Source organism: Hirsutella rhossiliensis (genome assembly GCF_020360975.1).
Source record: "Hirsutella rhossiliensis strain HR02 chromosome Unknown scaffold00013, whole genome shotgun sequence".
NCBI lineage: Eukaryota > Fungi > Ascomycota > Sordariomycetes > Hypocreales > Ophiocordycipitaceae > Hirsutella > Hirsutella rhossiliensis.
In genome coordinates this window covers 1,954,801-2,062,823 of record NW_025408679.1, presented here as the reverse complement: position 1 = coordinate 2,062,823, position 108,023 = coordinate 1,954,801, and the positions used below count along the sequence as shown (strand labels likewise).

The 108,023-nt window shown below is 54.7% G+C and overlaps 18 protein-coding genes across 18 annotated transcripts; 8 read left to right on the top strand and 10 right to left on the bottom strand.

Annotated features, from left to right (window-relative positions):
• Positions 1-19,345: 19,345 nt before the first annotated feature.
• On the top strand, positions 19,346-20,143 carry HRG_09780 (polyprenyl synthetase domain-containing protein; the record flags this gene model as incomplete). Its single annotated transcript, XM_044868251.1, has 4 exons — positions 19,346-19,370; positions 19,425-19,526; positions 19,591-19,736; positions 19,820-20,143. 4 exons carry the CDS (start codon positions 19,346-19,348, stop codon positions 20,141-20,143), a joined length of 597 nt encoding a protein of 198 aa, XP_044716832.1.
• A 1,215-nt stretch (positions 20,144-21,358) lies between these two features.
• HRG_09779 (PIF1-like helicase domain-containing protein) lies at positions 21,359-27,278 on the bottom strand (the record flags this gene model as incomplete). Its single annotated transcript, XM_044868250.1, has 8 exons — positions 21,359-21,846; positions 21,914-22,183; positions 22,249-22,714; positions 22,771-22,787; positions 22,901-23,777; positions 23,859-24,962; positions 25,053-26,144; positions 26,205-27,278. The coding sequence occupies 8 exons, from the start codon at positions 27,276-27,278 to the stop codon at positions 21,359-21,361; spliced, it is 5,388 nt and encodes a 1,795-aa protein (XP_044716831.1).
• Positions 27,279-29,282: 2,004 nt separating this feature from the next.
• On the top strand, positions 29,283-32,192 carry HRG_09778 (uncharacterized protein; the record flags this gene model as incomplete). The annotated part of the gene is made up of 5 exons (XM_044868249.1): positions 29,283-29,752; positions 29,803-30,570; positions 30,899-31,250; positions 31,336-31,480; positions 31,618-32,192. 5 exons carry the CDS (start codon positions 29,283-29,285, stop codon positions 32,190-32,192), a joined length of 2,310 nt encoding a protein of 769 aa, XP_044716830.1.
• Positions 32,193-34,849: 2,657 nt separating this feature from the next.
• Positions 34,850-36,211, top strand: HRG_09777 (uncharacterized protein; the record flags this gene model as incomplete). Its single annotated transcript, XM_044868248.1, has 6 exons — positions 34,850-35,112; positions 35,191-35,370; positions 35,698-35,970; positions 36,016-36,078; positions 36,140-36,155; positions 36,209-36,211. 6 exons carry the CDS (start codon positions 34,850-34,852, stop codon positions 36,209-36,211), a joined length of 798 nt encoding a protein of 265 aa, XP_044716829.1.
• Positions 36,212-39,097: 2,886 nt separating this feature from the next.
• Positions 39,098-40,080, bottom strand: HRG_09776 (transposase; the record flags this gene model as incomplete). Its single annotated transcript, XM_044868247.1, has 2 exons — positions 39,098-39,559; positions 39,682-40,080. 2 exons carry the CDS (start codon positions 40,078-40,080, stop codon positions 39,098-39,100), a joined length of 861 nt encoding a protein of 286 aa, XP_044716828.1.
• A 2,499-nt stretch (positions 40,081-42,579) lies between these two features.
• HRG_09775 (Ribonuclease H-like protein) lies at positions 42,580-43,960 on the bottom strand (the record flags this gene model as incomplete). The annotated part of the gene is made up of 6 exons (XM_044868246.1): positions 42,580-42,607; positions 42,697-43,061; positions 43,119-43,403; positions 43,480-43,685; positions 43,754-43,848; positions 43,950-43,960. 6 exons carry the CDS (start codon positions 43,958-43,960, stop codon positions 42,580-42,582), a joined length of 990 nt encoding a protein of 329 aa, XP_044716827.1.
• A 2,334-nt stretch (positions 43,961-46,294) lies between these two features.
• On the bottom strand, positions 46,295-47,444 carry HRG_09774 (uncharacterized protein; the record flags this gene model as incomplete). Its single annotated transcript, XM_044868245.1, has 5 exons — positions 46,295-46,380; positions 46,440-46,572; positions 46,884-46,979; positions 47,034-47,102; positions 47,151-47,444. 5 exons carry the CDS (start codon positions 47,442-47,444, stop codon positions 46,295-46,297), a joined length of 678 nt encoding a protein of 225 aa, XP_044716826.1.
• A 1,791-nt stretch (positions 47,445-49,235) lies between these two features.
• On the bottom strand, positions 49,236-50,605 carry HRG_09773 (ATP-dependent DNA helicase PIF1; the record flags this gene model as incomplete). Its single annotated transcript, XM_044868244.1, has 7 exons — positions 49,236-49,357; positions 49,412-49,434; positions 49,489-49,579; positions 49,661-49,900; positions 50,002-50,077; positions 50,168-50,197; positions 50,240-50,605. 7 exons carry the CDS (start codon positions 50,603-50,605, stop codon positions 49,236-49,238), a joined length of 948 nt encoding a protein of 315 aa, XP_044716825.1.
• Positions 50,606-52,587: 1,982 nt separating this feature from the next.
• On the bottom strand, positions 52,588-53,708 carry HRG_09772 (uncharacterized protein; the record flags this gene model as incomplete). The annotated part of the gene is made up of 3 exons (XM_044868243.1): positions 52,588-52,626; positions 52,688-53,186; positions 53,242-53,708. 3 exons carry the CDS (start codon positions 53,706-53,708, stop codon positions 52,588-52,590), a joined length of 1,005 nt encoding a protein of 334 aa, XP_044716824.1.
• A 2,587-nt stretch (positions 53,709-56,295) lies between these two features.
• HRG_09771 (ATP-dependent DNA helicase PIF1) lies at positions 56,296-62,130 on the top strand (the record flags this gene model as incomplete). The annotated part of the gene is made up of 12 exons (XM_044868242.1): positions 56,296-56,440; positions 56,503-56,713; positions 56,771-56,925; positions 56,977-57,370; positions 57,814-58,471; positions 58,554-59,069; positions 59,159-59,619; positions 59,690-59,751; positions 59,843-60,238; positions 60,286-60,869; positions 60,943-61,677; positions 61,759-62,130. The coding sequence occupies 12 exons, from the start codon at positions 56,296-56,298 to the stop codon at positions 62,128-62,130; spliced, it is 4,689 nt and encodes a 1,562-aa protein (XP_044716823.1).
• A 2,293-nt stretch (positions 62,131-64,423) lies between these two features.
• Positions 64,424-65,078, bottom strand: HRG_09770 (MULE transposase domain-containing protein; the record flags this gene model as incomplete). The annotated part of the gene is made up of 3 exons (XM_044868241.1): positions 64,424-64,433; positions 64,494-64,763; positions 64,819-65,078. The coding sequence occupies 3 exons, from the start codon at positions 65,076-65,078 to the stop codon at positions 64,424-64,426; spliced, it is 540 nt and encodes a 179-aa protein (XP_044716822.1).
• A 3,949-nt stretch (positions 65,079-69,027) lies between these two features.
• On the top strand, positions 69,028-73,408 carry HRG_09769 (transposon Tf2-1 polyprotein; the record flags this gene model as incomplete). Its single annotated transcript, XM_044868240.1, has 13 exons — positions 69,028-69,534; positions 69,600-69,683; positions 69,807-70,292; positions 70,592-70,663; positions 70,730-70,873; positions 70,937-71,018; positions 71,073-71,575; positions 71,674-72,042; positions 72,140-72,170; positions 72,213-72,283; positions 72,362-72,580; positions 72,752-73,192; positions 73,238-73,408. 13 exons carry the CDS (start codon positions 69,028-69,030, stop codon positions 73,406-73,408), a joined length of 3,180 nt encoding a protein of 1,059 aa, XP_044716821.1.
• A 1,196-nt stretch (positions 73,409-74,604) lies between these two features.
• On the top strand, positions 74,605-76,977 carry HRG_09768 (lipopolysaccharide kinase (Kdo/WaaP) family domain-containing protein; the record flags this gene model as incomplete). The annotated part of the gene is made up of 1 exon (XM_044868239.1): positions 74,605-76,977. One exon carries the CDS (start codon positions 74,605-74,607, stop codon positions 76,975-76,977), a length of 2,373 nt encoding a protein of 790 aa, XP_044716820.1.
• A 749-nt stretch (positions 76,978-77,726) lies between these two features.
• Positions 77,727-79,839, top strand: HRG_09767 (DDE superfamily endonuclease domain-containing protein; the record flags this gene model as incomplete). Its single annotated transcript, XM_044868238.1, has 5 exons — positions 77,727-78,123; positions 78,180-78,192; positions 78,255-78,350; positions 78,401-79,280; positions 79,378-79,839. 5 exons carry the CDS (start codon positions 77,727-77,729, stop codon positions 79,837-79,839), a joined length of 1,848 nt encoding a protein of 615 aa, XP_044716819.1.
• A 1,855-nt stretch (positions 79,840-81,694) lies between these two features.
• Positions 81,695-83,183, bottom strand: HRG_09766 (NADH:flavin oxidoreductase / NADH oxidase family domain-containing protein; the record flags this gene model as incomplete). The annotated part of the gene is made up of 4 exons (XM_044868237.1): positions 81,695-81,890; positions 81,962-82,050; positions 82,121-82,538; positions 82,591-83,183. The coding sequence occupies 4 exons, from the start codon at positions 83,181-83,183 to the stop codon at positions 81,695-81,697; spliced, it is 1,296 nt and encodes a 431-aa protein (XP_044716818.1).
• Positions 83,184-90,520: 7,337 nt separating this feature from the next.
• HRG_09765 (DDE superfamily endonuclease domain-containing protein) lies at positions 90,521-91,038 on the bottom strand (the record flags this gene model as incomplete). Its single annotated transcript, XM_044868236.1, has 2 exons — positions 90,521-90,853; positions 90,883-91,038. The coding sequence occupies 2 exons, from the start codon at positions 91,036-91,038 to the stop codon at positions 90,521-90,523; spliced, it is 489 nt and encodes a 162-aa protein (XP_044716817.1).
• A 333-nt stretch (positions 91,039-91,371) lies between these two features.
• On the top strand, positions 91,372-91,800 carry HRG_09764 (helix-turn-helix, psq domain-containing protein; the record flags this gene model as incomplete). The annotated part of the gene is made up of 1 exon (XM_044868235.1): positions 91,372-91,800. One exon carries the CDS (start codon positions 91,372-91,374, stop codon positions 91,798-91,800), a length of 429 nt encoding a protein of 142 aa, XP_044716816.1.
• Positions 91,801-94,675: 2,875 nt separating this feature from the next.
• HRG_09763 (transposase) lies at positions 94,676-96,309 on the bottom strand (the record flags this gene model as incomplete). Its single annotated transcript, XM_044868234.1, has 3 exons — positions 94,676-94,874; positions 94,953-96,055; positions 96,142-96,309. 3 exons carry the CDS (start codon positions 96,307-96,309, stop codon positions 94,676-94,678), a joined length of 1,470 nt encoding a protein of 489 aa, XP_044716815.1.
• Positions 96,310-108,023: the final 11,714 nt, after the last annotated feature.

Below are 108,023 nucleotides of genomic sequence, written 5' to 3'. Positions count from 1 at the left end.
AGCTCTGACCAATGCCGTAATGCCAATACCCAGAGACATACCTACTTCGTTACCCGCCGTCGCCTCATTTTTGTGTTGTCTTGCCGTTGAGTCGGGAGGTCGTCATCTGGTGTGTCTAGGGCGACTTGGTCCGTCGCCGCTGCTTGATCCATGCAGCTAAGCGGCCCGGAGGGCCAGGCTTATCGGGGTGGGCGTTGTGGAAGTGTTGTAGGGCTAGCGGAGCGTTTTGAAGTTACTCGCTAGATACCAATCTGGGTCCGGGTCCCAACCCTTCCAACTAACCTGGTATTGCAGCTTCCCCTGGCAATCCTGGATGCAAGGACTTGGTCGATCTCCCACTCGGATTCCCCTGTATGACTACCGGCGGGGCGGTTCGTAGGTCTGTCCTGGTACCGGATCCGAGGGCGCTTTAAGTAGTCGGCTAGCGTTAATAACCCGGTGGATTTTCATCGTTGGTGGTAGGTCCAATTCGAAAGCGTTTGGCCCCTTAGCCGATAAGACCCGAAACGGGCCTAGGTAGGGTTGATCCAAGCCGTCACTCGGGCGTCCCGTTGACCAGTGTCCCTTTTTCAGGTATACCAGGTCGCCTACCTCCCAGTCGACCTCCCTACGGCGTTTATCCGCCTGCCGCTTGTATTCCGCCTGCTTGGTGAGTAGGGTTTCCCTCGCCCACCGGACCCCCTCGGCGGCCCGGGAGGCGAACTGCTGCGCCGCTGTTCGCCCTAGCTGCTCTCTGGGGGGGGCCGTCGCTGTGGGTGGCGCCACGGACCAGTCGAACGACATTCGGGGTAAGTATCCCATCTCAAGCTCCGCAGGTGCTAGACCGATGCTCTCGTGTGGGTGGGTTGAGTGTGCGAAATCCAAGCAGGGGAGCATTTCGGACCAGTTATCCTGGTAGTAGTCTAGATAGGGACGGAGCTTTGTCTGTAGGAACTGGTTTATTATCTCGGTCTGACCGTCCGTCTGAGGATGTTCGGCCGTAGATAGCTTCATCTTCGTCCCCACGAGGCGACAAAGTTCGTTCCAAAAGCTCGAAATAAACTGCGGCCCGCGATCTGACGTAATGGTCTCCGGTGCGCCGTAGGTCCTCCAGATATGCTCGTAGAAAAGCCAGGCCATATCCTGCGCGGTACAGGTCGTATATGTCGGTAGGGAGAACGTCCTCTTGCTCAACCGACAGACCGTAACGAAGACCGCCGTATACCCTTCTTGTCTCGTGGCATTGTCTTAAAGTCCATAGAGATGTGCTGCCAGGGGCGCTCCGGAATTGGCAGTGGCTGGAGTAGTCCTGCTGGTCGGAGGCGGGAGTCTTGGGACCGCTTGCAGTCCGCGCAGTTCGCGCAGTAACGGTCAATAAAACCTCCTATCCCGAGCCAGTAGTACCGTCTCGTTAAGATCTTCCTCATCTTATTCCGGCCGGGATGTGCCTGACTTCGCGGACGGTGCGCCTCGTGACAAAGGGCAGTCCGTAGGTTCGCCTCGTCGGGGACGACTAGTCGTCCATCGTAACAGAGGAGGCCACTCTGGACTTGGAACCGGGAGTCTGGTATCTCTGCTTGCTCCCTTTCGGAGCGTAGCGAGGGTGAAGCCCGGTTTGCCTGGAGGATCGCTTCGATAAGCTCGAATCCTTCCAGTAGGCACCCATCTCTAGAGTTTGGGGTCTCGGCTTGTCTTGCGGAACCGGGGGTATATATGGCAATAGTAGGGTCGTCTCCGCCTGCGGCGCCTGCGGCTATAGCAGCCCCTCCCGTCGTGCCCCCTGCAAACTGAGTTGCTGGGATTAGGATCTGCGAGCGGTTCAACTCCTTGAGCGCCTTCTGTAACTGCACGTCCTGGGCCTTGCGGGAAAGAGCGTCGGCGACGACGTTTTGCTTGCCCGGGCGATAGTGGATTTCGAATCCGACCATAGCAAGGGTCTCGATCCATCGAGCTTGCCGTGCGTTTAGCATCCTCTTTGTAGCGAAGTACTGGAGGGCTTGGTGGTCGGTGAAGATCTTGATGACTCCGGGAGCGACTAGGGATACAAGGGGCATCCATTCCTTCAGGCACACGATAATAGCCAGGAGCTCCTTATCGTGTATCTCATAGTTACACTCCGCTGCGTTCATCGTTTTCGTAAGGAACGAGACCGGGTGCCATTGTCCATCGTCCGCTAGTTGTGAGAGCACGCCCGCGATAACCCCATCCGACGCGTCAGTCTCTAGCTTCGTCTCGCGGTCCTCTATGAAGTGGACGAGGACTGGCGCGGTAGTTAGAGCTGTCTTTAGGGTCTCGAAGGCCTCAAGGCACCGGTCGTCGAAATCCCACCTACTCTCCCTGTCAAGCGGTTTAGGGTCGGCAGATTCTACCGTAGTTACGGATAAACCGACGGTAGAAGTTGCAGAATCCGAGGAAGGACTGCAGCTCTTTTTTGCATCGTGGGGTCTGCCAGGTCAGGATAGCCGAGACTTTCCTAGGGTCGACGGAGATACCATCCGTACTAATAATAAACCCAAGGAAATCCGTCTTTGTGACACCGAATTCGCATTTCTTGATGTCTACTTGAAGACCCGCTTCCCGAAGTCGCTCTAGAACGAGCCGTACGTTTCGCATATGTTCCTTCTTATCTTCGGAGAACACGAGGATATCATCGAGGTAGGCCGTACAGAAAGAGTCGAGGTAGTCCCAAAGGGTCGTGTTAATAAACCGTTGGAACGTACTAGGCCCGTTGCATAACCCGAAGGAAGGACCTTGTAGTGGAACTGGCCGTAACGCGTGCGGAAGGCGGTTAGTTCGACTGAATCCGGTTCGAGCCGGATCCGGTGGAACGCCTGCCTAATATCTAGCTTCGTAAATATCTTCGCCTTCGCAATGCGGTCTAGGGTCTCGCTAATAAGAGGGATAGGGTACCGATCCTTCTTAGTTAGCTGATTGAGTTCCCGGAAATCTACGCAAAACGCAGCTTGCCATCCTTCTTTTTGCAAAACAGACAGGGATCCGAACTGTGCGCTGCTTGGCTCAATGAAGCCCTTCTGGAGACTATCCTGTAAATACTCCTTCATAGTCTCCAGCTGTTCGCGGTTAAGGCTGTACAATGGGTGCGTTCGTAACGCAGCAGGCCCTGTTAGTTCGATCTTATGGTCTACCCCTGGGCGGGACGGAGGCATCCTATTGCTGTCCTCGCGGGAGAACACGTCGGCTAGGTCTGCGAGCTCTGGAGGTAGCTTTTCTGCGAGAAACGGTCGTCCTCGTCCTGTTGGTTATCCTGCTCGCCCCTTTCCCCGAGCGCCTTATCGATCATGTGAAGGTTGAGGAAAGTCACATCTTCGTAGGCATGCCGATGGTCCTTCCTGCGACGGATACCTGCGTGGAATGCTGGTGCCGAAATCATCAGTATATCGAGATCCTGCGCCTCCGTTGGTACCGTGGCCTGATATCCTTCTGGCAGGGTCTCTCCACTCGATGCCCGCCAGTGCTCGGTTCATCTTCCCAGGTCATCCCCTCGATGAGTAGAGTACCGTGGACGATGTTGCCGTGGGCCGATGGTGCTCGTGGCCCTGTTGGTTCCTGTATCGCGGAGAGATCTGGATGATATGGGCCGCGCCGTCTTCTTCCTGGTCCTGTCTTTCTGCTTCTTCCCAAAGGTGGTCTCGCCGCTCTACGTCGGCCTGAACTCGTAGGGAAACTGGCTTCGGTACATAAGACGAGAAGCCTTAAGTGCAATATCCGGGATCCAGTCCTCTGGGCTTCCAGCTCAGGAGGGAAGATAAGGCGACGACGGCGGCAGTCGAGACGGATATCGAAATGGCTCAAGAACATAAGTCCTACGATCAGGTGGAAATCGTTCCTCGTCCCTAGGTCGGCCTCAAGGATCGGTTGATCGCGGAAAGTCCGCCCTGGAGCTGGAAGTCTGCTTGGATAGAAGAAGTGATACACTGAGCACGACCATCAATTCCCTTAATATAACGCGGCGCTGTATAGCTGCGTCTAGGAGGTCGAGTCGTTTAGCTGCTGGCTTTGTTAGGCGTGAGTTGCCTAATAGCCACGTTTGTGCTCCGGTATCCACAAGGATGCGTACTGAGATAGCGAGACCATGTTTGCGAATCGTGCTATTAATCACAAAACTAGGACCGCCAATTAAGTGATCAATTGTCGATAAGTTCAAGTTCTCAGTAAGCTTGCGAATACTTAGGATATAGCCTGTGCGGGAGCCTTTGCTCAGGCTATGGCATTTCCCGCTACCTCGGACTCCTCATCTTGATCGTCCTGCGACTCGCTACCTTCGCTGTCCGATCCTTCCAATAACGCTCTCAGTTGGTCGTTTACCGTCCCCACTGCCGCCACAAGTGCGGCCACTCGTGGGGATCCTTTGTCGGACAGACGGCAGCCTGATGGCCCGGTCTTTTGCAAACGAAACAGTTCCCCAAAGGTACCATCAGACGGCAACGTGGTAGTCGGCGGAGTCGAGGGTCGCTGGGCCCGTAACTCGGTTTGGGAGCGAATCGGACTGCCTTTGACCGAGGAGGCGGATTATTCCTCGGTCTGGGGTCGGTATCCTAGTCTTCGCAACCTCCTCTCGGTCCTCCTTCAGTCCTCTAACGCGTCAACCTGGACAAGATACCGGGCAGTCATCCGGTCACGATATTGAGCAAACGTAAGCTCCTCGTACCGCTCGTAGATATCTTGGCTGTTTAGGCGGATCCGACCGGTGAGCTTCTTGTGAAGCTCTGTGATCCGGTCTCGGTCATGGAGTCCTGCTTTTGTCGCAAGGGTTACGAACTTCGCTGCGAAGTCGATAAAGGACTCCCCTTGTTTCATTTTCAGGCTATCCAGCCGCTGCCTCGCCTCCCACTTGTGGCTCTTGTTATCGTAAACTGACCCAAGGGCTCGAAGATCTGACCCACGGATCTGATCTCCAGGTCGTCCTGTTTCGCGAGGTAGGGCGCTAGGACCTCGTGCGCTTGTCCCTTGATAAGGGTCGCGATCCACGTAATCCTAGCGAATTCGTCGGGAAAGAAGTAGGCGTTTAATTCCATCTTCCGCTCCACTGCTGCCTTCCAGTCAGCGTAACGCGGATTCGATCCATTGTCCAAGGGCTCCGGGTCCTTGATCTTGATTGTATTGTGCCGGGTCCGGGCTGTGGACGTAGTCGACGATGGCGCCTGCGAGGGGGTTCGTTCTTCAGACGGGGGAGATGGCGTGAGGTCGTGTGTGGTGCTCCTGAGGGCCCGGGGTATCCTGTCGGAGCGCCCCAGAGTCTTTGATGCCTGCATAGCTCGCCTCGATCGCACGGATCTGGTCCGTGTAATCCATAAGATCTTGCTGGCGAGCTCTAGCCTGACGGCCTAGCTCCTTCTGGTTCGCGAGGGCTCGTTCGAGGATCTGACGGGCAACCTTCTCTCGGGTGCTGGACCGTTCGACCGTCCAACGAAGTAACTGTAACGCCGCGTTACGTTCGTTGACTAAGTGTTGCAGTTCCCTAGCAAGGCCCTCATGTTTCGCATTTGCGATGACGCTTTTCACCCAGGCCGCGTCTAGGGTCCCGCTCGTGCGGCCTGTCTTTGCTGTAAAGGGGGTAGGGTTCTCCTGCGCGGCAAGGACGGTGTGTGCGAACTGCTGGACGAGGTCCTGGTCGGAATCCGTAAGGAGGAGCTCGTGCAAGTCTGTTGTCAGTTTCTGGGGGACCTGGAAGTCGCGGCCCACTCTAGCCGTCTCTTCTAACGGTCTCTGCATTGTCGTTCGTCCCTCAAGTAGGGGATCAGGTTGTCTCTCGTTCTTCTGACTAGCCATCTGTACTTCGATGCAGTCGTGGTCGTCGGCGGCCCGTCTAGGCTGGCCGGAGTCTCGCTCGTCGTAGGAGCCATCGTACGCGTACTAGCGGACGGAAGATCAGTTTCTAACTGATATCCTTGGAATCTTCCACGTAGGGTAAGGGTGCCGGGTGTGCGGCGTGACCGGCGGCAATAACCACTTAGCGCAATTGGCAGAGCAATTAACGCAAATGGGTATTGGGGTCGGTAAGGGCGATCTTAGTATTATGTCACGGCGAGCGAAAGGAGACTGCAGACAAAGCTAGCAAGATACTCTGTAACGAAAGAATACTAAGATGAAGAGGAAAGAAAACCACATAACTCCTAACGCCGTGACCTCCTCATATCCTCCCTGTCGCTTCGGACCTGGATGACGGGGCTGCCCGTACCTACCGTCGGAGCTGCCCGTGCCCGGAGCTGCCCGTGCCCGGAGCTGCCCGTGCCCGCCCGCGGGTTCCGTAGTAGTCCCCAGGTGTGTCACGGTAACCCAGGGGTCCCAGGTAGGGCCCTGACATGTAGCACCTAACCACTCCATCTAGCAATTCTGAGGCTCTGAGGCCGGTCGGAAATTCGGGGCCCTTCCCCCGTCAGCGGGTTCCAGGCACGGCAGTTAAGCCGTAATAGTAGTCAGTCTTTGGGCGAGGCCGGGTGACTGAGAAAGCCCACGAAGTCATGGGCCGGCCGCAAGCCCCCTCGAGGAGGGCCTACGGGGCAGAAAGAAAAGGAAAAGAAAAAGGAAGCAGAGAGTGTAGCAATGTTAATCGGGGGTTCGCCCCGATGGCGATTGTCTTCTCCCGCAGGAGCGTTCGATCCAGGACCACTTCGTGGTCATGACAGTCGGCGAAGTCCCCGTGCCTGCTCCTCGTAGCAAGCAGGTGGTGGAGGTGTTGTCGATTGGTGTGCAGCTCCGGGGACACCGGGTGAGGCCTTGAGCTCTAGGCTCTTGTAGCTCCTCGGGGCCCCCGCGGCCCACCAGTCCAGAGGAAGTCGTGGCCGCTGGGCGGCAGAAAGGGCCGCAAGGCGGCAAAGGTCGGGGCCGCGAGACGGCAGAAGGAGTCAGAGCCGCAAGGCGGCAGAAGGAGTCAGAGCCGCAAGGCGGCAGAAGGCGAGGCCAGCCAGTAAAGGCGGCAGAGGGTGCGAGGCAGCGCGAGGCGTGCCAGGAAGGGCGAGAAGAAGTCGGGCCGCGAGGCGGCAGAAGTCGAGGCCAGCCAGTAAAGGCGGCAGAAGTCGAGGCCAGCCAGTAAAGGCGGCAGAAGAAGGCGATGCCGCGAGGCGGCAGAAGAAGGCGATGCCGCGAGGCGGCAGAAGGCGAGGCAGCGCGAGGCATGCCGTTATTCGAGACCAGCTTCTCAAGAGGAGACGAACTCTCCAAAGTCTGCCTTTTGGTGCTTGCTAGAGCCCCGTTAGGGCTAGAGACGCAGAAGCATGGTCGGGTGACCTGAAAATAATTATCCACTAACAGGCTGCTAACAGCCCGCAGAAGAGAAGAATTTTTACAGTGGAGAGTTGGTGAAATGTATGTATGTGTATTTCACCCGGAGGATTTCTCCTATAGGGCCTAGACGTAAAAGCTACTGACATTTCAATACATTAATGCATAACACCTTAAGCCCCACGAGAGTTGGTGAAACGGTGGGTGTTAGGGTCTTTATACCAACATATATGGACACCCTAACTACCCCACTTCCAATCCACTGGGATTTTACCAGTGGCAGCTGCGAAGCGGGGTTATACTTTTTTTTCACCGTATATTTCGACCATATCGCCATTCATTCAGGATTTTGATGAATGAATTGAATAAAGACTCCTGATTTTTGATTCATCGAATTTGAAGACCTTACCCGATTCGGCTTCATTCAATTCAAGGGTCCCGAGGCCGATTCGACTTCAAAATCTTCAAATATCAGCCCTAGACCGTCTACAGAACACCAAGGCAAAGGGCTAGGGATAGGCCCTGTGGATTGAAACGAGTGGGAGGAGTACGTAACTGGCCTCACCACTTGGTGTCCGCAGGGGAGGCGTCCTAGTGTCGAGAAGAAGGTCCGAACGAGTTGAGGTCTCTAGGTCTCTCTAGGTAATACAGCTTGAAACCAGGTAAGAAGGGAAGTCTGCAGACTGTTGTTTCTTCTTCCTAGACCACTGAGGGGTCCGGAGGATCTCCTATTCGAACGGGGACCCTTTGAGGAGTCCGGCATAACTATTACTGGCTCGGGGACCTCGAGAGACTGAACTATCGATTTCATAGCTAGAAGAGCTATTCGAACGGGGAGATGGAGCTGATGTTGCTGACGTAGATGACTTACGTGGCCTTCAGTAAGTGGCAAGAAGTGCCCTCTTCCTGATAGAATGTATACTATACCTGAAAACGGGATATCAACTTGGGAGAAGCTTGGAGGATATAAAGGGGCTGCTTGAACGGGGGAGAGAGAGCAATCAACACATGCATTCTCGCATACCATCTGATCATATGATACTCGACCTTCGAAAAGTCCCCTTATCCACTTCTATGCCCACTTTTGCTCTCTCCTTCGCGAGACCTAGCCAGCCACCGTCAGAGGTCGGAAGTAATGCCCCTCGGACTGGGACGAGTGGGAGTGTCAAACGACATTCCGCCCCAGTCGAGGAGGTGTCCCGACCCACATGGGCACCGTTCTTGTGTATATAACTGGGACCTTCGTCCCCTTGACTTGGGCAGTGGTTAAGGCCAATTGACTCTCAATAACTCTCACATGCATGGCATCTTCCTGTTCATTTCTGACATTCAGGACCAAGTCTTGGACCCTTCTTCTCGACAGCATCTCCCTAAAGCCTACGTACCGTACTTCGTACATCAACAGGACCTTTTAACTAGGGCGTATGCATTCGATTGTCACCTGCGTCTTGTGCTACACTACATATGGCTGCCGCCACGTTTCTCTCAATCCATGATCCTTCACGAAATGATGAAGCACAGCAGCAGCCTTTGCCTTTCTCGAAAGACTTCAAATAACAATCTCTTCCCGCCTTCTTCGTACCGCCAGCTTCGCAGTCGGGTTTGCGGTCATATTTAGTCCGAATTTCCGTGGTTCCATATTCGACCCTAAGACCGGCTTGAAGTCGTACTTCAACAAAATGTGACACAAAGCAATTTTGATCTCTTCAGAGGCGAAGAATCGCCCAGGACAAGCATGGAGCCCGAATCCGAAGCCCATATGATCAGGACTGGTGCTGACAAGCTGGGCCTTGTTCTCATTTCCTGGTTGCTGACGCATGTTATAAAATCGGTATCCATCGAAAACATCCGGATTCTCATACGATTCAGGGTCCCAGTGTTTTTGAACAGATACAAGCGTCAACGTGTTCTTAGGCAGTATCGTCCCATCTGACAACTTCACATCGGCAGTTGTCATGCGTCGCATACTTGCTAATCATGGAAGATGCCTTGTTAGCTATGGTCAGAAATAGAGTCTAGAAATGTCATATACGGGATTGACGCACCCACTGATATGGGCTTCATGCGCTGACTTTCTTTAAGCACGCCGTCCATGATCTTCAGCTTATATAGAGAATGCTTTGACCAACCACTCTGACCTAGTACCGAGATGATTTCTGCGCGCAGAGGCTCTATGAGCTCGGGATGGTTGGCAATGTCCAGCATGACCTGTGTAAAAAAGTCGGTTGTGGAGTGAAGTGCTGCCACTGAAAGCGAGAGTTGAGCACAAGCTGGATCATAGCTAACTTGTTTCTCTCGAGCTGTATTCTCCAGCCACTCGATGGCATCATTGTACTCACACTGCTCCCCTCGTTGAGTGGCCTTGACTTGTTCGACACGTCTTTTTTCAAGAAGCGGATTGATCAGATCCCTCGTCTCTTGGACTAACGCGCGAGCTGCGGTGCAATGCGGCAGAAACCACTGAATTGTGGAACGAAGCCAAGATGGCCAGAGCCGCAATTCTTCTACCGCTTTAAAGGCGACGACAGCATAAGTGGATGCGATTCGGAGCCATTGCGTGTTTCGGCACATTTCAGTCCCCAGAAAGACACGAGACGTAATGCGTGTCATGAGCTGTAAGTTGACATCTTTGATCACGACCTCATGCCATTCTGTGCCGATGAGCGTCAATAGTTAGCTGCCATACAAACAAGTATGAACTCGGCAGGTTTGGTCTTACCTTCATTATCGGTGTAGATATCTCGCAAGGCTATCTCGCACTCCTCAGATACTGGCTTTGTCACGAGGGTCAATTGATGTGTAAGCTGGTGTCGGGCAACAAGCTTCATGATGTTGCTTTCTGTTGCTCCTTCCCTGAAGCCTTCAAAGCCGGGAAGATGTGCATAAAACCACTGTTTCATCTCGTGAGCTGTTTCTTCAGAGCTGATATCGTGTGCACTTACTTTAAAAGTCGCTTGTGTGAAACTAAGCTGGTCGTGGTTACGGATCTCTTGGGCATACTCAGGCGGTAGGATCAAAACTTCACCAACGTCTGCAATTACGCGGAAAGGCTGTCCTGGAACCTGTAGAAGACGCTTTGCGATCATCTCCTGGGCCCTCAACATGAATTCCCTCTTTGGGCGAACGTTGGTCAGTTCCAATGTGTTCTTTCCATTGATCAAAGGGAAATGTGATGGCCTCAAGAGCTGGCGTAAATGAACCGCCAGGATGACAGCCAGTGTTGTTAAAACGACAGCGTAGACCATTTCGCTCTGCTGTACTAGTCGATCGGCACTTGTTATGACGAACGGAGTCGGTGTGGTGAAGACAGACGGGTTCGCCATCCTTTGAGCGGACAGTGAGTCCTCAGTCGGCGAGTTGTCGGCAATATAAAAGTCCTTCGGACTGAATTAGAATGAGACAAGTATCTAGCATACCATAAACTTCGAAGAGTCAGTCCTTGAAAAGCACTGATTTTATAGTCTAGACACGAAGAAGATATTGACGGCTGGTCGACCATGCCGGCCCAGCTGCTACGCACGGAATTGGTGCATTGTGGCGCCTCCTGCTATGCGATTCATGTGTCGGGAAGTCGTCTGAGACTAGGGATGTTGCATGTAGTACTCCGTAGAACCGCACATGACCTGATGCTAGTCCAACAAAGCCTGGACCCTATTTCCAATTCAAAAAAAATGCAAACTGCATATGACCTGTAGGATTTTTTTTTTAATTCATTACGCGTATGTGGCCGTCTAGGCTATGACGCGGCAAGGGCTAGCCCCCTGCAGCTAGCTAAGTTAATAGCTAGCTTTGCATATTGCACCAAAAGTAGAACGCGCGCTAAGCGGTGCGCAATTGACAGTTATGGCATTGGTCTGTTTGTGACACGAGGTCTTAGTCTTAGCCTTAGCTTTAGCTGGTGTTTTGGCTAGGGCTGGGGTCTGGAGGGCCTGGGCGAAGGATTTAGCATTAGGCTGAGTAGCTTTGGGCTGGGTAGCTTTAGCCTGGGCAGCTTTAGCCTGGGGGGTTGGTTCGACTGGTTCCAGAAACTCGTTCTTAGTAATTGGGAGGAGGGGAGAGGGAGCCAATAGAGGCGCGGGGGTCCGCGCCTTTAAAGTCGGCGCGGACGTCCGCGCCTGTTTTGTAAGCCCAGCCGGAAGATAGTCGGGCCCGCCTCCGGCCCCGACCTGTCCTCTCCTTTCTCTCGCCCTCCGTACTGTGGCAAGCATATCACGACCATATCCACGGAGGGTCAGCGCGCCGCCATTGCGGCCCAATTTATCCGCCGCCCTTACGCAGAGTAGGCCAATATGGAGCTTACTGAATTCCTGACGATTGCCTTCCTCCTGAGGGTCAATTCGACTCGCGAGTCCCTTCTTGTCTCAATTAATGCGTGGGCAGCTCCAAGAGGCTATGCCTTCACCACAGGCAAGTCCACGAGAGACCCGCGGTCCGGAAGACGCACAGTCACATTTGCCTGTGATCGTGGAGGTAGACCAGGGGCTCATACAAGCAAGGACCAGAAGCCAGCTGAACGGCAACGGTCTACAAGCTCCCGTATCACTGGATGCCAGTTTTCCATCAATGCGAAAGAGAGCCTTGATAAGTCGTACTGGTATATCAGGCATCGCCCAGGCGAGGAGAAGTCGGTCCACAACCATGAGCCCAGTCTGCACATTACAGCACATCCAGCTCATCGTGCCTCTCCTCAACTGACCAGTCAGCTATTGGGAACCTCGCAAGCGCCGGCATAGCACCAAAGGATATCCGGACATATATGCGCCAGAGCTCTCAGACTGCTCAAGGAGCGACACAGCAAGACATATATAACTGTATCGCACAGCGCAGACGAGAGCTTCTTGCTGGGCAGAGCACAATGCATGCCCTTGCCAATGAGCTTGACAACGAGGGGTTCCAAACCCGCATACAGCTTGACCATGACGGCCGAGTCACAGCGGTCTTATTCGCACACCCGGCGTCACTAGAATACCTCAACGCATACCCAGAATTACTACTTCTAGACTGCACATACAAGACGAACAAATATAAGATGCCACTGCTCGATATGATCGGCGTTGATGCCTGCCAACGGTCATTCTGTATTGCCTTTGCCTTTCTCAGTGGTGAAGATGAAGATGACTACATCTGGGCACTGGACCAACTCCAATCGATATACGAGTTATATGACATTCGCCAGCCATCCGTTATCCTTACAGATCGTTGCCTTGCCTGCATGAACGCAATTTCCGGTGCTTTCCTGCGTCAAGGTCTCTGCTCTGCATCTGGCATGCGAACAAGGCGGTGCTTAGCTATTGCAAACCAGCATTCGACCGTGAGGATGAGAACTCTAACAGTGATGAGAAATGGGTTGAGTTCTTTGGGTATTGGCACTCAATCGTGAGCTCGAGAGATGAGGAGACATTCGATCAACAAGTTGAAGAGCTGGAGAAGCGCTTTGTACCACGATACGTCAAGGAGGTTAGCTACATACGGAAACCTGGTTGGACCCGTATAAGGAAAAGCTCGTCAAGGCCTGGGTTGATCAATATGCTCATTTCGGCAATGTGGCTACTTCCCGGGTGGAAGGCATCCACGCATTATTGAAGAGCCACCTTAAGAAGTCAACACTAGACCTCTTCGAAGCAACGAGGGCAATCAAGCAAGCTCTTCTCAACCAACTGGCCGAGCTACAAGCCAACCAAGCCAGGCAGCATATACGGATGCCAATTGAGCTCTCTGGAACCGTATATAGCACGGTACGTGGCTGGGTATCACACGAAGCCTTGCGACAGGTTGCAAAGCAACACAAGCGCCTCAACGAGAAAGACATCCCTGCTTGCACAGGCAGCTTCACCAAGTCTCACGGTCTCCCTTGTGCGCACACATTACAGCCGCTCATAGAGGAAGATCTGCCACTCCGGCCACAACATTTTCATACGCATTGGCGCCTTCGACGGGATACCAAAGAGATTGGTCAGGTCCTCATAGAGCCTCGTCGGCGATTGGACCAACTTGTCGCCACATCGAGGATAACACAGTCATCCACACAGCGCGAGCCAAGTGCATTTGAAGCCATAGAGCCAGTTCTACGGCCAAAGGCGCCACCTACATGCAGCAAATGCCACCAGAAAGGGCACATCATGACATCTCGCAATTGTCCTTTACGCTATAGCGACATACTGCAGCGGGCAGAGGCACGGGCGGCAGAGACTGCAGAGACGGCAGCAATTGCAGCGACTGCACAGACTGCACAGACTGCACAAGCAGTAGCAATTTCAGAGACTGCACAGACTGCAGCAGTCATGGAGACAATCACGGTTGCAGTCACTACAGTCTCTACGGTGTCTACAATTGCTGCAGTCTCGACAGGAATTGCAGAAGCTACAGAGACTACGGAGAATCTACGATATGATGACCCACGAGCCATCTATCAGAGGTATGTCAGGGCAAGAGACTCTTGGTATAGAGCACAGCCTCGCGGCAATCTCAAGACCAACCAGGCATACCGAAAGGCAATGGGCTTGCCATTGCGCTACAGCAAGACTGAATATGACTGGTGCCTCGACTGGAAGCAAATGTCAAGGAGCTGCGGCTCGAGGAAATGGACCAAGGAAGAGATGATGGCATACCTTGATTGGGATAAGGCAGAAGAAGAGCGGTTAGATGCCCGGGTGGCCGAGGAAATGCAAGCGCAGCCTTTCTCACGAGAAAGAGGTACTGCAGGTATATGGGCTGACTGCGAGAGACTCGGAGGAACAGCAGGCAAACTATTCCCGCATATAAGTCGTCTGCTAGGACCGGTCTGTATAAGTGCGCCACAGTTGGAAACCACAGCAATTCTAGATTAAAAAAAATTTGAGTCGATTGACACTCAAATTGACGCTGTGGCCGTTGAGTACTTTTGCCGATGTGCGGGGAGATATGTGCAGTAAAACTGGCGCGCCAGCGCGGTCGCGGCGGGCGCTGTTCGCGGCGCCCACAATGGCCAGCCGGGCTTACATAACAGGCGCGGACGTCCGCGCCGACTTTAAAGGCGCGGACCCCCGCGCCTCTATTGGCTCCCGTAAGCGTAGGCGGTTGACTAAGCAGGCGTGGAAAATTTTGGTGGTTTTGCAAAGGGGGATCCCCTCCCTTTTCTGCCATCTTTGCACGCAGATAACGCCGCCAGGAAGGCGTGCGTCTCTATGCGCTTTGGTAGGTAGAAAGAGGTAGGCGGGACGGTTCAAATGCTACTCTCTATATCTATTTTACCCTCGTGTTCGCGAAGTTGCACTTGCGAGCGTAGGGGAAAACAGGAAAGAGTTCCTGTAGGATATTTACGGTATACCCGTTGATCTTGGTGTGGGGCCACAGCAGCCCAACTAAGTGTCTTCGCCACTTAGTTGGCCCAAAAAATCCGGCACAGCCCAAAAAATCCGGCACAGCAGCCCACCTCCAAAACGTCAACCTATGCATCTCAACCGCGTTTTCGCGCAACTTGACTTTATTTACGTATCTTTTGCCGGAATACATTATGACAGATAACATGGCTACCCTGGAGGCAGCAAAAGCCGTTCTGGCGTCTCGTCGCGACCCCAGAGCCGATGTTCGTCGCTCAACAACACCAAAAGAACGCCTCTTTCCGTGCGAGATGCGGCCATCCGTTACAATGTGAAGAGCTCATCCGTACAGAGAGCCATTAATTTCATAAGAAACCCCTTTCCCGTGCTCCAGGGCGTCCATTGGCGCTGACGGAGGACGAAGACGACGCCCTGGTTGCGTATGTACAGTGGATGGAACGCACCGGCATGCCCGCCACGAGAGAGCAACTTGAAGCTGTTGCAAATGCAATAAGAATGCGTCGAGATCCCAATGCCCGCCCGGTCTCGTCAAGTTGGCTTGACAATTGGCGTGGAAGTCATCCTGCGATCGCGAAGACGTATCTCAAAGCAGTTGAACGAGCCCGGAAGTCCTTTGAAGCCCACGGGTAGAAGAAGTCGAATTTTTCTACTCAAAGCTTCGAGAAATCATCACCAGCTACCGTATTGGCAGTTCAGAGATCTGGAATGAAGACGAGGCCGGAATACGCATTGGGTGCCTGCGAGAACGCATCCAAGTTCTCATCACGCGCACCACTAGAGTCAAGAGCACCCGGCCCCGAGTTTTAGACCCAGCAAACCGAGAATCCTGCACGGTAATTGCCTCAGTTAACGCAGTGGGGGACTCTCTTCCACCCTGGCTTGTTTTCCAACATTACCCTACCACCAACTGGGCCGGCATCGACATCATGACAGGCGTACGGTTTGCCCAGTCGCCAACTGGCTTTTCCAACGCAGAGATACACCTTGAGTGGGCAAGGCATTTCAACTGCTGGTCTTGGGCATCGTCAGCGCAAGCAAAACAGTCAGGAAATTCGCTGGAAGAGTGGTTCGGCTGTGACGAGCATCTTCGGCGCCCCAACATGGGGATGAGTCGCGTGGAGGCGCCGCCAAACCAACGGCCTGACGACGAGAAGATCTACCGATTGCTTGTTGTGGATGGCTTTACAGGGCATACCACCCTTGACTTTGCTGAGTATTGTATCAAGTTTGATATCATCATTGCTATTTTCCTCCACATTCCACCCACCTCATGCAGCCGCTTGATGTTGGGGTATTCCAGCCACTAAAGTCAGCACATCAGAAAGCGCTTCGAAGTCGCTCGCAGAAGGCAACATATCATTTTCGCGGGTCAACTTCCTCACAGCTTTTCAGGACGTATATGAGGCTGGCTTCACGCGGCATAACATTATGGCGGCATTTGAAAAACAGGCCTCTTTCCTGTCGACCCAGCGCCGGTGATCACCAAGATCCTCCACGAGCAGCTACGACAACAGCAGCCGATCAATCCTGCATACGCCTCGCTCCTACCCTCGGAGACGCGTTTCCAAGTCGCCGCGGATGCCCTCAATGATATCCGGCAACGGTATGGGCCCCTCATGAGCTCGCCATCACGAGAAAACTTGCGGGTTCTTGCGAAAGTGAACACCGAGTCTATCGCGATGGCGTCACATCCCAGGGCATAGTCAGCGATAAGAATAGCCGAACCCAGGCGTATGCGAATCGAATGAAGAGAGGCAAGATTGTCAGGCCGCGCGGAGAGTTTATCACGAGCTCCAGCATGGCCGACATCACCCGGGAGTATGAGGAGCTCCAGGCAAAGCAAACCCGGCTTCAAACGCGCCAGGAGATAAGGATGCATCTTAAACGAGTTCGTGGAGAGATGCAGAAGATCCGAGAAGACTATAAAGTCGGGAAGAAGCAGTTAGTCAATGGCAGAGTCAAGACATTGAACTTTAAGCCCTGGCTAGAGTTTACGGGACGAGACGTTGAGTTCTACACTCTGGAGCAAAGTTGCGATACCCTCATGCGGGAGCTCAAAGAGCCATCCAAGGAATCCTTTTCTATGATACCACGAAGAGAAATAACTCCGCCAGAGATGTCAGGGCGCGCGCAGCGACCGACCTCGCCCACTTACAGATATGTCGTCGTTGCCCGGCAGTGACGATACCGTCTATTTCACAGGCCTCGATCTTGACAAACATAGTGAGGATGGCGCCGACGATGAAGACGAGGACAATTTACTCGACACGCAAGAGAATATACCCTCATCGCCGCCGTTAGCAGCGGTTGAAGCGGTAGTCGATACACCATGCCCTCGACCGCGCACCCGATCGTCCAACAAGATACAGCAGACGCTCCAGGAACACAGGTATGGATAAAATAGCTCTCAGAGACGCACAACAGGCGAAATTACTACATAATACGTCTATTTGGACTCACAAACGCGGTCTTCCTATCTCTTCGACTGGAAGGCGGCAGCTCCTAAATAGGCCCAAAGACGTGATTTTTCACTTTTCGTTGTTACTTGCGTCTTTAGGTGATCCGCAGCTATTGATCACATGTATATTTTAGCTATTTGAAGTCGCATTGACGGCACCATGAAGCGAAGCGTAGAATTTCCCTTGATTTTGCACCCCAAATTGAGGACCCTGCTGTGCCGGATTTTTTGGGCCAACTAAGTGGCGAAGACACTTAGTTGGGCTGCTGTGGCCCCACACCAAGATCAACGGGTAGTAAGTTTGCTACATAATGTACCGCCCGCGTGCTAATGCGGTTTAAGTGTTGTGAGAAACATGCTCGTAGATTACGCCTGCATATCGGAGGTATATCTCACAGCTTTTTAGTCCTCGTGGACCACTAAAGAGCGGGCACCTATAAGAATCATCCACGTCAAAAATCAGAGACATGGCAATGTGTCGCGTTACGAGTACGAAAAGGTGCATAGAGGTTGTTGTGTATTGACTGCTCTGAGGTGATTGTTCCTTCTCTCTAACAAAAGCCACTTCTCATAGTTCTGTCACTTGTGGCTGCCTTGGGGTGGCGATATCATGTCGCCACCCAGGCCGCCTAGATGACGTTGTCATCTAGAAGGTTCGATGCCACTGCTTACCAACAACGTTCTGAAGACCTCTGACACATCCTTATACGTGACACAATGCTAGACTGGCTAGCGGGGCTAGCGGGGCTAGCGGGGCTAGCGGGAGAGCCCCTGTCTTGGATAACTGTTTCTTTCAGTGAGTTAGAGTTTCCCTCTCTGAGAAAGGTGGGTCAGCAAGCCTTACGGTATACGTACTTTTTTGGTGGACGAATAGTAGAAAGTGGTGGATGGTTAACCCTCCCTTACTTATCCTTGCGGAATGGGGCTGTGATATCCTTGGCTTTTTACAAGTAGGTCATCTACGGATACTTGGGCCTAAAGTCGGCCCAATCCCCGCGCATGTCAAGTCATGCACGGGGGGGTCCGTTGAGTAGGAAAAAAGTCGTTGATTGGGGGAAAAAGGATACCTCGCACTAAGGTAAGGTTACTAGGTAAGGGTGCCTAAAAGTCGGACCCTGTTCCACAGGTACACAGCATTGATTGGCCCTCACAACCTTTAAGGCGCCTGTGAGTGCAGCCCTTCACAATTCTAGAGATTTGTAGGCCCACACCTCAAATGGTACTAGTTGTCAGCTGATGTCTGTACTTGGTCCATGTGACCTTGGAACAACGTGGTACCAATGACGACTTGCGGGAACGGTCAACCTTGGGGCATATCTCGTTACGAATTGGAACACGGGGACCAACCATCAGGCTGAACGAGATGCGCCCAAATTGTCTTATATGCGTGTTCCCATCGTGTCTCAGGAACGGGTCGAGAACTAGTGGAACACGTGGACCAATGACGACTTGCCACCCCATGTTACCCATGCACAGACCGGAAACATCAAGCACCATTCATAAACAAGGAACATAAATCCATCACGGGACGACTATGATGCCGATCTTGAGGCACTTAGCCGAGAATACTTCATGGCTCTAGTGGAAGATCTGATATTTCTTGCTCTCGTCAATGTTTTCTTCGTTCTAGGCTACGTGTTCCTCTATCGTGAGTTCCAATTATCTACCCTCGCAGACCATTCAACACAGGAAAGGGAGGGTCTGCGCGAGAGCATCCTACTCCAAGTCCAACATCAAGATTTGAATGATATGGACGTCACCGCTGTTCAGGAGGATGTGACTTCGAATGCCTGCATATTCGAGATGACGACAGAGCCGTTGAAAAACACAGCAAGTGCGAACCAAGATGGGGTTGAATCGAAGTGTTTTCAGACTATCGAAAATACTAGTTGGGTTCTCCCCAGTGAGAGCGGCAATGTTCCATTTCCTGAGTTAAAGGCACTCGGGTTGGACAAACTCCTCCGAATCAGGGACCTACCACTTCTGGGTGATGAAGTAAGAACTATAGGTAGTTAGGGCTAATTTTGTCCACAACCTGTACTAACTGTCTAAGGTGATCGAAGCGCCAGCAGTATATTTACAATCACTCCCTGCTAAAGGAGTTCGAAATACAATTATCGATACTCTGAATATATGGTTAAATGTTCCAGAAAAGTCGACAACCACCATCAAGCGAATTGTCACCTTGCTACATGAGTCCTCGCTGATGCTCGATGATATCCAAGATTCGTCCAGTTTGCGCCGAGGGATGCCCGCAACTCACACCATCTTCGGACCTGCCCAGACCATCAATTCGGCAAGTTACAAAATCATACAAGCATTGGATGAGGTGCTCAAACTGGGTAGCATGGATTGTGTCAGCATTGTGCTCGGTAATTATCATATTGCCTCGTTCTTATGTGTGAATGTTGACGAACTGTCTACAGAGGAGTTGAAGATTCTATATATCGGCCAGAGCCTTGACTTATACTGGACTTGCAATCTCGTGTGCCCGTCAGTGGGGGAACACTTAAAGTCGGTCGATAACAGTATGGCTTGCGGCTTGCCATCATAAATTCGCAGCATTCAGGTGATATTACTAATTTGTTGCAGAGACAGGTGGTATCTTCCGCATGCTCCTCAGGCTTATGGAGGCGACATCGCTTTCGACAAACAAACCCGACCTCCGTTGCCTTATCATCCTCCTTGGTAGACACTTCGGAATTAGAGACGACTACCAGAACCTGCGCTCAAATGATGTAAGTGATTCCGACCACGGAAGTCGCACCTTGCATGGAGATAACGAAAGGGGGAGAACTGATGTAGCTAACTCGGCTATCAGTATGCCAGACAAAAAGGGTTCTGCGAAGATTTGGACGAGGGCAAATACTCCCTACCTATAATCCATGCACTCCATTCTCTCTCAGAGGACCAGGGCATGGTTTTGCGTAACATGCTAGCCCAAAGACGAGTCAACGGCAAGTCGTCGCTGGAGCACAAGCAACTGATCCTGCAGCTCATGGAGCAGTCGGGCAGTTTGAACTACACACTTGCGGCCTTGAGGCAGCTGCAGTCCGAGATCGATAAAGAGGTTGAAGCGATAGAACAAGAGTCGGGGTTTCGAAATGACGCTCTCAAGGGGCTACTTTACAAGCTTTACGTCTAGAATTGTGAAGGGCTGCACTCACAGGCGCCCTTAAGGTTGTGAGAGCCAATGCTGTGTCCCTTTGGAACATGGTCGGGGGCCGACTTTTAGGCACCCCTAGTAGTGCGAGGTATCCTTTTTTTCCCCAATCAACGACTTTTTTCCTACTCAACGCCCCCCCCCGGTGCATGACTTGACATGCGCGGGGATTGGGCCGACTTTTAGGCCCCCAAGTAGATGACCTACTTGTAAAAAAGCCAAGGCTATCACAGCCCCATTCTGTCGAGAAGAAGGTCTGAACGAGTTGAGGTCTCTAGGTCTCTTTGGGTAATACAACTTGAAACTGGTAAGAAGGTATCGCACGGAGGATGAGCAAGTGGGCATAAAGATCAGGCCCCAGGGACTGGAAGACTCTTGATTCTGCTATCTAAGGTGGGAAAGAGGCGAGATCTTTATAGACTGCCTGAATATGAGAATGGAAGGGAATGGTAGTGAATGGAAGCATCTGATCAGATCATCTGGAAGCCACTGATGCGTTGATGATGCCTCCTACTTGGGGGGACTAAAATCCGTCCCGATTCCCGCGCATGCCTTGAGGAACGAGTGCCTTGCCTTGAGGAACGAGGAACGAGTGACGTGCCTTTCGGAACGAGGAACGAGTGCCTTTCGGAACGAAAGGACTTAAGTGCCTTTCGGAACGAGAACGAAAGGACTTAAGGGTTCCTCCCCGGGGGAAAAAAAAATCGCCATCAATTTCTTCCCCCCGTCATCAATTTCCCCCCGCCCTTCCGGCCCCCTGATTGGTCGGCGCTTTTGAGCTCTTTTCATTCGTCGGCGTTCTCGCCCCCGATTGGCCATATGGCCATAACTTACCCCTTCCTACGTCCTTCCTCCCCCTCCTTTTTCTGCCTCCCCCCCTCTGCGTTTTGGGCCCTTTGAAGCGTACTCCTGATTGGAGGCTCTTGTGCTTGGTCTTTTCGCGCTCTTTAAAGCCCCCCCCCTTCTATATTGGCCCGTCTTTGTCTAGATCTATGCCTTCCTATTCTACCCAGTGGTATATGTGTGTACGCTTGCCTTTTCTAGTCTAGCTGTTGTTGCCCTTGTTATCCCTACTTCTATCCTTCTTCTCATCTTCTTCTCGGTGATGATGAAGTAAGACGCTTTGGTGGCGAGTTTGCTAAGATATGTCTTCCTCTCCCCTGAATAAATATCGTGATGGTCCTAATCCCGCCTACCTTAGCTGCGGAGTAGGCTACCTGCTTCCTGTGTTGTCTGCTTGCTTAGCTCCTCTAGCCGGGCCTGCGCCGCTGTCATTTCCCCGGGCACCCGGTTCCCTATAAGGTCCCGCTCCCGCACCTCCGATACGAGCATGATGCCGTCGAGCGTCGGGCACCGCGAGAGCTGCACGTAGAGGCTGTACGGGTCGCACGGCGACGCCACCGCCCTGCCCTCGACCGTCGTCGTCCTCGCCCCCCGCAGCTCGAGCGCGACGCGCTCGATCGTCCCGCCCTGCACCTTGTAGTCGGTGCAGGCGAAGGCCGCGGCGCACGGCAGGCCGCGCCGGCCGACGTCGTTGCGCTGCCAGGGCCGCTTCCGCTGCGCCGTGATCTTGACGGTGATGGGCGTCAGCAGGATCGTCCCGGACGGCATCCCGACGAAGTGGAGGTCCCTGGTCGTCTCCGACGCCAGCACGATGCCCGCCGGCGGCCGAAGTGCACCGTCAGCTCCGCCGAGACGCGGTGGCCGGGAAGGCCCGGTCGGGTATCACCGCCACCGCCGTGTACCCGGCGCCGTTCACCACCTTCAGCCCCTGGTGCGTGTTCTGGTTCACGACGACCGGCATGCCCGGCACGAAGACGAAGACGGCCGGCACCGGCGTCGCGCTGTCGTCGCCCTGGCCGAGCATCAGCATCGCCTCCTCCTCCGTCGGCGTGCCGTCCTTCCACTTGTGCTCGGAGAGGAAGACGCGCGCCGCCGTCCGCTGCCGCGCCCGGAACGCGAGCGCCGCCTCGAGGTTGAGGTTCCAGCGGTTCCGGTTGAGCGGCGTGACCACCGTCACGCCTGTCTCCCACGGTATCCGCCTGCCGGGCCGGTGGCACCTCGAGTTGAGCAGCTCGAGGTCCGACCGGTCCTGCTCGCCCGCCGGATCCGCCCGAGCAGGCGCCGCAGCTCGGGGTCGCCGGCGGCCCGCATCTGCTCGTCGAGCATGGTGACCGTCGTGAACCGCCGCCAGAGCGCGTGCGCCTTGTCGTGCTGCCGCCGCTGCTCGGCCGTGAAGGCCCTGTCCTCGTCCCACGACACCGCCGCGCTCGGCAGCAGGATCGACCGCTCCTGCACCGGCCGGAACTGGTGGAAGTCGCCGCAGAAGATCACCACCGGGATGCCGCCGAAGTCCCGCGCCGACCCCCGCAGCCGGCAGAGCTGCTCGTTGGCGGCGTATAGCGTGCGCGCCCCGAGCATGCTGACCTCGTCGACCACCAGCACCTCCTTCTCCCGCCAGTCCATGCGCGACCGGCCGTCGACGAAGCGCTCGCCCGCGCCCGGCAGCCGCACGCCGTCCACCCCCTTGGTCGCCCCTCCCGCCTGGCCGCCCTGGCCGACGGCGAGGCCGCAGGCCGAGTGGAGGTGATGCCGTTGATCCGCGCTGCCGCCGTGCCCGACGTCGCTGTGACTAGCATCCGGCTCGACAGCTCCTCCGGGCGAGCAGCTCGACGAGCGCCTCGATGACGCGCGACTTGCCGGTGCCGCCCTCGCCGCCGATGAACAGGCAGAGCTGACCTTCCCCGTCTCCGTCGCCGCCTGCCTCATTGGCCTGCCGGACCTGGTCGAGCTGCCGGCAGACGATGAGGAGGGCGATCGACTGCTTCTCGTTCAGCGTCAGCTCCTTGGCCAGCTCCCGGCCGGCGGCGAGGAACGAGCTCGACGGGCCGAGCCGCACGCGCATCCCTGCCGCCGTGCCTGCATCTAGGTCGCCGTCGGCCGCCGTCACGTCCACGTCGTCCTCGCCGAAGCCCCCCAGGACCCTACGGAGAGCCGCGCTACGGTCGGTCCTGGTGCCCACCGTCGCCCCGGCGCCTTGGATGCCCTGGATGGCCCGCTCCCGCTCCCGCGCGGCGCTCCTCTGCTGCGACTTGATGGCCCGCACCTCCTCCTGCCGCGGCAGCGCCGCCCCTGAGAGCTCCGAGCCCGCCAGGTCCACCCGCCTGCCCGCTCTCTCTTCCGTCACCGCCGTCGCCGCGAGCTCGGCGGCCGACCCGAGCGCCGACTGCTGGAACCGGCAGAGCTGCTGCGTCATCGCCAGCAGCTCCGCCGACTGTGCCGTCACCTGTCCCGCGGCGGCGGCGTTCCGGACGACGTCGATGAGCCGTGCCGTGTCGCCTGCCCCGCCGGCGCGGTATGCCCCCTCGCCGTCCTCGGCGGCCTCGCCGCCCTCCCCTTCGGCCCGCGCCGCCGCTAAGTCGCCTTCCTCGGCCGTGGCAGCCCACTGCTTGGCGTCCCGCCTCGCGTCCTCGGCCGACCGCCGGAGGAGCTGTACGTTGTCTGCGAGTCGCCTGACCCTCGGCGTCAGCAGCTCCCGTGCCCATGCCCAGATGTCATTAATATCGCCTGTCTCCTCGCCTAGAAAGGACTCCCATGGCACAAACAGGGCGAGATGCTGTACCCCTGCCCTGGATACTGTTAGCTGATGCTTGGGGCGGCATTACCTACCCTTTTTAGGCAGTCTCTAATATCTTACGAGAACACACCTTCGGTGGCATGACTCGTCGTCTGCCTCACTAAGCTCCTTACTGAGGTATCCATCGAGGCATACGGTTGCCTCGCTGCCCGGCCGCCTAAGCACCTGCACCCAGCCTTTCCCGTACGCCCAGCTCTCCGTAAAGGGTATCTCGCCCCAGCTCGTCCTGCCGTCGGCGCTGCGGCTGGTGCGCTTTAGCCTCACGACCGATGCATAGTCGTATAGGCAGAGGCTCCGCAGGAGCTCACCCCTATGCCGGTAGGCCTCGACGAGAGGAATTCTTAAGCCGGCCTCTTTGATGATAACCATCTCGTCTGGTGCGTCGCCTGTCGCCTCCGCGCCACTTGCCCGTCGGAGGTATCGCCACCGGCGGAAGACGGCCCAGTAGAGCTGGTTCGTGTTGATATATGCCCACGCCGCGCCGCTGCTAAACTCGGCCGGATACCCTAGGAGGTTCGCGATTACCTCGACCTGGGACAGTGGCCGCTCCGTAAAGATTCGGTTCGCCACCTTGAGCAGGAACATCCTTGTTTTACTCCCCTCCATAGGGTCTGCTGCTGTTACCCCCCCCTGGGCGCCACCCTCCTGGCCGGTGTTGTGGCCGGCGCTGCTGCTGTTATCCGCCCCCGTCGGCTCTAGAGTCGGCAGGAACTCGGCCGCCGCGGCCACCCGCTTCCACGCGGGGTCCTCGACCTTGGTCGCGTAGTTGGTGATGTAGTAGATCAGGGCCATGGTCTTGCGCTGCGTCGCGATGAACGACATGTCGTGGTTGTGCCGCAGCCCGACCGCCATCGCCCTGTTCCACCGGTTCACCATGCTGTGCGTCCGCCGGACCTCGAGCACCCCGTCCGCCGTCAGCGCCGTCCGCTCCACCAGCCTCCACGGCGCCTTGAACCGGCAGAGGTCCCCCTTGCGCGCCCCGCCCCCGAGCGAGTACTTGACGCAGGTCGCGCTGTGCGTGTGGACCTGCGTTGCGCCCGCGCAGAAGTTGGCCTCCTCGTCGAAGGTGTCCGTGAAGCGTGCGACGTCATCAAGCCGTGAGGATATATCGTCTGTGGCTGACCTCTCCGCCTGAGCCGCGCAATAGCCTTCTGCGTCTAGCTCCTACGACCATGGGTTAGTGTAAGGCCCCTGGCCTGTACTAGTTATAATATATAAGGGGGCGATGTCTTAATATCTGAACCGCTGCCTTACCTCGGAGAAGACGCTATCTATGTAGCGGGCGATGCGCTCCCGGTACGCCGCCTGCTCCTCCGTCTCGGCGCCCGCGAGCGCCTCGCCGAGGCCCCGGTTGCCCCTGAGCCAGAGGAGCCCATGGAGGTGGAGGGCGCCGCGCTCGTTCGTCTCCACGGCCCCGTAGTAGGCCCCAACGTGCCCGAATACCGACTCCTCCCCGGTCCTGACGTAGTGCTCGAAGAAGAGCGTCATCTCCCGGTGGAAAAAGACGGCCGAGCTCATCGGGTCCGATATGGCCAGCCGCGCCCGCTTATATGCGGTCCCCAGGTCTCGAAGGAAAGCCTCCGCGGCGTCAGGGTCGCGGCCGCGGTGCGCTGCCAGCCGCAGCTTTACCAGGTTCGTGATGTCGTTCGGGTTCAGCGTGAACCAGATCGCCGGCACCCCGTACCTGATAATAAGGGAGAGTATTTTCTTCCGCATGCTTAGGCGGCTCTCCCTGGACATGGGCTGCCTATGCCCGAACACTGAGAGGGACCGCAGGAGCTCCGTCACCCCGTCGTCGCTGGTCTTGCCCGTAGCCTCGAGCTCGACCTTCGCCGCCTCGAGTCTCTGCGCCGTTAACGACTTTAGCAGGCCCTCGACCCGTGCAAAGTTCTTCCTCGTCACGCCCAGCATGCTAGCCTGGCGGTTCCTGGACCGTACGCCCATATTAAAGACGAGGAAGGCGAAGATGGGGTGCGTCGCAAACCGTCCGCCGTGGCGCCGCAGCACGACATCAGCCCAGGCTTCGAGCTTCATATTCCGTGTTGATGTAAGGCCCTCAGCGACCCGCTCCGCCTCGCCGCCCCGGTGGCCGGCGCTAGCGGCCGCGCCTTCCCCCGCGGCGGCCTCGTCGGCGAGCCTCGGCCCACCTAGCCCGAAGGGAAATAGGGTCGGGAACGCCTTGGCGAAGAAGGACGCGTCTGCCGAGTCGGCAAATTCGTCCCCGCGCCGCACCTGTATATAGGGCTCGCTGTCGCCGCCGCTCCCCGCCGCCGCTCCGGCCGCCGTGTTAACCCATGTCCTTGGGCCTATATTGGTAGTCCCTATAGCCTCGCGGGCGAAGCGGATCTTGTCCGTGTCCGCCACCTCGGGCGCCCCGTCGAGGGGGAACATGCCGGACGACGTTACCTCGTTGATTATTATGTCCCCGTCCCCTTCCGGCCTAGCGCCCTCCCAATCCTCGCCGTTACCCTCCCCCTCGCGCGTGGGCCCGGGGTCGGGCCGGCCCTCGGCGGGGTCCCGGCCCTGCCTCAGCATCGCGAGCACCTCCTCGATCTCGACCGCGCCCTCGTCGTCCAGGGCCCGCTCCGTCGGCGGCACCAGCTGCGCCGTCTGCGTCCTCTCCCGCGCCGACGGCTCGTTCCGCTCCAGCCGCTCCAACACCGCCGCCGGCACCCCGTAGGCCGGCTCCCCCCAGCTGTCCATCTCGGCCGTGTCGATCTCGATATCGCCGTACAGCGGGTTGTTCTCCTTGAGCCAGGCCAGCGCCCTCTCGACCACCCGCCGCCGCACCGACAGCAGGCCCCACAGGTCCCGCGGCCCGGGCCTCTCGGCGCCCTGCCACGAGACGTGGATCTCGTCCATGACCCGGACCAGCGGGTGCGGGAGCACCTTGGTCGCGAGCCCCTGGACGTCGTTGGGGAACACGGTGATGTGGCCCTTGACGTGCCTCGGGTACCTCACGCTCTGCCTCTGGCCGCCGGGGATGCTATACTTTGTCACGAAGCCGTAGCACGAGTTGGGCGCGATCAGCTTCTCCTCGACCGGCGTCAGGTCCTTGAGCTCGTCGGGGTACGTGTGCTCGCAGCCGAGCCGCCGGTGCAGGTGCATCGCCGCCGATGCGCCGTCGCGCCCGACCCGCCGCGCGCACTCGGCGCACACCGGCACCGGCGTGCCCCCGGGGAAGCAGCTTCGGCAGCCGAACGGGGACCGCCTACCTCCCTGCGCCGCGCCGCGCCGCGCCCAGCCCTCCCACGCCATCTCCCTGAGCTCCACCCTGGCCTGCTTCCGGTAGCACAGCGTGCACGTCCTGATCGGTAGCGTGCCAGCGTCATGGAACGCCCGGTAGAACCTCCGCACCGTCCTGACCTCCCTTTCGCGCGGCACCGGCGCGCACCACGCCCGCTCGTCAGCCAGCCTCTCGCCCGCATCGAACTCCTCTTCGAGGCCCCGCAGCACGTCCGCCAGGTCCTCGGCCTGCATCTCCCTTGGCCTTGGCCTCCTCTGGTCGCCGCGGCTCCGTTTTGCCTCGGTCTGTCCGCTGGCGGCATTGCCCTTCCGCTTCTGTCTCTCTCGACGTGGCGTGCCTCTCGTCATCCGATCTATATCCAATTAGACTTCTCTATACATATGCCTTGGCACCGTTTAGAAACCCTACCTGCGCGTTGGCCTTCTACTGCTTCGCCAGGCCCCACAGCCTCAGCCGTGTCCCATATAGCGCTCTCTATCGCGGCTACTGGCCGAGGTAATATATCCCGAGGCGCCTGTTGACTTTTCGAGGGGCCTAGGGACGGCCTGGCCACGCTTGCCCCGCGGCGGCCATGTCTTGCCGCGATTTCTTTGCTGACCGGGCTACGCTTCCTCTTCTGCCTCTGTCGAGGGGGCGGCGGGCCCGTCGTCGCCTTATCTATATCCCGTTAACTAACTCTCTCCGTGGACCAGCCCTAGGATCCTGCTTGGGGACTATACCGGCGCGTTGGTTTTCTATTCCTCTAATGGGCTGTGCACTCTCGGCGGCGTCCCCTGTGGCGCCCTGTGGCCCGCCCCCGGGCCGCGGTAGTATGCTTTGAGGCTGTCTTTGCCGTGCTGTCGGACCTATGCCTAGGATCGCCGCGCTCGATGGCTGTGTCGCTGAGGCCGCCCCCGATGTCGGCTGCGGTTGGATATCCCGGAATAGCGGCCGCTGGCTTATGTCGATCTGCCGCCTTAGCCGCCCAGGCTTCCTTCCTGCCCGGGCCGCTGCGCTTTGGCCGGAGCTTGGCGGCGTAGGAAGGCCGCCGCTGCCTCCGCTAGGTCTCCCCCTCTCCCTTGTCTCCGGTGTCGACGGCGTTGTCTCCACGTCCCGGGCTGCCTGGTCACTTATGCCTAGAGGCTCCGGGCCTGGGGTGGCCGTGATCGTGCGTGCCTCCCCCGCGCCGTTCCCCTCCCCCGGATTCCTCGCCGGCCGGCCGCCCCGCCGCCTCCGCCTCGGCAGCACCACCCCTGACGCCCTCTCATGCGCCCCCTGCCGGGCCTGTGTGCCGGGCACCGGCGCCGCCAATATCGGCCTGAACCTCATTTCTGTATATGGCGCTCTGGGTGCCTCCCGTGCTGGGCCTGCGCCGCTCTCGGCCCCGTGCTGCCCTTCTGTGCTGGCTGGCTTCATCGTGATGGATGCTGCTACCTCTATTGCCTATGCTCCCTCGGCCTTGCCTACTTACTATGCCACTACCTCCTTCGGCAAACATTCTTCATATACAGGCCGCTGGCATATGGCCCCCTCTCTTCGCCATGCTCCCGCTCAGCCCATACCTTCCACATAACACATGTTTCTTAATCACATATCTATATGCCCTCGGCCTCCCGACTTGGCATGTCCTTACACATGCTACTTAACTTACTACTACACCCGCGCTAGCTATCTACGGTCTGTACTGACTGACGCCTGCTGCCCTGCCCTCTGGCTGATGCGGCCTCGGCTGTTCCCTACATGTAGGTCCTACTAATGGCTTCTCGTCCTTGACGCTCTATGCGCCACGCTTTCCCTCTTCTCTCCTAGGACCCCATAGCCAACGTCTAGGTCCGTCCCTAGGCGCTTATGTGACCGCCTTTAGTTCCATGTCTCGTACGCATCAGAGACAATGCTATGCCTTTTCCTTCACGCCTAGCCCTGCTGTATGGCTTATATATTAAGATCCCTTAATCTTGTAGTAGACCGCCGCTTATATCTTTCCTATCCCTTACCTTTATTCTCCTTGCTTTCATCTATGTCTTTTCTATCGCCTGTATGGAACCCCTATATATAGATGGCCTGCCCTGCTAACCTTTTATTCCTTCTTTCTCTAGGACTTTAACCTACATCCGATCTTCTAATCTCCATAACCGTACCGCGCTTCCTAATATAGTATCGCGCTATATAGACTTCTTTACGGTCTATACAGCTATGTATAGCTCCCCTCCCTTGCCCTATTGCTTACTGGTTGACTTACCTCCTGCTAGAGGGCTATAATGTCCCCGACGCCGCCCACCACCGACTCTCCGCCGCACCTTCGTAGGCCTCTTACAGGAAATAAGGGCGCTGGCGGCGACATGACCATGATGTTCTTCGCCCAGCCCGACTGCCCCGTGAGGTTCGCCCACCAGGACGAGCATCACGTGAGGGGCCTCAACGCCGAGGCCATCGCCCGCGTCCTGCTGCCCGTCCCCCCGTGGCTGCGGGCGCTCGAATACGATCCCCTACGGGCCAGGGGGGACGATGCCGAGGTCTCGTCCCTCTTCTTTAGCTTGAATCTCTCAATCTACGGCCAGCCGGTCGTCGACTCGGATTGGACTGAGCAGTGGTTCTTCATGTCCGGCCGCGTCCACCCCTACGCCCTCGCCTGGGAGGTTGAGCGCCGCGACGGTCTCGAGTCCGACGTCGGCGAGACTCTCCTCTATACGATGCCCGCCCTCGTCGTCCGTGACCAGGGCTACCAGCCGTGAGCCTCCCCTCTCTCCACTTTGCGGTCCCGCTGATCTCTTCCCTGAGCGTTCTCCCGCGCTCCTTGGCGCCCGACGGCCACTTCCCCTCGACGCCTCCTGTTGTCTCCTTTCACGGCGTCGTCGCCGGCTCCGGACTTGACCTCCTGCAGGCCGATCTTCTTCCTGGTCTTGGCACCGACCAGCTCCGCTGCTGCGCCCTGATCCAGCTATCGACGTACATCGCCCCTGGCGTCCCGGACAAGGTTCCCTTCAAGGGCTACCACCCCTTTCAGGTCTTTGTCATCTTTCCCATCTATGCGAACCCTTGGCTCGTCCTATGTAAGAAGCTGGCCGAGAGGTCCGCCTCTCCCTTTCTGCCTGGTACCCCGTTTACCTGCACCGGCAAGGTCGCCGGCCTTCTCGATCATGGCGTGATGTGTGTCCCGCCCGGCTCGGACCGCGATTACGTCTTCGTCGTCGTCCCGGACAGCTGGACTTTCCATGATAGGTCTTCCGCCGCTGCCGCCTCCGCTTCCCCGCAGGCACAGCCCCTGAGGCGCCAACCCTCTTCTGCCTCCTCCGCATTTGACCTCGTCCGCGCCGCCTCCTACTCGCTTGCTACGCCGCCCTCGACCGCGCCGCACACGCCTTCCAAGGCTCCGGGCCCGCCTACCGATACGCCTGTGACGCCGCCGCCCAAGTGTCAGGGCCCTACCTGGGACCCCTGGGTTACCGTGACACACCTGGGGACTACTACGGAAACCGCGGACGGGCACGGCACCCGCGGACGGGCAGCTCCGGGCACGGGCAGCTCCGGGCACGGGCAGCTCCGACGGTAGGTACGGGCAGCCCCGTCATCCAGGTCCGAAGCGACAGGGAGGATATGAGGAGGTCACGGCGTTAGGAGTTATGTGGTTTTCTTTCCTCTTCATCTTAGTATTCTTTCGTTACAGAGTATCTTGCTAGCTTTGTCTGCAGTCCCTTTCGCTCGCCGTGACATAATACTAAGATCGCCCTTACCGACCCCAATACCCATTTGCGTTAATTGCTCTGCCAATTGCGCTAAGTGGTTATTGCCGCCGGTCACGCCGCACACCCGGCACCCTTACCCTACGTGGAAGATTCCAAAGATATCAGTTAGAAACTGATCTTCCGTCCGCTAGTACGCGTACGATGGCTCCTACGACGAGCGAGACTCCGGCCAGCCTAGACGGGCCCGCCGACGACCACGACTGCATCGAAGTACAGATGGCTAGTCAGAAGAACGAGAGACAACCTGATCCCCTACTTGAGGGACGAACGACAATGCAGAGACCGTTAGAAGAGACGGCTAGAGTGGGCCGCGACTTCCAGGTCCCCCAGAAACTGACAACAGACTTGCACGAGCTCCTCCTTACGGATTCCGACCAGGACCTCGTCCAGCAGTTCGCACACACCGTCCTTGCCGCGCAGGAGAACCCTACCCCCTTTACAGCAAAGACAGGCCGCACGAGCGGGACCCTAGACGCGGCCTGGGTGAAAGCGTCATCGCGAATGCGAAACATGAGGGTCTTGCTAGGAACTGCAACACTTAGTCAACGAACGTAACGCGGCGTTACAGTTACTTCGTTGGACGGTCGAACGGTCCAGCACCCGAGAGAAGGTTGCCCGTCAGATCCTCGAACGAGCCCTCGCGAACCAGAAGGAGCTAGGCCGTCAGGCTAGAGCTCGCCAGCAAGATCTTATGGATTACACGGACCAGATCCGTGCGATCGAGGCGAGCTATGCAGGCATCAAAGACTCTGGGGCGCTCCGACAGGATACCCCCGGGCCCCCTCAGGAGCACCACACACCCCACGACCTCACGCCATCTCCCCCGTCTGAAGAACGAACCCCCTCGCAGGCGCCATCGTCGACTACGTCCACAGCCCGGACCCGGCACAATACAATCAAGATCAGGACCCGGAGCCCTTGGACAATGGATCGAATCCGCGTTACGCTGACTGGAAGGCAGCAGTGGAGCGGAAGATGGAATTAAACGCCTACTTCTTTCCCGACGAATTCGCTAGGATTACGTGGATCGCGACCCTTATCAAGGGACAAGCGCACGAGGTCCTAGCGCCCTACCTCGCGAAACAGGACGACCTCGAGATCAGATCCGTGGGTCAGATCTTCGAGCTCCTTGGGTCAGTTTACGATAACAAGAGCCACAAGTGGGAGGCGAGGCAGCGGCTGGATAGCCTGAAAATGAAACAAGGGGAGTCCTTTATCGACTTCGCAGCGAAGTTCGTAACCCTTGCGACAAAAGCAGGACTCCATGACCGAGACCGGATCACAGAGCTTCACAAGAAGCTCACCGGTCGGATCCGCCTAAACAGCCAAGATATCTACGAGCGGTACGAGGAGCTTACGTTTGCTCAATATCGTGACCGGATGACTGCCCGGTATCTTGTTCAGGTTGACGCGTTAGAGGACTGAAGGAGGACCGAGAGGAGGTTGCGAAGACTAGGATACCGACCCCAGACCGAGGAATAATCCGCCTCCCTCGGTCAAAGGCAGTCCGATTCGCTCCCCAAACCGAGTTACGGGCCCAGCGACCCTCGACCCCGCCGACTACCACGTTGCCGTCTGATGGTACCTTTAAGGGAACTGTTTCGTTTGCAAAAGACCGGGCCATCAGGCTGCCGTCTGTCCGACAAAGGGATCCCCACGAGTGGCCGCACTTGTGGCGGCAGTGGGGACGGTAAACGACCAACTGAGAGCGTTATTGGAAGGGTCGGACAGCGAAGGTAGCGAGTCGCAGGACGATCAAGATGAGGAGTTCGAGGTAGCGGGAAATGCCATAGCCTGAGCAAAGGCTCCCGCACAGGCTATATCCTAAGTATTCGCAAGCTTACTGAGAACCTGAACTTATCGACAATTGATCACTTAATTGGCGGTCCTAGTTTTGTGATTAATAGCACGATTCGCAAACATGGTCTCGCTATCTCAGTACGCATCCTTGTGGATACCGGAGCACAAACGTGGCTATTAGGCAACTCACGCCTAACAAAGCCAGCAGCTAAACGACTCGACCTCCTAGACGCAGCTATACAGCGCCGCGTTATATTAAGGGAATTGATGGTCGTGCTCAGTGTATCACTTCTTCTATCCAAGCAGACTTCCAGCTCCAGGGCGGACTTTCCGCGATCAACCGATCCTTGAGGCCGACCTAGGGACGAGGAACGATTTCCACCTGATCGTAGGACTTATGTTCTTGAGCCATTTCGATATCCGTCTCGACTGCCGCCGTCGTCGCCTTATCTTCCTCCTGAGCTGGAAGCCCAGAGGACTGGATCCCAGATATTGCACTTAAGGCTTCTCGTCTTATGTACCGAAGCCAGTTTCCCTACGAGTTCAGGCCGACGTAGAGCGGCGAGACCACCTTTGGGAAGAAGCAGAAAGACAGGACCAGGAAGAAGACGGCGCGGCCCATATCATCCAGATCTCTCCGCGATACAGGAACCAACAGGGGCCACGAGCACCATCGGCCCACGGCAACATCGTCCACGGTACTCTACTCATCGAGGGGATGACCTGGGAAGATGAACCGAGCACTGGCGGGCATCGAGTGGAGAGACCCTGCCAGAAGGATATCAGGCCACGGTACCAACGGAGGCGCAGGATCTCGATATACTGATGATTTCGGCACCAGCATTCCACGCAGGTATCCGTCGCAGGAAGGACCATCGGCATGCCTACGAAGATGTGACTTTCCTCAACCTTCACATGATCGATAAGGCGCTCGGGGAAAGGGCGAGCAGGATAACCAACAGGACGAGGACGACCGTTTCCTCGCAGAAAAGCTACCTCCAGAGCTCGCAGACCTAGCCGACGTGTTCTCCCGCGAGGACAGCAATAGGATGCCTCCGTCCCGCCCAGGGTAGACCATAAGATCGAACTAACAGGGCCTGCTGCGTTACGAACGCACCCATTGTACAGCCTTAACCGCGAACAGCTGGAGACTATGAAGGAGTATTTACAGGATAGTCTCCAGAAGGGCTTCATTGAGCCAAGCAGCGCACAGTTCGGATCCTGTCTGTTTTGCAAAAAGAAGGATGGCAAGCTGCGTTTTTGCGTAGATTTCCGGAACTCAATCAGCTAACTAAGAAGGATCGGTACCTATCCTCTTATTAGCGAGACCCTAGACCGCATTGCGAAGGCGAAGATATTTACGAAGCTAGATATTAGGCAGGCGTTCCACCGGATCCGGCTCGAACCGGATTCAGTCGAACTAACCGCCTTCCGCACGCGTTACGGCCAGTTCCACTACAAGGTCCTTCCTTCGGGTTATGCAACGGGCCTAGTACGTTCCAACGGTTTATTAACACGACCCTTTGGGACTACCTCGACTCTTTCTGTACGGCCTACCTCGATGATATCCTCGTGTTCTCCGAAGATAAGAAGGAACATATGCGAAACGTACGGCTCGTTCTAGAGCGACTTCGGGAAGCGGGTCTTCAAGTAGACATCAAGAAATGCGAATTCGGTGTCACAAAGACGGATTTCCTTGGGTTTATTATTAGTACGGATGGTATCTCCGTCGACCCTAGGAAAGTCTCGGCTATCCTGACCTGGCAGACCCCACGATGCAAAAAAGAGCTGCAGTCCTTCCTCGGATTCTGCAACTTCTACCGTCGGTTTATCCGTAACTACGGTAGAATCTGCCGACCCTAAACCGCTTGACAGGGAGAGTAGGTGGGATTTCGACGACCGGTGCCTTGAGGCCTTCGAGACCCTAAAGACAGCTCTAACTACCGCGCCAGTCCTCGTCCACTTCATAGAGGACCGCGAGACGAAGCTAGAGACTGACGCGTCGGATGGGGTTATCGCGGGCGTGCTCTCACAACTAGCGGACGATGGACAATGGCACCCGGTCTCGTTCCTTACGAAAACGATGAACGCAGCGGAGTGTAACTATGAGATACACGATAAGGAGCTCCTGGCTATTATCGTGTGCCTGAAGGAATGGATGCCTTGTATCCCTAGTCGCTCCCGGAGTCATCAAGATCTTCACCGACCACCAAGCCCTCCAGTACTTCGCTACAAAGAGGATGCTAAACGCACGGCAAGCTCGATGGATCGAGACCCTTGCTATGGTCGGATTCGAAATCCACTATCGCCCGGGCAAGCAAAACGTCGTCGCCGACGCTCTTTCCCGCAAGGCCCAGGACGTGCAGTTACAGAAGGCGCTCAAGGAGTTGAACCGCTCGCAGATCCTAATCCCAGCAACTCAGTTTGCAGGGGCACGACGGAGGGCTGCTATAGCCGCAGGCGCCGCAGGCGGAGACGACCCTACTATTGCCATATATACCCCCGGTTCCGCAAGACAAGCCGAGACCCCAAACTCTAGAGATGGGTGCCTACTGGAAGGATTCGAGCTTATCGAAGCGATCCTCCAGGCAAACCGGGCTTCACCCTCGCTACGCTCCGAAAGGGAGCAAGCAGAGATACCAGACTCCCGGTTCCAAGTCCAGAGTGGCCTCCTCTGTTACGATGGACGACTAGTCGTCCCCGACGAGGCGAACCTACGGACTGCCCTTTGTCACGAGGCGCACCGTCCGCGAAGTCAGGCACATCCCGGCCGGAATAAGATGAGGAAGATCTTAACGAGACGGTACTACTGGCTCGGGATAGGAGGTTTTATTGACCGTTACTGCGCGAACTGCGCGGACTGCAAGCGGTCCCAAGACTCCGCCTCCGACCAGCAGGACTACTCCAGCCACTGCCAATTCCGGAGCGCCCTGGCAGCACATCTCTATGGACTTTAAGACAATGCCACGAGACAAGAAGGGGTATACGGCGGTCTTCGTTACGGTCTGTCGGTTGAGCAAGAGGACGTTCTCCCTACCGACATATACGACCTGTACCGCGCAGGATATGGCCTGGCTTTTCTACGAGCATATCTGGAGGACCTACGGCGCACCGGAGACCATTACGTCAGATCGCGGGCCGCAGTTTATTTCGAGCTTTGGAACGAACTTTGTCGCCTCGTGGGGACGAAGATGAAGCTATCTACGGCCGAACATCCTCAGACGGACGGTCAGACCGAGATAATAAACCAGTTCCTACAGACAAAGCTCCGTCCCTATCTAGACTACTACCAGGATAACTGGTCCGAAATGCCCTGCTTGGATTTCGCACACTCAACCCACCCACACGAGAGCATCGGTCTAGCACCTGCGGAGCTTGAGATGGGATACTTACCCCGAATGTCGTTCGACTGGTCCGTGGCGCCACCCACAGCGACGGCCCCCCCCAGAGAGCAGCTAGGGCGAACAGCGGCGCAGCAGTTCGCCTCCCGGGCCGCCGAGGGGTCCGGTGGGCGAGGAAACCCTACTCACCAAGCAGGCGGAATACAAGCGGCAGGCGGATAAACGCCGTAGGGAGGTCGACTGGGAGGTAGGCGACCTGGTATACCTGAAAAAGGGACACTGGTCAACGGGACGCCCGAGTGACGGCTTGGATCAACCCTACCTAGGCCCGTTTCGGGTCTTATCGGCTAAGGGGCCAAACGCTTTCGAATTGGACCTACCACCAACGATGAAAATCCACCGGGTTATTAACGCTAGCCGACTACTTAAAGCGCCCTCGGATCCGGTACCAGGACAGACCTACGAACCGCCCCCGCCGGTAGTCATACAGGGGGAATCCGAGTGGGAGATCGACCAAGTCCTTGCATCCAGGATTGCCAGGGGAAAGCTGCAATACCAGGTTAGTTGGAAGGGTTGGGACCCGGACCCAGATTGGTATCTAGCGAGTAACTTCAAAAACGCTCCGCTAGCCCTACAACACTTCCACAACGCCCACCCCGATAAGCCTGGCCCTCCGGGCCGCTTAGCTGCATGGATCCAAGCAGCGGCGACGGACCAAGTCGCCCTAGACACACCAGATGACGACCTCCCGACTCAACGGCAAGACAACACAAAAATGAGGCGACGGCGGGTAACGAAGTAGGTATGTCTCTGGGTATTGGCATTACGGCATTGGTCAGAGCTCGGGGCGAGCTCTCCGGAAGGAGGGGGTAGTGTCAGGGCCCTACCTGGGACCCCTGGGTTACCGTGACACACCTGGGGACTACTACGGAAACCGCGGACGGGCACGGCACCCGCGGACGGGCAGCTCCGGACGGGCAGCTCCGGGCACGGGCAGCTCCGACGGTAGGTACGGGCAGCCCCGTCATCCAGGTCCGAAGCGACAGGGAGGATATGAGGAGGTCACGGCGTTAGGAGTTATGTGGTTTTCTTTCCTCTTCATCTTAGTATTCTTTCGTTACAGAGTATCTTGCTAGCTTTGTCTGCAGTCCCCTTTCGCTCGCCGTGACATAAAGGGTAAAAGGGAGGTAGTAGGATAAAAGAACTATTTAGAATATAGCTAGAATTCTATTCTTACCCTTAAGTATCTACCTTTATTTTACTAAGTATAATTAATATCCTTTTTAATCTCTACCTAAGGGTATATACTTTTAATATTAAGTAATTATTTCTTTAGTAAGATATAGTACGCTCTACTTATATAGAAGTTTATTTATTTAGTCCTTCCTATAAAAGGATATATTACCTAGGAAAAATAAAGGTCTATGTTGGGTCGTGGGTATTCGTGCTGTGCACAGGGGTGATAGAGAATACGAATCAAAGGTGCTAAAGAGCTATGCCTGTGACTGTTGTATTGGTAATCTATGAAGAGAAGAGAAAAAGATGAAGAAGAATGAGGGGAAGGAGGAGAAGAAGGAAGGAAGGGAGGAATGAAGGGCGTGTAACCCGGTCCGAATATCTTCCGAGACCCTCCTATAAAGCCTCCTTCTCGCGTAGGGCCAGTAGAGCCCATGTCCCCACATAATGAAGTCCTCCGCATCTAGACACTAGCAACTTTTTCTTTCAAGGAAAGACAAAGGTAACAATATAGCTGGTTGATAATCTAGTGGCCAGGGAAGGAAAGAAGTCAAAAGGCAAGGAGACGCTCTGTTTCACACTGGCCTATGGACTGACCCTTCTACCCGGATAGTCAGCTGGTTAGTCGAGATGAAGCGCTCAAGGGCCTTGTTTGGTGACGCCTTCGTCATTGCATCAGCTGGGTTGTCGTTGCCGTTGATCCATCGGACTTCTAATATCTCCCGTCTCTCATATGACTGCCGTAGAGCCATAATGTCAATCATAAGACGCTTTTCCTTTGTTGTGCCGAGCTTGACAATGCATTCGTAAAGGGAATAAGAGTCTACGCAGACGATAAGGGGATTGGAGGAGATTCAGTCGGTCGGTGATCATTCTTAGGGTCGTTGCAATAGCAAGGCTGATGTCAAATCCGTCGGTCATGCCGTAGATCTCGGAGGCAAGCACACTTCAGGTTACCCTCTTGCACTTCGTAGAGCTCCAATGGATCAAATTGCCGTTAATGTTAAAAGAAGGAACATCCTCGGAGCTTTCTTGTTTTTCGTTAACAAGCATAACAAGAAAGCCGATTTGTGATGAGAGGTCCTTATTGTTGGCAAATGATCCATCCGTAAAGACCATTAGTTTAGCTGTCTGTAGGTCTAGGGGCACGTATTGGATCCCTCTTTGTAGGTTGTCCTGTTGCCATTTGAGTCTTTTGTTGAGGGTGATGCAGTCCGTGTCTGTGGGCTGTTGGACCTGTGCCGCGGTTGACATATCACACGTAGCTTCTGGCTGGCAGATTGAGGCGATATAGGCTCCTCGGGCGCGTTGTTCCATGTACTTTTGCATACGATCAGAAGCTTCCACGTTAATAAGGGCGATTTTCTTAGCTTGTCCCTTCTGCTTAAGGTGAATTCGACCTTTTCGTCTAGTGCAAGCGTACAGCCGTTGAAGTCTAGGGCCGAAGAAATTAAAAGCTTTGTCTTTGGCTTGGCGATAAACTTAGCTTCTTGTATCTTGTTTTCTTCGTGTACAGAAAAGCCTGCTGTTCCGAGGATCAGGTGTCATCCGTCTGCATGCCCACTATGCCAAACGCTTGGTTGGGGTCCGTGTTCGTTATAAGGAGGCATGGGTCGAACGTTGAAGTCGACATCCGTAGCTGCTCCCTATGATGCTTGTGGTATGTTGCGAACCAATGTAGGCCTGCTTCTGCAATGCCATAAAGAGGGCGGACGATCGGATGATAGTCCCCTTGGGTACTTATCCTGTAGTTCGATGGGAAGATAGGTTAGGACTAGGCGTGCAAGTCCTGTCGTTGAATGCGTATAGGCTTGTGATATATCCCTTAGTTCGAGGGACATACCGGACGTAAGGAGCGTTGGGGCAAGGGCTATGATTAGTCTTTGACTAGCCCGCTGGATGGTAGGCGATTGGGTCAAAGAGTGTTCTTCTCGTCGTCGTTATAGCCTTGGACTACGAGGCGAGACTTTCGTACGGCTTTATATACTTTCCTTTAACTTCTCGGACTAATCGTGACTTGAAAATCCGTGTTCCTCGATGCTTGGTCGGGTCGAATAACTCGAAGGTAAATACCCCTCGTCCGATGAGGTCATTGATTTTTTGATCGGACTGTTCAAACGGGGCACCTGGCGTTGTAATGACGCCGTCGTCTCGAAGCTTAATGGCAAGGGCAATATCGTCCATTTCCCGTTTCTGTAGGAAGGTCTGGGCGTTGTACAAGCTATGCTTCTTATTTTTCGATCCCGGGGGTCGACCTCGCTTGCGTGGTCCTGTGGGCGGCTTTACGGCTGTCTGGGCTGCGGGCTCCGTTGTCTGAGCTGCGGGTGCATTCGTCGATCTAAGCGGGCGTCCTCTCTTCCGAGGTTGTTCGTCCGTGCCGGGGGCAGCAGGGGAGTTATCGTCCTTATAGTACGGCTTCACGACAGTTGATCGGAAGGTCGTTGGTCCGTTAACCATATCAACCGTGATATCATGGTCTTTTATACTTATAACCTTATAGGGCCTCGCCAGCCAACCTTCTCCCGCCAAACGCATACCTCGCTTTGCAACTTGAGGTTTAGAACGTCAATAGTTGTTGGACCATTGCGTGTGCCTAGGGCCTCTTTAACGTCCCGGTTGGCCATAAACTTGCGTAGTTCCTTCATAGCTTTGCGTACGACCTCACCGCGTCGGATTACCGAGGGATTCGGCGGCGAATCGGCGGTGATTCGAGGGTAAGCCCCGAAGACAAGAAGGGTAGGTACAAGTCCGTCTGGTCCGGCGGTATCGTTGACTGCTTTAACGGCCATCTGGAGGATCGAATCTGCGTCTGCCTGGCTTGAGAGCTCTGCGTACATAATCTCAAACGCTCGTCGCAAAGGGCCGTGGTACCGTTCAACCTTGCCGATAGACCAATGGGCTTCAATAGGGACTTCCTTACAGGTAATCCCTAGCATCTTGGCCTCGGTTTGAAATTCCGTTGAGGCGAAGTTCGTACCTGCATCGTGGGTAACAACGTCCGGGGGTCCTTGGTACGTATCGATCCATAAGCAGCGGAGGGCTTCCCAAGTGTCCTTTGTTGATAGGGACTTCAGGAACCTAGCCCGTGGAAAGCAGTAGCAGAATCGACGACATGTAAGACAGGGCGGCTAATTAAGTACATCACATCGACAAGAATTTCATAGTTGAATTCATGGTCATCTTTTAGGCTGAATTTAAACCTACGAGGCTCTCGTCCGTGTAGTTGGCAGTGATGACAGAATTTGCCGATTTCCTCTAGCCGTTGCTGTTCGACTTCGTGGCCGGCCCGGGTTAGCAGCTTGAATAGGCGATCTGTAGCGGGGTGCCCGAAACGGCGATGTAGGCGACGTAGTTCCCTTCTGTAAGAAAAACGCTCTGTTCTTGCTTGCTAAGATCAGGGTGGCGATCAATTCCACCTCCACCTCCACGTCTTCAATAATATTGAAGTGGAAGTCACGTGTTTCAATTCAATCAATTCAATATCACCTGCACATTGAGAGCTTCAATCCACGCCTCCGCCTCGAACGTTGACCACGCGTTGAAGCCGTTGAAGCAGGAGGTGATCTAGGTAGCATCTACACTTAGGTACCTAATCGAGTCGCGTCTGACGCGCGTGATTCGCGTGATCACCCTCAAGGTTAGCCTTAGTTACCGTATTGAGTGTTGTAGTACTTCCATTCCATACTGTTTTCAGATGTAACGAATGTATAAGTACCTGGGCGATTGAACGCGTTTGGGCTGAAGTTCCCCGAGTCGCGTCGCAGAGAAACCTTCCCCAAACGAATGCATCCCCTTCCTGCGGCCAAATGGAAACCGACGTTCCTACTAAGCCCCAGCGTGCTTCAGACGGAGGCTCATCCAGCAAGTCGTTTGTTAACATGGATGCTTTGCAAGACGAATGGAGCATCTTCCCATGGAACCATTTTCCAGGTTATACGATTTCCGAGCGTGCTGGCAGGCAGACTTCGTGGGTCTGGCAGCATGGTTTCGACATTCAACCTAGCGATTCTCCCACGAAAAGAAAATGGGTTTGCAAGCCCTGCCTCAAGAAGCCGAAGCAAAAAACATCAGACTTCTCTGCCGCTGGCACTCAGAACATCGAGAATCATCTGTTCAAAGAGCACAGGCTTGTCGATCTGTCCGGGAAGAGGGGGCGCCCGCTCTTGGGAAAGGAACCAGGGACAAGACCCCGTCAAAGAATATTGTGGAGATGTTGAACCTCAATGCTTCAGACCCCAAAGAGCAAGGTATCGCGAACGCCCTCATCCAGCGCTTCGATAAGGACCATTTTCAGAGACTTCTTCTCGAGTGGGTGGTCGACGCCAACGTCTCCTTTCGCCAGCCCGAGCACTGTCGCCTCCGACATATTTTCGAATACCTGAATCCATCGGTCGCAGTGACGAATGCCCACATCTCGCACGATACCGTTCGAAAGCGAATTGTTGACCTTTATACCCGATACAAGACGTGCGTAATCGACAATCTAAAGAGCACCCCGGGCCAAATTCACATTGCGTTCGACGGCTGGCGTTCCAGGAATCGGCACGCTTTATACGGGATTATATGTTTTACATCGACAAGGATGGAGTTCCATCAAAGCTTGTCCTAGGCATGCCGGAGCTGAAGATCTCACACTCGGGAGAAAACATTGCAGCCCAGATCCTCGAGATCCTAGAGAGCTATGAGATCCTCGACAAGGTGGGCTATATTACACTGGACAACGCTGGCAATATGGATACGGCGACAGAGGAGATTGCAGAGGCACTGGGCTTTGATCCGAAGAAGCGGAGGGTGCGATGCTTCGGCCACGTGCTCAACTTGGTGGTCAAGGCGCTATTATTTGGACACAAGGCCGACGCGTTTGAGGCAGAGATTAACGGGGAGCCTGTTCTTGACGCGGTCCAGCATGAAATCTGGCGAAAGAAAGGCCCAGTCGGAAAGCTCCACAACCTAGTAAATTGGATCCATCAGTCCGATAAGCTGACGTACCGGCTTCGCAGGGTGGTTTTCCATATATGGAAAGGTGTGCAATCCATACTGGAGTATCGCCCCACATTTATTGCAAGTATTGCAATACACCTTTCCATTCTTGGTCCGTGCGCATCCCGCAACAGCTCACCTATATGGTCTCGGCAAAACGTGCCAAACACGACATGAATCAATGAAAATCAAGGAACAGTTAACGTGAACGTAATGACAGACGACCGGTCAAGGGGATGCCAAGCAGAAATTTGCTCCTTTGCAGGAAACAGGCGTAGAAGTTGAGCCAGGATTTTACCCAAAATCTGGGGACCCGCCACCACCCTCGGCCCCTTGCAAGATATCGTTCTTGAGCCAATGCTTTAAGCATTCTCCCTTTCGACTTGTTTCGCGTCCAATTGGGCTCTTTCCCATGAGATTGTGCGACGCGCCCTGAGAACACCCGCTCAGGTTCATCACTCATCGCCGGCATTGATAGGATGTCTATGGCCATTTGTGATAGCTTGGGCCATCGTTTTCTCTGTTGCTCTTGAAGCCACCATGACAAGGCCGTCGTCGGCGTAATGTCGTACGGATCACATGAAATGTAATCTTCGTACTCGTCCTGGCTTGACGGTCGAGTGCAATTCTGCAGGTTCCTTGAAATGCGATCAAACGCGTCAAGGTCCTCGTCATCATCGTCATCTAGTAAATGTTGCGAGAGGGCGCCATCCACAGTGTCTCGGTATGTGAGCCAAAGGTCTTTGACCTGTTTGAACGCAGGTTTTTGCCACTTCTTCTTCCAATTTGCCTGGATGTATGTTGTGCGATAGCTGGGATGAAGGATCAAGGCAGCTGCATAATAGGGCGATGCTTCTGTCTTGCTATAATATTTGTCAAAGACTTCCCACCCTCGTTTGATCCTAAAGGACAGCTCGGTGTCTGATTTGTACGTGACCTATTGCACCATCTCAGCGCTTGCACAAGGAGATCAGAGGAATGGAAGGCATGGTACCAGGGCTTCATCAAAGCATCGGATCAAGACGTCCATCGTGAAGAGCACTTTGTCCAGGGTCGCATGATCCCCTTGTGTTGCTAATGTCGCTCGGGCGAACGGTTGAAGGATCTTCTCAATTATTCGGAGCCGGGCCCAATCTTCCGGCAATAGAAAATCCGCAGAAAGATCTTCGAAATGATTCTTGGTGTAGGTGTCCAGAGCGCTGGCAGTTTCCTGCTGAGTGGCAACATGCAGCATTTGATACCAGCTATTCCACCTCGTACGATTGTCAAGTGAAATGCCCTTTCAGCGAGTTCCATAAACTCTCCACTGCGTCCTGATGAACTCCGGATGTTGACAACCAGGTTGTGGAGCTTACCAAGTGGTCCAAGGCGGCGAAATTCGGTGCGCTGCCTTTGAACTTTGCCAGGTCATCTGCGTCTTCGCATATTTCGCCCTCTTTCAAGTCAATAGAATTCTGGAACAGGAAAGCTTGAACTGCCAAGTTGATAACGTGGCCTAGGCATCGGAGGCGGTGAACTTCAGGATCCCATTTGACGCCCTCTTCCTTGAGATACGTGCTCACTGCCCGGCAGAGGGTGTCATTCGTGCTCGAATTATCCCCAACGATGCTTCAAGGCGTCGCAGAATACCAAAGTCCCGCAAGATGGGAAGAAGTGTAACGAATTGCTCCTCCCGGAATGGTTCGCCACAGGCCGAAGTGCAAGGAGAGCTTTCCGTCGTGCTTCTTGTGCGTGGTCAACAAAGTGGGAGCAAACTCCGAGAAGAAGGAGCCGATTGGGGGACGTCCAAATGTCAAGCGAGAGGTGAACCTTGGATTTTGCTGACTGGAGCTTCATTCGCACGATATCCTTGGCCGACTGGAAATGATTGTCGATAATTCGTGGAATAGTCGAGTGGGCGGAAGGAGATGGTCCTTCGCGACCGGGTTCAAGGTCGAAATGAAGAGGTGAAATTCGCGGGATTCGACAATTCGATAAGGAAGGTTTCGTGCGACGATCAGCCAAGCTAAGGCTTTGTTTATCTTGTCTTGGTCCAGGTAGCGTTTGAAGACCTCCGACTCAATCTCCGTTGTGCGGCCCAAGTCCCGTGCTTGCTGGTAGAGTTGCTCAAACCCCTCAAAGATGGACGATTGAAGAGGGGTCAAATCTTCCACGACTCGAATATCGTGCTTACCCTCCAGATGTTTTCGAAAGTTAGTGGTAACTGAAGTGCTGTACGTGTTCGTCTGGGGACAATGGCTGCAATAGAGAAGGCGATTTCGGCCCTTAAACTCTTCCTCCCCCTCTGCTGCAACGCGAGCATGCTTCCACGTTGCGATAGCCGCTTTGCCTCTTGTATTGCGAGATCTTGATGTCGTAGAGTCCGACAAAATAGATTCAGCATCGAAGAAGGATAGCACACTTGCAGAATCCATAGTTCGACAACTGATTCGTCCGACGCGTTGGTGCAAAGTGGTGGGGAAAGCGATTTGTGTTTGTGTGGGAATTAGCGGGGTTCAAGGCCCTCAGACCCCGGTCACGCTTGAGTTCAGGAAAAATGCCGCAATGGGATGAGAAGGGCAAAGAGATGCCTTTGTCTCTCCGCGAGGAGAGTCTTCTCAGCGATAAAGACTGGAAGGTCATTGGGTTGATGGATAGGGTGCTTGTTGACTTCGAAGAAGCACTCCGAATGCTAGAAGGTGACGCCCAGAGCCGAGTTCGAAAAGGAGGCCGCATTGAAGCATACGGAAATATGTGGGACGTTGCCTCAACCTACGAATTCCTGATGGACAGACTAGAGGAGTGGAAAGCAGTAGCGGAGAAGTTCCCCGATCCAGAGCACCTCAAGGCTAACATTAATCTGGGCTGGGATAAGTTGAACGACTACTATACGAAGCTTGACGAGACGCCAGCATACTATGCTTCTGCTATTTTAAATCCGGTTTCGCGTTGGGGTTATTTCGAGAATACATGGACTGACAAAGCACAGCTCCCCTGGCTACAGGAGGCAAAAGGAATGGTGAGAAACCTGGGAGGAGGAGTACAAATCGCTGCCGATCCCTCCGATGCCTGACGAAGAGCGTCCGTACAAGCGACTGAAGGCAATGAGCGCGCTTGAGAGACACCGAGCCCAGAGGACTTCGTCGCTGCCCAACGAATCTTCCTCTTTGGAAAGTTCACTGAATCCGGACCATGATGAATATGACCGCTGGCTGTCGAGTGCTGACGCTGAGAATGATCCTCTCGTCACCAACCCATTTCAGTATTGGTGGCAGAGGCGGAAAGACTACCCACGGTTGTCGCGGATGGCTCTCGACTTGCTCTCGATCCTCCCATGTCCGCAGAGTGCGAGCGTCTCTTTAGTACCACTGGGCAAATGGTGTCACCGCTACGGACTCGATTGAAGCCAGCACGATAGGGATTACGCAAACGTTACGGTCGTGGGTACGGAATGGCCTAATCGACGCCGTGGATACGTTGGTTGACGTGTCAGGAGAATGCGAATAGCATTATATGGAGTCTAGGGATGATACTGACATGCTGCCGGCTAGCCTCGGCGACCCCATGGGCCGTACGTGGTTCAACGTCTTCAATTCAACTCCATCGCCCCCATCTGAAGGCAGGTGGTTCAACTCAACGGGACCAATGATGAATAAGCTGTCAACGCAACTCAATAATGAGGCCAAATTGATGGAATTGAATTGATCGCCACCCTGGGACTTCGTATTGGCGCAATTCGAAGCAGGAAAAGAGGCACATATCGACGATCCGATTATGGCACCAATGTATAACTCGGGCTGGGCGAAGATGGATAAGTACTATTGTCTTACTGACGAATCGCCTGCCTACGTCGCTGCGATTGTGCTTCACCCTTCGCATAAATGGCACTACATACACGAAAACTGGAAGAAGGAGTGGGCTGACTCGTCAAAGAAGCTGATGGAGACACTGTGGGATGATTAAAATACTTCGAACACCCGTTAAGTTGCCAAGGCAAGGGGCTTAACGGCTGAATATCCAGCCCGAAGGGTGAACATCGTATTCCTGCAATTCAACTTTCCTAGGGGACCCCTAGAACCCCCTTGCCTGCGGCGGCCATCCAGCTGTTTAAACCGCTCCTTTACTGGCCCAATCTAACTATATACCCTATATCGAACCTCCCCCTTCCCTGTAGCTTATAGGAGACGTCGTTTAGTCAAGGTAGAGTGGTGGATACGGTGCATCGCTCAGCTGTTGACCCTGACGCCGTTGTTGGTCAGCGAGGCGCATCTTCATCCCTGCTTTAGCCTTTGTAGTTAGCCGTAAACGCAGCACGTAGGGAGACAGGCTTATAAACCTTCTGTCGGCGTGTGGTTATAGAGGCTCTGACGATCGAAAGGCGCCTCAAGGAGTAAGCCTTGCAGCGACGTAACCCGTGACACAGCAACATAGCTAATACCGGCCTGGAAGTCGCGTAGCGAGATCAGTAACTATTTGCTCCTTCGTTAGGCTCTGGCATTTGTGAACAGTGATAGCAAACGCCACCATCAGGGGAAACTGCGTGCGAGCGCAGGTCTCGTTGCCCATAAGGAAATCACGCCTGACTGGGAGGATGGGTGAGATTTTCCTGCCCTCGTTAGTTATTAGATATGGCGGTCCATCGTAGCTATCAAAGTCCACCATAATAACGGCCGGGGATCTTCCATGGTTCGGCGCCTGGGTTCCAGGCGATATCGTATACAGTACCCTGGGCACCGTTAACTAGGCCAGCTGGCTGCCATAGGTTAGTAGTGAGCATTACCCTGGCGCCCTTAGCAACAGGGAACTTGTTAGATAGATTGCCAGCATTGTCGCTTGGTGCCCGCCCCGCGCCCTTGCCCTGATTCTTTGCCTCCACCTGTATTGCCGGGGCGTTGAGATGCACCATATGCTCGTAATTGTATTCGTTGACCCGGGCCCTGGTAGAATACACCCGCAAAGCGGCCCTGAAGCTGTCAACCTCGCTCTGCGTTAGCCTGGACTGTACCCGACTGCTAAGGAGGTTCCAGGACGGTATGGATAACTTGACTTCACGCAGTTCCTGCAACGCCCGACGGAACTGAGCCTGATCATCACCAGCCTGGCGCTGTACCGTGGTCAGGAAGACGGTGCGGTCAAATAACCGGTAGGCCACCTGCCCTCTCCTTTCCAACGAAGACAGGCTGGTGCTAGTCGAATACAGGGGCTTTTGCCGGACTGGTGGTAACTGGAAGAAATCGCCCACAAGCAAGACGCTCACACCACCAAAGAACTCGAGGCTACGCTGTGGAAAGGCCTGTCGCAGACGGGAATCGATCCGCGCGAGCTGCTCAATCCCCAGCATGCTCTTTTCATCGATCACGAGGTATTTGACGTGCCGTAGGCGGGACTGAAGGGCGGCTGCGTCGGCTGGGGGAAGGTCGGTAAAAGCACCACCTACTGGGAGGCGTAGCAATGAATGAATGGTGCTGCCCTGTATCTGGTTACTCGCAACGCCTGTTGAGCTACGCGGCAAATAGGGCTAGGATTCGGCAGAGCGGCCGCCTGAAGATGGGAGGAAAGCACCTTGATAAGGAACGACTTGCCGGTGCCACCACCACCATCAACGTGGAGAAGGATTTGAGTGGGATTTCGCGCCTGGAAGTGGCCCATGAATGTGTCGTACACGAGCCGTTGTTGTGGATTCAGCGTATTACGCCATTGAGGCCAAGGACCTCCACATCGTTGGCCATGGGGTGGCTAGCGATAAGGTCCTTCCAGTAGCCATCTCGAAGTTCCGGATATGTACCCACATGCCGTGTCCAGTCGTAATTGACGTCGATATCGCGGCGGCCAAGAAGGTCAAGAACTTCCTGGGTAAGGGGGTGGTCAGGTAAAAGGGCAGCGAGGCGAATCCAGTCTTCGTCATCAAATTCTTCCCCCACAGGCAGAGCCTCATATTGATCATCTTGAGGCTGTAATCGAGCCTCTTTTGGCTGGCCGTAATGGTCATCACCATGATTGTGATGCTGCCAACAATAGGAGAAGGCCTGAACGTGGGAACTAAAAGCCTGGCCGTCGAAAGTGAGGAGCTCATCAAGCCGGCGATGTGGGTGATTTAATGTCAGCTTTACACGGCAATAATCTGGCCACTGCTGGCCTTCTGGAGCAGCCTGATAGCGAGGAAAGTAAACCAACACACGGGCCTGCCGTTAACGTTGCCTGGCCGCCATTGCTTCCATGCGGAAGGGTCTCTAGAGCGGAAATTCCAGTGTTTGAGGAAGGAAACGTAGGTCAGGTCCTTCAGGGCTTCCGGGCGCTGACCGTACTTTTCGTAGACGTTGGAGGCCTCGTCAACCTCATCGCCGTCAATGCGTAAGGAGCGGAATGTCTGTCAGGATGACGGCAGTCAACGTATAGGCAGATTCGTGAGCCCTCCTGTAACGGCAGGCCGAGGAGTAAGTGGCTAACCTCCTGCTTCGAGTAATCCCGTTCAGCAACTAGCTGATTCAGGAGCTTTGACGTGAAAGAAATCAGGGGTTGTGGTCCTGACCCGGGGCATCAGCGCCTTCCCAATCTGGGCAAAAGACTCGCTCTTCTTTTCTGACTTGGAGCAGTATTTGGCTGCGTATTCGACCACCTGCTGGAGGCTCGTGCAGGAGAGACATCTGTATTGGCTAGCCATGCAACGGTAAGCAAGCGGTTGTAGTGGTTAATCTGGCCATCGTTCCTCCCACCCCTAAAGGTCCAGTGCTTGGAGTGAGGCAACTTGTCAAGGGAGGCTAGTAGGCGCTGTCCGTGAGGAAATCCAAATCGGCACTCTACCTGCTTGGTATGCTTATTGCGCTGCATACAGTAGTTGTTGCAGCGGTGGCGTTGCACGCGGTTGACTACCATCGATAGGAACTGAACGGTAAGGGCTGCTCCAATAGATTGCTGATCAGGGATTCCCTTCCCAGGAGCCTGTATTCGATGAGGCTCTGGGTTAACGGCAGATACGTGATATCCCCAGATACGGGCAAATCGCTCCCGGATCGATTATCGTCAGGATCCAAGTCTGGGTGGCCACTTAACCAATATAGGCCATGGTGGTGACTGGACCCCCTGCCCTGCCACTCATAGCGGCCCCAAAGGTCCGTTAGGTTGAACTTCTGCTTCAGGACAATAGTCGTAAGAAGCGTATAACGCTTGTAGAAGTGGTAGGCGGCGATGTGGGCGTTGTCTCGCAGTAGTTGCCGGACAGGACCATGCGCGCCGCCTCAGGAGCTGCTTTCCACTCTTGGAATCGAGGCATGTGACGATATAGTGATTCCCAGTGGTAATCGGCCGCACTTGCAGTAACGAAAAGGCCAGGTCTGCCCAGATTGTAGGCATATGCTTCCAATTCCTTCCTTTGCTTATACCAATACGGCCGGGTGCCCCTGATTACCGCGGCTTGGCGCGTGATCGACTGGATCAGGTCCTGAGCCTCTGGCTCATCAGGCTCAGCCATCGCTTCCTCTAGGTCAGCGCGTGTAAGGGGTTGACGGCGGCTGTCGCGTTGCTTGACGAAGTAGTCACTTCGCTTTCGGACCTGCGCACGTAGCAGCGTGTTGAGGGCGACGAAAGGCCACGTTTTATGGCGGGCAAAACGTCCGTCATGCCATCTCATCGCATGGCCAAGGTAGTCCTGGTACGTGATGCTCCGTAGGCGAGGCTCCACGAAGTCGGCCTTGCCGTCAGGGTAGAGGGTAGGGAACGCAAGCGATAACAGCGGCTGGGAACGGTTGAATTCGTCGATAGGGTCCTGCGAATGGATGGCAATGGCATCTGGTGGTGAGCCTGCGCGCTATGCGACATATACTCAACATTAGCCATACGCTCAGAGTCAGGGCAACATCAAGGACTCGGGACTGCAGGGCGTTTAATTCGGTATCGGTAACCTGCAAGTTCGGGATCGCTGATGCGTCCGCATCGCAGGATCCTCTTCAAGGCCTCCTCAACAGGGCCTTGTGGGATCTCGCCGTCAGGTATGTCAGCCACTTGGCTAGCAATGGAAGCAACTATGCTGCCGTCAAGAGGAAGCCGTTGCAGGCGATCCTGGCTCACGACGATATCGCGATAGCCCGGGTGGTGGCGCTGTAGGTAATACAGCCAGGTCAACAGGCATGAACGGCGTACCCGGAAATCGCGAGCAAACTGTTGCTGGAAGCGAGGGTCGCCTTCCATATTAGGAGGCCGTAGGAGCACGATATCTAGCTCCTTCGGTAGCACTGGGAGCTCTTCAAATAGCCTACCAATGTTGCGAAGAAAGTGGATAACGTGGCCGCGATATTTGTATTGAGCGCCACGCACTTGTAGGACCTTGACGTGTACGTGAATCCTAGCAATAAGCATCTCCTCAACCATCGTTAGATCGGGTAGATTGCCGGGGACTTCCCCAAAGTCGAGGTTATTCGCAGCGCTGAAGAAGTAGGGCTCGTCGAGGGCTTTCTTCCTGTCTCGACCAATGCAGCGGCTGCAGATTTTCAAGCTATTTCGTTTCATATCGAACCAACGCTCCTGGCAGCGAATGCAACTATGCATCTTGTCGTCATTCAGGGCAGTATAGAACTCTCGCACAAGCGCCTGATCTTCCTTACTAAGGGCGGGCAAGTCAAGGTCACCTGTAAAGGCGGATCACTACTCTGATCAAACAGCCGCGCTTGAGGCTGTGTGCCTTGACGAGTATAACGGCCGCGGTGATGACCCTGTGACAATAATGAAGGAGTGGTAGGAAGCGATTCCTGTGGTATAGGAGTGCCTTGCACAACAGGAGCTGTAGAAGCAGTGTCTTGAATCGGCGTGCCCAGAACTACTGTTGGCAGGCCAAGGGTAGGAGGAAAGGGAAGGTCCTCAACAGGGCTTAGAGTAGATGGCCCCAGCGGAGGTATAGGCAGTTCCGGTGCAGGCGCCAGGCCACGGAATAAAACAGGCATGGCAGGAGGTCGTAGGTCAGTCACAGACGCAGGCGTTGGCGCAGTCCGCCTTGGAGGCGTCAGGTTAGCTAGCGAATCCGTCCTCTTCGTGGCTCTGCGTAGCGATGGTCTCGAGGCGATATTCCGCATCGCGGTAACGGCGGCTCGCGATTCGGTTGCCCGTTCTTTCGGTGTGCCCTACAGCTAGCACACTGTCCTGTAAACTTCGTAGGGTCCTTGACGCTTCGAAATTCGACTTCGGGCAGATCTTGCTTGCAGGTACGACAGTTGCGGACTGCCTCGGGCATATTGTTCTCCATCTGACCGTATATATCCACCTCTTTCCCACCGAGACTGCTAGATATTGCTCGGGCAGGGAGGCTTTGCGAGGACTTGCGTGGCTGCAGCAATACACACCCGCAGGTGGTGCCAGGGAATGTTGTAGCTAGGTCGGCCGCGGAGCTAAATTTGACCTAGAATCCGTTAGTAACCGATGGGTTCGATAGATTCGACCCACGATGGAAGTGGAAGCGTGTGCTTGGAAACTTGCATTGAAGAAAAGCTCGGAAACGGCTAGCTCGTTACCTAGTCAACGCTCAGGGTTTGCGGCATGGCCTTCATTTGGTGGCGTTGCCAACCGACCACTCCCCGCACGAGTTGAGTACAGGGGAGGCCAATTAGCCAATGAGAAGAGGTTTTATGCCTCTCTTTCTGACTGAATAAACGCCCTTCGGGCTGAACGAGGGGAAGGCTCGCCAGCCGCGGCTCGCGCAAAGAGGCCTTTCGGAACGAAAGTTGGCGATGGCGACAGGAGAAAGTCGGCGAGAGGAGAGAGTTGGTGACAGGAGATAGGAGACAGGGGAAGTGAGAGGAAGACAGGAAGAAGAGTGAGATAAGAGATATGAGATGGAGATCCGGCGAGAGACGTAGAGCATTATCGTGAGTGAAATCGAGACAGAGCGTCAGAGAGGCAGCCTAGGCCGCTGCAAGGAGATTTTGCTTTGCAAAGGCGCAAAGGGCGTGAGAGGCGGCAGGGGTGAAGAGAGTTGTGGGTGGGTAATGCATGTGTGGGCGAGTGGAAGGCTCTGAGGATTTACAGGTGCTATAAGTGGTGGATATAAACAGAATAAGGAGTATATTGGAGAAGTTTTGACTGGATTGTCTTTGTGAAAAGGAGAGCAAGAGGAGAATGAAATATCCCATTAGGGCCTGTCGCACTTGAGTTTGAGGATGATGAAACATGTTCCTTGTCATGTTGTGTTGTTTCGTTCGTTGCTTTACAGAATATTCTTGGGCGGATGTCGGGCGCGGTGCGGTCGGGAAGAGATTGACGCCGGAGGTCTGATAGGGCCAGAGGCGGATGTGGCTGGGTGATTGACTGGCTCGGTGTCCGTCTCTGAGTCTCCGGGTCTTCGTGGGACAGAAGGGAGGAAGTGTCGGATTTGGCGGGGCCTCGACTATCACAGGCCTCGACTATGGTGGAAATTTCTGGAGAAAGTCGCGGTCTCATGGTTGGGGTTTGGTCGGGATCGGGCAATGACCGCTTTGATGTCATCATAAGGATCGACTGACCTAGATGCAGGCGGCGTGGGAGGCGCCGCTTGGGGCGGCCTTGCGTTTTTGGTAGAGGTAAACCTGGCCAACGCATCGCTATAGTCCGAGGGTTGCCGACTGAGCCCTTGGGTGTCGTCGGCAGTAGCTGTGTCGCAGAAGCCTGGTTGGACATGGCCCTGTCAAGGAAAGTCCATGTATCGGGGACGACGATGAAGATATAGTCTTGCTCGAAGGCCGGGGCATGTGTCATGATCTGGTGATCGAGTAAGCCGGCGATTTTGCCCGTGCAGGTGAGGAGAGCGTTCGGCTGGAACTGGCTATCGTGCCTCTCGGTCATCTTCTTGCATAGGGAGGTCCAAGGATTGGCGTGAATGGGGAAGATGACGAAAAGTTGAAAGGGATGAAAGCCCTTGAAGGGTGTTTTGCCCGGAATCCCAGGACAGATAAAGGTCGAGAGCTGGACAAAGCCGCAACAGCTCAGCTGGGTGTCGTCAAGGGCCGCAGCCGAGTTTCCATGCAGAAGGTCGCGGCCGGAACCGATGACAGGTCCCGTGAAGGAGACAATGGGTTGTATCGCTGGGAAGGCATCCGCCGAGCCGAGGGTGCGAGGGATGACTCTGTGGCCATCGTCAGAGATGGTAGTGGTGACGGAGGCCTGGAGCATACACCTACGGCTGGTAGCTGTGGTCGCGGACGATGAGAGCCGGGATGGTGTATTCTGTAATGTTGTCATCCTCCGACTCGAAGCTATCACGTCGCTCGATTTCCCACGTCAGGGCAAAGGGATGAACACGGCCGACCATAAAGAACCACTGCTCGGTCCATTCCGAGGGGATTATCTGTTGGTTGTATATGGAAATATTAAGGCTCAAGAAGATGCAGGTCGATGGATTGTCAGGATCTGACCGGATTGCTGCATACTCTGGAGTCGACAGCCATGAGGGCGTTGGAAGGAAGACCCTCGCTAGGGTTTCTGCGTTGAGCCCTTTGACACGATGCTCATTCTGGTAGGCGAACCTAGACGGGCAGCCGGGCTGGACAAAGGCCATCATGGACATGTCGGCGCCAGCATTTTTCTGGCTGTCAAGAGGTTGCCGCGGGGAGGACGAGGTATCGACGTCGAGCTGGGAGGCCGACATCGTGAGAACATGGCAGATGTAGTCACCGTGGAAGTGTAAAGGAGGGGTTAGGCAGAGTAGAGGTAGGCATCCTATAAAGCAGGTTTTCTTGCTGCTCGAAAGAGGGCTCGCGGCTCGGGTCGGGGAGACTTGAGAGTCAATGAATGCTACCTAGGTGATAGATCAGAAGCGGGGGTATGCGGGAATGAGCTGGCGAGGTTCTCGAGCAGTCTCGACCATCTGGTTCTGTGGTCGTGAGTGAAGTAGGAGCCGGGGTTGGAAGTTGAGTAGGGGTGATGGCTATGTTGCGAGAAGTTGGAGGTCGGCGAACGGTAAGGTTAGTGGGTAAGACTGCGGAGAAAGAAAGTCCAGTAGTACCCTTCAGTGTCATCGTTGCATGGAGTAGATAGCAAAGGGGGCAATAACGAATGAGAGTGAAGGAAAGAAAGAGGTTATGGTAGTATTGCAGGACCTTTTGACGGTCGTCGGTAGTTGGATGGGCATTGCGTGCGGCTGAGCGAGGCGGGTGCCGACCGTGTCGAGTCTACTATTGGGACACGGTGAAGTCGGATATATGGGTCGACCTGAGGAGGAGGATGCGAGTTGGTCACGAGAACTTTCCAAGAGGGTTTGCAAGTCGAGACTCCGGTGGCTAGCGACTACAAGAGGACAGGCAGGGGGGTCCTGGCTATCGCTTTAGCATTAAGGCCGTTGATGCGACATTGGTGCTGGCGAGGGAGCAAATCTAGAAGGGTAGTCCGGCTGCATGAGGGACGTCATGGACATGTTATCGCCGGCAGCCTTGTGGCTGTTGCTCGACGAGGCGGATTGGCGGGTATTGATGGTGAACTGATGCGCAAGGTTGGTAGGATGGTGTTGGAAGGGCTGAAGAGTATGGTTTGAAGTGTGCGGCAGGCGGTTGTCGCGGCCATCTCCATGTGCCGGAGGTCGGCAGTGGGGATTCGCTGGAGTGCGCAAAAGAGAGCACGGCGATGGAAGGGTCGCTTTTGGCAAAGCCGGGGTAGCAGGTCGCACGTGGAGACCAGGCGAGGCCGGGACGGTGGACGCACATAGATAGGCATGGTAACGGGGGAATATAGAGGGGTAGTATTGCATCGCCTCGGTACCATAGGGAAGCATTTTATAGGGAAGCTATAAGGGAAGAAACGCCACGGCCATGAGGGAAGTGATGGTTAGGGAGCTTCCCATTCGGGAGAAGTAGCGTCGTCAACAAGCGAGACTGTCCAAGTGGAGGTGCTCCGGAGCCAAAGCTTTATAGCCTGTTGCCAATTTACGGCAGTCGACGTCGAGGAGGCAGCAGCATGGCGGACAGTCCTGCAGTGAAGTTAAGCGAGGCGGTTGCTCACCCTGAAGCCTGTTCGTTGTCAGTCGGGGATGGAGAAGAGGGTGAGAACGTGAGCGGGTCGGGTTCGGGGCTCGGAGATGGTGCGACAGGAGCCGGTGTAGATGTGGTGGCAGCTTCTGAGAGGGGCCGCAGAGCACGGGGGGAGAGCCTGGGACGGTTACGAAGATACGAATCACGGGCGAATGCGGCATCAACGTTCCGGCCGATTCAGCCTAGAAACCTGTGGTTGAAGACACCGCATGGAGACAGCACGCAGAAGCAATTGCGAGGTCGTTGCCGAGAAGACCGCCGCGAGGCGGTTTGCGGTCAAACAGAGCACGGAAGTTCCATAATATGGTTAGCAGCGGAAGTTCCGCGCAACATCAGTCACCGGGTCAGCTTCCGAGGCCCTGTTGCCTAGGGAACGTGGAGATATGGGGGTAGCGGACTCTGATCGTCCGCTCCCTCATCGGCACTTTCTGCCTCAGGAGGGAGATCCTGAAGATGAGGAGCAACGTGTTACGGCGGCGGCGGGCGATGTCCCGAGTGTTCATTCGAAGGAGGTACCGAAGCTTCGATCCATCCAGCCTAGGGAACCGGTATTCGACAACTTAAGAGAAAACGGGCAATTAGCAGCAGCGATTGCGTCTGGTTTGCCCAAGCGCCGTCGGGGACGGAGTTGGCGGGTAAAGGAGTACCAGGCCGCAGGGGTGTCTCCAACGCAGCAGGTACGGCGCAGCATCCGGGGCCGTCTCCTGTGGGGGTGGGCGACGCCGCGGCAGAGCCAGCGGACGCTTCGCTGAGCGGGCGGAGGCTGCAGCAAAGGGAGGTGGGCGGCTCATCGCGGGTGGCGGCTGGGGAGCCCGTGCAGTTTGATCGGCAGCAAGAACGAGGAGAGTGCTGGAAAGGGCAAGGACTGAGGTCAAGGTTCGGCGTGGAAAACGTTCGCCAGCACGGCCCGGTGCCTGTCCAGTGCAAAGGGCCGGATGGCGTGTCAGGGATGCGCACGTAGTCGGGCAGTCGTCGCCAAAGCTGCCGCATCCGACGGCTTGCGAAGAAGCGAATCAGCCACGGAGAGAAGAAATCATGGATCGGAGGCGGCCCCGGAGGCGGCCCCGGAGGCGGGAGAAGAGAAAACGTCTTCCTGGTCCGGACGAGCGCCCGAGAAAACAGATTCGGAGTGGAATCGGAAGGCAGAGGAGTCGGGAGCTGCGGGCCGAAGACCTGGCGAGTGTGCTGCGTTTTTTGGAGGAAGACTTCGCCATGAAGGAGAGGCTGTCTAACGATCAGACGTGGTGTACGCCAATACCGCACGACAGGAAGGTGTCGACGGTGCGGGATTTTTATCAGGCGTTCCACGATGCGAGCACGTTGCCGATACGGACCTGCATGATGTGCTACCGCAAGCGTACGAGAAAAGAGCTGAGGGAGATCAGATGGGATCAATGGCTGTCAAGCTGCGTGCCAGAGGGCGGCCGCTCACCATTTTCATGCCGGAGCTGCTTTCCGAAGGCGAGCCCGTGTCGGTGTGTGCGGAGTGTGCCCGATGCCTGGCGCGCGGGAGTCTGTCGCCGGCGGTCCATCTTCACACTCGCCTTGGCTGTGAGCACATGTTCCCTGACGAGCTCAAGGGACTCACGCTGGTCGAAGAGAAGCTCGTCTCGCTCAACTCCTGCTATGGGTTTGTCACGAGATATAGCATTCCGGGCGGGCAGAGGCAGGCCGTGAGGTATCCGAGGCACGTCAAGGGCCACATCACAGTGTTTCCCAACAACGTGCAGGAGCTGGCGACCAAGGTGCTCCCGCACCCCCTCTTTTGCAAGCACTGGACGAGATCCACGTTTCGTGGCAGGGCGTGGAGAAGCCGGCACCGAGCGACCTGTCGAGTCTCTTGTCGGTGAGGCGGCGGGTCGTCGAGAGGGCTCTTGTTTGGCTGAAGAGGAGCAACCCCCCACTACGCCGAGATCGAGATCGACGTGGCGGAGATGGAGAGTTGGGGAGACCCGATAGACGGGGTGCCGGCCTTGGTGTATGATCGCATGGAGCGGAACGAGCCGTCCGCATGGGAGAAAACGCGGACGGCGCACGTTGTGCCGCCCACGGAGCGCGCCATGGACGACGAGGGGTCGGTGGAGATCGAGGAACTCTTCGCTCTGCTCAACCAAAGGCAGGAAACGGGAGGCGAGGCTGAAGGGCACGGGCCCAACGAAGAAGGCGCGGGTCGTGATGGAGTTGGTGCTAGCCCCGATCAGAACGTTCGACCAATCAACGAGGTGACGTCTTCCGGCATGTTTGGGCTGGACGGACCGCCAGACGTGGCGGATGTCGAGAAGCTGCGGTTTGCCTGTGACGCTGTTGGCGCAGGTGCCGACGACGGCCGCGCGGGCCCGAGAACGTGGGTCGGATCCTCGGTGGGGTCGAGGGCGTGGCGACGATGGCAGTGAGCCATACATTCGAGTCTCGCGGGGATGAGTTTGCCGACTCCTTTGAGACGTCCTTCTTCGCCAGAACGTTCCCGACCCTGTTCCCATTTGGCGTTGGGGACCAAGGCTGGCCGAAGAGGCCATAGCCGAGGCGGGAAGGCCCTACCAACTTGCGAGGCACCGGTAGAGCTGCTGAGGCAGGGGCGGCAGCGGGAGACATCGTATCCTCCCGAAGCTTGAACCTCCGGATTTGGGCCGACATCGTGCTCCGGCGCCATGGTGGCCGGTTTGCGTTGCACCACATATTTGCATTTCTCGTCTTCAACATGGGGGTGCGGTCGAGGAACCGCCGCGTCAGCATGCTGAGTGTGGCGAGGAAGGACTTCGGCAAGGTCGAGCGCGTTGCCCGCTCGATGACCGCGCAAAGGTTAGCGGCGGCGAGGGTCGAGTTGGAGAGCTCGGGCAAGACGACCGATGAGGGCGTGAAGGAGCTTCTCAGGAGCCTCTCGCTGTACGGCCACCGGCAACCCATGTCGAGAGAGGTTCGGCTCAATATGCGGCGGAAAATCCAGTCGCTCATCGTTGGCTACGGCGTTCCGGCCATCTGGTTCACCATCAACCCAAACGACATTACGAACCCGGTGAAGCTGCGACTGGCGGCATATCGGACACGCGATCCCGGCGCGGCCGAGGAGTTCCTAGAAGGCCTTGGGAGTGCGTACAAGCGGACAAGGCTGGCCATGTCCGATCCGATGAGCGCCGCCGTATTCTTCCACCGGGAGATGAAGCTGTTCTTCGATCATTACGTGAAGGTCGGAGAAGAGTCGGTATTCGGGCGCATCGGCAAGTACTATGGCGCTGTGGAGACCAACGAACGAGGGGCGCTTCATGTTCACGGCTTGCTCTGGTTGCACGGAAACGCGCATCTCAGCTCGATGCTTGCCGACATCCACGGGGAGGATCAGGCGGCGTATCGCGAGCGAATCATACGATACGTCGATAGTGTCTTCTCCGAGGTAAGAATAGCTAAGACGTGTCACTGAGAACCTGAATTGCTCGTCCGATGGACAAACGGGGCCAGGCTGACGTGCAAGATAGGATCTGGATCAGGAAGGGTTCTGCGCCGTGCAAGCGGAGCGATCTGTGACGTCCGATATTTCCTCCCTGCTGGACAACACCGAGCAGTTTTCGGCCGCATTTGACGAGGAGGCCAACTTCTGTGCCGGCGCTACACAGGTTCACACGCATAGCCCGACCTGTGTCAAGTATTCCTTGGGCAAAGGAGCGCGGAAAGGGAATCCATGCCGGTTTAAGTCTCCATGGAGGTTGGTCGACAAGACCGCCATCACGGCAGACGGGGTGTTGCAGATCCGGAGGACTCACAGCATGGTCAATCGATGGAACAAGGCTATCGCTGTTGGGCTCCGGCACAACCACGACATTTCCTTCATTGCGACGCAGCGCAAGACCATGGCCCTTATGTATTATGTCACGAACTACGCGACGAAGGTGGAGGACCCGGTGTGGAAGCGTGTGGCGGCCGCGGCCGATCTCCTGGCCGCCTCAACGGGTGACGGCACGGCCAACGGAGGACAGGACGACGGTGGAGGTGCTGTTGGCGATGACGCCGCCAAGGGAACAGGACGCGACAGTTCTTGATGAGGGTGGCGAATCGTGTGTTCACGGAGCGTCCGCTATCTCAGGTCGAGGTCGTCGCTCATCTTCTTGGATATCCGGCCGAGTTCACCAACAGCAGCGCCTGGGCGTACCTGAACACATCTCTGCTGTACTGGGAAGTCTTTCGACGGTGGCCGTATCTCCGACGAGCAAGTGGCGCGGCGGCCATAGATGATACTCTGGATGAGTCGGTCGTTGTCGAAGAAGCAGGCCTGAGGATCTCCCACGTTGAGGCGTACCAGCACCGGGGAGAGCTCCTGCGAGGGCTATGCTTATACGACTACATATCGCTCGTTAGACTAAAACGCACCAGTAAGGATGAGAGCTGTGCGGCCTGGGGGGAGGTGCCCTTCGAGGATGGATGGGCGCCAGGGAGACGCTGGGTCCAGGTGCTCAGGCGGCCGGGCAAGCATGCTACCGTCTGCCTCGATGGCTACCTGAGCAAGGACTTCGGCCACAACGACGACGAGGAGTCGTGCCACCGGAGGTGTGTATAGCAACCGCCCTGCCGGCAGGCATCATCAGAGTGGCTAACCTCCCCCCCCTCCCCCTTAAAGGGCAGCCGTGCAGCATCTTGCGCTATTTGTGCCGTGGGAGTCCTTTCTGTGCGAAGAAACAGGTGAGATCAATAGCATCTGGGAGCGGGCGCGAGACGCTGGCCCCGAGAATATCATGTCTCGTCGACAACGTGCAGCTGCTTCGACGATCAGCCGAAGACGCAAAGCGCGACGCCAAGCAATGGGCGGCCTCATCCGGCGATGGCGATTCCACGGTCGCCCACGTCGAGGAGGGCGAGACAGGCGAGGCGGGCGCAGAATTTGCAGCGACGTATCGGTCCAACAACATCGGAGACGCAACGCGCCTGATCGACGTCGTCCGAGGCGCAGTGGGCACGAATCAGGTGACGGCCAAGTCGCCGGAGCTCATGGCAATGATGCGGCAGCTCTGTCGATTCCAGCAATCGGCGCTCTGCTCAACGGCCGAGCTCGAGGCCATCGCGATTCCCGAACAAGGGTTGAGGTGCATAAGCATGCCAGGGCGGGTATTTTCCGGGGCCGCACTACCGCCGCAGGATCAGGTCAAGGCTATCAAGTCGCAGCAGATAAGTGCGTCGAGGAAAGGGAGAGAATGATCCAAGGCGTACAAACCACAGTCGCAGTCCGGGAAAGCGATCGCCGAGCTGCGTTGCGGAGGGTGATGACCGGCTTCGGGGAGGACGACGTCGAAATGACGACAGCCGACTCCGACGAGACGGCTAGCGACGCAGAAGCGGGAATGCGCGTCCAGTTTGGCCCATCGACCTCCTTCTTCGCGGCGGGCAAGGAGTTGTCAACACGGCTAACGCTGAACAAGAGGCAGTCGATCGCTTTCCTAATAATATGCCGCCAGCTCGATTTGATGCGACAAACGAATAGGGCGATGCCGGCCAGCTCTGCCAGCTCGTCGGCGGCGAGGGGGCACCGGCAAGTCGCGGATCATTGGGGCACTCGTCGAGCTGTTCAGTGGGAAGAGCCTTTCGAATCGTCTGCTGATCACGGCGACGTCAGGACTGCGGCGGCGCAGATCAACGGCATCACGATCCACTCCGCCTGCGGGTTCACTAAAGACCAAGGGGCGGGCGGCGCGAACACAGCCAAGGACCTTGACGGGGTGCGGCTGACAAAACGGGCGGAGCGGTTCATCCACGGCCAGTCTCGGATGGACTGGCAGGAGAAGGACGTGCTTGTCATCGACGAGGTGAGCATGCTCGGAGCGCGGACGCTGCACGCCATAAACGAGCGACTCTGTCGGCTTCGCGGATCGCAGAAAGATTTCGGGGATCCCCATCGTCCTCTTCTGCGGAGACTTTCAGCAGTTCCGGCCGGTCCAAGAGAGGTCGATCGTCCTGCCGAGCGCGGCCATCTCGTGGGACGTAGACAACTCGTTCAAGGCCGAGCAGCGGCACCAGCACGACAAAGCGCACGCGCTGTGGAAGAGATTCACGACGGTCGTCATGTTGAACGAGCAAATGCGCGCCGCCGGGGATCCGGAATTGGGGCTGCTGAAGCGGATCCGGCAGGGTGTGCAGGACCGCACGGATCTGGACCTCCTCAACTCAAGGTGCTACCGCGAGGGCAGGCGGATCCCTTGGGAGACTGGCATCACCGTGGTGACGCCGCTGAACAGGAATCGGTGGAACCTAAACATGGAGGCAAGCTTGGCGTTCCGGGTCCAGCAGCGGTCGACGATGCGCATCTTCATCTCCGAGCACAAGTGGAAGGAGGGCCTGCCGACCGAGGAAGAAGCGATCATGATACTCAATCAAGGCGACGATAGCGCGATCCCCGTGCCGGCCGTCTTCATGTTCGTGGCCGGGATGCCGGTCGTCGTGAACCACAACACCCATCAGGGGCTGAAGCTGGTGAACGGCGCCGGCTACTCGGCGGTGGAGGTCATTGTCGACAAGGCGTCCCCAGGGCATCGAATCTCGTCCGACATGACGATCCACTTCGGGCCGCCGGCGGGGATATTACTGGAATCGGCGACGACAAAGGACCTCCACTTCGTCGGGATGCCGCCGGGCACGATCTTGTTAACGCCGATGAGCGTCAGGATACACTGCCAACGAAAGCGGCCGTGGCAGCAGAACGACGTCAGCCGGAAGGGATTGCCGTGCGCAGCAGCCTTCGCCTGCACGGACTACAAGGTGCAGGGCAGAACGCTAGAGCGCGTGGCCCTGGAGCTGCGGGGGACACGGACGACGAAAGTCGATGGAAGGGCCGTGCCCTCGCAATGCGACCCGTACAGCTTATATGTGCAGCTATCGCGCTGTCGAACGCTAGACGGCATCACGCTCGTGTCCAAGGTGCGGGAGAGACTTGGTGGGGAGCCGAGTCCCGAAGAGATGACCGCCGCGCAGGCCAGGCTGGAGGTGCTAAGCGAGAGGACTGTCGAGGAAGCTTTGCGTCGGTCGGATGGCGACGCTGAAGAGTCAAGGAGAGTTGTCAGGGTGAGGTGACGAGGGGGAGAAGACGGAGGAGCGCGCCGGCGGGCAAGAAGACAAGGGCACTGGGCAGCAGCGATCAACGAGGGGCGACTTTTAGACTTGAAGGAAGAACCCGCTAGAAAGGCATGAACGAAAAGGGCAAAGACAAAAGACGCAAGTTTTAGACACAATAAGAAAACCGGCGGACGAAAGGAAAAAGGTTGGCATTGGCATTGGCATTGGCAAGGGGGTAAACAGGAGTATAAACGGGGGGGAAACAGGGCAAGGCATGAGAGGGGCAAGAGAAGGCGGCAGCGACCAATGATGAGGGAGGGACGGAAGGGTCGGCGACCAATCACACGGGATCTTTTATTCCGAAAGAGGAAATAAATCAGCCAATCAGAGGCGGAGGATGTGGGGGTGAAGCAGTCTGGGGCCTTTTTTCCCCGCGCGCTAATGAAGTCCTTTCGTTCCTCAAGGCATAAACCTGTGGAGCCGCCTTCTCTATCTGAGGTTCCGTTGACGACCACGAACGAGTTCTTGAATTGGAGAAACAAGCACCTACAACCAGCACTTATCACAGACGAGTACGAGCGATATTGTAAGTCTGAACGGGTTTATGGGTTCACAAGCGCCCTCGCATGGTGGCTGGAGGAAACACAGCAAAAAAACTACCCATACCTGAGCAAAATGGCGGTGGATATACTGTCAATTCCCGCAATGTCTGCTGAGCCCGAAAGACTCTTCTCTGGGGCAAAAATAACCATCACAGACCGTCGAAATCGACTTGGGAGTGATGTAATTCAGGCATTGGAGTGCTTGAAGTCATGGTTTGGGATACAGGATTTTCAGGGTGACGATATTTCAGCAACGACGGTTGAATAATGAGGGTCACGTGGGATATACGGGATATATTGTTTTACTGGCAATATATTGGGTCACTGGCAATACAATACAATATGGACCAATGCCATATTGCGCAATACAATACGCACCTCTTGACAATACAATAATATTGCGAGGGGTCCATATTGCCAATATACGTATTGTTTATATTATTAGCAACACTGGTGAGGAAGGATCAGTCCGACGCGGCGGAGGGCGAGGCACGTAAGGAACGAATTTGTGACCGGCCTGCCTGCTAGATTTGTATGGTGCCGTGTCCCTCTGATCCCCTAGCTGCTGGAAATGCTCCGTAGCCGTCTCGTGAGACTGTGCCGGCGGCTGTGCCCACATGAAGCCGTCGTGATGTGCCTGTGACGAGGAGGCGGTTCTTGCCACTGTGACGGCGCCGGCGCCTGTACGTATACAGGCACAATTGGTGTAGGCGGTGGCATCACATAGTATCCCTGTGACGGCGGCGCCGGCTGTGGAAGTGAGGGCATCGTCGTTTGGTATCCCTGTGACACCAGCGGCACCTGTGGAAGTGAGGGCACCTGTGATAACAGCACCGGCGTTGCTGCTGCTTGTGACTTGATGAAATCACCGATCTGCTGGGCAAGATCGTCAACCCGGCTGCTCACGGAAGCAAGTGTATTCGACCTCTTGTTCATGATAGTGGTGCCTGTGCCCTTCCTCTTCTTCTTTGCGTCTCTGGTGGCCGTGATACGAGCTCTGGGTTGGCTCTATGCTCCTCTTGCTCCCAAGCACTAAGGATCCGGCCCGTAGATGCCTCTAGTGGAGGATACCTCGCGTCTACTGTTTCCACGCCGGCGAGGCTGGACAACGTCAGGATCGGCTTCGTGGTCTGCATCGATATATTGCTGTTGTTCAGGCTGCTAGTAAATTAGTATAGTACTTATGGCTGGAGCAAGATACTTACAGTCACGCCGTAAACCCGCCAGTGGTTATCAATAAGATGCAATGGTATAAGGGCGGCCGCGTCAGCCTGGATCAAATCGCGGATTGTATGCCGGCAGGGCAGCCCCCATTGCATCGTGAAAGCACCCGTACAAATCGTAGGCATGCCTCGATTATCGGCAAGCTCAGCCCGGCTAGCCTAACTTGCCTGAAGATCTGTTTCATCGGCTGCCAGCCAATTTTTCGGTGCAGTGACTTCATAATCGTCTGCTTGGCCCATTCAACTCTAGCTCTTGCAAACTCGGATTGAAGCTTCTCGCGATGCTTCTTTTGCCGATGGGTAACGAGCCCTCTGATGTGCTCTTGTAGCTGATGGAGGTCAATGAAGCGGTTGCGTAATCGTGACTTCAACTCGTGATGTGTGCTCTCCACACGGGAAGTTACCGTAATGTTATAATTTCGGTACTGTTGGATAGCGTAGGTGGAAAACTGGGCACGCCATGGCCAGTAGGTTGTACGGAGGTAATTAACGAGAGCTATAAGAGGAGCTATTTAGTAAAAGGTTAGAGTAGGAGGGTAGTTAGGGCTAGGGTTACCTGGCTGATCCGAAAACTCTATACAGAGTAGATCCCACTGATCTCTGCACTCCCCAGTTTCCATCGTCATCTTCACGATCATCTTGTTGCTCAACGCACTGATCTGCCAGTTGTGAGGCATGTTGAATCTGGTAATCAGTGGCACGGTCGATAGGTCGGTCCTCGTCAATGGCATTATCTGCCTGTATAGGGTCGTCGAGAGCGGCTGCTGCAGCGAAGCGAGTCTCTTGTTCTGGCCTATCTCCGCCAATCTCGGTGCCATCGAGGATCCTTCCACTTCTTCTTGATGTGAAGGATCACGTTCTTCATCATATGCCAAACGCACACTTGTTGTTGCGTTGATGGGAAGATAGAGTCAAGGGCGTTCTTCAGGGCGGTATCAAAGTCGGTAATCACAACGCCCGGGTCCGGAATATCAGCCTGCCGACCAGCCTCACGCAACTGTGAGAGGATCCATTGGAACGCGCCTTCGTCTTCCTTGGCAGTGAGGCCAAAGCCTACACTGAAGCTCTTGTGTAGCCCTGTTGTGCCAATGATCTGTAGAAGCGGCATGTTAAAGCGGTTGACCTTATACGTATTATCCATGATAAGGAGCTCGGGGTTACGCTTCCAGTCAGCAATACAGTCATCGTATGTCCAGAAAAACCTCCAAACCTTCCCATTAGGGCCACGGTCAACTGCATAGTAGCTGATTTCCCCCTTTGCTTTAGCATCTTTGAGTACATTGAGGAAGGCTTGTGTAGATGTAGAGGCGCCGTAACGGAAGGCACGAAGTTGCAGCTGGATGAAGTGTATATCAGAATCGGTAATAAGGAGCTCAGGATATTCCTGTCGGATAGCATCCACGATATCCCTGCTCTTGTTATTGACGTTCTTGCTAAGCCCCTCGACGAGGCTATGAAGACGCTCGATCAGGGATGGACATCTTACGAACGGGAATCGAATCGATAGATTCATTCGATGCCAAGTCTTACGAATATCGAATCGAATTTCTTGGCGTTCGATTCGATGTCGAATCTGCCACGGCCCCGTTCGATTCGCATCGAATCGAACGCGGGGTGCCTCGTTCGACGTTCGACAGCATCGAATCGAACGTGGCGTTTTTCGTTCGACAGACGAATCGAACTGGGGTACATTTTAGTGCCCATCGAATCGAACGGCCCCCAGGCGTTCGACCGAATTCGATCGATTCGATCGAATGAGTGACGCGATTCGCGAAATTCACCGCGGAGAACCTTTACGCGCGTCTTCTTAGACGCGTTAGTCAGCTCCTGTTGGTGCCTGACGCGACCAAGCGTGATTTGACCTCTTATCGACCAAACCAGGTTAAGGCGCTAAGACATGTTGGTATGTACAGCTAAACCCCCCACAACTACGTGACAGAATTAGTATCTTGCAACTCCAGCAAACATGCTCTGCGGAAACCCATTGATGGCTTTCTATAAAATCACAACGAAGCTCTAGAGTGCAGGGCCACCATAAGTTCCATGGCGACGTTGCATATGTGCGATATGTTGGACCGAAATCTCAGTCATTAGGTGGGATTGATCCCATAGCGCCAGAGATAAGATAAAATTTCGACTCTCTCACCAGGGTATAGGGTAGGTCTATCCAGGCACCTGGTTCCATCGATCGGGTTTACCATACCGTTTGCCCATCCTCTCTCTATTTCGACGCCTGAAACAAGAAACCGGCCCATTTAGAGAATCTCTCCCGCATACCAGCACCTCAATTACAGTACCACAGCTAGAATATATTTTGACCTTCGAATCTCATTTGTACAACTTTAACCGTGTCCTACAGGTCCTCCCAATTTTTTTTGGGAAATATTCATCGCCTTTTGTCACTGTAACTTCTGCCCAAACCAAACCAGCCTCTAAGCCGATGTACAAGCGACTTCAGAACACCCCCTCAGTTGCATTCAAAGCTCTGTCGACCTCAAACGAGCTCACGGCCGATTCAGAGATGAGACGAGAATGGCACGAGAAAGGACAGCCAAATGAAACGACTCGTCACACGCCACGATGATCTGTGCATTACGACACAAGCCAATGGGGGCATTGGAAACCCTGATGAACAGGGGATATGCCAGACAAGGTTGCCGGGGGCTCATTGCGCCTCCTATTTGATTGGCTGCAAGCACGGGCGGAGATGCCGTGCCTGACGCCTCGGAAGCCAGTCAAGCATCAACGCCGGAGGCCAGGGACATCTTCGCGGCAGCCACGGTCCATCGTCGTTTTGTATGGGTGACGGAAGCTCCTTTCACTCGTCCAGACCACTTTAGCCAATGCAACGGAGATTGCGGCCCGACGGGTTGTCTTCTCTTCTTTCTTTTTCCCCCTTCCCGCGTCTACACGCGCGTGGGACGCGTTTATGCCTGCTTCGCCGAGCTTCGCTGCCACGATAGCGGCATGAGTTGAGCGCCGGCGGAGCCTCGATGGCTTCTACCTTCATCTGTCGGCGCGCTCGCTCAATTCGCACAATCAGACTCGTCAACAGCCACCACTACAGAAGCAGACCGATCGACTGGTGGAAGATCAACCGGAGCCGATATCCGCGACTGTCTCTGATGGCAGTAGACATGCTTACGATTCCATCGACGTCCGCGGAAAGCGAGAGGACGTTTAGCAGTGCAGGACGTATGACGGCACCATTGAGAAGCCGGCTGTGAAGGGAGATCGTAGCGATGGCTCAATGCATTCGATCGTGGAGTAAAGCTGGGATCTACACGCCTTCACTGCCGCTGCTTAGCCTCAACGAGGATCAGTGGATTGACGCTCTTGCGTCGCTGAAGGGGCGGAGTGACACTTAATCAGCTTGTAAAGACAGCAATTGACCGTGCTTTTGATGTCTCATCTGCTGCAGCCATGATGTCTTTGCACCCCTTGGCACTTGAGTCGAGGGATGTAGGAGTCCTCGTGATGGTGACAAAGACATGTCGGTGCAACGCACGTTTGGTACCCCACTCTCTGCTAAGTCCTACGTTCGATCGAATTCGATACGAATTCGATCGAACCTTGGCATTCGATAGGTATCGAATCTACGGAACACGCGTTCGATTCGAGTCGAATCAAACGGGCAAGAAATTTCACGCGTTCGATTCGATGCGAATCTACTGGGACCACGTTCGATTCGAGGTCGAATCGAAGGGGCAACAATTTTCACGCATTCGATTCGATGCGAATCGGCTGGTGCCATGTTCGATTCGATGCGAATCTGCAGAGGCCCTGTTCGATTCGAACGCCAAGTCTTGGCGTTCGATTCGATAGATTCGTAAGATGTCCGTCCCTGCGCTCGATGCCGAATTTGCGTTGGCTTCGTTGACGGACGATGGGGTTAGCAATTGGCTCAAATAGAGGTTCGTGGTTATGAGAGCCGTGCTTGATGGTGACTTTGAATGCATTGCAACGTCGGTAGAAGCGGATGTAACAGCGAAAGTCACATCCCGACTTCTTGGATGACGTCTTGTATATACTGTAACGGGCTGAGCCCGTGAGGGTCTCGGCTCCGCTCTCGACAAGACCCACCGGAGCTCCGCTTATAAGCTCGTGCCATCTTCGAGAGCTTTCCTTTCTTTTCTTTTCTTCTTCTTTTCTCCTTAGCTTTAGGATACTCGTCGCAGTCGCTCAGCTAGTTGTCAACACACTCAGTTGAGACCGTTACATTATCCTAAAGCTCCGCTTTCATCGTTAAAGCCTTTGATCACAATCAATTGGCAGCGCTGTTCAGTTCCCTTTGTGGGTACGCGGAGTGGCAGTAGCTTGGGCAATCCTGTGTGGAACGCCCGCGACGAAAGTGCGTGTGTGTACGGCGCCAAAGCCAGCTTGGCTCGCGTCGCGTAGCTCTCATCTCCCGAGCAAAGGACGTGGAGCGTCAATCTGCTCTCCGTACGGCGTGCGGTTGAGCGAGAAGTACGTGATTGCTGCTTGGCTCCCAGTGTGGACGGCAGCAGCTGGACTAGAAGCCCTGTGCAGAACGTCCAGCCGTGTAGGAAGGAGCCTTCGAGGCGTTGATAGCGTTCGACCGTTGTCGAGATATCCCTTCCGTATCAGACTTGCTGTGTGATCAAGTCGCCCTCAGTCCTGAGAGACGAGGAGAAAATCTTCAGTCATGGAGGCAATCGATTCCCAGCAAGGTTCTTTTGAGCCTCAATCGATGATGCAAGCCCTGGCTGCAGTGATGGACAAACTAGAAAGTGTGTGTGCAAGCCAAGAGGCCGAACGCGAAGAGATGCGATCGCAGATCCGAATCCTCCAAACAGCCGTCTCAACTCCGACTCCGGCAAATGAACCAGTCGCTCCTATCGAACCGATGTCCGACAACACGCCTCAATCGATCGAGACATCCGAAAGAATCCCATCAAAGAGGGTAAAACCAACCTTGCCTGATCCGCCGAAATTCGATGGAACCAGGAAAACTTCCGTCCCTGGTTCTTAGAGATGAAAGCGAAATTGGCTGTGGACCGACAGGCATTCGACAATAAAGAAGCACTCTTCGCCTATGTGTACTCCCGGTTGGCGGAACAGCCCAGAACATGGCCGCTGCTTATTACGAACAGGGCGGTATCGATGGTGCTCGCTCCCCAGATCTGTTTCTCGACTACTTGAACCGTCGGTACGGGGACCCGAACGCAAAGGCACGAGCACTGGATCGACTTCGATCGTTGAAGCAGAAGCCTGATGAGAGTTTCGCCAGTTTCTTCCCAAAGTTCGAGAAAGAGCTTGCCGATAGTGGCGGTGGCGAGTGGGCCGACGTGGTGCAAATCAATTACTTGGAAGGAGCAATTAATAATAGGCTCAAGTCGAGTCTCGTCAGTGCCGTCAGTCTCCCGAAGGATTTCAACAGCTACGCCGAGCTACTCTTGACGATTGGCTCGCGCCTAGATAGCCTCAATTTCCACCAACGACAACAAGGCCGCGAGCAGAGGTCAAGAAAGGAGTATGGTCGTTTATCCGAACCGCTCGAGTCCCGACAAAAGCCCCCGTCACCCGGATCGCCAACCACGTCGTCCCCGTCCGATGATCAGATGGATTGGGAACCCGTGAAAGCAAATCGGTTGATAAACGGCAGGAGGCCCCGGAGGAAAAGCAATTTGTTCCGTTGGAGGAGCGCAAATGTTACGAGTGCGGGAAGCTTGGCCATCTTGCGGCCAAGTGTCCCGGGAAGGAGCGGCGGCAGCAGAGAGTCAAGGTCCGTGTCGAAGAGAAGACAAGAAGCTCGAGCAAAGCACCAAGAGCCCGCGGAGAGTTCTAGCGGGGATACCTCCGATGACCATTCGGAAAACGAGTAGCTCCTGACGAAAATCGCCGTCAGGAGCGCGCAAAGGCTGAGGCGGAATGGGCAACTCAGAAGGACGAGATGGACTGTGAAGGCCTCTACGTAAATTTCGGTATCAATCGAGAGTATTTCACCACGGCCTTCGTTGACTGTGGTTGCCTGTGTTATGGGACCATCAGTGAGCGCCTTGCCCGCAAGCTTCACCTGCCGCGTATTCCGATTAAACCTCGAGCGTTGGAGCAGGTCAACACATTCTCACCCGAGGCCATCTGTGCCGTGACCTACTTCGACTTCGATATCGACGGGTACCAGAAGAAAAGAGCTTTTTTCTACGTTGTGCGAGACCAGACCGATCCTGTGATTCTGGGCAAGAAGTGGTTGAACCAGGAGGATGTCACCTTGCGATTATCGCAGAACCTCTTGCATATCGGGACGCACGACCATTGGGTGAAAGGCCGAGACCCGAAGGAGGAGGAACGGTGCAACATACGAGGACAGGCGGCGTTCGTGTTCGCCGGAATGGTTCGCCGAGCAAGAAAGTTCAAGCATCGAGACGATGGAGTGCGGATCTTCGCCGCAAGCCTGAAAGACATTGAGAAGGCATTGACTCCGAGGAAGAAGTCAGACCCGAGAGAAGCTGCCCCGTCACTACCACGAGTACCTATCCGTCTTCGACCGCGACCAAGCGGACCAACACCCACCGCGTCGTCCGGGGTGTGATCACAAGATTCAGTTAGAGAGGTCCTGATGACAAGGAGAAAGAACCGCCGTGGGGACCATTGTACGGCATGTCACGAGAAGAGCTCATTGTTCTGCGAAAGACTCTCACTGAGCTACTCGACAAGGGTTTCATTCGAGCAAGTAGTTCTCCAGCGTCAGCACCAGTTTTGTTCGTGAGGAAGCCCGGTGGTGGTCTGCGCTTTTGCGTGGACTATCGAGGATTGAATGCGATCACCAAGAAAGACCGATATCCCTTGCCGTTGATCGAGGAAACTTTGCGGTCGCTGTCCAAGGCCAAGTGGCTCACCAAACTTGACGTTATCGCAGCATTTCACAAGATTCGCGTCGAGGAGGAGACGAGTGGAAGACAGCATTCAGAACACGTTACGGACTCTACGAATGGCTTGTCACGCCATTCGGGTTGACGGTGCTCCGCAACGTTTCAGCGTTACATAAACCACACGTTGCGAGATTTCCTCGACGAGTTCTGTTCCGCTTACATTGACGACATCTTGATCTACTCGAGCGGTTCGCTCGCAGATCATCGCAACAAAGTCAGGCAGGTCCTTGCTCGACTGCGAGATGCAGGCCTGCAGATTGATATCGACAAGTGTGACTTTGAGGCAAAGAGTGTCAAGTACCTGGGCTTCATCGTCGAAGCCGGGAAAGGTATCCGCGTGGACCCGGAGAAGGTGCAGGCAATTCAGCAGTGGCAGCGACCCCGTTCTGTCAAAGGCGTCAGAAGCTTTCTGGGGTTTGCCAACTATTACCGGCAATTCATTCCCAGATTCTCCAACATCGCCGCGCCTCTAACGGCGTTAACAAAGAAGGATGCGGTGTTTGCGTGGTCGAAGGAGTGCGACAAGGCCTTCGAGGAGTTGAAGGCTCTTCTGACCAGTGCGCCGGTCCTTGCGCAATGGGATCCGGATAGAGAGACGATTGTGGAGACGGATTCATCCGGTTATGTCACAGGAGGGGCGCTCTCGCAAAAGGGCGATGACGGCATCATGCGGCCTGTGGCCTTCTTCTCAAAGAAAAACGCACCGGCGGAGTGCAACTACCCAATCCACGATAAAGAGCTGCTGGCGATCATTCGCTGCCTTGAGCATTGGGACGCCGAATTGAGAGTGTGAAGTCCTTTACCGTTTTGACGGATCATCTCAACCTCCGTTACTTCACCAAGAAGCAGCAACTGAGTGAACGTCAGGCGCGATGGGCTGAGACGCTATCGCGGTACAGCTTCACCATCAAGCATCGACCGGGCAAAGAAGCCGTCGTACCGGACACGCTGTCTCGACGAGAACAGGACATGCCGCACAGCGCCGAAGATGATCGGTTGCAAGGACGACGTGTTCAGCTGCTGCAACGTAACAAGGGTGGCCTGGTGACAAAAGTCAAGAGCGGTTATGTCACCAAGGGCGACACGGATCAACCCGATGACGCAACAACTGACCAAGACGACTCAATCGAAAACCCTTTCTCGGACCCGGAACTGCAGAAGTTATGGGACGAAGGTGTCAGGCACAATCGTCATTGGCTCATCCGAAAGGCCGTACAGCAAGGCGAGAGGCGTCTGCCGTCGCATTGGGGACTGCCCGTGATGCTCTCGGAATGCTCGATTGACGATGGACAGCGGCTCTGCTGGCGAGCGAATTTGGGTGCCGAACCACGAACCCCTGCGCACGCGGCTTATGCAGGAGACGCATGACTCAACGCTTGCAGGACACCCCGGACGGGACATGCTGAAGTCCTTGTTGAGCCGCAAGTTTTATTGGCCAGGCCTCGATTCAGACGTGCGTCAATTTGTGAGAAATTGTGATGTGTGTGGCCGAAGCAACATTTGGCGAGAGAAGCGTCGCGGTTTATTGAAGCCGCTACCTATTCCAGACAGGATCTGGTCGGAGCTGTCAATTGACTTTGTGACAGACCTGCCACCAACCAAGTCGAACGGTTCGACCAACCTTATGGTCGTGACGGACAGACTGTCCAAAAGTGTCGTTCTTGAGTCATTGAAGGACATCACGGCCGAGACGACGGCCAGAGCATTGCTACGGAACGTGGTGCAACACCATGGCGTGCCGCGCGCGATCGTCACTGACCGTGGCACGCAATTCACCAGTAGACTATGGCAGAGGCTCTGCGAGCTGCTACGCGTGAAGCAAAGATTGTCTACGGCGTGGCATCCCGAGACTGACGGTGCAACAGAAAGGGCGAATCAGGAAGTCGAGAGATATCTGAGGATCTTTGCTGCTTATGCTCAGGATAACTGGGAAGAGCTGTTGCCAGCGGCCATGATGGCCATCAACAATCACAACTCGACGTCGACAGGCCTGAGCCCGTTCTTTATCACGCATGGGTATCATGTTGACCCGATACAAGTCAAGGAGAAGTTACGGACGGACGGAAGGTCCCCAGTGACCAGGGCTGAAAGCATTGTGCAACGATTTCGAGAGGCAACGGAATGGGCCCAGGCGGCAATTGCGTCAGCGCAAGAGCAGCAAGAGAAGAACGCCAATTCGCGAAGACAGCCGTCAGACCAGTTCAAGCCTGGAGACAAGGTATGGCTGCGACTTCGCAACATCCGATCCAATCGGCCATCCAAGAAGCTCGATTGGCTGTCGGCCAAGTACACCGTCCTGGAGACCATTGGGTCACACGCGTGCAGGCTGGACACGCCTCCGGGAATACACAACGTGTTCCACGTGTCGCTCTTACGCTTAGCAGCGGACGATCCGCTACCGTCACAGACGTCGGATGACTACCGCCCACCGGCCATTTTGACGGACGATGGCGAGCTGTGGGAAGTGGAAGAGATTCTGGACAGGAAGAAAGTCGGGAGAGAGTGGAAAGTGTTGGTGAAATGGGTCGGATGGATAGGTCCGACGTGGAGCCAGTCAAGTACGTCGCAGACACAATAGCACTGGCTAGGTATGAAGAAGTTCATGGGAAAGTTGGATCGAAACCACCCCAATCGAAACGATCGAAACGGGGAGGAAGGAGGGGTTATTGTAACGGGCTGAGCCCGTGAGGGTCTCGGCTCCGCTCTCGACAAGACCCACCGGAGCTCCGCTTATAAGCTCGTGCCATCTTCGAGAGCTTTCCTTTCTTTTCTTTTCTTCTTCTTTTCTCCTTAGCTTTAGGATACTCGTCGCAGTCGCTCAGCTAGTTGTCAACACACTCAGTTGAGACCGTTACATATACCCTCTGCCTCGTCCCAGGGCCTATACTGACCACTGTATTCACAGCGGATATTGGCTTCCTTGCGCCTAGGCTTGCCGGTATTCTTGCTATTTGCAACGACTACGACGTAGCCAAGGAGCTCTTGCGTAGCTTTGAGTGTTTCAAGCGCCTCATCATACGTATCGAAAGACATCTCCGTGATAGCCTCGATGCTACTGTTGGTATTGCTTTCGGTCGAATTCATCGGGACGATTGACTAGACGTGACTATTGCGGTAGGCGGCGGCGGCGTTGCTGTTGTGTTGAGTCAAGTGGTGATAGCTTCAATTGTTGATGATTGCGAAAATGCAGATGGCGGCCAAAAAGGCAGGTGGCTGGGCGGGTGGGCGGCGGCGATGGTCACGGCAAGCCAGGGCGTTGGGAAAGCGCGCGCCAAATTTTGGTGGCGGGGTATTCTTCCAAATGGGGCTTAGGTCGGGAGTGTATGTTTGAAAATCAGGAGTGTATGTTTGATTACTCAGATGTCTGGCAGAGAGGCGCGTGTACTGAACTCGTTCGGTCCTTAGCGCGGGGACCAGTGCTCGAGCCGGTTTCCCGATGCGATCAGTGCTCCACTAGGTTGGTTGCTGGGCTACCAAGCGCACGTCGTGACGTCAACAATAACAATGCGCCTCACTGATTCTTGCAACTTCTCTGGCCAGGCTTGCAACCACGAATTCACTCGCACCTCACAGTCAGCCGGGAATTGGCTGTCGGCCAGCAATCAACGCCCATCGGTCATTTATTGCCCACTTCCGACGTCGGAACCCTGTCTCTTCTTTGCCTGTCGCACATGCACGCTCCCTCGACAGCATCGTTCAGTGGCCCCGGTCGGCTAAACCCTCGAGCCTTGCCTTTCCACCAGTTCCTACAAACGTGTTGATACGACAATCAACATGGAAGAGATTGAAGACCTGCGACGTCAGCTTCGAGAGGAGCAACGCCGACGCGAAGAGGAGCAACGCCGACGCGAAGAAGCTGAAGAACTCGCCGCCTCGTCGCGGCCCCAAATCCTTACCCAATATCTCGATGCCTGCCATTCCCTCCAGCTCGCCATCGACGTCGTCACCGAAAAGTCCCTGACGACCCAAGGCGACACGACCAACCCGACGGGCCGCATCTACCCCAGGCGCATCACCCCGTGGCACGACTTTGCCGCGCGGCAGCAAGAAATCTGGACCTTGCTCTCCGCTAGCGACTCCTTTGTCGGCAAACCCGCCCTCCCGTCGCTGCATCAGCTGGAATACGTCAAGTCGTTACTCCAGCCTATTAGCAGTGAGCTTGGCCTGCGCGACTTTGAACGTGACGTGGTGGAAAACGCCGTCCAGAAGCTCGTTGACGGAGCGCATAAGGATCCGCTGCTGCGGCAAAGTCTTGGGCTAGCGGGCACCATCAAGTTTGAGAGCCACACAAACCTCGCCACCGTCGAGGACGCTCTATCCGAGCCTCTACAGAACCTGTCCCTGGGCAATGCTCCCGTCACGCCGAGGCCATCGCGCAGGCCTCACCGCGTGGCAAGGGGCAAGGGGAACCGGGCGGACCAGTTCTGCATATATAAGACCGGCGACGGCGTCGAGGTTCCGGCGCTCGCCATCGAGTACAAAGCGCCGCACAAGTTGACCGTCGACGAGCTCATCACTGGCCTCAAGTTGGAGATTCAGCCCGACCGCGACGTCATCAACCAGGACGACCAGGAGGGCTTTGACCTTTCGGCCAGACGGCTTGCCGCTGCCGTCGTCACCCAGCTCTTTTCATACATGATTGGCAAGGGTATCCAGTACGGCTATGTGTGTACGGGAGAGGCCTTTGTCTTTTTGCACATTGCCGATGACCCGTCGACCGTCTACTACTCGGTCTGTGTTCCGATTCAAGACGTGGCAGATGACGACGACGACGACAACGACGATGGCACGAGACTCCAGGGCACGGCCGTGGCCCAGGTCCTGGCCTTTGTCCTCCAGGCTCTCCGCGCCCAGCAGCCGCCGGAGACGTGGCATGACGACGCTGAGACGCTGGGCACGTGGGCCGTTGAGTTCGACGACGTCCTGAGCAGGATCCCCCCCTCGGACCGTAAGTGCAAGACGCCCCGGGCCTCGCCCTTCAAGGCCCAGCGTTGGAAGGGCTTTCACAGGTCGCCGATTCGGACTCGCGCCCGGTGTAAGCAACAGGGCGGCGACGGCGGCGTACAGCCCAAGGACAAGGACGACGAGTCGCCGTCGTCGTCGACACTGAAGCCGTCTTGCGCCCGGCCTAGCCCTAAAACGGCGGGAGGGGGTGGCTCGGCGAGTGGTTGGAAACAAGGAGGAGGACAGCGAGGCAAGCAGCAGCAGAAACAGCGGAAGCAGAAGCAGCAACAACAGCAAGTTCAACAGCTGCAAGATCAGGAACAGCAGCAGCGGTCGCCCCCCGCGCCTAAGCCCAACATCAAAACCCGCCCATTCTGCACCCAGGCCTGTCTCCTCGGCCTGGCCCACGGCGGGCCCATCGACAGTAAGTGCCTAAACGCCCAAGACCACGGCCCGGCCCACATCAGCCCGCCTGAGTTCCTCCAGCTGGTCCAACACCAGCTCGCCACGGACCGCGGCCGCGACGCCGACTGTACGCCGCTCCACCTGTCCGGGTCGCGTGGGTCCCTCTTCAAGGTTCGCCTGTCGTCTCACGGCTACACGCTCGTCGCCAAGGGGGTCGAGGATCTCGACCTTATCTGTCTGCAACACGAGCAGGACATATACGACCGACTACGGACCATCCAGGGAAAACACGTGCCTGTTTGTGTCGGCACCGTTGACCTAGTGCTACCGTACTACTATAACTGCGGCGTCTACGTGCGTTTCATGTTCCTCAGTTGGGCTGGACAGCCGCTGCATCGCTCCCCGGAGCAGCTCGCCAAGACGGACATGGACGCAGCCGTCGGCACCATTTTTAAGGCGCTGCACCGGCTGCGTGTCCTTCACCGCGACGCCGAGCCGCGGAACATAGTGTACAACGCCGAGGCAGGCAGGCTCATGGTTATTGACTTTGAGCGCTCCGAGTACTTTAGGCGCCAGCCTCTGGGGTCCGTCGTGGCGAACGCGCAGGGCTGCGAAAGAACTCGTGCCGGGCTGGAGAAACCGAAGCAGCAAAGGGACGACTTTGCGAGGGAGCTGGCCTCTGTCGTGAGAAGCACCGCGCGCTACGTCGCCGACTTGGCTCGCGAGCAGCAGCGCCGGGCTTGCAGAAGACAGTCAGTTGGAACACCACGTCTTGGCTTTGAAAGACATCGACAGTGAGCACGATGGATGTCACCTTGCAACAGCAATTTTGGAAGTGGTTAATGACTGGGGGTTTACTTCCAACCTTGGATATTTTGTGATGGACAATGCAGGCAGTAACGATACAATAATAATAGGGACTGGATATTTCCTACCCCAAGTCGGCTAATTCCTACCCCAAAGTGGCGCAAACGCCACGACTTGCAGTGCCCACATAAATTGGCTGGTACCAATAGGTACCTATTTTGCCTCGACCTCCCAATTAATTGCCTCAGCTATTCACACGATTCGTTTAGGGACTGGATATTTCCTACCCCAAGTCGGCTAATTCCTACTTGGGGGGACTAAAATCCGTCCCGATTCCCGCGCATGTCAAGTCATGCACGGGGGGTGCGTTGAGTAGCAAAAAGTCCGTTGATTCGCAAAAAAAAATAGTGACTTATAGTTTAGTGAGCGGTCCACACAAATTAAGGTACCCCTTTTCCTACATATCCGCGTTACAAGAAAAACAACCCGCATTTAACGCTAGATGACGCGCGATGCGCGTTAGACATCATGGTCTTTACTAGTACATCACAAGACTAGTTAATTAACGATAACAATTACTACGATTTTACTATCTATCCCTTGCAGTATGGCCTCTCTAGAAGGTAACTCATCTATTATCAATACGTGGATCGATTCAGAGACCGGCTTGCCTCATTTCTCGCGCTTTACACCCGATAACCTCGAGACGCGAACCGTCGCAGCAACCCAGCTCTATCACGATGGGTTTTACCGTACAATCAATCATGGCAGCTTCTGCTGCATTACGCGTACCCTACTATCGGTTACGGTCTCGTATTCAAGGCAATCATCCAAAGGCTACCAATGGAGGCAACCGTACACTTCTTTCACCGGAAGAAGAGAAGGAGGTACTATGCTGGGCGCATCGCCGCATCACACAAGGCCACCACATCCAGCAACGCTCCTTACAACAACATGCCAACGCGATACTCAAAGCTACGGGCCGAGGTAATACTACAGCTAGTGGGTCATGGGCTCGACGATTTATAAAACGCTACAAACAATATTTCCATCGTCGAAGGCAGTTGCCCGAGACGCAAAGCGTAAAGTCATGCAAGACCGTGAAGTCCTCTCTCGATTCTACCAAGACTGGAATAGGTACATCGATAGAAATAGCATCAGACGCGAGAATATCTGGAACTTCGATGAAACAGGCTTTATGGTGGGGTATTTACATACCGGGACGTATATTTGGACCTTTAACGAAGTCAATAACCCCGTCTTAACAGACTCTCGGGATACGGTCTCGATTACTGCTATAGAGTCAATCTCCGCGACCGGCAGCAGTATCCTCCTTTCCTCATCCTTCCAGGGCACAGATCCCGGTCCGTTGGGTTAACGATAACCTCGATAAAGGCATAACAATTACAACAAGCCCAAAGGGCTACGTCAACGATATCCTTGCCCTCGAATTCATCGACCACTTCGAGCGTCACACCCGGCCCCAAGTCCCCGAAGAGGAGCGCCTTGTCTTAATGGACGGCTGCGAGAACCACTTTACATACGAATTGGTGCATTTTTGCTACCAACACAATATACAGCTGTTCCCGTTACCGCCTCATGTGACTCACCTACTCCAGCCGCTTGACGTTGGGGTCTTTGGTCCCTACAAGCACTGGCATCAACAAGTGCTATATCGTGAGATTGCAAACGGAGCTACTAACTTCAACAAGACCGACTTCCTTTTCCATCTTCAAGAGATGCGTAACCGAACCTTTAAGCGGCCTACGATCCTATCAGCCTGGGAGAAATCTGGTCTCTTTCCATTCAACCCAAGCGTCGTCCTCGACCAGTTGCAAGATGCGTTATCCTCATTAACCGACTCTGTCCGCGAACGAGAACTCCCTGGGTTCGTTGAGGAAGGCACGCCAATAGATGACGATAGTAGTAACGAGGATGCATTCGAAAATATGCGCTCTACACCACAGACGCCAACTTCTCGATCGATCGAAGCGGTTCCAGGCGGTAGAGGGCCAGCAACGCCCGTTACAGTCCATCGTATTGACTGGAAGACCCTCAAAACACCACGGCTAAATCTTCACGACATCCACAAATGCCATGAATTCATCAGACTACGGATAGACCTCTCTATTGCATCAGGTACGCCTATTACGCCGTCAGTTGCACACGTACAGGGAAAAGTACGTAAAGCAGCGCACACCCTCGCACTCAATGGTATCACCGCCACGGATGAGATGAGGCGTCTCAAAGAGAATCAGCTTAGACGATCGAAACTAGCAGAAGGGACATCGATTGTAGGAAATTCGGGCCATTAACCGTCCACGATTCGAGACTACGTGTCGCAAAAGACGAATACAACCGACTGGCTGCACAGGCTGACGAGGCACGAAGGCGGCAAAGGAAGTCCGTGAAGAGGCTGCGTTTTTGCGCCGCTGGGTTAGGCAGGTTAAGGGTACCTGCCGAGATAGTATCTCGAAGTCATCAAACAAGCAGCTACGGCTCCTTGGCCGCGACAAACGAGGTCTTCGAAGCTACATGGATAGTATCGAGTCGATATGTTACCAATACGCCGCTTTCCGTGCCCTTGGCGATCCAGATCGATCGACTGACTGTCCTTTCGCTTGGATATGGTACAATGACATTACGTACAATCGAAGCAGCGTTCTTACTTGGCCCAAAGACTACGATCGCGAGGTCGTACAGAAAGCCGTTGAATTGGTTATCTTAGAGACCCAAGAGAGGTCTACAGCACGAAGGGCGCTTACGTTTGAAGTTGACGGAATTGAGATTACTGAAGAGATCGTTATTGACGGGCTAACCGAGGAATTTGAAGCTATTATAAAGGAGGAATAGATAGGCAATCTAGCATCGTGAGACCATCAATCTAGCTGTATGTCTAATGATGATGTTTATTTCGCCATTGACGATAGTCAGAGGCACTGCGTCAGACTCGCTAAGCCTAATCTAGAGTTGTCCAATACTCGGTTCCGAGCCCAAGGAATTCGTCCCGATCTAATGCCTAAATTTCTCTTACATCCTTCAATCCGTCTCTTGCTCATTTGACCTGTCCCTTTCCAATTCTGGAGCCTGTCTGATGAGGTACAGACCACTCTCCTCCGCCGCATTTGACGAAGAGTCCACCTGCCTTTAGCCGTCCGGTGTAGCTAACCTACCAGCTGTGGGGCAACCACAGGTATAGGTAGAGGGTTTGTGCTGAAAAGAAAAGGTTAAGACAGAGGATGTATGTTAGTAAGGTGTCGGTCGTAACTTGGCGAGTTCCCGGCGATACACCGGGCACCCAGGATCTGTAGCTTTGTGTGCTCCTTTTCCACCGCACGCTGCACACTTAAAAACGTCGGAGGTGCAGGTCGACGCAGAATGGCCCGGTTGGCCGCACTGTCCACAGATCGGAGTTGGCGCCTTGCAGCGATAATGCAAGTGTCCGTAGAGGTGGCAGCGGTAGCATCTCGCTGGTTGAAGTCCCTGAACGAATGGTCGCGTGTATGCACACTCGCCATTCGCCATCTCAACCGTTCGTTTGGCAAGCAACCTGTCCACCTCCTCTTTCTTATCCAGATGTACCACCAGAGAGCGGTACTCCTTGTCGACAGACGCTGTCCCGAGCCATCGCATCTTGTGCACTTTCACCCCGTTCATCCGCCCAAAGACGGCGCATCCGATATCATCCGTCGCAACCCCACAATGGGCTCTATCAACCCGTAGAGGGTACCACTGCTCCCCATATAGCGTTCCCTTGTCGAAGTGTGTCCTCATCCAGGTGTCGTTCTGTCGTACTTTATCGACGTCCGACTCTCGAAAGAGAAGCCGAAAACGCCCGTTTCCCTTAGAATTGACGCCCAGACAGGTCACACCCAACTTCTCAAGGGCAGCGTTCGCGCGCCGACGAATAGTCCCGGCATTGCCGTCCTTCACATCGCTGTCTAGGACCCGACTCACGTCCAACCCAATGCCTGGCAGTGGTCCTGGGAACGGAGAGGGTGGTGGCGAAGGTGGCAGGTGCTGTTGCTGTTGCTGATGAGGTGCACTTGGAGTGGCGGACTCCAGAGGGCCAGCGACGCGTGGGAAGAGTTCGTTTCGAATGAACTCTTCCAGAGACTCGACGCGTTTCTCCGCCCTTCCGGCCCGCTCCTCGACGCGTTGCAGGAGAGCTTCAATTCGTGCCAATGAATCCTCGTTTGCACTGGGGTCGGCGTTCGTCGATTTCGCTTTCGGGACGGCGGATTTCTTTCGTGATGGGCGCGGTTCTGGGTCGAATTGCAGTGTCGGTTTCAGAGGGCGACCGCGGGTGCTGGTCCTTGTCACGTCGGCCGCGCTTGTCGGATTGGCCATAATGATGCTACAGGCCACATTGTCGTTCGTACCGTCATCCTCGTCATCGAGCAACTCGAATTGGTTCGAGTTGCGCTTGGTGCTGTTCTTGCTCTTCCGCGGCATTACGATGGCTCGCACCTTCTGTATGTCTAATTGTTGTACGGATAAGTGCGTAAATCGACGTGGTGGGGCTTCGTGCGTTTATGGGGGGAAATTAGGTACATAATCCTACTAGTTAATTGGCGGGGCCGCTATGTACTCTTTTTTGCGAATCAACGGACTTTTTGCTACTCAACGCACCCCCCGTGCATGACTTGACATGCGCGGGAATCGGGACGGATTTTAGTCCCCCCAAGTAGCCTCTCGTCACTCCTTACTAAAGCGATGCCGCTGCGTACGGGACGCCGAATGGCTCCAGCTTCAGACCCTCAATGTCAACATATCCGTACCTTGAGCCCTCTTTGTCCGCCGCCATGGTCTGGCCCCATTTCTGCATGGACGCTTCGAAGATCTTCTTGTGGTCTTCTCTGCTAAAGTCGAGTGGCTCCCTTCCCTGGCCCACGGCACGGATTCTAAAGCGAGCCTCATCAGCCGTCACGTACAATCACGCGTACACGCAGCACCCCTGTCGGGTCAGACTCACTGTGTTCCGGCCACCACAGCCATCATGCCAAAGTTTTCCTCGTCAAACAGAGTCTCGATTGCGCTGTCGACCTTGCTGTCGAGCAACTTCTGGGCAAGGTCGAATTCGTTGCAGACCGGGCGGCCAGTCCACGCCCTGCACGGTGTCGAGGGCCCTGACCATGCCCTTGGTCGTCCTGAAGCCGCCAGTGACGTAGGCTTTTGTCTTTTTCAGCTCCGGAATCACGATGTCGGCAAACTCGAGGAAGAAGGCCTCGCGCTTCCGGGTCGACTCGCGCTGATGCTTCATGACAAATTCTTGGTAGGTGCCGCCGGACAGCTCCACAAAGTCAAATTCGTTCTTCTCCAGCTCCGCGCAGAGAGTCTTGCAATCCTCGGGGGTGAACCCGCCGCTTTGGAACTCGACGCTGTTGACCTTGATGCCTACGATGAACGACTTGTCGGCTACGCGTTCCCGGATGGCCTTGATGATCTCGATGATGATTCTGGACCGATTGAGGACCGAGCCGCCGTATTGATCCGTCCGCTTGTTGGTCGTAGGCGAGAGGAACTGGGACAACAAATAGCCGCTGCGAACACTGTAAGCAAGAGTCTTGGCTTTGTCTTGTCTGGTGATGGGTGCCCACTTACTGGGCTGCGTGAAGCTCGACTCCATCAAATCCCGCCTTGTGCAGGTACTCGGCCGCATGAGCAAAGCCTTCGATAACATTTTCGAAGTCTTTCTTCTCCATCGGTCGCGGCTTGGCGAACTGCATTCCCATCATTTCTTTTTCCAGCCTCACATCGCTCGCTGAGATTGGGTTCTTTTGGATTCGGTCCGTCACTTGGCGTCCAGGATGGCTGACTTGGGCCACCATGAGACTGCCGTGCTTCTTGGCAGCCGTCGCCAGGTCCTTGAAGGCGTCGAAACGCTCCCCGGAAAAGGGGGCGTCGCGGGGGACGATAGCATTGCCGGCAGCTTCAAGCTGGTCGTACTCGATCATGACGTTTCCCGTGAGGATGACGCCGTAGCCGCCCTCGCCCCATCTCCGATACACGTTGACGAGCTCCTTTGACGGAACGCCACGCTTTTCCAGTACTTTGGGATCCCACGATGACAGCCGCTCCGTCATTGCCGCCTTCATAAACCTGTTCTTGGCCGTCTTGCCGCTGATGTCGAACTTGAGCGGTTGTGCGAGCGGCGATGGGTCCGCCTTTTCGGCCGCGAATCTCTTGGGCGCCATGATGCTGGGCTTAATGGGGTTGCTGTAGTTTGCGCTTGACTTCTGCCGATGCGATGAGGCCTGCAGGCTACAAAGCAGGCGCCACGGCCAGTTCTATATACACGGTTTCCCCTAACGTGCTTTCAAATCAAGCTCTACGCCTTCTCTACAGTGAAGAGTAGCCGGCCGACGGACCCGGCAATCCGCCGTTGCATCCGGAAACGTTGGATATGGCGTCATCAACAATGCGGCTTGGTGGATCTTAAATGGATGCAGCTGGCCTTTTAACGCCGTCGGAATTGGAGTCACCAATGATCTTCTACGCTATCTGCGATACTTGTCTGTTCTGCGACTAGCTTTTGCGTGTTTTCTCAGGTTCTGACGGCATACAACTGCGGGTAAGAACCGCGACGGAGTTTGAGACAGGGGGGGGCGTATCCATCTACTGCAAACACGCGGTTCGCGGAGAACATCGTCCTTTGCCGTCCGGAGGGCTTCTGCATCAACGGCTTGGGCAGCTGGAGAGTCTAGCTCTGAAGCTCCGCAGCTCCGTGAGGACGCGTTATGACACCCGCAATCTCCCAAAATTCCAGCTCTTCACCTCGCTCCCCAGCAATGCCAGCATCATGATCCCAGAATTTCCCGACTCTCGCGCTAGCTGACGAAATGTTTCTCCTTGGTGTCGTTGTTGTCGAAACCATGCATTGTGATGGCAACGTGACCATTCTCCGCCCTCACCACCAGGGCAAGATGGCCATTCGAATCAATGGCGACAGCAGCAGTCCTGTTTCAGCCCACTCCCCCTACAGCTCGCCCCGCCCCCTCCGGAGTAGTAGTAGTAGTATTGATTACCGTCTGGGACATCCCTATAAGGGCAAAAGACGTGCTAGGCTAGAGAAGACTAGATACATAGAATATCCCGAGTACCTGGACTAAGGACCGTGTGTAGCACCTAACCACTCCATCTAGCAATTCTGCGGCTCTTGAGGCCGGTCGGAAATTCGGGGCCCTTCCCCCGTCAGCGGGTTCCAGGCACGGCAGTGAAGCCGTAATAGTAGTCAGTCTTTGGCCGAGGCCGGGTGACTGAGAAAGCCCACGAAGTCATGGGCCGGCCGCAAGCCCCCTCGAGGAGGGCCTACGGGGCAGAAAGAAAAGAAAAGAAAAGGAAGCAGAGAGTGTAGCAATGTTAGTCGGGGATTCGCCCCGATGGCGATTGTCTTCTCCCGCAGGAGCGTTCGATACGGGGCCACTTCGTGGTTATGACAGTCGGCGAAGTCCCCGTGCCTGCTCCTCGTAGCAAGCAGGTGGTGGAGGTGTTGTCGATTGGTGTGCAGCTCCGGGGGACACCCGGGTGAGGCCTTGAGCTCTAGGCTCTTGTAGCTCCTCGGGGCCCCCGCGGCCGAGTAACGAAACATGCACGGACGATTTCGAAACATGCACGGAGACTTAAACCCCATTTGGAAGAGTAGGCGCGCACCACAATTTGGCGCGCGCGTTCCCCAACGCGAGCTGCCGCGGCCACTGTAGCCAACGCGCGCCTCCCTTTTCCTACTGCCTACGCCGCATATCTTTGATTTGGAGCGTTTGAAGCTATCACCACTCTCATTCAACACAATACCAACGCCGCCGCGCCGCCACGATGGCTACGATCGAGGGCGAAGGCCCTGAGCTATATCTATCCAGGACACACTTTTTTGCACATATGCCGAGGCTCTTGAGGCACTTCGGAATGATCAGCAAGATCAAGGCTACGTCGTTAACGTTGCAAACAGCAAGACTTCCGGGAAGGCTAAGCGTAAAGCAGCCACCATTCGGTGCCAGTATAGTGGTAGCTATAGGTCCTGGGAGGAGAATGAGGCAAGTACAAAACGTCAACCAAAAAGTCAGGATGCCTGTTTTACAGTAACATCCGATTCCACCAACCTTCGCAGTCGTACAGGGTTACTTTCAAGGTCAATCCCACTGCCACGAGCCTCTCTTCGCGCCGGCTGCCTCTGCCCTTATTCGTCAACGCAGTCAACGCAAATTTGGCATCGAACGACTATGCCGTCTCGTTGAGACCTATAGTAGCAACGCAGCTAATATGCGGAAGGATATTGCCGAGGCTACCCAACGCGACCATCCTGAGGTCCTAATCAACGATCGTGATGTAGGATACATTCGGCGCCAGCTTCGTCTTCAACGCTACGGCGCTACTACATCTACACAAGCGTTCCTCGACGTACTCCTCGCTGCAAAGGCCGACGGGGAAGTCGCCTTCTTTGCAGTTGACCGTGGCCCTAATGGCAAGATCTGGAGGATATTCTGGATATACTCTGACTGTCTTGCTGACTGGAAGCGTAACCCGGAACTCCTTATCATGGATAACACGTATCTTGTCAACCGTTTCAACATGCCACTGCTGCAAATCATTGGGACTACGGGACTACACAAGAGCTACAGTGTAGCCTTTGGTATTGCCTCCAAGGAAGACGAAGGCGCCTTCAACTGGATTCTCTCACATCTCTACGATACCGGCCGACGGGCCAGCATTCCTGCTCCTGGCGTTGTTATTACTGATTTTGACAAAGCCCTCAAGAACGCCCTTTCCTCTGTTTCCCCCTTTACACAGCAACAACTCTGCGTCTGGCATATGATGAAAAACGTGATCCTACATATCAAGAAGAAGTGGGTTGGTAGCCTCGAAGGTACCGAGATTATAGGAGATAGGGCAGATGAAGCAGACACTCGCCTCGGCGCCGCGGCTGCCCTCGCAAACGACCGAACGAACGCCAACGCTATCGAGGACCGACCGATCGATCATACCGCCGAGGCACAGATACAACATGCCTCCCAGCTAGCGGACCAATATCTCGATGAAGAACGGGATGACGAAGGAACCCAATCCCGCCGCCGCCGCCAAAACGTACCTTTAAGCATACAGCTGACGGTATCCGTGATGCCTGGGCTTCAGTCGTTAGGGCACGCACGCCTGAGGAGTGTAGTGAGCAGTGGAATCTACTATGTGTAGAGTTTTTCGACCAGCCAGGTAACCCTAGCCCTATATATCGTTATATATTACTATTGCTAATTACTTTAGCTCTCGTCAACTACCTCCGTACAACCTACTATCCATGGCGTGCCCAGTTTTGTAGGTATGCCATCCAACAATACCGCAATTACGATATTACGGTGACTTCTCGGGTTGAAAGCACACATCACGAGTTGAAAAGTCTCTTACACAACCGTTTTATCGACCTCTGGCAACTACAGGCTTCAATCCGTCAACTTGTGGATCAACGGCAGAAAACGCATCTCGAAGCGCTTCAAGACGAGTTCACGAAGGTCCAGCTCGAATGGGCTAAATATCCTATCCTCAAGTCAATATACCGGAAAATTGGTTGGCAGCCAATAAAGCAGATCTTTAAGCAAGCGAAGTTAGCTACGGAAGAGCTATCCGATAAACGGGGCCAGCGGCCAACGGATTGTACGGGTGCCTTCACGGCCCAATGGGGTCTGCCTTGCCGGCATACAATCCGTAATATCCTTCATGCTGAGGGCCAGGCTGCTGAAATTCCCCTCGATCTTATTGATACCCACTGGTTATTATACGGTCCTACTGTAAGTATTACGGCCCCCCTATCTAGCTATATACTAATTTACTATCAGCCTGAACTACGACGGTATATCGAATCACGACATGAGCCCGATCCCGATGTTGTCCAGCCTCGCCGGCGTGCGAACAACGGGCCCGAGGCAACCCCCTCCACTGGAGGCATCCACGGGCCGGATCCTTAGTGCTTGGGAGCAAGAGGAGCAGAGAGCTAAATCCGATCTCGAGTCACGGCCACCAGGGACACAAAGGAAGAGGAAGGGCACGGGCGCTACTGTCGTAAACAAGAGGTCGAATACGCTTGCTTCCGTGAGCAGCCGGGTTGACGATCTTGCTCAGCAGATCGGTGATTTCATCAAGTCGCAAGCAGCAGCAACGCCAGTACCGTTATCACAGGTACCCTCACTTCCACAGGCGCCGCCGGCATCAGGGATACTCTGTGATGCCACCGCCTACATCACTTGTGCCTGTATACGTACAGGCACCGGCGCCGTCACGGTGGCAAGAACCGCCTCCTCGACACAGGCACATCACGACGGCTTCATGTGGGCACAGCCGCCGGCACAGTCTCACGGGACGGTAAGGAGCATTTCCAGCAGCCAGGGGATCAGACGGACACGGCACCATGCAATTCCAGCGAGCGGGCCGTCCCCAAATTCGTTCCCTATGTGCCTCGCCCTCCGCCGCGTCGGACGGATCCTTCCTCACAGTCACAGTCACAGTCACAGAGGTAGGCAAGGCGGCCAAAAATGCACCTTCCACTGCTGTGTGCATATTGCATACACATCGGAATCGGTCGGGCCGGGCTTAGTGATAGCTTCAATTGAACGACTCAAGGACGCATCTTCTGGCGTTGGTGATCTTTGCAATATTGAATGCATCCTCCGTACATACCGGTAGTCGAGTAATAGGGCGGGCGCGACGAGGCGGCCACGGCGTTGGGAACGCGCGCGCCAAATTGTGGTGCGCGCCTACTCTTCCAAATGGGGTTTAAGTCTCCGTGCATGTTTCGAAATCGTCCGTGCATGTTTCGTTACTCCTGTGCCTTCCCTGTTGTCAGAACAGCGGTTCTGCGGCTCGTCCGAATGAGGAAGGTGGCAACGATAGTGGGCACACAGAAGAGGTCAATTGGAGCTATAGGCACGGCTGTGTGTGTGTGAGCGATGTGTGTGTTCTCCCCTTCCGGCTAGGAATGTGCCCCTTTTTGGGCCCGCAGAAATCTCAACTGAATGCCCCACGTGACCTGGCAGGTGACCCATGCCGCCCTTCCTGCTGCGCCGTTCCAACACCTGTGTTCATATCCCGTGTCCAGGTATAATGTACATTCTATCAGGAAGAGGGCACTCCTTGCCCCTCACTGAAGGCCGCGTAAGCCATCTACGTCAGCACATTCAGCTCGATCTCCCCGATCAATAGCTTTCCAAGCTATTAGGTCGATAGTTCAATCTCTTGAGGTCCCCGAGCCAGTAAAGATATACCGGGCTCCTTGGAGGATCCCGATCGAATAGGAGATCCTCCGGACCCCTCAGTGGACCACAAACCTCCCTCCTTACCTGGTTTCGAGCTGTATTACCTAGAGAGACCTAGAGGCGTCACTTCGTTCGGACCTTCTTCTCGACAATTTCATGTGCGGGGTTCTTTTCTTTCCCTTTTGCGTACAGGGGTTATTTTAGCGTCAGCAAGAACTTTTGAAATGTTCCTCCGTAGAGCCATGAAGAATTGTCGGCTATGTGCCTCAAGATCGGCATCATAGTCGTCCGTGATGGATTTACGCCTTGTTTACGTATGAATGGTGCTTGATGTTTCCGGTCTGTGCATGGGTAACATGGGGTGGCAAGTCGTCATTGGTCCACGTGCTCCACTAGTTCTCGACCCATTCCTGAGACACGAGGAACACGCATATAAGACGATTTGGGCGCATCTCGTTCAGCCTGATGGTTCAACGGGAATCAGTAAGCCTGGCGATGGAGGGGTGCTGGTTGGTCCCCGTTCCAATTCATAACGAGATATGCCCTAAGGTTGACCGTTCCTGACTCGTTCCCCCCCGTTGTGAGACATCCAGTCGTCGTAATTGGTACCACGTGTTCCAAGGTCATATGGACCAGGTAGGTACAGACATCAGCTGACAACTACCCGTTGGCTAAGGCTAGGTGCGGAGCACCTAGACGGCCAACTAAGTGCCTAAGTGCGCAGCACTTAGTTGGCTTAGCTGCTCCGCACCTACCCGTTGGCTGAAGCTAGGCGCCCCGCCTAGCTTCAGCCAACGGGTAGTACCATTTGAGGTGTTGGCCTACACAAATCTCCCCACTATTGATTGGGTGCGGCAGTGGCGGCGGGGGATGGGGCAGAAAATTTTGTGGATTTAGCGGAAGCTGTTGTGGATTTAACCACACCCTACGGATATGATTGTCTACGGTTTTTGCGGCTGTACCCGTTGGCGGGGCCCTTCGGGAGCCACTAAGGGGACAAGCCCCTTAGTTGGGGAGCTAATGTGTGGACGCGCCCCGAACCCGTGTACACCCCACCACTCGCGCTTGACCGTAGCTCCCACCAAAAATACGCGTAACGCGTGGTACTTGGGGGGACTAAAATCCGTCCCGATTCCCGCGCATGTCAAGTCATGCACGGGGGGTGCGTTGAGTAGCAAAAAGTCCGTTGATTCGCAAAAAAGAGTACATAGCGGCCCCGCCAATTAACTAGTAGGATTATGTACCTAATTTCCCCCCATAAACGCACGAAGCCCCACCACGTCGATTTACGCACTTATCCGTACAACAATTAGACATACAGCTAGATTGATGGTCTCACGATGCTAGATTGCCTATCTATTCCTCCTTTATAATAGCTTCAAATTCCTCGGTTAGCCCGTCAATAACGATCTCTTCAGTAATCTCAATTCCGTCAACTTCAAACGTAAGCGCCCTTCGTGCTGTAGACCTCTCTTGGGTCTCTAAGATAACCAATTCAACGGCTTTCTGTACGACCTCGCGATCGTAGTCTTTGGGCCAAGTAAGAACGCTGCTTCGATTGTACGTAATGTCATTGTACCATATCCAAGCGAAAGGACAGTCAGTCGATCGATCTGGATCGCCAAGGGCACGGAAAGCGGCGTATTGGTAACATATCGACTCGATACTATCCATGTAGCTTCGAAGACCTCGTTTGTCGCGGCCAAGGAGCCGTAGCTGCTTGTTTGATGACTTCGAGATACTATCTCGGCAGGTACCCTTAACCTGCCTAACCCAGCGGCGCAAAAACGCAGCCTCTTCACGGACTTCCTTTTTAAGCCGCCTTCGTGCCTCGTCAGCCTGTGCAGCCAGTCGGTTGTATTCGTCTTTTGCGACACGTAGTCTCGAATCGTGGACGGTTAATGGCCCGAATTTCCCTACAATCGATGTCCCTTCTGCTAGTTTCGATCGTCTAAGCTGATTCTCTTTGAGACGCCTCATCTCATCCGTGGCGGTGATACCATTGAGTGCGGGTGTGCGCTGCTTTACGTACTTTTCCTGTACGTGTGCAACTGACGGCGTAATAGGCGTACCTGATGCAATAGAGAGGTCTATCCGTAGTCTGATGAATTCATGGCATTTGTGGATGTCGTGAAGATTTAGCCGTGGTGTTTTGAGGGTCTTCCAGTCAATACGATGGACTGTAACGGGCGTTGCTGGCCCTCTACCGCCTGGAACCGCTTCGATCGATCGAGAAGTTGGCGTCTGTGGTGTAGAGCGCATATTTTCGAATGCATCCTCGTTACTACTATCGTCATCTATTGGCGTGCCTTCCTCAACGAACCCAGGAGTTCTCGTTCGCGGACAGAGTCGGTTAATGAGGATAACGCATCTTGCAACTGGTCGAGGACGACGCTTGGGTTGAATGGAAAGAGACCAGATTTCTCCCAGGCTGATAGGATCGTAGGCCGCTTAAAGGTTCGGTTACGCATCTCTTGAAGATGGAAAAGGAAGTCGGTCTTGTTGAAGTTAGTAGCTCCGTTTGCAATCTCACGATATAGCACTTGTTGATGCCAGTGCTTGTAGGGACCAAAGACCCCAACGTCAAGCGGCTGGAGTAGGTGAGTCACATGAGGCGGTAACGGGAACAGCTGTATATTGTGTTGGTAGCAAAATGCACCAATTCGTATGTAAAGTGGTTCTCGCAGCCGTCCATTAAGACAAGGCGCTCCTCTTCGGGGACTTGGGGCCGGGTGTGACGCTCGAAGTGGTCGATGAATTCGAGGGCAAGGATATCATTGACGTAGCCCTTTGGGCTTGTTGTAATTGTTACCATGCCCCACCCCCCTTTCGGTAACACCCACCTTTCGGTAGCGCATTAGAAAATATCCCCACCAAAAACCATCAATTTCACTTACACCGATTCCAGCCAGCTTTGAAGATATTCACAAGCCGTCACTTGGAGTAGATAGAGGATTGATTGAATTCTACTTTTCGATGGTTGAATGTTTGTACAGGGGTCTGTGGCCTGTGCGTACCTTGCACGCGAAATTACCATCCAACCCCCTAATCTCCTTCCGCCTCCTGACGATGATTCTTCTCGTTATTCCTCTACCACATGGCCAAAATGACCTTAAAGCGGCCTCGGAGTATTTATACGGAGGATACTATGGCTAATGCGATAATTGATGTCACAAAAAACGGCTTGTCGCAGTACCGCGCCGCCCAAAAGTATGACATACCTCAGCAGTCTATTTCCGACAGACTCAAAGGCCAGGTAGCCCTGGCTGATCAGATCCAGCCTCGTCAACTATTGAGTAAGTCTCAGGAAGCTCGCTTGGTTTCCTGGATCCTCCGCCAAGAGTCTCTCGGCTATGCTCCCTCCCACAGTCAGATCCGCGCATGTGTGGAGGCTCTTATGAAGCAACTGAACAACGACCGGACAGTGGGCGCAACTGGGTCTCCAAATTCATTAATCGCCATCCGGACATCAAGAACAAGCGTGGGAGACGTCAGGAAGCTAACCGATTTAATGCTTTTACGCCTCGGGCGGTTCACTGGTTCTTCGATATCAGGAAAAGGAGTATGGATGGATTAAACCAGAAAATACCGTGAATGTTGACGAAGGCGGTATTATGTCTGGCTTTGGTGAGTATTTGGCTTGTCTTTCATTACTTTTACTAACCAGACTCTTTTTGCCAGGTTTGGATAGTCTTGTGGTTGGGAGTGCAGACCCAAAACGGAAGGCCCTTCCAATGCTCCTAATAGTGTGGCCAGTGCGTTTGGACCCCTCAAACTGCTCATTCAGTGCGTGTGACTTGGCCGCACTACACTACCAGTGTGCCTGAGATGTTCAAACTGAACTATTAGTCTGTTCGTCACGGCCAAACTGAACTACAGTGCAAACTGTGGTCTACACTATTAGTGTGAACATATAGTCTGACATTTGGCATTGCACCCGTCGCACCTGCAAGGTTGCCTTCAAGTTTTCCAGCGCCCTCACCGAATTGCCTGCCTTACCTGCAGCTTTCCTCGCCCCTTTCCTGAATCAGAGGCTCAGACCCGGTACCGGTGGCTTCCGGATCGATATAGCGACACTGGAATCCATAATTAGACAATCTTCATCTGACGAAACAGAAATCTTACCTCGGATGGGAGTATCAGAGCGCTCCGGTCCCAGGATCGTAGGCATTCCAAGAGATTTAAAGTTTCAATGTTCATAGATCCTCGCTGGTCGGTTACCGAAAGTTTGGCTTTGGAGAAGAGCCGCTCTGTCTCAGTAGACATAGGCGCAATCGATAGAAGGTCAATGGCCATCAAAGATAAGTTAGGAACCGTCGCCGCTGCGCTGACTCTAACCACCATTTCAACGGATCCGATACCATCACCACAGGCTCGCGGCAATACACTTCGTACTCGTCGTCATCCATGTTGAAAATCGTAGCCTTTTGCTCTTTCATCCACATTTTGTACCCATTTGGTCGTCTTGCACTTGGCTCTTGTGCGGAAGCTGGTCGAAGAACAGGGCAGGGAGTGGTAGATTTGTATGCCTCCCTCCAGAGCTCCCCTACCCGAGCTTTAGCTCTCTCAATCCATTCATTCTTGTCGTCCCAAGTCTTCTCCATATATGCCCACTTGAGGGAAGGATTTAATACCGTCGCTGCTGAATAGACTGGCGAATCTTCCGTCAATTCGTAGTAGTCGGCTAATTTGGCCCATGTCGTCTCCATCATTGTAGCCAAGTGGGGGATGGTAGTGGCCTCCTTGGCCGCTTCAATGTGATGCAAGAGATAGTCCATGGTTGGCAGAACGTCAGAGATGGAATTGCCGGTGCCTTCGTTGGCCATTGTAGCGTCGTGAAAAGGTTCGAGAAATTTGTGAATTTCAGCCAGAGTAACCCAGTCAGAGGAAGTCAGAGCATCGTCTTGCAGGGCAGGCTCTTGAGCACAAAATATGGTGATGCCTTGACGGACTTTTGTTCTAAGGGCCCACTCAACCATGCTATGCCACGAATTCCAACGAGTGTCATTGTCGCGCCGTAGCCGTAGACCGTCAGTGAGACCAGTGAATGTCTGAAGTCGCTGGGGAGTCCAGGTGATGTTGTCAGAACGAGGCCACCTAAAGTGGACACAACACTAAAGGGACAGGCAGCAGCATTACAGGTGACCCCTGGTAGGCAGCAGCATTACAGGTGAACCCTAGGGGTTCATAGCGCCGACAGTACCCTCTGTTATATGTGCCCAGAGGACCTACGCCTCTGGACCTTGGGGGGGGGGAATACACGGTTTTTTTGGGGTCATCATTGTGATCACTATTGTGATCACTATTGTGACTATCGTGATTATCGCTCGACAGCCCCATTACGGTCCTCTGACCGTTCTGACAGATGTAGACCACGATATTATGCAATTTGCCTATCGCCCCTCGCTTTCTCCATTGCTTAACTTCGTCGTCGGACGGTCCGTGGTAGGAATCTGCTGTGGGTGGTCGCTTTCCTGAGGAACTCCATCACGGCCAGGTTAATGATGTGGCCGAAACAGCGAAGTCGGTGAGGAAGAGGATCGTAGAAAACTTCGAACTCGTGCTCCAAGTCGTCGGAGACTTTGTCGATCATGGTATTCATGTTGGTGGCATTATCCATCATAAAGTATCCAACTTTTGTCGCTATTCCATATTCTCGTATGAACTCCATGATGGCTTCTGCCATGTTCTCGCCGCTGTGCTGTCCTTCCAATTCTTTTATCCTCACCACCAGGGACTGCAGACCATGATCTTCGGTAACGAATTGAACTGTAAACCCTATTACGCCCAAACAATTCGGCGATGTCCAATTGTCTGGAACAATGTGGATTGACGAGAGAGCATTCTGCAGAGCTCGCTTTACAAACTCCTTTTTGTTGTCGTAGCCCCATTGTAAGTCATTTTTAACCGTGTCGCCGGACCTCGGGAGGAGATCATCGGCGGCCGGACGGATATACCGGATAAAGTCGCGAAAGGCCGGCTGCTCAACATGAGCAAATGAGAGGCTGCAGGCTACTGTATAACGGCAGTACAGTTCGCGGAGAGTCGCTTGGTCTAGGGCATCTACCTCTGCGGTCGCCTTGCGTTTCTTGGTGGAGACCAAAGTTCCATTGGCCAGGAATGCGGTGATGTCTCCGAGTGTTACGGGGTCAGCACTGTTGGCACAGGTGCTGGGCGTAATTGATGTAAATTGAGCTACAAAGAGTGTAAAAGGGAGACGTGTCTACATCGCTCCCTTTAGGAGTCGTGTCCGTGGCGCTCGCACGTGACCAGACTTGCAAATAGATAAATCAAATCCGGGGTCTGTCGCGAAGCAGATTTGATGTTCAATTGAACATGTCACCTGAACAACAGGTGGCTTGATTTTTCGTGACAGGGTCCAATTTGATTTGATTTGGATAGCAAAATCATGGATTTGATTTGATTTGATTTGATTTGAATCGATTTGGATCTCATTTGGATATCTGGATAACCCCACTTTTTTCCCACGACGAAATACATTGAGCCGCTCCTATAAGGTCCGCTTTGAGGCGACCTCTCTGAGCTGTGACCATCTGTCCGGCAAGGCTAAATATTCTCTCTGGCTCTGAAGACATTGCCGGAATAGAAAAGAGGTCGATTGCCATTCGCGACAAGCGTGGATACTGGCGTCTGCGGAGAAGCCAGTACTGGATGGGATTGTCCACAAGACAATCGCCCGGATCGGTACTGCCCACCCATTCTGCGTACTCGTCACGCGTGGAGAACGGTGAGGACGCAGGTTGAGCGCCAAGTTTCCTAATTGAGGTCATGAAGTCATCTAGGTCCGTTGTCTTCCTTGCAGCTGTGGGCTCCTCGGGTATCGTATCTTGCTCGACCGCGACGGTTCGGTACTCCTCCCATAGCTCTTGCACAGCCGCCCTTCCTCTGGCCAACCAGTCCGGATGATCGGACCATTGCGACTCGACGGTGGACCAGCGAAACGCGGGATGGAGGACGAGGCTTGCGAGGTACGCAGGGCTATCCTCCGTAAGGGCGTAGTATTGATCCAGCTTCATCCAGCCGAGATTGCAGCCGATTCGCAGGTACGGTTCCTCGTCCCGTTCGTGCTGTAGCTTTGCCTCTTCTAGGTGCTTCAGAAGCCACTCCATTGTGAGCAAAACTTCCCAAATCGCGCCGAATTTGCCTTGTCGTGGCTGGCCCTCTAGGCGCTTTGTCGCGATCTTCAATGGTTTCAGGATCGCCAAATACTCTGCAATAACGGACCAGTCCTCAGTGGCCATCTGGTCGTCCACAATTGTAGGCTTCTTGCGGCACTTCTTCGGCATCGGCTTTGCCCCGTGCCGTGTCCTTCTCGCCACATAATGGTTCCACTCTGTCACTTCCGCTTGGACCAGCGCATCGAGTGCATTGCGAAGCATGTAGCCCCGCTCCATCATCGCTTCGGACGAGTTCCAGCGAGTAGCGTTGTCCATGACGACATCGTAGGTTGTTTTGTCTTCGAGGCCCAGGGCGGTGTTCTCAATGGATTGGAGCTTGTGGAGCCTTTCAATGCGCTGGCCAGACCTTTCCACCCAGTGAACGATATTGTGCAACTTGCCGATGGGGCCCCTTGATCTCCAGAGTCTGACCTCATCTTGGATCTCTTTGTTGGCTTGGCAATCCTCTTCAAACGCGTCGGCGTCCGTGCCGAAAAGAATGGATCGGGCGACGAGGTTGATGATGTGGCCGCAGCAACGGAGCCGACGATGCTGCTTGTTGAACCCCAACTCAGTGCCCAAGTCTTCAAGGCACGTGTCGTTGCTCTCCGCATTGTCTGTGACAAAATATCCAACGCGATCCTCGAACCCATACTCGTGGATTATCTCGCTGACACGGTCGGCCAGGTTTTCTCCACAGTGGCGACCTTCAATCCGTGGCAAGCCGAGGAGAAACGTACGGAACTTCCTTCGTCATCAAGAAAGTGTACGGTAAGGCCGAGCAGAGATGTGAATTTTCGGGATGACCAAGCATCAAAGGAGACGTTGATGCGGCTGAGCGACCGACGAAGCAATTCCGTCACGACGCCTTTGTGACAATTGAAGGAGCGCACAATCCAGTCGCGCATTGTGCTATGAGTGGGAATACTGCCCGAATCCGCAATTGCGCTGTTCGCGTAAGCCATAAGGTCGCGAAAGTACGGACTCTCCAGTTTGTGGAATGGTATGTTGTCGCATGCCACCCAGCGTATCAGGAGATGTTGAAAGCGAAGCGGTTGAAAGGACGAGATGAAGGCATTCATCAGAGCCTGATCCTTCGGTCGGTTGGAGTCTAGGTCAACCACGTCGAAAAGAGTGCGTTGCTTCTTCCTCTGTGGTAGCATTGGCCCGCCTTTGTTGATGTGGTGAATTTCTTCCATGTGACTGTTCGCTTGACTTGTGGATGCAGCATCGTACATATGGGTAATTGTAGCCTTCTTCCCGTGGCAGACCTTGCAAAGCCAAAACCGATGACCGGAATCGTTTTTCTCGATATCGAACCCATGCTCCCATACCCATCCCGTCCGCGCTCTTTTTCTATACTTGCGTATAGAGAAACCCGAGAGGCGATTCCAATCGATGCCTTCATATCCAACGTAGTCGATCGAAGGTGATGTGGCAAGGTCGGGGGAGCTCTCGGGAGCGCTAAAACTGGTGGACGGGACACTAGAAAGGGCGGCGGACAGCGCCTCGCCTTCTGCTGTATGCGCCATTGCAGTCAAGTGCAGAGCTGTCCCATTTTGGCCACCGGCTACAAATATCTCGCACTGTGATATGGCAGACGCACCCAAAGATATATTTCACGATCAAACGTGTCAGGTAAAACGCCAAAAGAAAGCTTGGTGACACGGCCTGGAAAAGCAACTGCCCGTATCCGTAATTAGCGACCGCTCTGGGCCAGGGCTGGCTCTCAAAAATCATTGGCCCAGGTCGCCATTGTGGGGCGTATCCAAATAATCAGATATCCAAATAAATTTGGGTGTTGCGATTTGATTTGATTTGATTCAGCGCAGGGGCAATTTGATTTGATTTGATTTGGATAAATTTGATTTGATTTGATTTGATTTGATTATGATTTATCTATTTGCAAGTCTGCACGTGACTAGTCTGGCTATGCCAGATCCACACATAGGGGCGTAGCCCCTTACATTAGCCCCCTACTTCTCTCTGGCGCTGGTGCCCTTTTTCCTGCTGCTGATCCCCTCTACAACGATCGTAGGGCCGTCGTCTATACGGTCTGGTGCCGTTACTATCGACGGGGCGTCGCCATTAGTCCTAGCCCGTAGTGGTCCGCGTATTCTCTTGCCCTGTATCTGCAGCTGTGGTTGTATTCCTTCGACTTGCCCCTGGATTTGGGCCGGCTGCGCTTCCGTTGCCACTCGTCGGTACTGGTATGGTCCATCGTTCTCGAGAGCCGGGCCGTATCTCTGTTCGTACCTATCCAAGGCCGCTGTCTGTTGCATATTGTCTAAAGAGGTCCAGGTCGGGTCTTGCCAACCTTGCCAGCGTACAAGGACTTCCCGCCTACGGCCGCGGCCGATTCTCTTCCACTTAGCGCATAGTATTTCCTCTACTACTTGGTGGGCCTCCCCGTCTACTTGGATGGATGGGGGTTGAGCGTCTGTGCGTTGCTGACCAGGCATTGGGTCCGTCCCCGCTCTCCGGAGTTGGTCGACGTGGAACCTATTATAGCAGCCCCTCGGGAGGTCTGCTAGTTCAACCGTGTACGGGTCGAGTACCTTGCTTATCGTATACTTAGCGTGCAGCCAGTCGAACTTCTTCTTAGGTCGCTCTGACGCGTAGTTCCGCAAGTCAAGCCAAACCTTATCGCCTACTTCGAAGCGTTCCGCCGCGTTTCGTCTTCTGTTAGCGAAGCGTTCTTGTTGCTGCGTAGCTGTCGCCATTGATGCTTGGCAGAGGTCCGTAATCTGTTGTAGTTTGGCAACAAATTTCTTTGCCCTGCTTTCTGGCGAATGCTGAGGATACTCTTCCGCATATGCTTCCGTAACGAGGGGAACTGGTGACTTCGGCTCATAGCCGTGTATAGCGAAGAATGGGGACATCCCTATAGAGGTATTGACCCGACCGTTTAACGCCATCTGAGCCGCGGGAACCCATTTATCCCAGTCGTTCTGGTTCTGGTTAATCACGGCGCGGAGGTATGCCTGTACTTCTTGGTTCATCCTCTCAGGGCCTCCGTCAGTTTGGGGGTGGTACGCCGTGCTTAGCTGCTGATCGATCCCAAGTAACTTGCACAGGTGCCTCCAAAGCGGCCTACCCAATTCGAGCCCCTATCGCTCGTTATAGCGTCGGGCCACCAGTGGTAGCGGGCGAAGCACCATAGAAAACGCTCTGCACATGCTTCCGCTTCCATCGTTGGCATCGGTTCGAGTATAACTTCCTTACTTAGCCGGTCCTTGATAACCCAGAGGCAGCGGTTACCGTTCGCTAGGGGTAGGTCCGTAATAAAGTCCATCTGTATCTGGCGGAAGAAGCGGTCCGGGACGGGTAGCGGTCTAAGTAGACCCCTTTTATGCTCGCGCCATATCTTCGTACGGCCGCAGACATCGCAGTTACGCAAGAAACGTCGGATATGCTGTTGCATTAGCGGCCAGTAGAAGTCTCTGGATACGGCTTCTATCGTCCCTTCCCGTCCCGGGTGGCCTACTACATGGGAGTCATGAACCTTCTGGATTAAGGAGCCCCGTAATTCGTTTAGCGACTCCTGCTCCAGCGGTGCTGCCTTGGCTGCTGCTTCTGTCGTGATCGGTGCGCCTGGCACCCATAAGCGGCCACGTAGTCGTAGGTGCCCCCGAGGATCAATAAAGCACTCGGCGACTTGTACCTTCAACTTAAGCTTGGGGTCCAGGGACCGAGATCCGTTTCGAACCGCGTTATAAACGCTTGTAAAGACTGGATCCTGGTTTGCCGTTTGCTGCCACAGCTGTTGTAGCTCTGGGTCGTGGAAAACCGTGTGTTCTTCGTCGCCTTCTCCCGCTTGAGTCGACGTTACTCCGACGTAAGTACGTAGGGCTGCCTCTGGAATAAGCTGCATATCTCGTGCTTCGTGATCCGCTTCGTTTGGTCGGTCCTGTTCGCGGCGAGAGAGCGCGTCTGGCGCTACTGCTTCCGTCCCGGACGGTACTGGAGCTGGAAGTTAAAACGCGAGAGATATTCAGCCCAACGTGCTTGCCGTTCCGAGAGCTGTTGGCGCGTCATGAAATACTCGAGGTTCTTATGGTCGGTAAGGATAACGAAGTTGTCACAGCTTCGTAGCTCGGCTGACCATTGTTCGAGACAACGAATAATAGCGAGCATTTCCTTATCATGGATTGGGTAGTTGCGCTCAGCCGGTGACAGCTTCTGCGAGTGGAACGCTACTGGCTTGCGTTGTCCGTCGACTTCCTGCGTAAGTGTGCCCCCAAGCGCCCAGCCGCTACAGTCTGCTTCTACGAAGGTTGGCCTCTCGAAATCCCATTGAGTAAGAATAGGGGCGTTCGTAAATAGCGTCTTTAGTGTCTGAAACGCCATATCGTGCTCGTCCGTCCACTTGAACTTAGTCCCCTTTCCTGTTAGTGCTGTTAGGGGTGCAGTTATTTCCGAGGCTTGCGGTATAAATATCCGGTAGTAGTTAACGAATCCTAGAAAACTGCGCACTCCCTTCTGGGTAACGGGGACCGCCCACTCGACTATTGCTCGTATCTTATCGGGATCTGCCTGAATGCCAATGCCTGCGTGAATAATGAATCCTAGGTACTTAATCCGCTTGACTCCAAATTCGCATTTCTCCGGGTCTAGGTGTAGTCCGTGCTCGGCGAGGCGTTCTAAGACTAACCGTACCTTCCGGAAATGGTCTTCTCTGCTCCCGCTTGAATAGATAAGTATATCGTCCATATACGCAGAGGCGAACTCATCGAGGTAGTCTCGTAGGATACCGTTAATATACCGCTGGAAGGTTGCTGGCGCGCCACTTAGCCCGAACGGGGTAACCATCCATTCGAAGAGACCGTACCGGGTGCGGAACGCTGTCTTCCACTCGTCTCCTTCCGCAACCCGTACTTTATGGAACGCTTGTACCACGTCGACCTTAGTGAACCACTTCGCATCTTTCAAGTTGCGAAGTGTATCCCTATTAGAGGAAGGGGTAACGGTCCGACTTTGTGATTGCGTTCAACGCTCTGTAGTCACAACAGAATCGCAGCCCACCGCCTGGTTTCCTCACAAACAGGACTGGAGCTGCTGCTTCTGAACTGCTTGCACGGATAAATCCTTTATCCACTAGGTCCCGTAGGGTCTTCTTAAGAACCAGGAGTTCCTCTCGTGACATACCGTATAGTGCTCCATACGGCAGTGGTAACTGCTGGCCATTCGGGCCCTCCTTGATTCTGATTTCGTGGTCTATGCCTGGCTTATGAGGATTCAGCTTATCAGCTTCCTTCTTCATAAATAGAGGCAGTAAATCGTGGAACCGCTGGGGTATCGTTCGGCGTAGCTCTGCTTCTGACATGGGTTTCTTTGGTGATAACGCCCTTTCGATATCCTTCATGCTGATAGCGAAAATCGCCGTGGCAGCTGCCTCTCTCCCTTCCTGCTTGCGGATCCTTTCAAAATAACCCACAAAGGTACTGGCTAGTACGTGCTTTGCTTCTTCGAACTCCTTGGCTTTCGCAGAATATTCTCCTTCCCGAGGTGATCCACCCAGTCTTGTGTAGGTTCATGCCATAGTCGTTTCTCGTGGGGCACTGAGTACGACTTTGTGTGGCATAACCAGGGCTTTCCTAGGATTAGGGAATTCCAATCAGGGCACCACGTAGGCACAGATCGTCTGTATGTGGCCGTTGACCTCCATTGATAGCCATACGAGGCCCCTAATCGTTGCTCCTTCCATCGCCCCTGATGCTCCTGTAATAGCTCGCGGTGCTATTTCCACTATAGGAACTTCCAACTTCTCGACGACTTCTTCGTCAACCGCGGCGTAGCACTGGCATCCCTCGTCTACGAGGAGGAGAAGAGATTGGTTCTATTGATAATGCTTCGAATTATTGTAGGACCAACTTCCATTTTTCCTGAGAACTTCTCTTCTTTTGCCACCGCTCCGTTCTTTGGCCTCGAGACCCGTCTTTGTTTCGAGGCTACGCATTTCCCGAGAGGGATGGGGTCTCGCTAAGTCCTGACTCTTCCTCACTAGAGTCGTTACCATCGTCTTCCAGCAAGGGCATGATCCTAGCGGTGCGGACTTCTACATCCCTCGACCGGCTAGGGTCCTGTCCTGGCGAGTAGGGGCAAGCGGCAATGAAATGGGTGTTGTCGCCGCAGCGGAGACATCGACCCTCGTCACGACGTTTATTCCGTTCGTCCTCGGATGCCCACCTCGCCCGTTGCTTCCGTCCTGACCTAGGCTGGAAGCGAACCGTCTTGCTCGTTCCACTTGACCCCTGGCCGTTCGCCCGTCCTCTCTGACCCTGCCCCTGAGTGCGTGTAACCGTCATTATTACGTCGCCGTCGTGGTCGCGTGCGTCACGTGCATTCTGCTCGGCGGGTAACGTTGCTGGCGGTGCCAGGGTGTTGTCGTTATCGGCGACCTGGATGTTGCCGATGCCTGATGCCTGCCCTTGGTCATGTTGCCCGCGGGAGCCTTTCTTCCTCTGCAATGCCTTAAACCTCGCGGTGTGCTCGAACGCCCAAGCAATCGGGTGTAGACGTTGGATATACTCGTTGTAGTCCTTCGGCATGATAACCGGGACTAGTTGCTCACGGAGAGCAGGAGAGATCGAGTTCCGTAGCCATGCGAGCTTGGAAGCATTATCCCAGCTCGCGCCGCCCGCTTTGGTCAATGTTTCCTCGAATTCAGGAGGAACTTCCCAAACTCTTGGCTGTCTCGTTGAATGAGGGTGCGCAGCCTGTCCTGTGCCCTCTCTGTCTGCTGCACGCTGCCGAACGTCTGGGCTAGGTGCGAGAAGAATTTCCGGGGGTCTGGGTTGCCCTTCGCGCTCTCTTGCCTCCAAAAACCCTCGACTCTCCTCATCATCTGATCCGGCAAGGTCTGCAGGATCTCGTACCACACGACGTTGTTATTGCCGTTTAGGCCCTCCTCTTCGTCGGTATTGTATTTAAATACCAGACGGTCGAGGTAGAAGTGGAAGGACTCGGGTTGACCGTTCCACTTCGGCCAAGTCATCGGCTTGCGCTTCTTGCCACGGTCCATTTCCTGGACTGCTTCCGGCCTCGGTTCGACAGGTAAGATCGCCGGGGTACTGAGCACCCCCGGGCTGGGTGTCAACGGTGGCGCTGCTAGGCCCAGCCCGGTGAACATCTTCCGCAGTTCTTCGTCTCCCGCGATCCCAGATAAGATCTGCAAAAGCTCTTGCTCCTTCCCTCCATTGGCTCGTTGCGCCGCCGGTCGCGGCGCCCCTGCAGAACTACTATTGTCCTCCATCTTGTTCGTCCGTCTCGTCGTCCGATCGATCGTCCGTCTCGTCGTTCAACCTATCGCCTGTCTTGCTGTCTGTCCTGCTGACTTTCCTGCTGACTGTCCTGCTGTCTGTCCTGCTGTCTGTCCTGTCTTTTGTTAACTGGTAGCTCAATATGTTACGGGGTCAGCACTGTTGGCACAGGTGCTGGGCGTAATTGATGTAAATTGAGCTACAAAGAGTGTAAAAGGGAGACGTGTCTACATCGCTCCCTTTAGGAGTCGTGTCCGTGGCGCTCGCACGTGACTAGTCTGGCTATGCCAGATCCACACATAGGGGCGTAGCCCCTTACACCGAGGCGACTTTGCGTCACTTCCCGCCTGGTCTCCTGCCGCCCAGAAATAATGATATTGTGCTCCTTTCGCAAATGATTGACGATGGCGGACGACCCACCACAGTAATTGTATTTCTTCGCTCTTTTCTTGTCGAAGCAGGGCTGGCAATGCCACCATTTCGTTCCATTGGAATCAACCCAAGCTGCCGGAATACTCCTACCTTCTTCTCTTCGACAATACTGCCAAATAGGAGACGTCTTTCGGCGGTAGACGCTAAGGACAGGCGAAGAGGATGGTGCCGGTGACGGGAAGCCGCTGTCCCACTAATAAGGTCAGAATCATCTATATAGGTGCCAGCCTCAGGTGATCCACGATGGAGGACATGATCCTCTAGGGAATGCACTAGACCATAAGAGTGGCGATCATGGGAATCTGGCGGAGAGCAGGATTGGTGGGATAAACCGGATTGTTTGTGGCAGCTCCGGAAAGATCATTCTGTGGTGGACAACTTCCTCTTTTTGACCACCCTAGGAAGTCCTAGTGATTTGGTTTGGACCACAGAATCCAATTAATTTGAGTTTGCCGGCCAATGATCGGTCATATCCCTTTTAGCGTCGGCGCACAACGAAACTTTACATCGTCGCGAATTGTTCCGTACGTGCTCGCTTCGCGCTCGTCTCGCGCTCATCTCGTGCCAGCCAAGCGATACGCCCCAGTGTTCCTAACGTCGGCATCCAATTTGCGTACGCAACGGCGGTGGAGATCCTCAGTTGAGCCTCGACGAGAAGAGCATCAGAAGGCTTGCGGTGCATCGACCTATGAAGCTAATGATTGGTGTAGCTGGGGCCGTAGAAGTGTGGCCGAGGCTCAATCTGCGCTTTGGACTGTAACCCGACTGACAAACTTGAACAAATTGGCAGGGCAACATCCGGTATAATGGGTTTTCTCGACCAGAAACGATAACTTAGCAACATGTTTTGATAGCATAATAAAGTCAATAACAGGCGGAAGCTCTTAGCAAAGCTTGTGTTTAGACGCTTACCAGTATGCTTAATTACAACGGAAAGAAGCGAATGTATTGGCATCTCAACTGCTTCGCATAAAGATTGACGAGCCAGCCTGCCTCCTACCCTAGAGATGACAGATAGGTTAGAGGCTACCTGGCACCCCGCCTTTGTACGGTGACATAACGGGTATATCATAACTCCCCGACCGGGGTTCCGCCACTTGGATAATACGCACTTCGTCTTACAGGTTATACATGTTTTTCGTTGGAAATCAATCCGAAACCCTATTTCAAGGTAGTAAAATCCGGGTTGCTGGTAATCATGGGGCGCACTAATAGTGCATGTTGGAATACTAACCTGCTGAGTAACCCGTGCAATCGGGATACCATCACGGTTCATGCACGACTCCCACGTGACACCCTACCCCGCGATCAGGGCACGCAGCCCCGGCTGCATGCCCCCATTACCGGGTGCACATTCCGTTTCTTGTGAATAGCTTCCTCTTCCTAGTTAGTTACAATTGAAGTCATCACCGGTTACCCTACCTGTCGTGACTGTGACTCAGCCTACAGCTTGTGCGCATGCGTATCTGTAGGCACATAGGTGCCTACCATCACTGATCAGTGGTTCCAGGTCCCGAAGGAGCCACAGAGCAGCAAGGTAGACGAAGAGTCGCCGATCTGATCCGCCTGCAATTCACCGTGCCGTTCGGAGAAAGTGATACTTTTCCTCTACGGGTAGAAGAGACAAACTCCGTGAATCGTTCCGCCGAGCAACTCACCGACCGTTCGAAGACGACAAGTTTGTGCTAAGAGCAGGAGACACTCCTTATTCCGATCCGCCTTCAACTCACTGTGCCGTTCGGAAGAAAGAAGCAGAACCTACGGCTAACCTATTGCTATTCCTAACTGCCGTTCCGCCGAGCAACTCACCGACCGTTCGAAGGAAAGGAAAAGACATAGCTTAGCTGCGTCAGCAACGTATTCCGACTCCCTCGCGATTGTGCTTTAATCAGTACAATTGATTACTACAATTCACCTCCGACACTATGTCTGCAGGACCTAGCAGCAGTGCCCCGGAGGCAGTAGTAATACCCCGTCCCTACTATCTATATTGCTCGCGATCCCCAAGCCAGGAGAGAGTGCAAGGATGGCTGGACAAATATACTGGCATACCGATCGACATGTCAGACATTGACCTATCCTCTGGCATACCCTGTGAACCCAGAGGAAGAGCCAACGCCACGCCACCTGATCACACAACTCGCCCGTGCGTGGACCGACTATGAGAGAGCCAATGTAGGAAGAATCGACACTCTTATTATGTTCCAAGAGCACTTCGAAGGATGGAATAGTGCACTCTTCGGAAGGATTGAGCCAACGATTCGAGCTGCATTCGTCAACTATCTTCGTACGAAGGAAGTGATCACTGGCCCCTTGAGAAGATGCCGACATGACTATCTTCTCGCTTCCTCGTCACCGAAAAATATGGGAAACCCCAGGATCCCCCGGCCCCCTCCACCGACGAAGGAGCACACCCCGCGCCCGCAGCGACCCCTTTCCCCTCTCCCCCCCTATTCAACCGCCTGTACAACCTGTCCAGCAGGCCACTCAATCCGTCACCCCAACCGCTTTTACAAACGCTCCGACGAGCTACACCTTCCCTCACCGCACAAGGATAGCTCCCAGGTAACACCAGCTCCCCTATTACCTACCCCAATTCAGTGGCGATTCCCAAGAGCCAAGTCAGATCCGCCACAATACACCCCATACCGCACATTGCCACCACGAGACGTGCCGAACACCCCGACCAATGCCCAGACTCTCGCCCTCTTCGTCAAGATTTGGAATAAGGAAGATACCTACTCAGGTCAACCTTACGATCCCTTGACGATAAGATCAGGAACTTCTAACCACCTGCCGTTCGGTTGAAGTCCCCGAGAGTCAGCTACACGCCTTTCTCCCCCGCGCCCTTACAGGTCGAGCAAAGACCTACTATGACCTTTATCTTGACCCAGACCTCACGTTCGCCGCCGCTTACCGACAACTTAAGCAACATTTCGATACCAACGTGAATCTGGAGCATTACCATACGGACTGGTCAACTATCACCTTCAACAGTGTCCGTAGCAAGCACAGTGACAAGGACCTCCACGCTGTGCTTGATATAATGCTTGACAAGCTCCAATTGTGTCAACGAGCGATTGGGCCGGAAATAGCTGGCGAAAGCAACCTCCGCAACGCAGTCATCCGCGCTTGCCGTGGAACGCCTGAGCTCAAGCAAGCCTTGTACAAAGCCCCGCCCATTGCGAACAACTCTTTGCCGACCTCCGCGCCTCTATTGAACTTGCGATCACGGACAACGGTAGCACCCAATGGTATACCGACCGCAAGTATCAACAGAATAGACCCCCCTTCCGCAACAATAACAGCGCGAACCCCAAACGACAGCCGCAGAGAAAGAAGGTGTGCTTCATCTGCGGCAAAGCTGGCTGTTGGTCTACCAAGCATACCATAGAAGAACGGAAACAATCACGGATGTATTTCCTTAATGCCCACAATGCCTCCGACACGACCCCGGACTTCGCCATGTTCCTCGCCGAATTCGAAGGTCATGAACTTGACGAGACCCTGTCCCTGACTATGATACTGCCGATGAAATTGACGATGAAGACCCAGCGATTGGCTCGCTGTTCTTCACGCAATCATTCCTCGCAGATTACGCTGTTCTACACCGTCTGACTAAGGAAGATGCCTATAGCGCTCCTCAAAAGGCCCCGGCACAACAATTCCTTGTCGATGACCGTTACACAACGCGTTATCAGGGCATCATGCTCGACACAGGTGCTTCCGACGTGTCAACCGCTGGCCTAGACCAATTCCATGCCTGGCAGCGCGAAGACCACTGCGCTACCCTCGATACCACCCGCGCAGGCCAGACAGGCATCTCCTTTGGAGATGGACCCCGGATTGTGTCTGTCGGTGCGACCGCGATTCGCACGGCATTCGGGCCCGTTGATTTCCACGTTCTTCCCACTAAGACCCGTTCCTCCTCTCCCTAGCCGATATGGACCGGCTAGGCTTGTTTTCAACAATCAGACCAACGAAGTCGTCCGCGATGACATTCGCGTTCCCGCAGTACGTAAATGGGGCCACGCATGGTTCCATCTAGGTAAAGAAGAGACTGCGAGAGTATTCCTGACCGAACGCGAATTGCGACGACTTCACCGACGATTCGGTCACCCGGCCACAGCTAGACTCCACCGACTGCTTAGGTGTGCCGGGCATGATGAGATTTGTTGCGATTGAACTTACTTCTATTCAATTCTGTCTGACAGCTCTCAACATACATATATACATAGTGGCACGTCCGTGCCACTATCCAGTGACTCACCACTTGTAACTGCTGCCTAAACATGTCTTGGTCCATGTCTCATATCAAGTCAACACTCCTAGAGCTGTCAGACTTCAACTGCAACGCTATTCATAGCGTATGGGTCCAATTCCAATCCTCCTCCTGTTCCTCTCGAAAGCATCCCTAGGCAGAGGCTTGGTCATCCCATCTGCTAGCATATTCTCCCCTGGAACCCAGTAGACTTGGATTCTCCCTTCCTTGACCTCATCAACGACGTGATGAAATGCTATATCAACATGCTTGATTTTCGACGTGTTCGATACTCCTCGGGTCAGCTGTACAGCTCCCTTATTATCTCCAAGCAGTAGTGGCACTGTTTGCTCCCCCTTTCCTTCCAGTTCTGCAAGTAGTCGACGTCCCCAGAGGGCAGCTTTTGTGGCCTCCCCCATCCCAACATACTCTGCTTCTGTCGTAGATCTTGCCACTGATTTCATCTTCTTGCTATACGTCATGACGGCGCCTCCGTAGACCATAAAGACGAACCCCAGGATACTCTTCCGGTCCCTTGGATCAGTAGCGTAGTCGGTGTCAGAGAACGCTTCCCATCTTGCAGGCCTGCAGAGCCGACGTGCCCTTCGATGTTGTGGTCAATGGAATAATAGTCGATATCGCTGCCTTCGACTCCTTGTGCGTGCTC